This window comes from Tachypleus tridentatus, chromosome 13 (assembly GCF_004210375.1).
Source record: "Tachypleus tridentatus isolate NWPU-2018 chromosome 13, ASM421037v1, whole genome shotgun sequence".
In the NCBI taxonomy this organism is placed as follows: Eukaryota; Metazoa; Arthropoda; class Merostomata; order Xiphosura; family Limulidae; genus Tachypleus; species Tachypleus tridentatus.
The window spans coordinates 61,902,997-62,033,833 of record NC_134837.1 but is presented as its reverse complement, the minus strand read 5'-3'; the positions used below and the strand labels follow the sequence as shown (position 1 = coordinate 62,033,833).

At 33.6% G+C, this 130,837-nt stretch overlaps 3 protein-coding genes and 2 long non-coding RNA genes across 9 annotated transcripts; 4 read left to right on the top strand and 1 right to left on the bottom strand.

The window, feature by feature from the left end:
• The first annotated feature begins 811 nt into the window (after positions 1 to 811).
• On the top strand, positions 812 to 5,307 carry LOC143236484 (FAST kinase domain-containing protein 5, mitochondrial). The gene is made up of 2 exons (XM_076474770.1): positions 812 to 1,075; positions 2,443 to 5,307. Exon 2 carries the CDS (start codon positions 2,584 to 2,586, stop codon positions 4,753 to 4,755), a length of 2,172 nt encoding a protein of 723 aa, XP_076330885.1. The 5' UTR covers positions 812 to 1,075; positions 2,443 to 2,583; the 3' UTR covers positions 4,756 to 5,307.
• An 11,178-nt stretch (positions 5,308 to 16,485) lies between these two features.
• eIF3l (eukaryotic translation initiation factor 3 subunit l) lies at positions 16,486 to 57,823 on the top strand. Of its 2 annotated transcripts, XM_076479326.1 has the most exons (19): positions 16,486 to 16,741; positions 20,315 to 20,360; positions 21,782 to 21,926; positions 24,580 to 24,659; positions 28,574 to 28,635; positions 31,594 to 31,663; positions 32,175 to 32,248; positions 35,058 to 35,138; positions 36,878 to 36,968; positions 39,449 to 39,603; positions 43,518 to 43,688; positions 43,992 to 44,125; positions 45,283 to 45,382; positions 48,445 to 48,518; positions 49,825 to 49,882; positions 51,478 to 51,516; positions 54,142 to 54,234; positions 56,281 to 56,361; positions 57,215 to 57,823. In XM_076479326.1, exons 1-19 carry the CDS (start codon positions 16,709 to 16,711, stop codon positions 57,248 to 57,250), a joined length of 1,623 nt encoding a protein of 540 aa, XP_076335441.1. In that variant the 5' UTR covers positions 16,486 to 16,708; the 3' UTR covers positions 57,251 to 57,823. The 2 variants fall into 2 exon arrangements, with proteins under 2 accessions (XP_076335441.1, XP_076335442.1); XM_076479327.1 differs by lacking the exon at positions 54,142 to 54,234 and having other exon boundaries at positions 16,565 to 16,741.
• A 30,898-nt stretch (positions 57,824 to 88,721) lies between these two features.
• LOC143240016 (uncharacterized) lies at positions 88,722 to 130,433 on the top strand. 4 transcript variants are annotated; one of them, XR_013021506.1, is made up of 5 exons: positions 88,722 to 88,888; positions 119,300 to 119,509; positions 125,074 to 125,124; positions 126,216 to 126,359; positions 128,274 to 130,433. It is a non-coding gene; the product is annotated as an uncharacterized LOC143240016 (long non-coding RNA). The 4 variants fall into 4 exon arrangements; XR_013021508.1 differs by lacking the exon at positions 119,300 to 119,509; XR_013021505.1 differs by lacking the exon at positions 125,074 to 125,124.
• Positions 109,669 to 111,061, top strand: LOC143240015 (uncharacterized). Its single transcript, XR_013021504.1, has 2 exons — positions 109,669 to 109,927; positions 110,137 to 111,061. It is a non-coding gene; the product is annotated as an uncharacterized LOC143240015 (long non-coding RNA).
• Positions 111,866 to 117,353, bottom strand: LOC143240014 (suppressor of cytokine signaling 2-like). Its single transcript, XM_076481771.1, has 2 exons — positions 116,971 to 117,353; positions 111,866 to 116,146 (listed from the first exon to the last, which is right to left on the bottom strand). The coding sequence occupies exon 2, from the start codon at positions 115,825 to 115,827 to the stop codon at positions 115,012 to 115,014; it is 816 nt and encodes a 271-aa protein (XP_076337886.1). The 5' UTR covers positions 115,828 to 116,146; positions 116,971 to 117,353; the 3' UTR covers positions 111,866 to 115,011.
• Positions 130,434 to 130,837: the final 404 nt, after the last annotated feature.

Sequence of the window (130,837 nt, the reverse complement as noted above, 5' to 3'; positions counted from 1 at the left end):
GGCATAGCCAGGTGGATTAAGGCGTGCGACTCGTAATCTGAGGGTCGCGGGTTCGCATCCCCGTCACACCAAACATGCTCGCCCTTTCAGCCGTGGGGGCGTTATAATGTACGGTTAATCCCACTATTCGTTGGTAAAAGAGTATCCCCAGAGTTGGTGGTGGGTGGTGATGACTATCTATCTGCCTTCCCTCTGGTCTTATACTGCTAAATCAGGGACGGCTAGCGCAGATACCCCTGGAGTTGCATTGCGCGAAATTCAAAAACAAAACAAACTTAATATATATCAAAAGCACACTGTGCAAATGTATGTAATTGATTCAAATAGAATTTATTTAAACCATTTGAAGCTTTTTACTGTCAGTTTTCGTTTGTATTTTAGAGGACCGATCCCGAAGAAGCTGTTAAACAAATCGTCGTGTCCCTAATTAAATAAAACAATGTGGTTTTATAAGGTCGTTTATTTCGAGGATTAAAAATGCAAAATCCAAAAGTCCAAGCGCTTTCAAAGAAAGATCCATTATTCGAAAGCGCTTTGACTATTGCGTTTTATATTTTTGTGCTTTATTATTGTCTTTGATCTATGTATTTTCCTCAGGTAGTAAATGTGTAGAAATTAAAACGTTGTTACTGTCCGAAACAACATTGGTTGAAATAGTTTTTATTCAAAGTGCGTTCTGAGTCATATCTCATAAATTTATATAGTATTGTTATTAGAACAAAATTTCCTTGAATTACTTTATCTGTTATCATGTTTTATTTTTTTAATATCTCATTTTATTGTTTTTAATGTATTTTGGACGTTTATCTTATTTTCCAGGGAGATTTTATTTTCCCTGCATCCTTTTTACTTTCGGTACCACTTGTATAAAGTTTAACAGGATAATGTAAACGTTAATATCTGAGTATTTCATTGGACTATTAAGAGAACTGTATCATGGCCTTACCAGTAAATGTTAAACTAGGGGTGCATCATGTTTATGTATTTTACGTATAACCTGTTTAGTTGATATTACAAGATTTAACTTAAATCATTCGTCTAAGACTAGAAGCTTTAAGGTTAAATGTTACCTTTGGTAAGACTCGTATACCTATTCCTTTATGTTCATGGTTCTTTTATATATATATATATTTAATATACAGTAACAAAATGTTTAATTTGTAAACATTGAACTTTGCTGGGGTTTTTTCAGTACTTGGGAAGTGTACGTAAATATATTTAAACATGATTTTACAAAACTGCCACAATGTTTGCTGTTCATGAGTTCAACGTGACTTACTTGGCAACCCTTTAGAATTTAGTTTAATTTTAAAGAATGCCCTGTCGACACTTAACAGTGGTAATTTGTATCAGTGTGAAGCTTTTAATAAACTAATTTCAGGCAGTGGAATAGAATAATATAGCATTATGAGTTTATATATTACTGCATTAAAAGTTGGATATGAAATTAGTTCAGCATACAGTATTCAGTGCATATTCAGACTCTCAGAGGTCACAATACTATTATAGTCTTGGCATGGGGTGGTTACTAGCTCACTTGACTGGTAGTTGGAGATCCATTGAGAACAAACAAAGCAAGCTATCATAACTTTGATCAGGTTATAATAAACATTTATTACTTCTGTACCTTATAATAACAAAGGGTCATTTGGCCCAGCTAGACTCTCCCATTTTCATATGTCATGGTTAACAGCCTATAGAATCATATGAATCTGTGTATTGCTACATTTTAATACTTATTAATTGCCAATAGTTGTATCGTATATTTCAGCTGATAATTGGGTGTTATTTTTAGGTTAGTCGTGCAAAAGAAACTGTGTGGTGGTAGCAGCTAGGGTTTCATTCTGGGGGTTTCTTTATCAGGTCTCTTGTATTAAAACTTGAATCAACCTTATTTCGTAATGTTTTTGAGAAGAGTGTGTAGGTTTTGCTGACTTCTGCTAAGTTGACTTAGCAAGTTGTGAATTAGGTTCATTTAAAAGTATTTTTATTTATCTTTTTTTTTTTTTTCAACTGATAAAAATGCTTTCTTGAGAGCAAAAGTTCAGAAAAATGTAATATATCCCTCTAAGTAATAACTCAATCAATCTAGAATAGAAGCCATCAAAACCTAGATACTCATCTTGAAACTACTCGCATAGTTAATTTAAGGGAAATTGGACATCCGGATGGCTCGCCAACATTTTTAACAAGAAGATGAAGGATGAAAATGCAGCCAACACCACATTCAATCCTTCTTGTGATTTTTTTTTTAAGATGAAAGCAGATTGACAACTAAAGTGTGTGTTTATAAATTAACCTTTGAACCTAGTAATAAAAAATTAACCAATTAATAATTATATTTAGGCAATTTCTTAAGCTACAACAGTTAATGTTGAATTGCTAAAAAACTAACCACAAACACTGAAATTAAAGGTCCTTTGTTCTTTTTTGTTTTGACAGGTAGCAAGTTCATTTAATTATGATAAAGAAGATATTTCGAACCTACTCCATGCCCTTCAGAGCTGTAACAACCATCTATAAACATGTCCAGAGTGGCTTAAAAACACGTCATACAAATGATTGAAGTGCTACTTGTTTAATATGAAAAATTCATGGATATTACTAAGAGGAACCTGGTTAGTAAAGAAATATTATAACTCAAAAAATTGTGCAAGGAACTTTGTAACTTTAACTTATTGTCCATTTATTCAGGGTAATCAGTTACGACGATATGAAGAAAAAAATATGTTGTTCTTAGTTTCAAGAAAACCAGTTACTCTTGAGAGGTGTGTTCAGAGCAGAGCAAGCAATGTTTTGGATGCTTACTTCTGGTATTTTAGAGAAAACAGTAATTATCTTAAAACAGCAGTTCAGGAATTCACAAAAGAAAAATTTGAAAAGTGTGAAAGTACTTCAAGGTCACCCAATATAAATGTAAGTATTCTACATGTATCACCTGAGAAAAATGAAAACATCTTACCTGAAAGAACTATAGGAGTTGACAACTTAACAGATTCTAATTTAAAAGAAATTGTCACTAAGTTGGCACTAAAAGAAATGAGTATTAGTGTTCAGTCTATTGAGTTTTTAAAAACTGAATGTGCAAAAAGAGTTTTTAAGTGGCCAGTAGATACTTCATTGTATGTTTTAGATGCACTGTTCATTGTTCTTGGGGAAGACATTTTCAGTCATTATATGTTTAAAAATTTCTTGTATTCTGTAGAAAAAAATATTGAGGACATAACAGAATTTCAACTCGTACAGTTGCTGTTTATACTTGGGGTAAATAAATCGGCTCCAAAGGATCTCATGCTAAGGTTACTTGCAAAGACTGAAAGTATGTGTAAAAACATTGCAAAAAATGAATGGGGAATTATTTGTCAAGCTCTATTCAAAACTAAAACCAAAATCACATCCACTGCACTTTTAAATCATATTGCTGAGGTTACAGTTTCTTCTCTGGATGGTATTGACAGATTTTCACTGGTATCTATTCTCAAAGCTTTGAGACATGCTCAGTTCTATCACAAGCAGCTCGTGCATAAAATACAAGAGTATATTGCTAAGAATATTAAATCTTTTAACTTTGTAGAATGTGTTCACTTTATGGCTATGTTTAGTAGCATTGATGTTTACTCTAAAGATGCTTTTTTTTACCTTGAAGAACAAGCAGTTGATAACTTAAAAAGAGAGTTGGAAATGATATCTTCAAGAAGGAAAGAGTCTCATTATTTGAAAATGCATCCATCTGAGCGAATAAGAGTTAAAGACCTTGCAAGGTTTTTGTGGTCTGTTTCTCATGTGCATCATGTTGTGCACACTCCAAACTTCTTTCATGCCATTTACCAAATCATTGATAAAAAACTAACAGAAGGAGACTATATCAAAAATCCTCATTTGTTGCTAGACTCTCTTCAATCTTTGGCTGTGGTTGAACAATTTCCTGAAGTATTTCTGAAAGAGGTCTTCAAAGCGTCTTTCATTCAGAGATTACAAAAATTAAAGAAGAAGAAGCCCTTCCATCAATTATTTTTCCTTCATCATACTTTACATATTGAACAACCAAATTTCTGTGCTAAATATCTCTGTAATGAACCACCAGGAACGTATGGTGAAAGTTTAAACAAAAGTCTATACAAAGAAATCCAACAAAGGCCATATCTAGATAACTTAATGTTTATCTTGAAAGCTTGTGGTATAGGTGAAGAAAAATTCAAGTGTTTGTATTGCTTGCCACACATACCAATAGCTGGAATTCAGTTGATAGTGGAAGACCAAGACACATCTCCAAGCTCTTCTCTAAAATTATCACACGACCTGATTGTTTCTGATGATTTACTTAATGCCATTGTTGGAAGAACCAAGCCTTCTGCTAAAAAAAGTGACACTCAAGAGGAAAGAACTGCATATTTCATAAGGAAAAATGAAGACATAGATAGAAATGTGGAATCTTGCACAGGAATAAATTATTCACCAATAGAAAAGTCCATCTCTAACAATCAAGAGAACTTACTGATGTTTTCTCAGTTAAAAAAGAAGTCTGAAACTGTACAGCTAGAGGTATTAGATGAAGCAGTTTGCATTCGTAACAGTTCTTCTCCTTTTGGTCTGATGAAAGTAAAACTGCGACAGCTCAGTAGATTAGGACACAAAGTTGTATTGCTGAATAAAGAAGACATTATAAAACTTTTGAATCAGTATTACAGTGATGATCCTACCAAATTAAGCTACAATGTCAAATCTTTAATTTTAGAAAAAACAACAAAAAACTAAAATTTGAAAATGTTTAAAATACAAATCTTATTTACAGGATAGACTTTATTACAGTGAAGAAAGAATTGTTAAATAAACTTCAGTTAATATTTGACAATAATTTTTCATGTTTACGTTATTTTGACATTTAAAAATTCAATATCAGTTGTAAGTTTATATAAAGTTATCTGCCTGAACAAATAAATGATTTTATAATAAATTTATTAAAAATTAATTTCAAGCCATAATGAACCTTGCATAAATAGTTGAGATGCATGTGGTGAATGAGAAATATGTACATCAGAATGCCATGCAAAGTAGTTGCAGTTCATTTTTTGTAGAGAATACATTTTTAAGTGCTACAAATATTTATTACGTGACCACCTTTGAAAATAACTTGGATTATAATTATCTGTGACATTTACCAGTGACTGTGAAAATGTAAAACATCCAAAAAATGTGGGATCCTAGTTAGAGCCATCATTTGGTTAAATAATTTGAGAATTTCGAAACCTTTAACCTTTCTTTATGTAGAACATGATGAATGCATCATTAAAAGTTTTTGTTTAAAAATATTTTGTTTCAGTCCAGGATGGGATATCCCTACACACACGCACACAAAAGTTTAAAACTTTTTTACTGGTGGAAAAATTCAAGTTTTATAACAGAATTGCATGTGTCACTATATCAGATACATTGTTTAATATTTACAATGATCACCATTCTGAGCAACATCCTGTGTGAGTGCAAATTCTGACTATGACCCAGAGAGTAACTGTTGTGAATAACTAACAAATCCAATTAATCTTTGGATGGCATTAAGTTTTTTTTGGTAGATTATAATGTATTGTGGAACAGTATAAACATAGATAAATTTACACGCAGTTGTTTTGCTTTCACTAAAAAAAATTTAATCAGGTGCAGATCGGTTTATTTCAGGGTTAAAATATGATGCCTTGCAATCTATCCTTGTAATATGGATTTATTTCTGTTGATAAAATTATTTCTTCATATAGTGTAGTAAGAGTTTGGTCAGAATGGAATGGGCCTGGTATACCACTTGATTCACTGTTTGTATGCTGCAGGTTCAAATCCTGGTCCCAGTGAACTTGCTCGCTCTTTCATTCGTTAGGGCATTATATTGTGAATGTCGGTCCTACTATTCGTTGATAAAATAGCAGCCAAAGAGTGGATGGCAATGATTAGATGCCTTCTCTATAGTCTTTTGTTACTAAATTAGAGACAGCTAGTGCAGATAGCCCTTGTGTAGCTTTACGAGACATTCTAAACCAACAAGCCAACAAAATGACATATTTCAAATGTCATAAAAATGTGTCATATAATAAAAGTTTTATTTAAGAACCATATTTTTGTAACGTATTATATATTTAACAGTCTGTGTATGTTTATTAGTTTTATACTTGCATGTATCATTAGCAACAGTAGGATTGACATCTTGGTGAGATTAGTTCAGTAGTTAAATTATATGTTGTATGGGTTATTAGTTTTAAAGTACATGTTTTATTCTGGTGGTGTTAGTACTTATGTTACACCTTTGTAAAGTACGAGTTTAAATCATGATAAATTCTATACAAATTAGTGTTGATAGTTACAGTGTACATGTATAATTGTATCAGAATTTGTTAGTGCATTGTGCTTAGATTTTTAGTGACAGCTGAGAGCCATATAACATTGATATGTTTTAATTTGAATTAACATCTTAAACTACCACTACTGTTGCTTTATAATGAAAATGATACATGTATGTATATTCGGTTTTTTTATTCAGAATCCAGACTATACCTTTAAAGGTAAATAATTAGTAGAAGAAACATTCATATTATGGTTGCTGAGAAACAATAGAAATCATTTAGCATTTTGTAAACTGGAGCAAATCAGTAGATATTACAACTATGAGAAGAACAGAGTTGACATTCTGTGTAAAATGAAAAAAAAAAGAAGAAAAGGGACATTAAAATGAAAAGAAGTATTGGATTTCTTGAAATGTGCTCAACTAGTAATGCATGAGTTGTAGCTCATGAAGTGTAATAATTAATTGGTGTTTAAAAACAGCTTAAATTACTCTTTTTGCATCAAATGAAAACAAAGTTTTTCTTTTTATCAAGTTCCCCAATGGCACAGCAATATGTCTGTGGACCTACATTGCCAGAAACAATGTCTGTGCTGGGCAGAGCATTGACAGCTCTTTGTGTAGTTTTGTACTTGACTACAAACAAACAAACACTTTTCAAACATGGGGAAGGCAATGTGATGATTTGCGGGTGTTTCTCTGCTGAGGCAACAGGAGATATTTACAAAATAGATGGAATAATGGACTGGCTTAAGTAACATCAGACATTGATCTGCCATGATATACCCAGTGGTTTGCACACTATTGGTAAAGGTTTGTACTACCAAGAAGCTAATAGCCCCTAACACTCATCCAACCTATACAGAAATTACTTAGCAAAAACGAAGCTGCTGGAGTCATTCAAATGATGCAGGGACCACCATAGAGCCTGATCTCATCCAAACATGAAATACCTACCTACCCTCCTTTACAACTTCTCTTACTGTAGTTTCTCTCTTAACATTGGAGACTGGATGTCAACATTGGTTTTATGCTATTTATGTTTTTAAATGCTGTTTTGTTTTACCTTTATTTCCTTTTATGAAATATACTACATTTACTTTATTTTTACCAGACATTTGGTGCATATAGCCTAACTGCTTTGTGACATAAAACACTAAACCAACCAACCAACCTACCTACCTGATTCTCATCCCAATTGGGCAGGTTTGGAATTTTACAAATCAAATCCCAAAAGACACTTTAATTAAATATGTTACAACAATAGCACAAAAAGTGTCTGGAGTTGTTAAAGTAAAAGAGGGACACACAAAATAGTAACTATTTCTGAACTTCTGTTGTACTAAATATGAAGATTACTCAATTATGATGTTTCACCTTCCACTGTTCTCTGAAAGTAGCCTGGAATCAAATTTTTGACTTTGTCATAACACTTTTGCACAGTACTATATACATTTAGAAATAGAAAGTCAAAAATTATTATATTAATTCAGTAGAATTCCACTTTAATTTAGGAAGCTCAGTAACTAAGTTGTATTTGGATCTAAAAACAATAAGAAATTTCAAGCTCACTGGAGTCTTACCTTACTGCTTGAAATCTGCAATACTTTACAAAAGCTCAGAGAACCACCTATATTTTCAGTGTAGGACAATCTTAATTTCTGCACTGTTCACAAAACATTTTGAGAATATCCAGGAAATGTTTTATCACAACATTCTCATAACTTAATACAAATGTTTTGGGAATGTGAAATTGTTAGCTGAGATAAGAAAAGTTGAATGAAACACCTTCAGGTTTGGATGATAAATTAGAATATTTGTTCAATATACTAATTTGTAACGTTTTGCAAAAAACAACTTAAAGAATGAATATTTCATAAAATATATATTTTACTTGTACCAGATATAAATGGTTTTTCAATAGAAATATGCATGAAGTATAATTTATAAACAATTCAACACAAGATGTCTCCCACTGGGGCAGCAGTAAGTCTTCAGACTTGCAACAATAAAATTGGGTTCGATTCCTCTCAGTGGACACAGCAGGTTGCCTGATGCGGCTTTGCTAAAAGAAAACAACACAAATATCAGTATGACATTTAAAAGAGGAGGTATGCACCTCCATGTGTTTGGGTGAAATTTTGAAGTGGGCTCTATCACTTATCCTATCATTTTTATTTTAATTTGTTCTAACAGGTTTTGTTGTACATGTTCAAAATATTGTTATTATTCAGTGTTTCAATTAAATGTGTGCTACCAATCACTTTTAATTTATATTCTATAGTATCCAAACACTGCTCCTTGACTTCTATTTGTTTATTTCATTGTTAGAATTCATCAATTGGGGTCTTTTTTTACATGTATATTTCAGTTAGAGTTCCAATCTGCCCTTTTTATCACTAATTAGTTACTGTGTGTTCCTTACATTTTTTCATGTGGGCTTTTAAAAGCATGACAATCAATCATATCATCTGGTTTAAAGACATGGTCAAAGTAATGTAACAGCAGATGTTGTTAGATGGCCACTTTCCTTCTGATCATTTTTTTCAAAATCAGGAATAGTTATACCTAACTTATAAGGGTCTCTAACAACTTAATCTTTAACCGTCGTGTGCTTAAGGTGCCAGTTTACTTCCACCATACTGCACTTCTTTTCCATGCCTTTAATATTTGTCAGAGAATAGTTAAAAACTTAGCTCATCAGACTGTGGATTAGAGATCTGTGCTTCTTGTTCCACTACTGCTGGAAAAAAATGCACTTCTCACTCTGTGGCTGTGAGTGCATTATAAGAACTGCAGTTGAATTCCACTGTTTGGTTTTACAAGATACGATTAACTGCCTTCGCTCTAGTCTATCACTTCAAAGTTAGAGATGAATAGAGCAAATATTGATCAAGTAAATCTGTGAAAAATTCAAACAAATCTTATTCTTCTCTGACATCAGTTCTCCCTTCCAAAAAATTGGCATAATTCAGAAAAATTTGTATTTCTTTTCTTCAAAGTTTTAACAATTTATCTTGATTACCAGTTTGTCATCACTCTGAAACTGCTTTATTTAGATTTACTTGGTAAAGCTGGGTAGGCCCAGCAAGGCCAGGTGGTTAGGGTGCTCAATTTGCAATCTGAGGGTTGCAGGTTCAAATCCCCATCACACGAGACGTGCTTGCTCTTTAAGCTGTGGGAACATTATAATGTTACAGTCAATCCTACTATTAGTTGATAAAAGAGTAGCCCAAAAGTTGATGGTGGGTGGTGATGACTGGCTGCCATTCCTTTAATCCTTCATTGCTTAATTTGATATGGCTGATGCAGATATTCCACATGTAGCTTTGCACAAAAAGCTGGATATAAAAGTTGGGGTAGAAGTGTTCTTTAGATATTGTGCTATTAAGCCATACCAGTGCAGTCACTGTCCAATATTAAGGAAAACTTAATATCCAGAGACTTGTCTGTCCCTGGATGCATCTTCTCCTAAATGAGTTAACTGATTCAGGCCAAACTTTACATGCCAATGCATTAGGACATAAGAAAACCAAATTCATACTAAACTTTCCCAAGTATATATATATATATATTATAGAATAACCATTATATCATTACTACAGTAGCTATTGTAAATAGCTGGGTTTGAACAAATACCACAACAAAATTCTACAAGTCATATGATAGTAAATAAAATTTTCAGCATTTTGGCTTGTTTTTCATAATAATCTACATACAGAGTAATAAAATATCTAATTACACTTTTGAGCAGTGATGTTACTGTTGTTGACCTGTTTCATCACTAATGTGTGAAGTTGCAGCAGTAACAACACGAACGAAGATCAGGTTGTAGTATTGTTCTTTCCATGGCAGATTTTTTAAATAATTCAAATTGAAATCCATATAAGCAATGACAAATTAGTTTATTTCTTCCTTAATATTTTTACAAGCCTAAACGATGGAATTTTAGGCCACGTTTATAGATGTAGCTAACTATACTATAGTAACGTAAGAAATGAGTTTAATACCACTTCATGGCTGAAACGAAAATCAAATAGATAACTCTACCAGCTAGCTAGCTATACATATCCCAACTCTCTTTTCAAACGTCTTCTTTGAGCAACGTACCCAGAACCGGATTAAGGTTTAGTGGGGCCCTTGGCCCAAGTAATATTTGGGAATAATAATAAATCACTTTTGCCTTTATTTTTCTGGTTTGAAAATTATATATACATTATAGAATAACCATTATATCATTACTACAGTAATCAAAGACGTAGATTTTTTATACCCGATGCGGGGGATGACTTTTGCAACCACTTGTGTGGACTGTTCAATTTGCAAATTGGTCATCTCTGATTTCGTGAACCTGAAAGCTGTAAACATGCGGTCACAAAGTAATCTTGTTGCCACGACACTTCAAGGTTTCCTTGCAGGATTGTATAAGTGAGGTGTTGTGAACAGTTTTCAAAATGTTAATAGAATAAAGCCAAATGTGTTACAAATTAACTGCCACATAAATTTATTCCTGCAAACTGCACAGTATAAACGATGGACATTATACTTGACAAAGTTATTAATAACTTTTATTGCATGAATTACGTTTTCAAATATTAATAAAATTAGTAATTACCCTTAATAAGTTTATATCTACTAAAAATATGTTCATGTTGTTTGATAAAAATAATTAAAATGTCTTTGCGAACTCTTGAAAATTGATGGCTGAATATCTCCATTATTTCATTCTGAGCCTGGGGTGATGTGAATGTGGTTTTCTTTGACAAGTAGGCCGTGAACTCAGGATCTTCCTCTTCCAGGAGCTTTATTAACTGCAGGAAGTTCCCCTCCGTATCAGTATGTCCACGTAATGCTAAACCTTGGCGCAGTAAGAAACGTAAACTTCTGAATATTTAGCTAGACTTCTTTTGTATTCTTCCTGCTGCTTCTTTTTCCCATCGTGTAATAGTGAACAGTCACTAGAGTTACATCAAGTGAACCTACTGGAGATATAGAGAATCTGTGCTGAGAGGAGGATTGGTGTTCAGTGAATTTCTGTTTTACCTTTCTCCAGTTGCAAAAACCGGTGGATATGAAGGTATACTCCACTGGCCTCTCCAATTTTCCTGTAAAAAGGCCTCTATTTTCCGCCTTGGCACAATGAAAGCATATGACTTTTTGAGTCTGATTGTCGAAGTGCAGCCATGAGAACTCATCAAACCACTTGCTTAGAAGTTGATATTTTGATATTTTGCTTTCTGTCGTGGTATTAGTTGTGCGTCTGGATGATATGGCTTTCCACACTGTATCTGTGGAGTGTCAGATTTTTCATTACTGCACAAACTTGTTTCACAACTATCTGGTGGTTCATGATGTGCAATAGTTGCACAAGCATTTTCAGACTCATCCTCTGATGAACATGATATTTTCTTTGTATGGCAAGTTTCTATTCCTTTGCTTGAGGTTGTTGGAATATCTGCATCTGCATTGTCACTTGTAGCACTAGTAACTGGCTTGCAGAACTGTCTAATATCGGAAAGTTTCATACGTTTGCTTGTCATAATTGGAATATGTTTCCCAGATGACTCAACAAGCTAAAATACAGTCTTTATTGAAAAACTCTAACGTACAACGAACGAAGATAGAACAGAATGGAAGTACGACTGAACTGTACAATGTATTTCAGTCGAACGCGCGAACCTCACAGTGACTACCGAGCTAACTGACCGCCTGGGCATCGCTGGGACAATAATGTATGCCAGTGACAATACAAGTAATTGCAAGTTTCTCGAAAAATGCTTAAACAATCACAGATATATTATATTCCTGTTAAAGCTCATCAAAAGGCAAACACGTTGTGATATAATGTCTATAAGCACGTCTATTAAATAAAAACACCTAAACAAAAACTAGCAATAAAATTCGAGTAGAGGCTTCAGGCCATTGAAATCGTTCCTTTTGTGCTCTAATTATACAATAAAATACAATATTTTTACTATCTATGATAAGAAACTATATTGTTCTTTTACCATAAAACACCAGCACTGTATTAGAGAGCGGCGATAATCTGAAATTTCATGGATTAATGAGGGCCAAAAACACAAGTCTAATGAGCCCTGTTGTAAAATGGAGGCTCAAACTACAAGGAGCGAAGGGTGGTGATGTAGGGCGCGTCTGGATCCGAGCGGCCCGAACCTGTCGTCAACTGTACACTAAACGTACACTATGGTCAGCGGATTCGGCAGCTAGGAAGAGTAAGGCGTTCGACAATAAAACCGACTGGACGTGCATAAGAACAAGTGGCGTAGGAAAAGCGCACAATATACACATAAGATTGATGCAGCTACAAGCTACAAATGGTCTGCTAGATCTAGATCACAGGAGTTTACGCTTCGGAGTAATATTTTCGAATTTCATGCTCTGTTCAATCTGTTGTGATGAAAATTTTACTTATTCTTACGCTACGTACAAGACGTAGGTAGATTCTGTGATAGTGCTTGCAAGCCTTGCATGTATACTTAGGCCTATTGACTGATACGAACTATAGCTTAGATCGAAAAGCTTAGAAGCACGCCTATATTAAAGATGTACATTTCGGCTACTGATAAAGCCTACATCTAGGCCTAATTATGTAATTCGATTGGTAAGAAGACGAAAATCACAAGAACAAACACAATTTGTAGGCCTGTGATGCAATAAAACAATTCATCAGACCAAACTGTACGGGAGGCGGGGGGTGATTGTATGCACCATACCCCCGCCTAAAAGTACAAGAAAAGAAGGAGAGAAGTATCATCGCCATGCCCCCAGGACCTACGCTCCTGATAGCAATAGTTTTTTTTGTTGTTGTTTTTTTTTTACTTAGGTGGCCGGCAGGTCCTAGTGGTCTGTACGTTAATCCGGTGCTTAACAGATATAAAAACTTCACATCAAATCTTTAGGCCTTTTAAGGTTTATATTATTCAACCTTGCAATATTATAAATATAGATTATAACATTATATTCCGCAATTGAAAATAATAAAAATAACTATAACGAAACAGTTTTAAAGGTTTTCTGGGATTTGAACCTGCGACTCAGGCCCGGCATGGCCAGGTGGGTTAAGGCGTGCGACTCGTAATCTGAGAGTCGCGGGTTCGCATCCCGGTCGCACCAAACATGCTCGCCCTTTCAGCCGTGGGGGCGTTATAATGTACGGTCAATCCCACTATTCGTTGGTAAAAGAGTAGCCCAAGAGTTGGCGATGGGTGGTGATGACTAGCTGCCTTCCCTCTGGTCTTACACTGTTAAATCATGGAGGGCTAGCGCAGATAGCCCTCGAGTAGCTTTACGCGAAATTCAAAACAAAAAAAACCTGCGACTCTCGGATTACGAGTCGAATGCCTGAACCGCCTAGCCATGTCGGGCCTTCTGAGAAGTACTGCATGGCAAAATGCTCAGAATTTCTTCTTTGGTTATACGCAATTCATGGCATTAGAGTTTTCATAAATGTTACTGATGTAAACTATAATTATTTATATATATTAAAAGTACTACACTTTATTGAAAAAATATTTTTGTGCTACCTTTAAAATTATATCAATGAGGCTATTGTCAAACCCTCACGTACAGTCACAGTAAAAGTTGTGTTCTTGTTGGGAAGAGAGCAGTTTATATTTAAAATTGTGTTCTGTTATATTGAAATAGTTGTTGCACATACCGTAGTTACTTTACTAATTGTCTGGATTTAAATTCCCAAAATGTTAAATTTTTATAATTTTTTCTTTATTATTTATATTCACTATATTGCGCCGCATTTCATAAACCTTAATTACCATTTCGGGCATTTAGATTTTGTTGTATTTCAGCATAACAGATGACACTATTGTATTTGTTATTTCGGTCATATATTTGGACAGATAGTTAGACGGCTACGTCATTACTCAATAATATAAAAAAAAAATAAGATTAACGTGCCCATGAATTGTTTCTTCCAGTGTCTCCACAATAAGTCTGTGATCAATAAATGGTTTCGTGTGGTTTCGATACCCGCAGTGGAAAGAAAACAAATGATATGCTGTGTAGCTTTGTGCATTACAAACACATTATGCCTATAAAGCATTAATTTTGTATTTTCAGTTTATGATTTCATAAACAAATCAATACTGTGAGCTTTATCTTAATTTCTACCTGGTACCAAATTAATGCAAAAGTTGATGCACCTACTGCCCTAGAGCGCCAAAGGCTTTGTGAGTCCCACCAATCCTGAAAACTGTGAAAAATATATAACTCCATTGACAGACTCCATGAAACACAACAACCCCTGGCCCATAGTAGGCTTAGTCCTGCCCTATCGTTACTGGATACCTGTCTATCAGTTTATTCATATTTGACCATTAATTAAAGGAAAATGGCTGAAATATGTAAGACACAAAAAAGTATTGATTAATAGCATTTGCTCCTAATTATTGTCACTTCAAAGAATGATTAGAATAACATTTTCGAAAATACAGGTCTCCCAGATAAAAACAAAAATCACGTTCATGTTTGTTCTTTTGTTTATACGTTTATTTTTGTGAGTTATTCATTCTTCCTGTTCTACGAGCTCATCTATCAATCTCATGCTCGAATTTATATCTATATCTTTTTTTTTTTAATTAGCTTGTTTCGCTCCCGAATATTGATTACAGAAAGTACACCACCTTGAATGAACTTCACAAGCTAGCGCTAACCTTTAATACTGTTTTGAACTTTTATTCAATACATTTTTATTTCCAAGGTGATAGATCATTCTAGAAAATGTCTCTTCGAGAATTGCAATAAAAACTCACCTTCTGAAAAATAATGCAATAATAAAAGGCAGAAGGTCGTATTTTGTTATGAAAGTGGAATATAATTCCAATAAACATTCTGTTCATAGATTATTAATGGAATGAAACTGAGCTCTGGTCGTAGTATGACATAGTTTTAAAATAAACCACCTTCTTCTGACAACGTAACAACAATGAACAGTAGATGAGTCAATATATGTGTGTATGTATGTGTGTGTGTATATATATATAACAGTTTATAGTTGTCACTTTATTCCGGCCAGACATGGTCAGGTGGGTTAAGGCATTCAACTAGTAATCTGAGGGTCGCGGGTTCGAATTCCTCTTGCACCAAACGTGCTTGCCCTTTCAGCCGTGGGGATGTTATAATATTACGTTCAATACCGTTATAATATTACGTTCAATACCACTATTCGTTGGTAAAAGAGTAGCCCAGAGTTGGTGGTGGGTTGTGATGACTAGCTGCTTTCCCTCTAGCCTTACACTGCTAAATTAGGGACGGCTAGCACAGATAGCCCTTGAGTAGCTTTGAGCAAAATTCAAAACAAAATAAACACTTTATTACACACGAGCCACAAGGGAAAGTTCGGTCCTTCAAGGCTGTTTTCGCACATCTGTTCTTTATTTTTCAGAAAACCATCGTTTTCCCTCTTAAACACTCGTAGCTGTCTTCAGTAATGGTGACGATAACTCATTTCATAAGCCATTTACTCTGTAAGAAAAATAAAACTTAATCTTGTAGCTTGTATCAGTTTTTTTCTTTTTAATTTCCAAATATGATGCAAAAAGATTAAAGTATTTTTTCAGTAAATTTTCCACACGATATTGTAGCCTTTTAGCATTTTTTTCGTATGAGGTAACCTTTCCTTCCTCTGAACCACTTTAAATAAACTAATATTTGTCTTTAAATAAGGTGAGGAAAACCTTTTAACTACATTACTATACTGTGGTGTTTATTACTTGAAAACATAATATGTCTATGATGATACATCAGTAGTAAAGGGTAGTTTTTTTAAGGAGCTGGAAGGGACATCCTTGATGAGCTAATAAACTCCTTTTTGTCTCTTTAAATTATGAATTTTATGATTCTGTGTAATTGCTAAATAATGAGGCAAGAATTTCACAACGTTGAATAACATAATAATAAAGAAGTTACAGTTAAATCCTTGACACGACCCTGAGCGGCATATAGGACCAAAACTTTCGAACTCTGGTTTTAAATAGTGAAGCCAGGTCAATGGCTAAATAATTTACAGGTGTTATTATGTTTAAAACATGTTTCATTTACAAAGTGGAAATAATTCTTAGTTACTTTAACTATAACGAAGACGAAATTTAGCTCTATAAAAGCGTCTTTTTATCTCATCTCAGAAAATAAAAAATAATTAAAATGGCTTGCAATAATTTATAATTTGCAAATAAAACACGTCGTCTTGATTCATTTTTTTCCGTGTTTAACTGGTTTTATATCGCGATTGGTCAAAAGGTACTCTGGAACACGGGCTACTAAGTGAGTGATTGCACACGTTAAAAATCGTGTGTTGGCTGACGACAGAACTTTGAAATTTAAGAATTTCATTCAATTAATTTAAGCATGTACGCTCAAGATGATGCAATGTTTCCCGAGGTAGATTCAAAGCATTACAAAAATATGCTTGTTTTATTAATATATTAGTGAAACCTGAAGTGATGAAATGTAAATGTAAACCAAATTGAAAAACGTATGTTAACGAGTTAGGCCTAATACAGTTAAATAGTTTTGTCGTTAAATCATAGTCGTAGTTTAGACTTTAGTGTAGTAAAGAATAAGATAAAGACAGTTGTATATGCTATGAGGTTTTACAACTGTGTAAGAAGTGTGAATATTTTTAAATTTGTTATTTAACGATCTTGTAGAATATAAAGAAAATTTGACACGTATATATATATAAATATATTTAGAGCCACTTGCGCATTGTTAGCATTTAATGCATCTAATACCTAAAATTAGAATAGTATTAAAATTTCTGTACTTTACACATGTTTAATACTATTATTACCAATATTTGGACACTAAAGTCACCCTTAATCAGCGAATGTTTATTTCACTGTTCTTTGCTATTCACAGATGTCACTACAATAAACGTTTTAGATTATTTCAATTGTTTGGTGTAGGTTGGCTCTGTTGTAGATCTCTGGATTTTAGAATATATGTGCAGGTCTGTGAATGTTTACTTGGAGAGTTAAGAAAAATCTTGTTTGAAATGGGGCTACCCTAAAATAGCCTTGTAATGGATTGTCAACGTTCTAGTGATTTTCACACACACAAAGTATCATACATGTAGAAAGAATCATATTTTTTAGTGTAGTGAAATAGTTTACTTGCATCATTATAAGAGATATTTATAGTAATGCCAAACATGTTGATACTCAAATGTTTAATTTTTAAATGATTGCAATAAGGTGTTATTTATGTTGTTTAGAAATTTATATGCAAAAACGGCTCGTTTGGGTTGAGAAAATATTTCACATAGAAGAGCGAAGAAGTCACCTTCACACGTTTTCGAACACTGCAAGTTAAATAAACACAACATAACCATAGAAAACACTCAAATACTAAATAAAGAAACAAACATAAACAAACGCAAAATTAAAGAAGCTTTACTTATACAACAACTTAAACCCAAAATAAACCAATATAAAGGAATGCCTTTATACCTATTATATTAATATAATAAAATTATATATTCAAACATCTAATACCGCCCTCTACATTTCGACACACAGTTACGCAACCCCTTTCAAACATGTGGTCAGCTTCCGGTCAGTTACCTCTTTCTTTGTGAACCTGACGATGACCGAAGAAAGTCGAAACGTTGTTAGCTCTTCTATGTAAAATATTTTCTCAACCCAAACGAGCCGTTTTTGCATATAAATTTCTCAACAAGTGGGTTTCTTGACATCACTGATTATGTTATTTAGAGTTTTCTCAGAAATGAAATGGATTACCCTTGGATTCATGCATTTCCACCAAAACACCTGTGATACATTGTAGTATGAAGATACTGATGTCTTTATTTTGTATGTTTTATTTACTTATTGTAAATCACTACACTAAAGATAGAAATCATGAAATAAAATTACATTCAGGAAGTTGTCAGGAAGATTACATTACTTCATGTCAAGTTGCATTTCTTCATTAATTGTTTTTTTTTTTATTCATGTAATATGTTCACTTTCATTGTTATAACTAATGGAATACAAATGGATCTTGAATTTCTGAATGGAAAAGTCAACTAAAAATATAAAATTCCTCGGGAATGTAGAAATGTAATATTTTGATCCCAGACACTACTGCTATTGGTATTGCGAATGAGATGTGACATTCCATACAGAAAACCTTTCTGTAATGTTGCTTTTTCTTATGTTGTAAAGAAGCTAGATATTAATCTACCTGGGGTATCAGTGATGTCTATCAGTTTATTTTCCTTTCCACAGGGGAGATGCTGAAACCAAATTTAATGAAATGTGGAACAAACTTCAAATATTTTGTTGCAAGACACTTTATGTAAAGAACCTTAAAAAATGCTCCCTTTCATTTCTCAATTTCATGTTTTTCTTATTGTTGATCATAAAATTAGAATGTTCCATTTTGTATATCTTTCAATTTTAACATAAACATTTGATTAGCATATTTCTTTTAGTACATTATCTTGCTGGTTGCAGTTGTCACCACTTCTTACTATAAATTATAAAAAAAAAAAGCTGCCTGGATTACCAAAGATTTGTTGGTGACCTGACACCTTATCTTTCAACCAGGTGTCACAACTGGCTAGATAATAATACGTTTACTTATATTCTTGGTCAGTTTCAATTTATGTCTAATAAATATACGTTCTTTTCAGTAAGTTATAAGCTCGTTTATTTATGTTTATTCTTTAAATGTAATAAAATTAATATTCAACGTATAAGGATTTGATCACTGGAATATCTTGCATTGTCTAATCTGTTCTCGTGTCTTACAGACCATTTTCTTAGCATTCAAAAATATTTTCAGGACTGAAAATGACTTGTAAAGAAACTAAAAAAACCATCCCTTATCTCTTGTTTTTCCAAATCACACTACATTCTGTCATTGTTGTTTGTAGGAAGTGTGTTTTGTCAAGGCCATAATTATTTCTTGCACCACTGCTGAATATACATTCAATGAAAAATTTATAATCTGCTCCATCAAATGGTATTTAAGCTTTACTAGTAGCTATTCAGCAAGTTGAACTACGTCAGTATTAGTTCTGATCATATACTGGGAGGTCATTAAATTGTAGTACCAGATTTTGTATTAATAAATTAAAAGTGAGAACAAAAATTGTATGAGAAACAAAACTTTTGAGAATTATATTATCAGTGGATATTAGTTTCATAAACAAATGTTTTTTTTTATATGGACAGATTAACTTAAAAATTTGAGTGCATTGTTTAAAGATGACTTAACAAAATTTAAAAACAACAAGCAACTTATTGATCAGTTTTTCCCATTCACAGAACCAGTCTAATAAAAAAAAAAAGAAAAAGCTATCTGTTATCATTCAGATATATGTCAAGCATTCCCTTAAAGGTACTGCTTTTATTACAACTAACTCCAAAGACCAACCACCCAGTTAGAAAAATAACTGATTTAACTAAATATGATTTCTATCCTTTTTTTTTTTTCTTTCCCCAAGGAGAAAATTTTGAAGATGAAAACCTGCCCTTGTCTTACAATTTTTTCATTCCAGGCATTGTACCTGATTTCTCTGAACTCTTTACAAGTTTAATGTCCTTAACGTAAGGAGCATGAGATTGAACACACTACTCCATATGAGACCTAATCAGTGAACTAGACAGTAACATAACCTCTTAAAAACTGTATTAAATATTTTTATCAACGTCACCTAAAATCATATTAAAATTAGCAACAGCACATTGCTTAGATAGATTAAGAGATTGATTAACCAGAATACTAAATAATTGTCTTCCATTAACACTTTTAAGGTTATTCACATAAACATTTTAGTTTAAATTATGATAACCAACATACATTATCTTGCTTTTATTATAATTGAAAACTATCGACAGGCTGCTAAAAATGATGTATAGAACTGAAAACTAATTTGTAGTATACTCTTATCAGTACATAAAAAATTACATTTATTCTAAAATTTCTGACTTTCTTTTATTTTAGTATGATCCGTATGCCTATCCATCACATGACTATGATTTTCATACAGGTAAACAGATGTTTATTTTCTACTTTAATGGTTATTGTAAGGATACAAAAGTGTTTGCTGAATGAAGGAAAGTTCTTTTGATAAGTAATTGTTAAGAGGAACAGATATTTGTATATTAACAGTTTATTTATTAAAAATTCAGAATTGTTTCATTACTATTATTATATGTAATTTGTATAGTTGTCCAAAAATGTCTTCATTAACCATTTCATAAATTTTATTTTTGTTGTTACTAATTTTACCAATAACTAATTATTCATGAGTCATTCCATGTCAAATCATCCAGGGGGCTGCAGGTGACCCCCACAGAATTCCTTGAAAAACTTTCCATGTGCTCATCTACCCATATAATGACAAATTGCCAAAGATTAGATCAATATTGTTATTTGGCAAATTCATTTTCAGGCAACTTTGGCTGCTTAAAGCTGCAAGAGTAACGATGATAGAAGGCTGATATTTACTACACTGACTGAATTAATCCCACAGAATTCAAAAATAAACCAAGTTTATCTCTCTTAGGATTTGCGTAGTGAGGCTGTAAAATCACCTGAAAAGTCAAAATCGTAAAAAACATTGGTTTATGTAATAAACTGTTGCTCTAAGACTTAATATGATACAAAGCTGAATTTTGTTTTCAAATTTCCTATAACATATCAGTTGATAAATCAGCAATTTTTGTAATTAAAAGTCTATTAGATCTCCTGTAAAAAAATGTAGTTTCATGCAACTTTTTAATCATATATTCTTACATCTCTGAATATGATCTACAAAAAAAATCAGGATGGTGTTCAACCTACTTTTTACAGCCTCACCATGCAAATCCTAAGAGAGATAAACTTTGTTTGATACTATTTTTGAATTCTGTGAGATTAATTCAGTCAGTGTAGCAAATATCAGCCTTCTACCACCATTACTCTTGCAGCTTTAGGAAGCCAAAGTTGCCAGAAAATGAATTTGTCAAAAAAAAAAAAAAAATTACAGGGCTGTAAATCAGAAACTATTAGAGATGTTGATCTAATCTTTGGTAGTTTTTCATTATGTGGGTAGATGAGCACCTGTGAATTTTTCAAGGCATTCTGAGAGGGTCACCTAGAAAATTTTTCAACATCTGGATGATTTGACATGGAATGACCCTCATGCAACTTCCTACAGCTTGATGTTTAAGAAGGTGGAAGCATTTATTGATGTAGCTACACTTCTGTTTGGCTGCAGTCAGATAAAACTTTTGTGAAAACATGTTTATGGTCAGTTGTATTTTTTCTTTTCAATAAAGGCTTTATTGAAAAGGAAGTTGAGCCTAAAGGTAATTTAAAGGAAATGTCTCTTGTGTGCTTGATTAAAATCACATTCTAAGCTATCTTTTGAATTAATGATTATTGAGTTTTAACATTTTTTCATTAATTGTTTATAATAAATTTTAGGAGATCCGCGACAAGATTTGGAGTATGAAAGGCAATTCTCACAAACTTACAAGATGTCTGAAGGAGTCCGTAATTTTCTGGTTTACTTGAGAAAGGCTATTGGTGAAGGCAATGTGTATGAGATTCAAGATCTTTATGAAAATAGGTATGAACTTTTCTAGAGTTATTTTTTGCATGATAATCGGGGTGTATGTTTATATTTCCACAATTATCAAATTGCTTTGGACATATTAACATTTGGAGTTCTGTTGTTTGATAAATATTGAGAACAAACCATTTCACTAATTTTTAAATTGTAGAAAATACTCATAATTGATAGTAGAGAAGTATGTTTTTGGAATAAGCTGTCCTTCAATAGTTTAAAAATGTTACTTTTTGTAAAGAAGTGTTTTACAATTAGTGAAAAAATGTGTAACAAAACATTTGAATATTAACACTTTAAACAACAGAAAATTCTTAAGGATAATTTCATTACATTCTATAACTCCCAAATTACTGACTAGTTTTTTTTACTGTTCACTATGGGTAGTTCTATGTACTGCATCATATTAATTTTAAGTTTTTGTCTGTTACAACATTGCTTTTAAAAAAGAAGCAACTGAATTGAGTGAAACCATCCATTTGTTGTGCAGATTAAAAAAGGAATTCTAGTGGTCATTTATGGAATTAATTACAGATTTGATTAATGGTATTTTGATTTAAATGTTATTGTGTGACTTGTATCTAATTACAAACTGTAAAAATACTCGTAATCACAAACAGTAAATATAGTTATTGTGTGACTTGTATCTGACTACAAACTGTCAAAATACTCATGTAATCACAAACAGTTTGATGTGACTGTAGTTTAGGGGAATGTGTTTTAAAAGCTAAGGGTAATTCTATGGATAAATATTAATTAATGTATTCTATCGTATAATTTAATTACTTAAAAGAACTGGGTTTGATTAATAAAGAGCACTATTTAGTTACAACACAAACACTATATCATTGTGCCCACTTCTAGGTTCATTTGTTAGTTATACAGGTTTTTGACATGAAAATAGCACAGTTCACAGATAAATTTTCTTACAAGAGGTGATTTATTTTCTAACAACATAAGATATCTAAACATGATTGTACTCGTCTAATCAGATTTCTATATTGCTTTAATTCTGCAATGTGGTCCATAAGCAAGTGAAGTGGCCAATGATGTAGAAAAATCAGAATTGTGTAATACTGCACTGAAATGTAGTTCAGATGGTAAGTTGGGTATTATCAGATTTCTGTAAAGTTGTTCTCCATCTACTTAAGTCAGATACCAACAGTACAATGCATTACAATATCTTTTGTCTAATCATTAGTTTTTATTACAAAGTGCACTAAAGATTTTTCAATAGCAAAGTTCATTTGATTTAATTAAAAGCTAGTGAACAAACTGAAGTAACTTATGTTCTATAGTACAATAAAATTCACAATATATTATCGTTGGAATCGGACTGCAATCTGGTATGATTATGAAACTGTTAAACAAAAATAATTTATCGTTTTCCAAATAAATATTTTTATGATAATTTAAATTTGTGAGTTAACCAAGAAAAATGAAAATAGCAGTGAAAAAAGGATTTGTGAATGAATGTTACTTGAGTAATAACTTGGCTAACATAAATGGGTTTTACATGTTTTGCAAAAATTACATTCATGTAATATTGGGATTGGAATTTAATAGTGAAAGTGTTAAGACTTTTTTGTGTGAATTATTAGTTAGTCCAAAAAATGGTTTCAAAAACATTTTTGTGAATTTTTCACAAAATTACCTGGATTGGATAACTATATTTGAGTACATGCACACAGTGCCTAGAAATATAGTTATAAGTGCACTTACATTTTACTTAAGCCATGCATATTTTTAAACAATCACAAACATGAGTACAGCATAAATTATGTTGATTGTTTTCTTATATATGACTGATAAATGTAATTTAAGATTAGAATTATGAAATCAAGATATCACACCTGTTCTTTTTTACTTTTTACTTATTATTTAATTTGTGAATTTACTTAAATATACAGTGTAAAATACTGTTACTGCATCAATAACTACTTAACACAGTCATGCTTTATCAAGTGACAAAGTTTATGATGTGTACTGTAATTACCATAACTTAATAATACTACCATATAATCTTGATAAAATGAGGGCTGTTGTTTGTCACATTCAAGGTCTTGTAGTACAGTTGACTTCAAGAGTTGCCAACCATTTGTCCTTAATTTTTTATAATGTAGGTGTTTACAAGAAGATAGATCAGATGTCAGTCATTGCTTGATAGAAATAAAAACACTATTTATAATATTCTTGTGCATGTGGACTCCAATACATTGAAGAAATGAAAATACTGAATACCATAATTCAGAATTGAAATAGACATAAGAGTGTATTGCCAGTACGTCTGCAGTAGTCAAACATGTCAGAAAATAAAATGGAATAATACTAATTAAAGTGGACAGGAATTGTGTGAAAAAACAACAAGTGTGTGTACATAAGATCAGCCTTTATAACAAGAAGACCCAAGATTGAACATGGATGATGCCATCATGTACAATCCTTTTCTGAACTTGATAAAAGTTGACAACAGGTGGCAACTGAAGAATAGGAATGTAAAGTAATGAGTAGTTAATAATTAAAAACAAATAATTATGAGACATGGGTGATTAGATAAACTACTAATTAAAGAAGGGTATTGACATGTTATTTTCATTACACAGTTTCAAGGTTTTACTTTTATTTGAAGGATTAATTTTGTCTTGGTTTCTGACAGCTATGTTAAGCTGACTGAAAGGTACTTTAAAACAACTCCTTGGCCTGAAGTGAAAGATGTTTCTCCAATTGTACAAGATGGTAAGCTTGTATGTCTTACTTTAAAGGAACATGCTTTTGTTAAGTAATAAAAATCAAAGGTACAGTTACAACAGAAAATGTTAGTACCCCTGTGTCCTGAGTGGTTTTTTGCTCGTAACTTAAATATTATCATGAGTAGGGTAATAGAAGTATAATATATTATAAATATTACATTAATACACATTTACATAGATTTTTATTTAAATTAAATGGCAAATAAATTGTTTATAAACAAATAACCAAGAATAGGAGGAGCAGAAAGTGTTTATACAGTTCAGAACTTGTGAAAAAACTGTTTAGTTTGGTGAATGAACTACATTATACCATTCCAGAACTAGACACTGGGTTCATAATTATCGGAATTTAGCCAGCAAAAAATGTACTTCCTACAATTTAGCGCCGTCTCCGTCATTATCTGCTTGGTCATCATGATGAACAGGAAACAACTGTCCAGTGATTTAAAAACTGAATCATTGTAAAATACAAGTCTCGTGTGTCTCTTTCTGGTATTGCTACACAACTTAATGTTCCGAAATCTACTGTTCAAAGCATAATTGCCAAGTTTAAGCTTACAGAATCAACTGCTAACCTCTCTTGTTCCGGACGCCCCACCAAAATTTCAGAGAGAACCAAAAGGAAGGTTCTCGGAGAAGTTAGTAGGAACCCTCGTGTAACACGTAATGACATTCAGAAACTGGTAAGGGAAATTGGGGTTGAAGTAAACACCTCTACAGTTACAAACTTGTTACGCTCTTCTGGGTTCAAAGCATGCCGTCCTCGTAGAACTCCATATTTAAAGCCTGTTCATTTAGAAGCATGATTGAGGTATACAAGAAAGCATGTAGATAAACTCTTTACCTATTGGAAGAGTATTTGGTCAGATGAGACTAAAATCGAGCTTTTCGGCCACAATGCTGTTCGCTATATTTTCTGCAAGAAGGGTGAATGAAATCTTCCAAAGAACACTGTCCCTACAGTTAAACACAGAGGTGGCTTGATCATGCTATGGGGTTCCTCCAGCTCTTCTGGTGTAGGCAGTCTTTACCGTGTCAACGGAATCATGAAAAAAGAAGAGTACGTTGATATATTAGGCACTTGTATCAAGAATGATGCTCGGACCTTGCGGCTTGGGTCTTGTTGGATCTTCCAGCACGACAATGACCCTAAGCACACATCAAAATATGTGCAATCCTGGTTGCAGAGGAACCATATAAGCATTCCAGAGTGGCCATCGAAGTCGTTTGATCTCAATCCAATTGAAAACATTTGGCATGAGTTGAAGACCAGGCTTCATTAGCATCATTCGAAAAACTTGCAAGAGTTGGGGGCCTTCTGTAAAGAAGAATGGAAGAAAATACCAGTTGAGTAGTGTAAAATGATCATGGAGGGTTATGAGGAGAGATTGCGCCAAGTGATTCACCTGAAAGGCTACACAACTGACCATTAAAGTAGCCGTACAAACACTTTCTGCCCCTCCTATGTATGGTTATTTATTTATAAACAGTGTATTTGTTGTTCAATTTACATAAAAATTTATGTAGATGTGTGTTGGTATGATATGTATAATATACTACACTTTCATTATCCTAAATGTGATACTTTTTAAGTTATGAGGAAAAAACTACTCATGACGCTAGGGTACGAACACTTTCTGTCGTAACTGTATATTGCTGCAAAATAACTTTTTTAATCTCTAGAATTCACTTATGACATCATGTTTAGAAACCACAATTCATCAAATTGTGTGTACAACTTTCCTAAACTGGTAAAGCATGATTGTAATTAATTATTATACTCATCCTAAGGCATTAGTATCAAGTCTATTTTTTATCACGAGATTCTTTATTCAGGAAAGTTATTGATAGACATCATGCATTAACTGTTATTGGTGTGTTATGGAAGGGTGTTGTGTTAGTTTTGGCACATGCATTGCTGTGGTTCATATAGGAATCTTTGTCATGTGTAGCAACCATTAATAATGGAAGGTGTATAATAAAGTGGCATCATTTAAATTGCCATTACTCATTAATTGACAGATACAGTTGCATTTTAAACATGCATTTAAATTGATCTTACATAATGCTTTTTCATAATGGTAAGTTTGATTAATTTAGGATGTCACCAACAAATTAGTTGCAAATGAAACCTTTTAAAAAACAGTCAAATTTTGGCGAGAAAGAGTAACTTTAAATAAAGTATTTAATGTGTTTAACTTGCAGTTGTTTTAATGTTTTGTTGTGAAAAGTATAAAGTACAGTAAAACCTGTCTAAGCCAGAAACTGCATTGAGTGGAAACTTGCACAAGCTGGAAGTATCAAAATGTTGCAGCATTATTGTAAAATTTCTCTTATAAAAGGCCCTCTTTATGGTGGAACCTGCATAACATGGACAGAAAACTATATGTCACCTTCCTTATCTGTCAACAAAGTAGGATCAGAACCTGAGTAAGGTGGGAAAATGTTTTTGATTAAATAGGAATTTCTTATTTAATTAGTTATTTCTTTAAATATTACTTGGACATTTTGCTACAGTAAATATTGGCTAAATATATTGTTCTTTTTTCTGCCACCATTATTTTTGCAGTCAAATTAGATTCATGATTTGTAGAAATATATTTGTCTTTTGAGTGCAAAATTCTACTCTTTAAATATTCTCACGAAGAAAATAAAAGTGAAAATCTGCATTTTTCCAAAAATTTAAGGAAGAATCAACTTCCTGTGGAATGGAAAGCAAATAATAAAATGTGGATGGCAGGTGCTATATTCGAGGAATTTTTGAACAAATTAAACAAAAGAATGGATAAAAAAAAATATGAATATTATACTTTTCCTAGATAATGCAACTTGTCACCCAAAAGTTCAACTTTCAAATGTTCGTTTAGTCTTTTTACTTCCATGAACAACATCAGTTCTATAGCCACCAGATTATGGAATTATAGTGTATAAAATTGAAATACAGAAAATTGATGCTTTAGCATATTATTGCAAACATGGATGACTGTAAGAGAGCATCTGAAATGACCATAAAAACTGATGTGTTAGATGCAATTGCATTTTTAAGTCATTCAGTCAAATGGGTAAGGGGTTAATGCGTAATAAAGTGCTTTCGAAACTGTGGATTTATTTTTGATACTGGCAGAGATTGTAGAGAAGTTGTTTGTTATCATTATTCTAGTGGAATCCAAACTCTGACTGAAAAGATTGATGCAGATGATTCTGAGAACACACAGTTTTGTGAATGTTTTAATATAAACTGATGAAATTGATTTAAAATCTACAATATGCAAGATGGTAATAGTGTTGAGAGATGCAGAAGATGAACAAAATTGAAAAGATAGTGAGGAAATAGAAATTCATATTTTATCTTAAGTAAGTTATATTAACGCTATCAAATTGTATGCCAAAATGAAGAGGGAAAATGAATTTCATGAAAAGGCCGTAGAATTGGCATTCTCTTTTAACCGTACGAAAAAGCCCACTAAAAAAATGAAAGTTGAAATTAGACACTTTCTTCAAATAAATTGGATTAAGATTTTTTGTACTTATGTATATTTTGAATGTCTGTTTTTGTTTTTATTCTAATAAATATAGCATAAACAGTATAATAACTTTATTCATAAAAGTCTTACTTCCTTTCAGTCAAGCAAGTATAACATTTTGCTCAAACATTGTGTATAATAAAGGAAATGCATGTTCACTTTGTCTAAGCCAGAAAACCTGCTTAAACTGGAAATTTTACTTGGTCCTGTGCAATTCTGCCTTAGACAGGTTTTACTGTATAAACATTCATTTATCCTTGTTTTTAATGCATACATTTCAGTGATTTCTAAAAAGTGCATAATAATTACTCTTTTCGATCTTATGAATGAATGGAAAACATATGTTGTCATTGATTTTTATATTTTTATCTTGTAGATGAAATATTCCTGATCCTTTATAAGGAATTATATTATCATCATTTGTATGCTCGAGTTCAGGTATGAAAATGAAAGCCATTTAAACCACTACTGTTTGTTTTGTGTCTTAATGAATTCCATGTTATGTAACCTAAAATCTTCTTAAATGATTTTTATTCTTCAGTTAAGCTTCCTGATATTAGTAAATAATTTATCTTAACAAATAAACCTGGATATTTAAAGTCAGTTTTATTCTATCTTGAGTAAAGGAAAAAAAACCCAGTAAGATTCATAATTATTGATTATCATTAAGTTGTGATATTAAAATTATGATATTAATAACTAAATTTACTTATTCTGTCTGCAAAGGAGACAAACTAGATGTATGTTGTGAAAGCTATGGTTGATAAAATACAAAGCTGAATGACTTACATTTACTTTTGGTTATCATGGATGAGTGAAAATATATAGCTCTAAAGGTATAGTGTGTTGTAAATGTATTTTAACACGTAATTGTGGGTGTCAAGAAGTAAAAAACATATTGAGAAATACTGTATATGTAGCTCTCATCTTTTACTTGTTATGAATAAAAGGCACTTGTTTAAAGTTTATGGAAATAGTATGGGTTTAGTAAGCAGTAGGAATATATATTGTGTGTGTGTGAGTGAGAAAAAGGAAATTTCCTTCTTAATGTACAATATACATTGTCTGTTAACCCTATCTCAATGGGTCAAAGGCCATGTTGTATCATGTTTGTTGATTTGCATTCAAATTTTATTGAACTGCTATTTTTGAATGTATGTTAATAAGTTTGGTATCAAACCGTAGATAATAATTTAAATTTTAATGATCCATTAGTTAATTTCTTAACTTAATATTAAAAAACAAATCCTAAATATTGCTTTTTGTGTATTGTTGTATGTTGAATGCAGCACTGGCATAATTTAGATGTTTGTGATGTCCAAATGCAATGTATATAGCTTGTTACAAATTAGGAACTCAGATTACTGATATTGATTGTAGAATCTAAAATAAAAACCTCCTGTCTTTTCTATTTACCTCTTTCTTTCATATTTTCAAATTTACTTGTCTCTGTCTCATGAGCTAGGGTGTATTTGACAGTGTTTGGGGAACATTTTGAGTCTGCATAAATTTACCTGAGAGTCCAACTAACATTCTGTAGACCTTTTATTGCAAACTTTCTGCTGTACTCACAATTCTCTATGCTTTTTGGGCTACGGCATGACAGCAAAACTTAATGTATAGTGTTAAACATTGCTTTTCTCAAGGTCTACTTGTGGAGTGCTATTAAACTGATTTCTTCTAGAATATACCAGTGCCATACACTAGCTCCTCGACAGCTTCTTTTTGCATAATTAAAACATTGCATGGGTACCATGACAGTTATTTAAGACCTTAACTATGAACATACTGATCAAAGAATCCTTGACATGCTCTTGGTATGAGTATATGGGAATTCTAAAGAATGATAAATATTCTTGCCCTGGCTCATTCAGTTATCAACAGGGGCCACTGTAGCATTACCATGGTGTTGAAATTTACATTCTGTAATGGCATGAAAGAATTAGCTCCATAAAATGGAAATAATTGCAAAACATTCTCTTGTCTGAACACTTTTCCACTATACTGTTTATAAAACCTAAACAGGTCTGGCATTACTAGGTGGTTAAGGCACTCAACTTCGAATTTGAGAGTTGCAGGTTCAAATCCCCGTCGCACAAAACATGCTCACCCTCTCAGCCATGGGGGCATTATAATGTGATGGTCAATCCCACTATTTGTTGACAAAAGAGTAGCCCAAGAGTTGGCAGTGGATGGTGATGACTAGCTGCCTTTTGTCTAGTCTTACACTGCAAAATTAGGGATGGCTAATGCAGGTAGCTTTCATGTAGCTTTGCACGAAATACAAACCAAATCAAAACCTAAAAAAAAAAGATTTCATTTTACATCCTCCACATTCAAAATTTGATAAAACTTGGCAAGCAGCAAATGAGTACAAAGTTCATAACTAGAAGAGGTAGTTGTTTTGCTATACTTTTTCATTTACTGTTCTATGTTTTAAGAAAAACAAGTAAAAATTTATTTCTAAATATTAATAATGTATATACATATATATAATGTATTATAACTGAAATGTGACTTTATTATACAAAATACTACTCAGCTAAAACAAAACCAATACAGGTCACTTTGTAAAAGCCAGTTTTATACTCTTGGATATGGAAATGTAAGTGCAAATGTGCTATGTCATCACACCTTTAATGTTAGCTTGTTACAGCCTAAAGGTCAATTTAATAAAAATTAGAATACACACACACACACACACACACACACACACACACACACACACACAAATGTTTAACATTATGAAAATTAAGCAATTTTTATTTAGGATAAACACTTGTGTTTTCATGTCATAATTTGTAGTCATTGTTAGACAAAAAAGTGTAACTTGTATTTATTTCCCAATTTCTTGTGGTGGTTACGAGGTCAGTCAAATCAATCCAATGTGCATGGAGCAACAGTGGTGAAAATAACAGATAAAATATAGTTTGTTTTTTTTTAAATTGCTATTATCTGTTGTATATAAAGGATTTTGCATGTGAAATTTGAAAATTTCTTGATGCATAAAAATATTTGAATCTTAAAATCAAAATTACTTTGCATGTTGAGTAGTCAACATTTGAAAAGAAAAAGTCGCAATGAAAACATTCCTCAACAAATCATATAACTTAATAAACAGATCTTATATTTTACATATGATAGCCTTTTAATGTTGCAGTAAACTGTAAAATGTCAAGATTTGCATACTTTATCAGAAGTCATAGTATAATTACTCTCATGGATACTTTCATAGTTACAAGCTGGGTGGATTCCACCTGACCTGTAATGTAGGATTAGTATCTCTGTTATATATTTATATAAACATGTATAAATTTTCCACATATCCATTTATTAAATGATAAGTCGTGAATGTCTTATGAAGATGTATTTTAATAGTATTTATCTTTATGTTAGGGTTGCTTGACTATTGATCAAAGATTTGAATCTTATTACAACTACTGTGACTTGTTCAACTACATTCTCAGTAAGTGTTTAACTTTGATGATTTATTAAATTTATCAAACTCTTCTCATGTTTTAGTAATAAATTTAAATTCCAAGTTGTCCATGTTTTAGTGCTTTTAAAAATTATTTTTACCATTAGTATATTAAGTTGAGCATTTATTACCTTGATCACCATTAACATCTACAGTTATTCAAAAGTTTATTAAAGTATTTTAAAAGAGCTAACATTTTATTTCAACAAATATTTTAGGCATTCAAAAGAAAGTTTCCATCTGTCCTAATTCTATGCATTTACTCCCAAAAGTGTGAAAGTCCAAAATGCATTATATAATACAATCAGGTTAGAGGAAATGAAAAAAAGCAGAGTGAAGAATTTGAATATATCATATTGACATAGAATCTATTTTGTAGTTTATAAATTCTTTAACTGTGTGTATTTTCGTTTTGTACAAGTAGATTTTGTTGAAATCTGCCCTTTATAGTTCACTTGTGTCTTTTCTGATAATACATACTTTTGTTGGATGTTTCAAGGTGCAAAAGGACCTGTACCTTTAGAGCTTCCAAACCAGTGGCTATGGGAAATTATTGATGAATTCATATACCAGGTATGTATGGTGAAGTATTATAGTGAAGTTAACAAATCTTTTAGTTTAACTTGTTTAATTTAGCTTTTGTTACAGTGCCGTGTTGGAACATTTATAACTAGTAGAAAGTAGAGCACAGCTATTTCATCCTTCTTTTTTTTTTATAATATATGAAGGATGGAATAAGTAAAGAAATACTATCAAAATTCTTTTCATATTTTAAGTGTCACTTTAAAGTTATTTATTTAAGGAGTGCATCATACCAGACATTCATATTTGTCATTCTGTACTCTAAAGATAGTTGTCACAAATTATTTTTGACTTGTCTCTTATCAGATAGGATAGTATGAAAATGTAGAATTAAGGTTGATAATTGGTTAGTGTTATAATAGTCACATTTTTTAGAAACTGTTAATTCTACAACTAAGCTATTGTTCAAAGTTTTAATTTAGCTTGGAAGCTACATGTGCAGTTTTTCATGATAAAAATAAAATTACATTTCTATACTGCAATGTAGTTGAAGTTTAAAAAATATACTACAAATCAAATAGATTGAGGAATTTGTTCATTGTTTACTTCGTGGACTCAATTATTAACACAGTTGCTTTGTTTAGTAATTGGTTTGTGTGCTCATGGATGCTGAAATAAGGTATCTGGATACAGTCAACATAATTGTGATACCAGTATTTTTGATAGGTTGGAACTATTTATAGATGAATATCCCCTGACATTATTACACATATTTTATTGATTTCTAATTTAATACTTATATCAATCACACTTGTTTTTCTGAGGTGATTAGAGTTTGTAGTACATTGTTAAGAAAGCTAAAACTCACTCTTAATTTTATTTCCTTAATACTGAAGTAATCTTCAATAAGAAATACTGAATTAACACTAACTTCTGAACTTTAAATGTAGGAGAAAAGCTTTTTCATGCTCAAAGGAAACTTTTGAACCTGGTATTTTAGATTTGTACATAGGTAAAATTGTGACACCAAGTTTTGAAAATTGTGTGATGCATACCCTCCAGTTACGTATGAAATAAAACTATAACTGAAATGTTAAGATTTAATATTTATATAAGTTTTATTAACATTTATTTCACATGAAGCAATTTTAAAAAATCAAGGATTGCTGTCTGTCATTTTCAATTTTACCTTCTGTTTTAATTATTGTTGTGATGTTAGAAATCATTGAATTTCACACTTGTGTAGGTACAAATCTTCAGTAGTTGAAATGAAATTACAAATCTGTAAAATTTGCACTTATTTCTGGCTTAAATTTAGCTTGGATAATTTGAAACAGTGAATTTTTGAAGTTGGTGATGCCCAGAACTATAAAAGTTCAAGAAGAGGGAAAATGGACAAGTTTCATTTATGAAATAGAATGAGATAAATAGCATACACAAGTTTTAATGTTCTGGACCAGGGGTTGGCAACCTCTTTTCACACAGTGGCCAGAGGTCATGTTTGTGAACAGATGGAGGGCCACATTAACTTACAAACATGAATTCTTTTTCAGAGCCACCACAAGCCAGGTGGATGTGATATTTTGTTTGGGGACTGAGGGCCGGATGATTTCAGCTAGTGGGCAGTAGGTTGCAGACCCCTACTCTAAATGATTTTTATAGCACTTTTATGTCAACTAAATGGTCTGAATGTATATTGTATTAGGTTTACTGTAGTATATGTATTGAAACTGGTTTCAGGTCGGTGGTTATTTGGGTCATAGATGTCATGGAATAGCAGATAAGTATGATAAGTAGTGATTTATGGCAATATAAATTTTAAATTTATAAAAAATTAAATATTTTAGAATGTCCTGCAAATGTATATATGAAGTGTTTGTGTGACTCAGATCTGGTGTTTTTTATGAATTATTAATGCTAGGTTTTAGAGGTGCCAATATTTTCACCACAATGCTGGAAAGTGTCAGTATAAAACTAGAGGGAAAAAAAATTGAACAATGCTCATATTGCACAAACTAAAGTCATTAAAATTGAAGACAAATCTAAAGTGTTTTGTAAAAAAACTAGGTTTCTGAAATGTGTGAGGTCTGTGTTGTTGTGCTTTAATGATGTGAATTTATGAGTGCAGTGTTGTGTAACTTTCTGTTCTTGTTTTATGTCCTTCATTCATTTGAAAAGGAAATTAATCTCAAGATTAACTCCTTATTGAACCAGATTTCATGACAGCATATTATAGAAACTAAAATGTTTGTTACTGTGTGAAACAGCAGTTAAAGAATATTTTTATAAATATAAAGATTCCTTTATTACTGTGTTTGTCAAAGTGTCAACTTTATTTTCTGTAACCCATGTATTTATGTATTTTCCTAAAAAGTGATGAAAATTATTGCTTATAATCTTGGAGAAAATTGTTAAATAAATATGGTTTTTGATAATAATTTAGACATTTTGTGTTATAGTTTCATTGGTGTTATTGTTTTTAATTTGTACTGTTGTGCAGTTACAACAGTATGTGACAACTATCTTTCTAAAATAGTTTACACATGTGTTATATGCTTAACGTGTTAATTGCTTTTTGTTTTTTTCTTTTGTCATATAATGTATTAATCTATTGCATTTTACCTGGTAGTTGGAAAGGTCATGAAATTATGAAAAGGAAGTAAATAAAGGAATGCAAGATGAATGGATATAAATTTTCAAGTAGTTCATTCCTGTACCCATTAAGTCAATCAGATTTGTCCATGCCCTTAGGTCATGCTTAAGCACTCTTTGATAAGTGATCAAACTAACATATTTCAAAAAAATGTAACAGGGTAAAAAGAAAATTGTAAGGTTTCATTTCAGTTTATTTGTTTTTCAGTTTCAGTCTTTTAGCCACTATCGCAGCAGGCTTAGTGATAAGTCTGAAGGTGAAATTGAGCTTCTTCGTACAAGTCCCAAGGTTTGTCTTGTTTTTAAATATATGGTGAATATTTATATGATAATAGCTCTTATGAATATTACTTTACAGAATGTTTTTTTTCCTGTTCAATTGTACTCTCAAATACATTAAGAATACATAAATCTGTACTTTATAGTTGTGGGAAGTCTTATATACTTACAAAAATAATTTTAAAATAGTATTGAATCACTTAAATGGTTGAGTGTGGTAAAAACTTGAGGTGTTCAAAAGATCTCAAGTTTTCATGACGTAGTATATAATGTACAACAGTATTTGAAGATAGAATAAATTGCATAGTTACTTCTAGAAGAGTTTTAAATTAGGAATATTGTTCCTTGAAAATTGGGTAGTTAGGAAAATTGAAAGTAGTAATAATAAACAGAAAGAGTAATTATTTTTTAGTCGCAACCTTGAATTATTCAAAATTAATAATGAGAAATGCTAGTCGCAATATTTCTATTACTTGGAATAATTAGATAAGCTAATTGTATTAGTTCATTACTTTCATGGCATTGATATAATCATAATTTCAGTTACTTTGCATGACACTAAGTGATATAGTTAATCACAGGTAATTGAAATAATTACCCAGCTGTAGTGTTTGTTTTTTAATTGATAATACAGTGAAGACATAATTTTATCATCCTTTATAATTATTTACACATAAATCTTCAAACATTTTTTTTTGTTTGAATATACCATACTACTTAGCTACTTAAATCATGCAATTTTTCACTGAATAACACTTTCTGTGGGTCAGAGTAAATGTGATGCTTGTAATACTAAAAGTCCAGTTTCAGCACCTAGGTTGGGCAGAGCACATATTGTCCTTTGTGAAGCTTTGCACTAAGCAGCAAGCAAATGATCCATTGAATAGCAACAGACTGATCATTTAGATGATCAGTTCTGGTATTGATTTGGGTCTTTTTGTGACCTATCAGTATAATAATTTTATTACCAGGTTGGAAAATAATTCTGATATAAGACCAAATATCAAAATTCGTTTCTAATTAAGTTGAAGAGTTTGAAAACAGCTTGCTGAATTAGTTTACAATTATTGATTTATTAGAAGTTAAAACTAGTGCAAAACATGATCTAATCTTGGCACTTACTTCCAAAATCCATTTTCTATGCTTACCTAAAAAAATGGGCTTATAGTTTGGTTATAAAGTAATTTGAAAATAATGTTTGGGAACATGTACAGGATAATCTTTGTTTTGGTGTTGAAAAGTGTGATATTAACAACATGTGTGATTCAGTTTCCTACTCCCATAAAGAAAGAGTATTACCCTTCAATCTTCTCAAAGTTTACCATTTTCACATTTCAGATAAGTAATGAGATGCCAAAACACCCATCTTTGTTTTAGATATTATTATGGTACAGGGTGTTTGGAAAGTCACTGTGCACTTATATATTTATTAACAGACATCTTTTAATATAGAGTACAGGAGGTAAATATAAATGACAATTATAGACAATGTTGAAAGTGACCCCTGTTGGCATCAATACAGGCCTGGATCCTACTTATTTTGTTTCTGAACACTGCTATCAGTTGCTGGCTTGAAATAGACTGAATAAAATATCATTACAAAACTGCACTGTGACTTTCTGAACACCTTGTATATCTAAAAGTAAATGTGTAACTTTGAAAGTTTTTTATAAACTTGCCAGTGAAAGTGTTAATTTGTAATAAAGGCTAAGTCTGTAAATAATAATAAGTTAACTTTTGCTTCTTTAGATCTGGAATGTCCATAGTGTCTTAAATGTTCTGCATTCTTTAGTGGATAAATCAAACATCAATCGACAGCTTGAGGTGTACACTAGTGGAGGTGAGTACTTTATTCACATATTCATAACCAACACCCTCTTCACATCTGCTCTTAAGTCCAGCAAGGCCAGGTGGTTACAACACTTGACTTGCAATCTTAGGGTGCAGGTTCAAATCCCTGTCACACCAAACATGCTTGCCATTTTAGTTGTAGGGGTGTTATAATGTGATGGTAAATCCCACTATATGTTGGTAAAAGAGTAGTCCAAGTGTTTGACAGTTGGTGGTGATGACTAGCTGCTTTCCCTCTAGTCTTATACTGCTATATTAGGGATGACTAGTGCAGATAGCCCTTGTGTAGCTTTGCAAGAAAGTCAAAAACCAAACATCTGCTTTCATTAATCACTTTTTGATTGGCATTTGTACTGTACTGTTGTGCTGGTTGTTGCTTGCAAATTTGTCAGTATTTTCCATTACACTATTGACTCTACTATTTGTTTCCATTTTTGTGTTTTGGTATTGTGAAAGGTTGTTTTTGTTTAAAAATTTTCTTACTTGTTCAACAGGTTTTTTTGTTAGTTTATTATGGTTCCCACTCTCTGGCAAGTGGTGCCAAAAAATGTATACCTTTTCTTTGAAAATCCTCACTTTCCAACCTGTGATGACATTTAATGTCAGTTATGTTCTAACCATTACTACCATGGTCTGGATGCACCATTCCAGATGCCACCAGGTGTTGGTTGTGTGTATCTGTTTTACTGTTATCTTTTACTAAACAGTTGTGTTGCAGGCTTGGGTTATACACACTATATAAATGTGGTGTTCCTTAGTACTGTTATTAGTTCTCTCTAATGGTTTTTGCTTCATAGATGTGTTTGTTCTGTATGTTACACAATTGGACTAATATGAATAAAGTAAACAGATTTCTGCCCATCTCTGATGCTCCATGGAATTGAGATTGTTCCTACCATTTGCTTTCAGATGTAGCCGACTTTTGGTTGAAGTACTCCAGCATGTCACAGGTTGTATATATACCTATCTATTATTGGAGTTTGTTCCTCAATTTGAGACATTTCTCCTCTCTACCATGGTTTGGATATTCATTCCCAGTGGGTCTGCTGTTGGCTGTATATGGTCCAACTGAGTAAGTCCTTACATATGCTGGCTGGTGTCCCTCCTCATACCACAAACTGCATGATACATACTCATTGGTGCTAGGTTTTGGGCTAGAATTGCACCCCCGATTTGCAGTATTTCTTTCTACCATCTGCTGGATGTCAGTTCCACGTAGAACTGTTGTTCATTGTAGCTGGATGCAGAATGTTTCCCCACTTATGTAAGGCTGGATATCCTCCTCCTGTTGCAGACTGGAAATACCATACCCATTGCCATCAGGCTTTGGATCACAAATGTCATCCTGCCAGGGCTTTCTACTTTCCTACCATCTGCTATATCTCAGTTCTGGTTGATATGATGTTGGAAATACATGCAAGTAGAAATGGATTTTGGTACAAAAACTCATCTTCTTTGCCAATTTCTGTTCCAAGGTGAAGTGGTAGGTGATTTTCTATTTACTGAAGGTCTGATGTACTATTCCAGATACTGATTGGTGTCGGATGAGGTTGAACTACCATTGTGGTCTGTAGTTTTCTAGCTACTCAACACCGAGGAGGTTCCATTCAGTAGTCATACATATTTTGGAATTCCTTTGTGTTTTTCTGTCTTTTATGTTTGCAGCACTATAATAAAAGAGGGAAGAGTATATGTAGATCAGTTGTGAAGTGGTCTTCTGCTGAGGTGTCATTTTTCTCTTTTGGTTACAGATCTTCTTGGTCTCTCCTTGAGCACTTCCATAAGGGAATTTTTTTAAAATTGACCCTCCTCCAATTGAGTGTGGAATTCTAGCTTATTTTTTGCAAAGAGGTAAAATATTGTATTGGAAGTTATAATTTTTCTGTACCTGAAATGATTTGCAATAGATACTCCCGTCTCACATTTCCCACCCAAACGATGACATATGATGTAGGTTTTTTCTGACATGTCTTGAAGTGATTAATGAGTTCAGATATGAAGAGGATGCTGGTTACAATAGGAGTGGTGTTGTGCTCCTGTTGGTGGAGAGCTTCTGCAAGATCATTTGCAGAAGTTGGAGGTAGAAGGCTAATGGCTTGTGTTTAAAATTTGTATTGATAGAGGGCAGTGCTGTTTGAGAAAGCTATTTTGTCAATAGAGGTAGGTATCTTTTGCAAATACATTTTCAGTGTAGAAAAATTATAACCATTTTTTTGTGCTTGTTACGCCCTTTGTAATCAGCCCACCTTCATGAGTTTACTTAGATGTTTATACTAATAGACACTCTGGATATCAGTAACAAACAGATTGATGTGCATTGTTAAGCAATTTTGTAGATTTTTAGGCCCTTTACTTCTGTTCCAAAATATAAAAACTTTATTAAATTGGGTACTTTGTGTGATATATATCATTACGTAAAAATGTTGTATACTGTAACATTTTTCATTTATGATGTTGTACATTTCTCAGGTGATCCAGACAGTGTGGCTGGTGAGTTTGGAAGACACCCACTCTACAAGATGCTTGGTTACTTCAGCTTGGTTGGCTTACTGCGCCTGCATTCTCTACTTGGAGACTATTATCAAGCAATTAAAGTTTTGGAAAATATTGAGCTGAACAAAAAGGTATTCTAACATTTTGGAGATTCTTTGCTCATTTATCTCCCGTTGGTCGGAACTATTTGTGTTGTCAAAGAAGAGCACTCTGTATTCTACACAATAATTTATATTCATGTAAGATAACAGGTATTTGAAATACAACTATATAAATATATTGCCACCTTTCAAAGAAATTTGTCTGTTGCTGGCTAACATATTTTGAATGTATAGTTCCCATCATTTCAACAGATAAACTTAGTTTCCCATTTTAAAATTGCTTTCATAAAATTTCAATTCACCAACTAGAGGAATATATGTATATATACAAGTTGTTGAAAAATAATTCATTGGAATTTATTTTTGGATTTTTGTATGTACAAGCCTTCTGTAAAGTAACCATATTGAAAAGATAATTTTGCATGTTTGTAAGTGTGCAATAGGCATTTAATACTTATGAATACTTTGTTGTAAATAACAGTGAAAGGTATTTTGTAGTATTGCTGAGTGTTTTTCTATATGTAACAGAATAAAGTAGCTTTATGACGATGGTGGGTGTACGGTGATTTCTTGTTAGTCCGAACTTCAATAGTCCAGATAGTTTTTCATGCAGATGAATCTTCGACACAAGGCATTTAATCAAGCTGTGTATTCAAGTTCTGAATGCATTATCCAGCAATCTGTACATGACTCCAGAAAAGTAAAGAAGAATTTGATCAGACCAGAAAACAGGGTGATAATTGCTGACCACAAAACACCTGCACTCACTAATAGTTGCCAGTTTGCAACAGCTTTTCTGAAAATAGTCATCATGTTAAGAATTTATGTATAAATTACAATAGACGTCAAGAAATCACCAGAATAACTTGTACTGCAGTCTTGCCAAGTTGCAAATGCACATGGAAATATCAGTATTATTAAAACATGATGTTTGTTTATACAAGAAAGTATATCCTATTGTAAACCTTGATGTCACTGAAAGGTATTTAAGCATAAATAAAACTTTGTATGGGCAAGTTAACCGTATCTTGACCTTTTTTGCAGCAAAGAATAGTGGATAAATATTCCAGAGGTTTAAAGTCAAGAAATGAGGGTAAAATATTTGAATGTTGATCATGCACTATGTGTTTGTATAGGTGATGTTACATCAGCGAATAATGTTGAAGTGCGTATTTAGAAAGCTAATCACCAAAGACAAATGCTTGGTGTCATAAAGGTTGGATATTCCAGGTAATTGCTGCAGAGTTTCAAAAGAGGCTACACACTAGAGATGATCTAAAAAAGGTTCTGGGAGAATATAAACTGGTATACATCTACAATTTAGTTAATACTGGCTTATTCTGCAGTTTGGAACCTAATCATTCATTGGAAGGTTAGTGAGTTTAAAATGTAGAAAAATCTGAATATCGCATGACAGTTGTTAGAATTCATTAGTGAGATTGTTTATTGAACTGTATGTTAAACTTGAGTATTGTGATGCTTTGTCAGCTGGTCAGTGGTTCAACATCAAATTTGACACATTAAGCTGACTAAAAGTTGCTAGATAAAGACATTTGTATTATGTGTCTTCAATAATGTGACAACCATGTAGCCACATGGCACTGACACTGTTGGATATACTACTTTATGTAACTGTAAAGTAATCATGTTACATTGGTGAATGTACTGCTGTGTGTAACTGTGTAGTAACCACATGAGAGTGGTGAATGTACTACTGTATGTAACTGTGTAGTAACCATGTGGCATTAAGTCTTGTGCTCTATAATTGTATGTAGTATTTTGAAAATATAAGTTGTGTAAACTTTGTTAACAATTTAGCAGTGGTTTCAGTGAGAATTAAATAGAGTAATCTTATTCTCAGAATGTAACACATTCATTTAAAAATATCAACAGTGAATTTGATTTCATCATTGAAAGTAATTTGGGGGTTACAGACTTTTGAAAATAAAATGAGACAACAGGAAAACATCGATAAAAAAAAGATATTTTCTGTGTTGAAAAACGTATTTGAAACTCATTTGATTCACATGAAAATGTGAAATATTAGGTTGGAAAGAAAGTTGTTACTGGTTTTGAGGAAAATAACTTGCTAGTTTATGCCTTTTTTATGTCAGTGTATCAATGAACCTTACATTTTAGTTCAGATTAATGAATCGACATTTGGAACAAAATTTTGACTTATAAAGACCTAAGAAATTAGTACAACCGAGACACACATGTAACACTGTATGCTATATGAATTTTAAAAAGGTTCAAAAGCTTCAGAAGCTACAAGAAATGTCTACAGTTTATGAGGATTATGAGTTGAATATCGGGAAGTTTTAATGATGATTTTGATCTCACTGATTCCCCACATTTTGGAAGGCCATGATGAATCAATAAAGATGCCATGCAAGCCATAGTTAAAACAAATCCAAAGTTGATCCTGCAAGAATTGGCTCAACAGCTCCATACAACAATCATTACCCACGTCCATGAGGTTGGAAAAGGTTCAAAACTTGGATGATGAGTTACACATTATGTAATGGATGATCATTATGCTCAGAGGGTCACCATTTGTTCACTTTTGAGAACAAGACATGCTAATGAATCATTTCTAGAAATAATTGTCACTGGTGATGGAAAGTGGATCATTTATGAGCGTATTGAACTTAAGAAACAATGGTTGAATCTATTAGACACCTGTTCCAACACTGAAGAGTGCCTTGTACCTAAAAACAAGGTTTTTATTTGTTTGGTGGGATCTGTGAGGTATATTCTATCACAAAATTTTGGATCCAAATCACTGCTGAAAGTTGTTGTCATCAGTTGGAGTGCTTACATCAAGCACTGACAAAAAAAAAAAGCATTAGTTGATTAGAAATGCGTAATGATTTTGCATGACATTGCAAGACCACACGCTGCAAAAACAACCTAAGAAAAACTTCAGGCCCTAAAATGGGAAGTTGTGTCTAATTCACCCTATTCATCAGATTTTGATCCATCTGATTATCAGTTTTTCAGATCCTTACAGCATTGCTTGGATGGAAAAGGTTTGCAAATAACGAGGAACTCAAAACTAACTTAAGATTGTTTTTGAACTTAAACCAAAGGAATTTCATTCATAACTTATTTAAAATATGGAATTGTTACAGAGGAAATGAGAGAAGATATTATCTTCATTAAATTTGTAATTGAAGACTAATTTTTGTTCAGTTTATTAAAATATTCAAAAGATGACAATAATTTTTTTCTAGTCTGATACTTCCAACGGTAATGTAATAAGTCTTGCTAGGAGCTTAGACTGTACAGAGAGAATCAGTGGCGTATTATTTAGACATGTACACATTATATTAGACTACTATGCTGATCATTATTAATTTAGAGAAGGTCAGGTGTGGCTAAAAGTACATAGCACATAAAACTGCATCCATAAAAAATGGGTGATGGACATCATGATAATTCTTAACTTTTCATGATATCACTGCACGGTTTTAAAACAAGATCTACAAGCATACATAAGTAATGAAAGAAATCAAAACCTAATATGTAAGTCTTATAACTTTCAGTTTGAATTATTTTAGACTGAACAAGTGAATTTTGAAATGTATGTAAAAGGGTTTTGCATTAAATGTTTCTCTCACCATTATAAGGTGAACTGTAATCAGGGAATTGTTTTTAATATCTTTAGTCATTTGTTATTAAAAGAAAAAAATCTTCTGCATGTGATCAAGTTACTTTAAAATTGTAAATATATTCAGAGAATGAACAAGTTTAATTATTCACTATATATGCAGGTTGTACTATGTTTATATAGAGTCGAGATGTGTTTGAAAGAGCGTGGCTGTATTTTTGTAATAATAGCTGTGCTGATTATATTTTATAATGTGCAATACTAAAAAACACTATTAAAAAGGTGCTAATCTTGTTGATTGAATATATCTATGATGATATTTTGTTTTCAGAGCCTTTATTCAAGAGTTCCAGCTTGTCAGATTACGACATACTACTATGTTGGATTTGCTTACATGATGATGCGTCGATATGCTGATGCAATACGCACATTTGCTGATATCCTTTTATACGTCCAGCGTACACGACAAATGTTTCAACATAAGACAGCACAGGCAGAAGAAGTAAGAGCATTGTACACTTAGCTGGTCTACTGGAAGTTGTTCATTGTGTTTGACAGGTTTTGAGTTGTTTTTTCATAATTCTAATACTAATAAAAAGATATTGATTTCACAAGCTAGTGAGATGTCTATTGTAATTGATTTTATAAATCTCATTTATCTGTACATCCAGTGTACTCTTATTTCTTTGTGTAATATTTCTAAATTTCATCTTAAACAGATACATTTTCAAGTCAACAAAAATAATGTGTAATTTCTTGTTTCCATGTTTTCTTTATCTGTATTTTAACTTTATCCTCTACTCAGATCAGCAAACAGACTGATCGGATGTACCATTTACTGGCCATCTGTTTGGTTCTCCATCCTCAACTTATTGATGAAAGTGTTCTCTCCCAGCTTAAAGAGAAACATGGAGAAAAGATGCTACGCATGCAGAAAGGGTAACTGTTTCTGACTTCATCTATAATATTATGTAAATATATTCATAAAAACATAAAGCCTGTTTGACTTTATTGGTGGTTATCACATGAATATGTTCTTAATATCTATAATAATTTAACTTGTAGGCCACTATCACAAGAGCTTACAGTGCTTTGTTATGAAAGTAAACAGTCTTTTTAGTAACTAATATACATAGTTTTGTGATGATTCTATTGTTCTTCTAGAAGTTTATTGGGCATGATTTCAGTAATGTCGTGTATGACTTATTCTAAGTGTATTGTGTATTGTAATTTTGGTATGATTATGGATTTTGGTTTGAAAGCAGAGCAAAAAACTTGAATTTACTGTGCTTGAAATACTGTTTCCTTTAAATTTAAGTTGGCAGTTTTTAGTGATAAAAGGGCATAATAATACATATTGGATTATGGTAAAATCCAGAGAAAATATACTGGAAAGAGAGGAGGTGTATACATTAGAAAATATTTATTTTGCCAATACTTTTGGTGAAGGAATTCCAATCATTTTATATTTAGAACCATTCTTGATTAGATGAAACAGCTGCTTAAGAAAACAGCACAATTTTGTAACTTACTCCATTGCTGCACAGTTGTTTAATTATGTATTTTTTAATATAAAAAGTTGTATGAGTAAATATTTTATTTTGGTAGATATTAATGGTGAAGTAATTATCTTAAGTTATGAAGCCAGAATTAAATCACTTTATATTAAAATCAGTTTTATTCCTTTTTTATAACAGTGTATTGGAATGTTTATATAAGACATTGATATGGATATTTAAAGAAAACCAGTTTGTGACTGGTTATAAGGTAAGACTTTTGACTGGTTTTTCGAATAATCCGTGTGTTGATATTTTAAAATCTGGTGAGATTTTAATATATTTCTATTACATGAAAGTGAATGAGTTAGTTTTATCTCCCCATTACACCAAACATGGTTGCTCTTTCAGCCGTGTGGGCATTATAATGTGATACGGTCAGTCCCACTATTAGTTGGTAAAAAAGTAGCCCAAGAGTTGGCAGTGGGTAGTGACGGCTTGTGCAGATAGCTCTCAAGTAGCTTTGTGCAAAATTGCAAAACAAATAGTTTTATCTTATTACAAATAATATTTATTTTGTTAATATTCTGTACCTTACAGAGATCTGCAAGAATTTGAGAACAGTTTTTCTTATTCAAGTCCGAAGTTTTTGTCTCCTGTTCCCCCAGCTTATGATTCAATTCCAACCAATTATCACAAGGTAACACTTAACATTTCTATTGTCAAGTATTTTTTTTTCTTCTTCTTCTTCTTTGATAGAAACTTAACATGTGAAGTTTAGTGTTTTTGTTGTTATTCCCATGTGAGATTGTGATTTGACCCTTAAACAGTGGCAATGTTGTAGGCAGAAGCATCAGTTGATAATGGCCACTGTTTAAGGGTTAAGATAGATACAATCTTTGCATTAAAAATAAAAAAATTGAAATACATTGTGGGTTGACCAACAGATTTCTGAATCTGTTGGTAGCAAAAATCACTTTTTTTTTCTGTTGGGTAAATTAAATGATGATAGCTGTTTTTGTGGGTGAATCAGTTGAGAAAACACGTTTTACCATAGGTAGGTAAGCCAAGAACTTCATTTGAAGATAGGTAAATCAGTAATTTTTAGTAGATGAGTTAAATATTTCTGGATATGTTAGTAGGTAATCTGTTGGTATCTATCAGAAAGAAATAACTGTAACAAGATTATATTAACCAAAAGATACTGTTTCTATTGGTCACAAACATGCTCATCAAATAGGAACATGTGTTTAGAAAAATGTATGCAAAACTTTGATAAGATCAGAGGAGGCTTAGTGATGAGTGTAACAAATTTATTCATATCTCAGTTATTCAACAGGGTGAGAGGTTAAAATTTTATATTTTGGCCTCAGAATACATGCTTTGTGTCCTAGTTGGTTGTACATTCCTCCAGTTACATCAAGAAGATATTTTGATAAAAAATGTTTGTGTAAGATAGAGGATTGGCACAATTGTACAATCTTTGATAACATCCAGTATTTATATGTAGAACAACCTCAGAAAACGAATTGAAAATTTACTTAAATAGGTTTGACTAAGGACACTTTCTTTCTTGTTTTAGAAAGGTGGAATATACAGTTTTTTGCCATAACATATGAAGAAATCTTTATTTGTTGTTATAATTATATCAGATCAGGAGTCGTCAGAGAAATATGATATAAAATATTTAAGGGTTGTCTACTATAACCATTGGTGTGGAAAAAAAACTGTAAATGAGCATTGAATGAGAAATGAAGTTTTGTTAAAAAGTGTACTTTGTATCTATAATATTCACATACAGAAAGATGACAGTTGTCTCGCATAGCTACAAACTTGACAGACATATAAAACTGCATAATCTGAGGGTCATGGGTTCAAATCCCAGTCACACCAAACATGCTCGCCCTTTCAGCCATGGGGGCCATTATAGTGTTATGGTCTATCCCACTATTTGTTGGTAAAAAAAAAAGTAGTCCAAGAGTTGGTAGTGGGTGGTAATGACTAGCTGTCTTCCCTCTAGTCTTACACTATTAAATTAGTGACAGCTAGCATAGATAGCCTTTGTGTCGCTTTGCGTGAAATTAAATAAAAAAAACAAAAAAACGTAAAATTGCAACAGACATCCTAATTTCTACAAGTCAATTTATTTAATGTCAGAAAAACAGCTAGTTTTTTATATAGATAGTTTCGGCTGATACTGGTTTTCTGTGGTAAGATTTATTGTGTAGAAAACTGTTACAGATTAATACATTAATGGTAGACACAAAATAAACATGATTACAATTAAAGAACTAAATATTTGAACTTCATACCTTCTTAATTTGCTGAGATATTAGTAAGTTTGTTAAACCCATAAGAGAAATTTCCCCACCCCTCTGACTTTTGAAATTATTTAGTGATCAACATTTGATGAGTGATGGACATATTTTTAACCCATAGAAAAAGCAGATTCTCCTTTATATCAGACTTACAATTATCCTTTTGAATTTGAGAGAGAGAGAAAGTATTGTTAGAAATGTAGTGTGATCATGGTTTTCATGCTCTGAAGGGAGTATGGACTTTTTTAAAACCTATATTTAGCTTATCTTTAAAGCCAGACAAAATTATACTAGTTCTGGGATGTTCTATTCTAGTGCTTGATATATTATTTGTGTTGAGAAATTTATTTTTGAAAGCTATATGAATGTTTTTGGACAGCTAAATTTGTGAGATTCAACCTGGTTTAGAGAAGAACATGAAGTGTCTTTAAAGTACAAACAGCTAGTATATCTTGTTCTTATGTACCTTTATTCACTGCTATATACCTTTTTAACTGAAGTAGTTAAAGGATAAAAATTATAAAATTCTTATCTTAGTGTGACAAAACTTCAGTGAAATAAGGTGTCTAAAATTACACTGGCTCAAGTGTTGGTGCAGAATATGGCATGAAACTATTTGTTGTTACATTAGTTTTATGGGGAAACAGCTGTGATTTCTTGATTACTATGCAAGGATTATTGTGGTACAGAACAAAACATTAATGCAATCAAATGAAATTAAAAGAAAAGGAAATGAACATGAAAAGGTTAAAATTGTTATATAATTTGAAACTTTCAGAGAAAAAAAACGTTTGTGTAAAGGATGGATAGGAATTGTTCGTTTTTTTCAACTTTTTCTCTCCGTGTCCATTGATGATTTCTTAACAGCTAATGTTGGGATAAAGAAATAAAATATAAAAATTTTTGGAAAATGAAAGACAAATCTTTAGTAGAAATGTTTTATTAAAAATTAAATATACTGAGTGCAACAGACTTGTAACATTTGCAAGCTTGCTAGATTTTAAGATCCACTTAGTCAATTCAAAATTATAGTATGTATAGTTTCACAGTTCCAAGGTTGGTCAAGTGGACCAGTTTTGTTGTTATAGGACTCATGGCTGATATAAGGTGATTTTTGAGACTGATTACTGGTTAAAAGTCATATTCTTAATTTCTTCACTAATCAATCATCCATGTATTTTCAGCTTCTATATACAGTTAGAATTTGTATGAAATGTGTAATAATTTACATATTAAATACTTGAATTTTATTTCAAATTAAGCTTCAGAAATCTTTGTAAATATTCCACTATGTGTTTACAATGTATGATTTTCATAATGGTTCACATTTCAGTCACTTGATATCTAAACTGTGTCTGGATTAGACAGTAACATATTTCTTTATGCTTTTATCTACAAAGCTATGACTTCACTCATGTTATAACAACTTGTTTTTCTACATCAGGAGCCTTTCATGCTTCAGTTGAAGGTATTCATGGATGAGGTGCAGCAGCAACTTATGTTACCAACCATAAGAAGGTGAGTGTCACATTAGGAGGAAGCTGCTAAAACACTAACCTTTCTCTGCCTGCATGTTTCTGTTAAGCAGTGATGACATATCAGTCATTAACGGTTTTATAGCAGAAGTTGTATACTATTTATTAGCTACTGAGATGCATCTTTTTATGATGTAAAATCCTTGGTCTTACTACAGTTAAAACAGAATAACATTAATGTTATTTAATCATTGTAAAATCATTGGATCAGTCAACTTCATAAAATTCTTGTTGAACAAAAACAAATTGAAAAACATATTTAGTTAATGGAAATACTATGTGTTTTTTTAAAGCAGCTTTTGTGAGAAGAGTGTATTGAACTGAATGAGCTGAATAAAAGAAATTACTTTGTATTGTTGGCTTATGTGAATGGATTTCATTTATTCAGAAAGTAGTTTAGAAAATTTCTTGGGCTAGATGTGGCTTGTGGTTGGTGTAACCAAACAATGGGTCTAAGGATTCATGGTTCGTAGACCATTGCTATAAAAATGCACATTGGGACAGTAGTTGTGTCATAAGGACTAGGATTTGCCCTGCCAAGAATAGCTCAAGAGTTGTTTGTAAGTGTTGTGAACTATCTTTTCTTTTAAGTCTTTTTAGTTCAAAATTGTGGAAGACTGTGTGTGCAAGTTACCCAGGTGTAGCCTCAGATGAATATCTGAAAAGAGTGAAATTGTAATGGTTGCTGTGTCTTTTCAGGTTTTAGTACACAGTAGCTGCATTTGTTTGAGGATATTTGTGTTGATTGATGAAATATATACTTTGTCTAAAGAAGAATTTCTGTATCATCAGTAATTATACTGTACATGTGTTATTGAAGCTGTAATAAATGGATAGAGGTACTTGATGACTATACAGTTTTAATGTATGTTATTTTAGTCATATTCTTGTAACTTTTAAAGGAACATTATGTAATGAACTCATCAGTTTAGATGTAACCCATTAAGCTCATCTATTTTGATATAACCTTGTTTCTCATCTACACAGCTTAAAATCATTTTCAGGAAGGTAGGATTAGTATAATATATGTGTGTGAGTGTATAGAAATACTCTCCATTTCTTTTGTGTATCTTTGATCTCTCTTTTGTAATCTCTCATCTGTTAAACACTAGCAGATAGAAATGTATTTTTTAGGACTGGTTATCAGCAGAATATCTTCCTTTGAACCTGAGTTGATGTTAAAAAAAACTATAAATGTGATAAAACCGACTCTCTCGACATTTCTTTTCACTATGAAAAATAAATAAATTTATCATATCTGTCAACTTATTGTGATCCTCTGTTTTCAGTTATTTGAAGCTGTATACCACAATGCCAATTTCCAAGTTAGCTGCATTTTTAGATATGGTAAGAATGTCTTAAGTGTTCATCAAGTATAAAGATAATTTCTTGAATGTTTTGTGTACGTAGGCCAAGATTTCCAACAACAGATGGACAACACATGATTCACTTGACTTAAATACTATATTTAAAACATATATGCAAAAATTATTTACATTATAGTATATCACAGTTGTTTCTAAAACTATGATTGTCTCCTTCTCATCAAGGTCCACACAAGTAGTTTCAGTTACTTTAGAACATCCTTTGACAAGTCAAATTACTTTCCTTATCTCTGTTAAACTATAAAACTCACTTTAAAATATTTCCTGTTATGTCTAAACTAACAATCATGCAGTCTAACTTAACTTTTTCTGGCTTCACTATTTTTTGCACTCACTTGGTTGCTTGTATAGTATATATTGCCCAACTGAGGCCTAGAACTTTCTACAAACTGATGCAGTGTGATGTAACAATACCCACTTAAAGCAACAATAAAAATAGAAAAGGTTCAAGTAATGTGACATGAATTTATGACAACTGAACTACACATAAAACATACGACTCTTACCAACTTACATAAATAAACCCAACACAACTATAACCCCCAAAATAATTAACTTGTAACTTTTGTTGCCAAAACCAAATAATCAAATATTAAATCACTAAATGAATCAAAGAACTCTTAAGCTAAACACTCTTGTATATCTAACAGTGTGCGACTTAAGTAAAACTTAAATTTTCTAGTTTTGTGTCATTAAGAAACAAAGCATGAAAAAGCCTGTTTTATTGTTACATTAATGGCACGTTCTGCTGTTTTTTGAAGGTACTTTGCAGGGCAGCAGTGCCAAACTTAAAAATTGATGATACTGTATAAATGAGATCATGGAGCACCTGTTGAACTGTTTTAACCTCTAGAACACAACTTTTTCATCTAGTTCCAAGATGTGCCATTATTACAATCGTGAATGATGGCACTGTTTTAGACAAGTGTTTTCTGAAGGTTTAACCCTGATGTTGAATGGTGTTTTTGGTGGTGGTGACACTATCCATCTTGATTGTATTTTTAAATTTTTATGAGCCATCGGCCTTTTTAATTCTATTTAAATCTTTTATTTGAATTTTGGACATTTTTAGTTTCGACTTGATTTAATTTTACATTTTGTGACAAGTTTACTTTTACAATTTTTACCAGTTGTTTGGTGCAGATTGTCTAGTTGCAAGGCCCCAATAAATGCCAAACAACCAACCAAATATCCAGGGCAAAGAAACCAGTGTTGATCATGTTATTAAGTATCACTTTTATTTGGCACCTATTTCATATACCTCTTATCAACCTTCAGGCATAATTGAGCCCTCATACACAATGTTTAGATGGTAAAATTGAAATAAGCTTTCAAACTTGTACACTTATGGTTGTTGCTTATGCATTTAACACTTATCTTTTGGGAGTCCACTTTAGTTTCTCTAACATCTTTTGTTGGAGTAATGTCAGGCAGCTCATCAAAACAATTTGTGACATTAGTCAAGCAGAAAGACTGACAAGCCTGTATTTATTTATTTATGTATATATAAACTATTTTTATTAGAACATTGTTTTTATTACCATTTTTTTTTTTCAGGATGAAGATAATTTTCGTAACTATCTTCTGTGCTTTAAGGTAAGAAAAGTTCATTTTTTTAATTATGAAATATAAGAATTGAGATATTATTGTTTTACCATCTATCTTCACATGCCAGGAAGAGACATGTACAGATAGTCAAGGTAGCACTGTTTTTTTAGTTGAGATTTTTCTCCCACCACCTCACTGAAACTCTTATCACCATTTAAGGAGCATTGACACCAGCACAGTTCCTGAGGCAAACAACCTTGTTGGGTCCTTTTCCTGTATGAACTGTTATACAGAAGTTCAAAGTAATTTAAATATTGTGTGTGTGTGTGTTTTCTTACAGCAAAGCCACAGCAGGCTCCCTGCTGAGCCCACCGAGGGGAATTGAACCCCTCATTGTAGCGTTGTAAATCTGGAGATTTACCGCTGTACTATTGGGGGGCCAATTTAAATATTAGAGTGTAATTATGTGTCAGTTTGGAGGTTTGAGAGAGCCATTTTGTACATTACGTACAATGTTTGCTTTAAGATACTAATGAGATGGAGAGTGAACAGAACAACTTCAACTGGTTTAGGGAATTTAAAGAATATTGATAGCTCCCTGCAAAGTTGCAATAACAAAATATTGAGAGAAGAAAATTACATTCTGAAGACATTGGTCATGATATCATTTAAGCTTATAGAAATGTCTTGTAATAAACTAGTTTTTGTTGAACAAAATTAAGAATCTTTGTTCGTGATTATCTTTCTTGCAAGATAGTTACGCTCGGGGCTGTTAAACTGTTTAATTCAATTTTATAAGACTTTTCAACTGTAAATTTATTGTGTGAGATTAGCTGAATTGTCAGAGCTAGGAATAAAAAAACTTTTATAATGAAATTTTTACCCACCTGGCTTAAAACTATAAACTTGGGCATTTTAGAGACAGCAGAAAATTAGTTATGAGTAACAATGTTCATTTTCATAGAATATTTTATTGCAGTTTTAAAGCTCTTTATTGACATTGGTTCCAATACAAATAAAATTATACGTTCACGTTATAATACACTGACTCTATTTACCAAATGTATTTCTAACATTAACCATCTTTTTTTTTTTGACATAATTTTAATCTTACTGAGAATTAATTTAATTAAAACTATTTTATAATTGATATTTTGTCATTTTTTGACCATTATTTAGCATAATTTGAAAAGAAAAATGAAAATATATTCAATATTGCATCTTAGTACAACTATATCTTTTTAGAACTGTCTCATCTTTATTCTTACAATCAATTTTTCATTCTCACCCTTTTATAATTTCATAGCATATGATGTGGCAGTGGCAGCTACAAATGAAGTATGGCTTTATTCCAAGCTATCCAGTAAAATTAGATAAGGGACATTACAATCTATTTAAGTCAATGCAGAATGAATGAAGTAGTGTGATTTAGTAATTATTTTTAGTTTTGTGGGAAAGTTATTGGATGTTGCTTTTTTAGAGAATAACAGTAGAATTTAGTGGAAAGTTTAGAAAATTTGGGAACAAACCATATATCTGGGAAAGTTCTTATAGTTTCTTTAAAGTTCTTTTTATTCTTGCAAATGCTTTTATTTTTGCGTTTCTTTCAAACTACAGAAGTGTTCTATGATAAAGCATTAGTTAAGCCTCGTTAGGCTTAAAGAATTTGGCAGGTGATGTCAAAATATTTCTATAACTTGTATTCTTATTTGCTGAATATTTTTAAGTTTATTTTATTCAAACAACATAAGTAAAATAACTTATTCAAAAGCTACTCTATTCATTAGATATATATTAATCTCTATAAAAGTAATTTTAGCAAAATTATTGTTGACTAACCTGATCTTATCCCTTTGTGATAATTCAGATTGTAGATTATAAATAAACATTTGTCGGTTTTCAAAGTTTTTTAAGATCTACAATTGTAAGGAGTAACTACTGAAATTGACAAAATAAAGTATCAAAAGAAATATGTTAATTAATATCAGTCAACTGACTATATGTATAAAATAGAACTTTCAGATTGATGTTAGAAAAAATTTAAATTCTAAAGCTAAAGGAAATTTTTTTAAGTCTCTTAAGAAATTATTTTTTATAAGTTGGAAACTTCACAGTGTGAAACATGGTAGGGGCATTAAATCAAATTATATTAATTTAAAGTCAAAATTAAATGGTATTTAGTAAGTTTTTACTTTGTTGTTCTTGTAATTTGGTTAAACATTTTCAGTGTAAGAAGAAAGAAATCAAGGGATACCAGTAATTCTTCAGTTCCCTTAAACTAAAGTTTTGGTTGCAAATCATTTAAGTTCCTTATGTTATTGAAACTGTTTAGTAAGTGTTAATATTTGTGAAATGAAGCACTGACTACAAATTCTATAGATGAATTACCTGTTAAAATAAGTCTGCTGTTTTCCTACATTGCTAATAATTAAAAATAATCAAATTTAATAACAAACAGTGGGATTGGTCCACTCTAGATAGTTTTACTGCATGTTAAATCTCAACAGAAACACAAAAAATCTAACCATTATACTTGTTGTTCTGTATTGTATATATGTTGGCAGCCATGCAACTGCTTACCATATTTGGGTGTTTTGTTATTTTTAAGAGTGCTATAGCTTGATGAGTTTTAAATCCCCATGATACACATATATTTAAATTGCCCTAAACTAGCACAAAATGAAGAATGTGGTGTGGACAAAGGGAGGTAGTGGTCTGGATGGAGAGTTCCAGTCGGATTCTGAAGTGGATTTCTTTATTGACAAGGTATAAATCAGTCATTTCATGTCATTGATGTAAATTAACCTACTGAGTTCAAAATATATTTCATATACATACATAGTGACGTCTGTTCCTATACATTCTATTTAACCTCCATTGTTCTATGTTTTTAATGCACATGTTCCTGTACATTATATTTAACCTCCATTGCTGTATATTTTTAATCCACATGTTCCTATAGTTTGTGTAACCTCCATTGCTGTATATTTTTAATGCATACGTTCCTGTAGTTTGTTTAACCTCCATTGCTGTATATTTTTAATGCACGTGTTCCTTCTTATACTTTAACCTCCGTTGCTGTATGCTTTTAGAGCAGATAAAAGAGAAGATAAAGTATAGCACATTTGACAAACTAAAGTTATTTTATTGCCTTATTCATTATTTCAAAGGAGGAGTAAACCCTCACTTTTTTACTTCTATGAAAGAGAGGGGATTTTCAATAAGAATAACTACTTTTAATTAACATTTCACTTCACTCCCTAATTGATTAATTAACACATTCAAAGAAAGTAAGTGTATAGAAGATGGGACTATTTACACAAAATGGCATAAATTGAATTGATAGCGTAATGTGTACGTTTGAGTTTGTGTATGTAGCATAAGTGACAAACCTCTGAGATGTTTGCCTAAATATTGAGTTTTTACCTTGTCTGAATGGTTTCATTTTTTTCAATTTGTGAAGCCTTCTTACCTGAGAAACAATTGAAAATGCTTACCTTTGGTTTAGTTTGTTATTACTGATTTTTGTTTTCCTACCTTTCATAATTTTATCAAACTGTAAATTGTATCATTGTTTTGATTCTAAATAATGCTCCATAGTTTCATTGTATTTCCATTCACTGGCACACAATATAAATAACTTTTTTGCCATACCAACGTTTTATTAAGCTGACTTTTCTTTATTTATTAATCAGAAATTTTTTTTTAATATTTGTAATAATTTTAAACATATTTTGTATTTGTTTATCTATTTTTTTTTTTATTTGTTAATTTTCAAGTTATTACTTAGGCTGGTGTGATATAATGAAAGCAAGGCCTTAAAACATTCATCTGGTGAGTGATATGATACAATGGACCACAAAATGATTTAAACAAATGTTGTTTCACAAAAATACATTTCCTGTCATACTATGACATCATAATTGAAATGAAGTAAGAAATGACAAGTCATGATTTTTGCAAATTAAAAAAAAAACTAATAGCAGAAATTATTCATAGATATATTTTATTCTACCAACATACAACTTCGTTTCAATCTCTACATTAATTCCTACTAAATTGAAGTTTGCTGCTGTTACAGCAGTAAGTCTACAGATTTACAATGCTGTTATCAGGGGTTTGATTTCCTCGGTGGACTCGGCCGATAGCCCATTGTGGCTTTGCTGTAAAAACACACGTATTAAACTGAAAAAATTTTTAGCTTTTGCATTTGATAAGAATGGAAAAAGACCTTCGGTGATACTTTTAGATCAATTGGCTTTGACTTTTCAAAGCTGAAATAACAGGTAATCACATGACACCTTGACAACTGGAACAGGAATAAGTAATTGGCTAAAAATTGATGAAACTGCACTTGCATTTTAGTTACAAGAACCAATTAGAGCTATTTTTGGTCAAAGTATTATGGCTCCTCTTAGGGGAGCTACAAGTGCCAGATTGTGCTTCAAAAGAATTCAGGAAATTTACAAAAATCAAAATTTGTATTTTATTTTTGGATATAAAATTAAAAACAAATTTTTGCAAAATAAATTTCATTTAAATTTCTAAAAATTTATTTTAATATTTTGGATAAATAATTAAGTTTTATTTCTTGTGTCCAAAGTTCAATTTTGACTTCATCTGGGTGTGAAAAGAAATAACAAGTAAAAACAAAACTGATACTTTGTATAATATATCTTGTGAGTAGTATTTGCTTCAGTTTTTATATTTTCTTTTTCAGTAAGTCAAACCAAATCCCTAAGTGGTAGTTGTGTTGACTATAACAGATCTTACTAGAATGAAAAGCATTTGATATTTTTTATGTATGTATAGGACATGATCCATATTGCTGACACAAAAGTCGCACGACGCTATGGAGATTTCTTCATTCGGCAGATTCACAGATTTGATGAGGTATGTTATACATTTGAAAAATTTAGTTCAGTGATAAAGGTACTAAATTCATTGTTTCTATTTAAACTTTATGCTTTGTAATAAAACAGGAAAACCAGATTTTTTCTGCCAAGCTTTAAACTGCTTTGTAAAAGATACAGTTTTGGGTAACTATTGATTCATCTGGTAATAGACTGAAACAGTTGTCTGAGAAGCTTATGTTTTGGGGATTAATTGTCAGTAAACATATTTCTGTGTTGAGTATTCAGAAGAAGAGATGTGTAAGTTATATTTTGGTGTAAAAACATATACTTAAATTCTTTACATCACTTAGTTTTAAAAATATTTTGCAATGATATAAAGATTTGACAGGTTTCTTTGTAGAAAATAATAGTAATAATATTAAATGGGAAAACATTTGAGATGGGAAAAAAAGTGTAACTGAATAAACACTAGAAATGGTTATCGAAATGACGTTATACTAATGTAAGTGTACAAAAAAAATACCACTAGCAAATTTGTATAGGTTCGACTAATGTTTTGTTTTTCAGTAAATGTTTGTAGTTCTGTTTATAATCAATCAATGGAATACTCAGACTGGAAGCATGATTTAACATTGTGTGTAATGGTATTTTTATGAATTCTTAACTGACATTGTATAATTTTTTTCTTTGAATTACATTAAGTCTGCCATAGGTTGTTGTCTCAGGCCACTTTACTATAAGCTTAATCAAATTACTACAGAAATTTGTGTGTGTGACTTCTGGTTCTAGTATAAATACTTTTTAAAGTATATGACTTAATTTAAAATAGATACTCCTACCTACAGGAATCTATCAATTGATACTCCTGATTTAAATGAATTTTTTATCAGCTTTATCGACAAATCTCGGCCCTTCAACCAGTTTAAGGTGTGGGGAGAAATGCCTAGAAAATGCCAAGGACCATCATCAGAAGGGCACCACTTGTGAAGTACACTTTCAGAGAGTTTCTATTACCTGTATACAGCCATTTATCAATACAAGTCTACAAAATGTAATTTAAGAGTGACTCATTACTTTATGGAAAAAAATAATAACTAAGAATATGCAAAGACAGTTAATATTAAAAGATTTGATCAAAGATATTAGGCCTTCTTTGTTAGAAACTTGTGAAGATCAAATCTGTGTATACTGGTTTCACCACTTGTGAAGTACACTTTGAGAGAGTTTCTATTACCTGTATACAGCCATTTATCAATACAAGTCTACAAAATGTAATTTAAGAGTGACTCATTACTTTATGGAAAAAAATAATAACTAAGAATATGCAAAGACAGTTAATATTAAAAGATTTGATCAAAGATATTAGGCCTTCTTTGTTAGAAACTTGTGAAGATCAAATCTGTGTATACTGGCTGATGTGGTGCATCTTGGTCGTGTAAACCTGAGGTATATAATAAATACACATCTTGAGAAGTCTTGGTGTGGTCAGTTTCTGTGAACTCCAGTATTATGTTGTTCATTCTAGGAAATAAATACACTTCTAAACTTCTTAAAATACTAAGAATTATTTCTTTATTTTTTCTTCTTAAATTTGTTTTCTCGGCTAGGATTCAAACTCGACCTCTCACACATCAGGCAAGTTTTGAATGTAAGAATAAATATACAAGAGATTGTAAGAAATTTGAATGCAGTGCTTTGTTACAGTTTCCTGTTTTAAGAAACTGGTGTAATTTCTCTTTCTTCTCCATATATAATATTTCCATAGGATTCTTCAGACATTATTTAACAATAGATTCAATGTTACTTGCCATTTTTTTATACACTAAGTAAAGGATAACCCGATGTTCTTGGATTTTTATGGGAAAGATTTAAGCTGTTATAAAACAGACCATTCTGAACTCAGTTGGACTTGGTGTAGCCTAGAGGTCAATGTGCTATTGTTAGCTAGGATATGCTGTTTTCAGTTGGTTGGGGTATTATAGAATCAGTTAGTTCTGCTATTTGGTTAAAAGTAGTCACAGAGAAAGTGAATGTTGCTAGTTGGTTGCTCTTCCTGTGATTAGCAGGTCGAAACTACTGATGGCTATACCCTCATCCTTTTCTCAGTGGCTCGGTAGTAACGTGTAAGCCTGCAGACGTACACCTATTAAACACCTGTTTTTCGATACCCATGGTTTACAGAGCACAGACAGCCCATTGTGAAGCTTTGTGCTTAACAAAAACTGGAGAGCATTTAGCCTGTTCCTTATCTATCGAATTCATTTAAGTTATACGTGAATACAATTAACTGCCTTGCATGTGGTTTGAACCTGAAGTGTTGTAAATTTGTTACACAAACTGAAGTCACTATTTGGATTCCAGTAAATAGCACGTATGTCTTATTCTTTGTTCAACGTCTCTAAAAGAGGTTTTACGCAGGAGGTCCCACTGGTTTGAAGTAAATGTTATTTTACTGTTCTGTGAAATTTAAAATACTTTAGGGATGTGTTATTTGTATATAGAACTAAAAACGTTAAGAAAAACACGTAGTGGAATTTACTGTCACTTTCCTAAATAATTAATAATATAAAAAATAGCCATTTGGCAGCGAAGTTGAATCTTTTATATGGTGTCTAGTTGAAAGCCATATCGATCTTACCTCCATTATATTTAGGTCTAGTGCTTATTTGCAATTTTATGTGGAATACCTTTAAAAATTCAATATTCATGACTTTGGATTGCAACATCCAGAACGTCTTACCATATATATTTAACTTATTTCTCGAAATAACAGTAAAGATCGAAATTATAATTTAGACAGATGAACTACTGTGGGAATGTATTGAAAACTTATCGAAATTGCTCGAGCATAAGATTTGATAGTCTTTCTGTTCAAGATTTGCGACAACAGGCGTTTATATCCGTTGTGCAGATTTCTGTGAAAAACCGAAGCAAACACAGACGTGATATTAAGCACTAATCAGATAGAGTTAAATGCATTTATCTTATCGTAGGATGAGGCGGTTAGAAACCAAATCGGACAATAAGTTTAAAATAATATTACGTACGTGTATGTATGTATGTTCATGTAATGTTTGAACCCCCCCCCTCCCCTCTATAGTTTTTCACAAAAGAACTTGAAATTTCACATTTAGGTTCTTGTCTCCCACACGATATCGAGGGAGTTGTGGGGGCCGGCATAAATTAGGCGCGTGTTTTCTTAGGGCTGTTTGTCAAGTTTAGCTGAAAAGTCTACTTGTGTAGACGTATAGGCCCGCCAATAGCCATATGATAGGGCGCTCGACTCGTAATCTGAGAGCCACGGGTTTCAATCCCCGTCACACCAAACATGCTCGCTCTTTCAGCCATGGGGTGCGTTATAGTGTGATGGTCAATCCCACTATTCGCTGATGAAATAATAGCCCAAGAATTAGCGGTGGGTAGTGATGACTAGCCGCCTTCCTTCTAGTGTTAATCAAGTAAATTAAGGACGGCTAGCGCAGGTAGCCCTTGTGTAATTTTGCGCGAAATTTCCGCAAATTTCCACGTTAAACGTATTAAGTTTTTGAAATGTTGCTTTGGTGGAAAACAACCTGCCCAACAATGCTTCGTTTCGTGCTGTAGTTGTTAAGCAGTACAACAGGTGATTGACCGTATGTAGATAGATACCCGTATACCAAGATATACCACTCATATTGTTATAAACTTTCGTATCTCGAAGACAGAAGCAACGTAAAGCTACATTCATGTAGGAGTAGTGAGTCATACAGGCGTGTAAGCTGTGAGAGATAAGACTAATGTATTTTATTGTGTGGACGTAATATATAGATGGCGCTCCAAGTTCTAGTTTATGCCTTAAATGTAGTTTTTCAAGGGCGGACACTTGACTATGAATGAGTACATTCATAATTTCTTTTGGAAATCTCCGAATTACAGTTTATTTTTTCTTCTCTGGCGTCACTAGCCAGTAGATTGCGTGGTTTATTCTGTTACTGCGATAAGTGGTGCAGTTCATTTTAAAGGTATCTGTTATTGACCGACAAATAAAAACACTCGTGGATTCTGAAAACTTTGCGCGTCAAGTGTACGCAGCTTTCCTCCGAAACCCGGTCGTTAACGTGTGTAAACAAATTACATTACCGTATCGTATGCGGACGAGAACACAGAAATCGTAGTATAGTGAGCACACATAATAACTTGTAGCCTCATTGACGGCACGTTTTCGTAACAGATGTTTTCACTAAACACTGTTTTTGCATTATTTTTTGTTTGCTTTCTGGAAATAGTTCTAGAGTTGGAAGAAGCGCATTTACCAAAAACGGATCCAATTCGTTTATTTTTGGCAACTTTTAAGTATATTATTATTTTTTAATACTTGAGCATTACGATTAATTCATAGTAATTTGTTGGTTTCTTTTTTTGTTATTACCTATGTTTTAGTAAATTATCGAATGACGTTAATGGCAAAACGTTTTGAGTATTGAACATACAACCACTATTTGAACCGCAATCTACCTGAGAAAGATATCGCAAAATATCTGTTTTCGCAAATAAACCAATTTATTTATTTTGAACGACAGTTGTTTATGCTAATTTGCGTCACTTTTGCTACACATACAAACAATATGGATTAGGTTTCAAATTTCGCGCAAAACTACATAAGGACAAACTGCGCTAGCTGTCACTAATGTGGCAATGATAGACTCAAGGAAAGTAACTGGCCAACACCACCAACTAATGATATTGGGGCTACTCTTTTTACCAACAAATAGTGGGATTGACCAACACATTATAACTTTCCCACGGCTGAAAGGATGAACATGTGCAAGGCCAGTTAGTATAGATTGGCGTGTTAGGAAGGTATTGTACCAGGCTGAAGAACTATTTTAGTGTTAAAGAAAATGCTCGAAGCATTGAGAACATGGTTTATATTTGATCTGCCTTCGTTGTCGAAGGACTGCTGGTTTACAGAAAAGCGGCTTCGGTGCAGTTGATCGTGATTTTTATTAAACTGCAGGAAACTAAATTACTATTAGTTACTATAAAAATATTTAATTTTTTATGTACATGTAATGCGTGCTATATTAATTATAGAGGGTGTTGATGTTTTCGCATGCTTAACTCTCTTCATTATAAATGACCTTCGAAGAATGTTAAGTACCATGTTTAAAAAGTAGTCTGTAAAAGTTAATGGTACGAAGTGTCGTAACGTAAATGTTTCAAAACGTCATCCTATTATTTTAACGTTTCACTTTAGACATATTTATGGCGTTGGAGTATAAGTTGTGGCTACGAAACTAACAAGTGGAATCAGTCTCAAGGTAATTATTCATCACGGTCGTTATTTTGATGTCGAGGTTACTTAGCTGAGGTTGTAACCAACTTTGTTACCGTACCGTATTGTGGAGCAGATGCACCGGTTGTAACCAACTTTGTTACCGTACCGTATTGTGGAGCAGATGCACCGGTTGTAACCAACTTTGTTACCGTACCGTATTGTGGAGCAGATGCACCGGTTGTAACCAACTTTATTACCGTACCGTATTGTGGAGCAGATGCACCGGTTGTAACCAACTTTATTACCGTACCGTATTGTGGAGCAGATGCACCGGTTGTAACCAACTTTGTTACTGTACCGTATTGTAGAACAGATGCACCGGTTGTAACCAACTTTGTTACCGTACCGTATTGTGGAACAGATGCACCGGTTGTAACCAACTTTGTTACCGTATCGTATTGTGGAACAGATGCACGAGTTGGAACCAACTTTGTTACCGTATCGTATTGTGGAACAGATGCACGAGTTGGAACCAACTTTGTTACCGTACCGTATTGTGGAACAGATGCACGAGTTGTAACCAACTTTGTTACCGTACCGTATTGTGGAACAGATGCACGAGTTGGAACGAACTTTGTTACCGTACCGTATTGTGGAACAGATGCACCAGTTGGAACGAACTTTGTTACCGTACCGTATTATGGAACAGATGCACCAGTTGTAACCAACTTTGTTATGTATTGTTTTTCAGGAATTTGGACTAAATGGAGGCATCATGATTAACTTATTGCTACAGCGAAGCAGCTACATCATTTAGTTATATTTGTTATTTATAAGAACTTGTAAGTGAAAGTAAAGACGTGTAGAAAGTCGACTACATTGCATCCGATACATCCAGCACCAACGAGAACGTTTGACATTGTTGTAGAAGAGCTGATACACCAGGTGGAGTCGTTATTGTTAACAAACTACTCAAGTAGAGGGACAATACGTCTTTTGACAGTGTTAAGAATACATGCCTTTTAATCCAAGATACATGCTTAAAACAACCAAGGTTCTCATTCTGGGAAATAGTGATGTAGGCCTGGGAAGATTTCATGATCTAATCACGTGTACGAGAGGTAGCGTGACTTTAGAACGGATTTGACGTGTTCTGCTGCTCGCCACTTTTAAACAAGTCTCTTTCCGTTCATAATCTAATTACGTTTTCTTCAATTGAATGAGTTGTATTGTAAAACCAAACCTAGCTTGTAATGTAACGAACATTTCCCTGAAATAAGCACTAGTAAATAACGAGGTTTAATGCGATATAAAAGTCCGTTTTTTTTCACGGTGTGTGTGTGTATGCGATATATTAATTCAATGATAATAGAGTTACGAGAATCAGTTGCAAGAAAGGCGTTTAGTGGCATTAAAGGGATTATTTACCCACACCAAATAAGGAAGTACAGGTCAAATTAACACCCATTACCCAATTCATTGTTATCTCATTCCACGAAATACTCTAATTTTTTCAGTTCCACGAAAGATATGTAATCGCATAATAATCATTATTTTCTAGTAGAACCAAAACAAACATTTTTTACGTAGAAACATGAACTAGTTTAAATTTCGAAACTTAACGTTATGAGGCAAAGCTCGCCGACTGTATCAAGTTTAACAGCACCATGTTTTCATGGATTTTGTTTTTTTAACGTGTATGGTAGTACCATGCCATAAACTCTCATTTGAAAACTGGTTAGGAAAGGGTCCAAGAAAAACTTGGGAAGTAAGTTTGCTCGTGATCTTCACGTTATTGAACAGCTGATTAATGATTCTACGATTGCCGCGCAAAGCTACACAAGAGCTATCTGCGCATTGCCATCTGACAGATCAGATGGAGGGCAACTGTTTAACAGTACCCAGGTCTTGTTTCAGTGAATAGTATGAGTTGACTGTTACTCTTAAATCGCTCTTAAAAGCATAAGAGTGGGGAGCGCGTTTTTACGGCAACAGTATATTGTGTAACCTTTCTTCCCGAGACCTTGTGGATAGAATCATTTACACACAAGATTAGGAGTTATAATAATATCACAGAAGTATTCAGAAATAAGAAGTTTACTGATTTTTTTTATAACTGTCAGTAAATATATATTGCGTCATAGGGATTTGATTTAGTTAACCCGAGCTTTTCTCACTGGCTATTTCAACTACCACGTTCTAAAGTTTATAGTTTAGTTTCCGTAGTCTTTCAACGACAGTTTATTTAATTATCTTCGGTGGTACGTAATGAAATTCTACGAAATTCGAAGGCCATATTCTGTGTAGTTCCCTTGACGCTTCGTATTTTCTTGGAATAAATCAGAATTTTGTGTCTAAATAAATGATAGCTGTACCCTAGAATAACGACTTTACTGATCAAAGGTTTGTGTACATAGAGTTGTGCGTCGTGTGTTTATTAATTTGAACTGATAGATGGAAAGAACATAAAACCTGCTGGATGAAGGCTTACCTAACTTAACTATTAATGTTTTTGAAAGTCTCAAAATCAACAGTTCTTAAGACTACAAGACGCGTTATTTATAATCTGTATCGTATTTGAAAATTTCTCCTAATGCTGAGAGCTACTCAAATGTCAGTATTAAACTAATACACGTTTTGGTTGTTTATTTTCTATTTAAGAAAAAAAAATCGTTAGATGTAGATAACAATAACTTCGAGACAAAGTTTATACATATATAAAGAAAAGAACTTGCTGTAATCTCAACATTTGAAATATCTGTTCGTGACCTTTAACCCCGTTTTAACTCGAAACATTTTCGCTCACAAATTCGGGTGAGGCGCTTAATTTTTACTATTCACAGCTTCACTGGTAATATCCTGTTTACAAACTTGTGTGTTGTGAAGCCTGAAATGTATCTAGACACGTTTTGTTGGATCAACACGGATTTTATTTTTTTGCTCGTTTTAGCTTGTCTTGGCGTAACTGGACTTCTCTATTTCACTGCATATTAACTGAGGTTTCGTCAGACAACAAATCGACGCTTCGTGTGTTGGATTAGCTCGTTAGAAATTCAACGTTTGAGTAACTCGAGTCGCGCTACGTCTGTGCAGTGAGTTGATACTTTGAACTTGGCTTAGGCGTATTACGTTTTTATCTATATTTCGTGCCTCGTCCACAATAGCATTTTTATCCAAACTGTATGACTATTTCTGTAAAAACGCAGTCACCGTGTTTTAGACATTGAAATACAGATTGAAACAGCGCGTAGCTGAGGGTTGTGTTAAGTATAGTATGTAATACTGTACTAGTTTCTTTTCCAAGTTTGTTCAACATGGTTGTGCGAAAACTTTACGGACAGTAAGACAGCCCTTTCTATTCTAATGGTTAAAGAATTAATTTAAAGATTAAAATTGGTCTGCAGTAAATAAGGTCGTTATTTCATGGATACGTTCTCTCTTTCCGTTACTAATACAAAATCCCTGTTTTTTATTTTTTATCTTATGGTGTTATGAGCACACAAAATAATCATGTATCACAACGCATATCAAACCGTTTCTACAATCGTGCTTGTAAGATTAAACATTGACTTACTGATATACGAAGGTTAAACATTATTTTAGAAATATAATATTTCAAGAGATTGGGTTAGAAGGGAACTTTTGGAGCACCATCGACTTGTTACAGTGCTCACATTTCTGTGTGTTGTCATGGTAATTTCTTGTAGGCTATAAATTCAACCAATCACACAGCCAACATTTGACATTTACAGTTGAAAATAGCTTAGAATAAATTTGTTTTGTAAGCTGGACTGTTAACATTTCCTTCAAAAAAGAAAGCACAGCAAATATTTGTTTTGGGCTAACATCATCACAAGTAAGTGAAAAAAAAAAAGAGAAAAAGACAAACATTGTAATTGATTACTAAATGAACATGCAATTGTACTCATCAGTCTACCCCTTTCAACGTAACAATCCCTCATCCCAATCTGGCGTTTTAAGTTCAAGAAATCCACTCCTACATACGAGCAGGCAAAATAATAACAGAGGGTGACACAACGACTAGTTTTATTTTATGAACAGAATTTGACAAGTCGATGTACTCAAGGTAAAAGGTTTTTGGTTTTTTTTAGAAACCTAAATGATGGTGCCAAATGAAAGAGGACAGTATCAGTGTTGCTAACTTAAGACTGGTGCTTTATAAATAACCGGTCACAAACAACCAGTTATGCACATGCAGTGAGGGAAAAATAATATTAATATGTCTAAGCTTTTCTAATTTTGGTGTAGCAAAATTCCACCGTACAGTCTTCGGATTTACAACACTAAAATCAGGAGTTCGATTCCTTTCGATGGACACAGCAGATAGCCCAATGTGACTTTGCTCTAAGAAAAAAAAAAGCTTTCTTAATGCATGATTAACTAACACCCAAGTTACAGACTTCTTTAACTAATCAAAATTAATTAGTGTGAATTCACTTGTTTTATAGGTATATCAAACTGAACAGTAATTAGTAAGGTTAATTGTAATATTGATAGTATTTACATTGTGTGCATTTGGAGTGAAAATCTTGTGTTACTAGAGGTTTTGTAAACAACACAGTCATGTACTCAAGTATCAAGTAATCTATGTATAAATACGTAGAAAATATGTTCAAAAATCCGATGAGTATATAGCAGGGCCATTGTTGTTTTATTTGGGGCCGTAAGCAGGCATATTTTTGATCTCTCTCATTTCCCACCTATCCCATAAAATATTAACTATATTATTTATATAAGCCAAAAATATACCAACGCAATACGTACTAATGCTTGTTAAAAGCCATTTTTAAACACACGCATACTAATATTGTTGCAACGGAATCTTTCTCATGTCATGCGTACTGCGAGTCAACTGCACTTTAACAACCAATCAGCTGATGCGCACTGTGCATGCATGTACCTAACAGAATAGTGCATAATTGTAGCAATTTTTTTAATCACTTGCAAGTCGGAAGGCCTCTCAAGCTGATGGTGAGCCCTAAGCAAATGCTTAGTTTGTTTAGGTTTAGCGCCACCAGTAACTACTGTATAGACCTCACTGGCATTTCTAAGGTTAAATTAGAACGTGAGGATGCTCTTGTAACATGACTGATAATGTACTGCACGATAAGGACACATAATTTAAATTTTCATGCGACTTTCTGAATAGAAGCCCACAAACCTTCGGAAACTGGATTGTACAATAAAGTAGATACTATTCGGCTTCTGAATATGCGCGTTGTTTCTCGGAAACCAAACCTCTGTTGCCTAGGTAACCAGTTTCAGTAGACTTGAGAACGTTTTGATGGCGAGAATGGTAATTGGGAAATAAATCGTAATGCCAAGTTCAGATTGAAGAACAGAAAGACACGTGATCGCACCACCTATAAAAAATATCGTTATTATCACATTTTACGAAAGGCTATTAAAACAGTTTTAGTTAATTAATGGTTCGTCCCTTATGAAACACACCGAAGATATCTGTTTCATAGTAGCCGTTTTCATTTAAATTTGTTGGCTAACTGATATTACAACTAGCGATTCTTCGAATATTCTAGTCCATGTAATCTCCACTCTCTTCAGTTACAGCTCACTTGAGGTACGACTGTTGTTTTTTCTCTGTACTTCTTGTACAGTTTCAAGAACATTTTTAGTTCTGCATTAGTAAAATATGAAAATATTGAGGAACATAAATAGTAAGAAAAATTGACAGCCACATGAAACAAAATAAAACATATATAAAGAACTAAAAACAGAAAAAAATATTAAACTTGTAATGGATTTACCCTCAAACGTTTATTTTAATACCTATGTTTGTTTCGGTCTGATACGTGTGGCATATATTGTTGGATATGTATTGTGCAAGCCCCGCCTGTTCTTTATATTTGTAGAAGATTCTTGAGAATAAGAATCAACAATATTTGTTTTACGGAAACGCTAGCGTGTTCAAATATTGTTGGACGTTCTAGAAACTCGTCTTAAACTATATAAACCAGTGGTTCTCAACCTATTCTGACTTGCGAACCACTGCGACAATCTGAAAATTTTCGCGGCACGCCTGGAAAGTCTTAACGATTTTTTTAGGTACACGTTATACGGCAAGCGTTAAAAGTCTTTGAACGAAAATCACGGCCAAAGCAAGCGATATTAATGTCATCTGCACATTGACAATACTTTGGCCGTGAGTGTCGTTCTAAGGCCTTTTAACGATTTTGTGGTATAGCAGAAAAATCAAAACTTCTTATTTTTACATATGTTTTCAATGTGACGCTTGTGCCTGCTTCCGAGAGCAAATCAAATTGAAGCGAGGCTCTAACGTAGACAAACAAGCTCGCATTTCATCATCGACTATAAGAAGTTTCTCTTTCTTTCTGGCTTTAATTTTAGTCAATGCTGAAAATCCAATTTCGCAAAACCACGAAGATGCAAATGAAAGCAGAACTTCAACTGCTTTTGAACTGATTGCAGGATATGAATTTTTAATGGAGATCCAAAAACTCATCCAAGCTCTTTTCGGGAAACAATGACTGATAAAATTTGTCGTTTCGTAAATCAATGAGCTGTTCTTCCTCCTCAGTTGTAAGATTTGTTGTCTCGTTGATTCCGAATGGATAGATCACCCAGTTATATTCGTCGACAGCAAGTCGGACTTAAATGTGTTCAAAATTTAAGGGACAATTTTCTTCTTTGACGGACATTCGTTAACAAAAGGAAAACAATCAAGGACTCCTTTCGAGATCTTATTCTTCCACAGCGTCACTTTTTCATCGAAGGCCTTCAATTTGGACGTTCAGTAATAATGTTTTCAGATGGTTCTTGGAGACTTAAGTTCAGAGAATTTAATTTGTCAAACAAGTCGAAGAGAAATTGAACCTTCAGCCACCAGATCTCATCATGAAAAGAAAATTCAAAACCTGCTTCTTCAACCTCCAAGAAAGAAATTTCTTCAGTTTTTAGTTGGACAAGACGCTTTAACACTTTAAAGCCATCGAACTCCAGTGTGATACAGTAGCTTTTTGTAGTTTGAATCCATCGCCTCACACAGAAGAGAGAAAAGTCGAGATTGAAGTGGCCGAGACTTGATGAAATTTACCACTTGAATAACTTGATTCATAACAGACTGCAAATATTTCGGCAAAGATTTGGAGGCGAGCGCCTCTCTGTGAATCATGCATTGAACAATCCTAATGTTTGGTTTTTGTTGGCGCACCAAATTTAAGAATCCCTTTTTTTTTCCTTGTATTGAAGGACAGCAATCGGTGCAAACGCTGACACCGTTATTCCAATGTAATTTGAAGAGTAAAATGTTTTCATTCACCGACTCGAAAATGTCTTGGCTTTTTGCTGTACTTTTTAAATTTTTGCAAAATAAGTATTCGTTTACGATTTTTCTATCTTTTATGAATCAAACAAAAGCCAGAACTTAGCTTTTCCACTAACGTCAGCAGATTCATCAACTTGAAGAGACCATAGCAGAGACAATTCATCTTCAGGCGCTTCGAAGTGTTCGCAAACTTGATCCTTCAAATCCGACGACAAGTCTACAATTCTGCGCGAAATTGTGTCATTGGACAGTGGAATTTGCTTAACCTTTTTGGCAGCATCCGTTCCAAGCATAGTTTCAACGGTGATTGCTAACGCTGGCGCAATGATTGATTCGGCCTCCGTATGTGCCAACAATTGATAAACCTTATAACTTGCAATCAATCCTTTTTCGGGCAACTTCATGTAGTTCACAAGCTTCCTTGATTGTTCATGTTGTTGAGCCGCAAGATTCTCGAAGTATTTTTTGGTTTATCCTTCACAGCTGAATGTTTTGTTTCCAAGTGTCTCTTCAGTTTGCTAGGAACAAGGGCCTTGTTCGAAAAAGCTGCATTACAGAGTAGGCAGAATGGTAATTGAGAATGTTCCGATTCCAAAGCGATAAAACCGTATTCGATGTATTCGTTTTTGTACTTTCGTTTGATTCCTTGCTTTTGATTCAACACATTCTCCTTTGCAGCACCAGACTTACTTAAATATTTTGCCATGGATAAATGATAAAGCTAATTCATACACGATATGAACGAAGTTCTGCAGTTGATATAAAATTCCTACCTACAGCGTAGTAACTGCAGCTTACCGCAGAATGAGAACGTGTTCCAAAAAGCAGTTTGATTGTGTGATGCATCATTTATGACGTATGAAGCGCTTGTTGCGCCACAATTAAACTAACAGTCGAACCGTTGCAGTCGAGAATGAAATATAAGTATGAACTTCTCGTTACTCGAGTTCAATGAAAACCATCGAATGTTTTGGTAGATTTCAGAGTGTCTCTATAGTAGCTTTTACTAACTGATGTGTTCGACTTGTTTGTAAAACCCCAAGAAAGTTGAATGTGTTTCAAAAATACCGCGGCACACCTGCCAATCTCTCGCGGCACCCAGGTTGAGAATCACTGATATAAACCAACGCGCCAACAGTGTTATTATTAGTCAGCTACAGTTATTGTACTATAGGCTTCGAAAACTATAATTGTGATTAACACCTATTGATCATAAAACTGCAGGATTTGACTAGGACTGTTTATAGATTTCGAACATTAGAAACTATTCCACTTTAGTGAATTACTTCGGACATTATTATTTCTATAAGGACATTAAATGCCTTCCTTGGTAAGCGGTGTGACGCCAACCATAAAATGACAGACAGCTAGCTTGAGCGAGATGTAGCAGTATTAACTCAAAATTAATTTGCTTGTATTCTACGAGGACTTTGTGTATCTTTTTTTTTTAATCACGTGTAGGAAGCTAGAGATAGCTTACCCTTTAAGTGAACTGTACTGATCTCAATATGGAAGTAATTCGTTCGTCATGAACCGTCGATAAAACATTCAGTTCTAGACCGGATGTAAATAAGGGATTATTTCTAATATTTGTTGTTATAAATTGTATTGTCGTTTGTATAGTATAATATTTTTTGTGTTAAAAAAGAAAATTGTGTGTTTCAATATTGTCAAATATCATAAATTTGATAAGTATCAAAATTTGAGTAACTGCCAAATTAAAATTTCAAGTTATTTGAAATTGCAGTACGCAACATAATAAATCGGAGACCCATCCTAAATAAATTATAATACAGTCATGTGAAAAAGTTAGGACACCCTATGAAAGCCTGTGTATTTTTGTAACATTTTTGGGTATATAGATATTTAATCTCAATTTTAACAATACTGAGAGATTATAGGAATATAACTACACAATTAAAACTGAAGAAAAGACTTTTCAAGATCTTCTGTAAATGTAATTCTACACAATGCATATTCTAACTGAGGGAAAAGTTAGGACACCCCCACATTTATTCCCACTTAAAATGGTTCAACTCACACACTAGGTGCACATGATTAGAAGATCGTTACTCAGCACTTTGAATGAGGCTTGCCCTATTTAAACATCAGACATTTAGTTTGTGCTCCTGACTGTTCAAGCGAGAGTGAACACCATGCTGAGAGCAAAAGAGCTGTCTGAGGCCTTCAGAAAGAAAATTGTAGCAGTTTATGAGTCTGGTAAGGGATTTAAAAAGACCCCAAAAGATTTTGAAATCAGCAATTCCACTGTCCGGAAAATAGTCAAGAAGTGGAGAGCTTTCAAGACAACTGCCAACATGCCCAGGTCTGGTCGTCCAAGCAAGTTCACTCCGAGAGCAGACTGCAAGATGCTAAAAGAGGTCTCCAAACTCCCTAACATGTCAATACGGGACCTACAGCAGGCTCTGGCTACTGTTGGTGTGAAAGCGCATGCTTCTACAATTAGAAAGAGACTGCACATGTTTAACTTGCATGGAAGGTGTGCAAGGAGGAAACCTTTGCTCTCTAAGGGATACATCAAAGCCAGAATGAAGTTTGCCAGAGAGAATGTAGACAAAGGCCGGGACTTCTGGAATAATGTTCTTTGGACAGATGAGTCCAAAATTGAATTATTTGGACACCAGAACAGAGGACAGGTTTGGCGTAAATCAAATACAGTATTCCATGAAAAGAACCTCATACCAACTGTGAAGCATGGAGGCAGAAGTGTCATGGTTTGGGGCTGTTTGCTGCAGCAGGACTTGGACAGCTCACAATCGTAGAAACCACCAAGAATTATACTGTGTATCAGAGGGTGCTTGAGGATCATGTGAGACCATCTGTAGGAAAATTAAAGGTGAAGCAGAACTGGACCCTGCAACATGACAATGACCCAAAACATACCAGTAAATCCACCAAGGACTGGCCGAAAACTAAGAAATGGAGAGTTCTGGAATGGCCGAGTCAAAGCTCAGATCTTAATCCCATTGAGATGTTGTGGGGCGACTTGAAACGGACTGTACATGCAAAAAAAACCTCAAACATCTCACAGCTGAAAGAATTCTGCATTGAGGAGTGGGGCAAACTTTCTTCAGACCGATGTCAGAGACTGGTAGATGGCTAAAAGAAGTGTCTCACTGCAGTTATTTCAGCCAAAGGGGGTAACACTAGCTATTAGGGGGTAGGGTGTCCTAACTTTTCCTCAGGTAGAATATGCATTTTTGTAGAATTACATTTACAGAAGATCTTGAAAAGGCTTTTCTTCAGTTTTAAATGTTTAGTTATATTCCTATAATCTCTCAGTATTGTTGAAATTGAGATTAAATATCTATTAGGTTGAGAAATAATTCGTGAGCGTTTTTAAATAATTTCATTCAAGCATTACATGCAAGACTATACAATACTTCAATGCATTAACACATTACACCCAAAACATTTATTATGATACTTTATTTCATGTAATACCTAGGTATATAGTATGCATTGTTTTAAACGAAATTGCAAGAAATTAAATGCGAAAAGCAGATGGTGTCGAAAATGCTCGATTTTGTCCACTTGAAATTCCATTTAATGAGCTGAAAATGAAAGCAAAAATTAAAGACATATGAAAATCAAACACACCATCTATTAGAGCAAAAAATTATCTACCAAATGACATGAAATATTTTGCGAAAGCGTTTCATTTATGAATATATTTTGTTAAGTTGAAAAAACGTTCACGAATTATTCCTCAACCCAATATATATCCAAAAATGTTGCACAAATACGCAGGCTTTCATAGGGTATCCTAACTTTTTCACATGACTGGATGTAGGAAAGTCCTATCAATTGTGTTTGTAGACACAATATCCTAAATATACTATACACTAAAAACATACAAGTCTAGACTTCACAATTTGTAATAGCTATGAAAACATTTATCCATTACACAAGATGAACCAAGTTAAGAATGACACCTAATTGGTCAGATTCTGTGCTTCATAGAGTTCCTAGCAGTCTCAACCAATTACCATGCCAACATTGATACTGGTTGTTACTGGTACGAATACTTCAAATACTTAATACTGTTAGAGATATGAATATTGTCAGTTTCTTTTGATTCATCGTGTACAAGTTACTAGTGGTTTTCTTTAACATTCCTAACTCCTTCACTGCCATGAGCACATATGTATCCTCTTAAAGCACTGAAATAGGTACGTATATGTATTATTCTAGAGCACTGCCATGGGCAACTATTTTTATCCTCCTACAGCACTGTTATTGACACGTGTGTGTGTGTATATATATATATATATAAATCCTAAACTACCGTCATAGACACACATATTTACATCCACCAATAGCACTCCCATGGGCACATATATCTATCCTCTCAGAGCACTGCCATGAGAATTTGTAATTTTGTACCATGGTGAAGAAAGGTATTTTGTTTGAAACTTATCAAGTTTGCTAATTTAAAATTTCAGATGAGCATTAAAATATTAAGAGATATATCGTTTTGTTTCATGTATGTAAAAATGTCAGTGTTTTCCCATATTTTGCTCATAATGTGAGCAGGAAGGGTTGTTTTAAATATATATAACATGAAAAACGGTGAATATAATAATAAAAGTCAGACAACTGTTTATTGCTGAGCCTTCAAAAATGCTTTAAGTCTTCATCCTTTCACAGAAAATGCATTTATGCAATATAAATTTATATTGGAGAAGACATGTTGCCCAGTGGGTCAGCAGTATGTTTACGGACTTACAACACTGAAACTCTGAGTTCAGTTCTCTGAGGTTAACAAAGTGCAGGTCGCTTATTATGCAGTTTTGTGCCAAAACAACTACAACTTCTACAACACTCCAGATGAGGTAACATGTTACAAAAGTGGTGAATACTATTAACAAGTTGTGAAAGTGAACTTAAAATGAATATATTTATTTATTGTGTGCACAGTTCTGGAAGTTGTTTACACGAGATTAACTGATACATAAAAAATAATTTTTCTGTTATGTTACTTTTCATAGTTACAGCTACAAAGTTCGGCACATTACCTACTAGCCATTTTAAGTCACATCTGGCAAAACAGCCATCTACAATTCACCGACGCATTGAAAGCTTTGGGGGCTACGGAAAACTTAAGACTGATTCTTCTTACCGTAAGTTTATCCTCAGACTTCTAGAGTGGGTGATGATACTTGTCCAGATTCTAGTCTGGTAAGCAACACGCTTTAAATACGGAAACAGAGCATCCTTAGTGTGTGTGGGGGGGAATGTTTTCCATGGACTTGTTCCTTTGTCAGAATAGCTTCTTCTTTGCCTCGTTAATAAATTCCATATTGCTGTTCTTGTTGGATGACTGTAAAGTATTGAGGTCTCTTTGGAGGTAGATTCACTTACGTGTACGTAAAGACCTGAGTCACCAAACGGTACGAATTCCAGCCTCCTCCCTTTCTGAATTTTTACCTGTTTTTTAAAAAAGTTAATATCATATCCAAACTTGTGAAATTAAGGAACAGGAGTATTCATTCAGAATACGGAGGTTGAATTGACATGAAAACAGGTAACTTTCTTTCCAGTATCAATGGCCACCCAAATGTCCGCAGCTGTATTCAAAGTAAACAGGCCATAGAAGTTGCTAATAAGGATCTTACGTACCACAGCACTCCTTAATCCTAAACCAATTTTCCAAGGCATTCTCCAGGTGAGTCATTAGTCTTGTGCTTGCCTCTATTATCTTCACTAGTTACCTATTTTTTTACTCAGTTGTTATCGCTCTTATTGGCTAAAAAATATGATAAATTACAGAACTCTGTTATGTCTGTTCTACAAAGATAAAAATCCATAATGTAAGAGATTTTGGTTAGTTTTGAATTTCTTGCAAAGCTACACGAGGGCTAACTGCATTAGCCGTCCTTAATTTAGTAGTGTAAGACTAGAGGGAAGGTAGCTAGTCATCACCACGCAACGCCAATTCTTGGGCTACTCTTTTACCAACGATAGTGGGATTGGCCGTCACATAAAACGCCCCCACGGCTGAGAGGGCGAGCATGTTCAGTACGATGGGGATTCGAACCCGCGACCCTCAGATTACGAGTCGAATGCCTTAACCCACCTGGCCATGCCGGGCCACAATGTAAGAGGAAGGAACCGAAAAAAAAAGGAAGTGGAAGTATAAATTGTAGGAAATTAGTGTAAATTTGGTTTTTAAACTTTGTTTTACATAGTCCTGAACACAATAAAGTTCATTAACATTATAGCCCAGCATGGCTTAGTGGTTAGAGCGCTCGACTCATAATCTGAAGGTCGTGGGTTTAAATCCCTGTCACACCAAACATACTCGCCCTTTCAGCCGTGACGGTCAATCCCACTATTCGTTGGTAAAAGAGTAGCCTACGAGTTGGCGATGACTACTGATGACTAGCTGTCTTCCCTCTTATCTTTCACTGCTAAATTAGGAATAGCTAACGCAGATAGCCCTCGTGTAGTTTTTCTTTGAGCAAAATTCAAAACAATCATCATACTTAAATAAATATCTGTTAGTTGAAATAATAATTTTCTTGGCAATTTTTGCCGTCAGAAAATATGTTTAGTACAGGGGTGTAATGTATACCAACATTTTTCAATTTTGAGAATTCGAAAATGACTAAAAAAATAATAAAAGTTATAACAGCTATTTTTGTAAATCACAACAATTTGTGGATCAGCATCGTCATTTGGTTAGGACGTTCGACTAGCAACCTGCGGGTTCGAATTCTTGTATCACCAAACACGATCGTTTTATCAGCCGTGAGGGCGTTATATGGAGTTAGTAAAAAAAATAGCCCAAACATTGGTGGCGATGACTAGCTGCCTTTTCACTGCTAAATTAGGGACGACTAGCGCAGACAGCCCTCGTATGTCTTTGCACGAAATTAAAATAACAAAAAGTTGTTTAAAAGCATACGTATTATCGAGTGTGGATAAGTGTACAGTAATTTATATTTACAGTACACACATGAAGTTAAGATACTTTGAAATACTTTATGTATAGTAACATTTAAAAAAATTTAGTTCCTTTCATAAAACGTTGCTAGGTTTTCTAGTCAGCACACAAGTACTGAACAGCAGCCCTGACAAATATATCCATCGAAAAAATAAAACCACATTCAAATGGGTAATTGAGCCACAGAGTTTAGTGTGGTAAGTCTGTTAACTTCCCACTAGAGGACCCAGAATATCGTAATGAATTGTCTCTACCACGAGTTCCCAAACCGTAATCTCCGTTGCACCAAACATGCTCGCCTTATAATGTGACGACGGTCAATCCCACTGTTCGTTGGCAAAAGAGTAGCCCAAGAGTTGGCGGTGGGTGGTGATGACAAGCTGCCTTCCCTCTAGTTTTACACTGTTAAATTAGGGACGGCTAGCGCAGATAGCCCTTGAGTAGCTTTGCGCGAAATTCAAAACAAACCAAACCCAAACCGTGCTTTGAGGTTCATCTGTGGTCCGAAGAAAGGTTTCTTGTGTACAGAAAGAATTTGTAGACCTGGGAACAAACCCGACACATGATACCTTAAAATTTTTGCTTTGTCAGCGAAATGAATATCTACATATTAAGTAAATAAGGATAAAACTACGTTATATGATTTTTGAGGTAAGTTGGGAACATTTATTCTTTAGTTGAGAGTTTTCTCCCATGGTGAGATAATGACCCGTTTGGTGTCTCTACAAAGGTATAATGATGCTTGTTGGAGCTTTTTTGCGATGGAATTTTGAGGTCAGATGTTAAAAGAAATTCATTATTAGAGTTTTGGTTTCAGAGAACTGGATAATGCCCAAAACGTTCATACAGGGCAGTTCGTTCTAATTCTTGATGACGAGAAACCCACTCTCTCTTTGTTTACCTGGAGATGACTTAGGAAGGTCGAAACGTTGTTCCCCGCTTCTCAATAAAGTGTTAATACCCTTATAAGCCGTTCTGAGATACAGTTCGTTCTGATATTATTTGCTACTGCGTACTTATGCGAGATTTTCATCATTTGGACATTTTACGTCCAAATACAATAGCAGGATAAATACTGAACTCGAGGTTGAAACTGACAAACTTCACATCAGACATCACAGAATTTTTCACACAAAAAACAAGGACACTTAGGAAGTCTACGGTCAATATTAAGATGACTTTGTGCATTTATTTTAATTACAGTTATTATGTGGTGCGAATAACCCCCTCTCCATAAAAAAGAAAAATGAATAAAAAAGGTTTAGGAACGTCTGGTCTACACCATCAAGAAGTCTATTTAACAATGAAAGAAATGTGCTCCAACTGTACTGCTCAGCCGGTTATATACGAGAATAAATCATCTCCTAACTGTGCTCGTTTTTTAAAGCATGTTCGCCGGCATCATTCCATGACTGTTTCCTACACCTTTTCATTTCCTCTTCTCGAACGTCCAGGCCGAATTACTTTCTTTTTTCTCTCACTCTCTTTTCCCGTCGCTAAAAGAATACCTTACGCCGGGAGTTCTTTAAATAGACGATGCAGCTCGGCGTGTCGGGCTTCGAATCGATACATCGTGTCTGATCCAGCTGACATGGTACGTAAGCTTCAAAACTACAAGCTTGAAGCGAACGGTTTCCTCGAATCATCGCTGTATAACTTAAGTATTTAGGTTTAATGCTTTCTCTGAATGCCGACAGAAACGTACTCTGTTTTTTTATTATTAGCTTATTATGACAAATATTTTCGCTCTTTTAACGCTCTCACCATTCAACACTTCAAAATAAAATGTATATAACAAAAATATTTTATATATCACTACTGAAAGTTTCCATAGAAATCTCATGTGCCATATTGTTAATGTTGTTTTCTCTCACTAATCAAATACGCAGAGTTTGGTTCTCTTAGTAGTGTGATATAAGTGCATTAAATACTTAAGAAAATATGTTTTATTACAGTGGTGGTATTCTACACTACATGGAGCTGTGTGCAGAACACTGTAACAAAACCGAAACGACTAACAGTAAATCGTATTCTGACTTAATATCTGTAAACTATGTCATAATGAGACGCGTGACGGTTAGAGTATATTTATCATGCCTTTTTAACCTTGTAATACTCATGAGAAGGGTATGTCTAGTGCTTTGTGAAAATAGAATAATAACATTCACGTACTTAAAAATAAAATAGATCCAATAAATTAAAATGTGCTGAATGTCATAGAAAAGTTAAATATATAGATTAAAAGAAACACATGACGTTTATCTATCACCAGGAAACTTGACTGTCTTGATGTACACAAAGAAACCCGGTGAAATAATTAACATTTCATTTGGAGCCAAGACTGGTCAACACGCTTTTTTGCGAACAGCTTAAGTTCCGAATGATAATTAGAAGTAGCTGGAAGTTTCCTGTAATACTTAATTTTTTTTATTAAAAGAACAACGACGACGTGAATAGCCATTTCTTAGTTCTCTCTGTTTGAAGTACATTGTGTTTATATAGCAGATACCAGTCACCAGAGTATTTCCTTAGGCCTAACTGTCTTTTAATTTTGCCATTTACAGTTTTGCCCGTTATAAATGGTAAAGGTTTATCACTTACAGTAACGCTATTTTTTTTTACCCTTAAATAGTTAAAAACTTTCAGGTTTAAGTTATGCTCAATACTTCTTTCAGTGTGAAGTGGTACGAACAAGAATCTTTCTTCCCCATATTGTGATCTTTAAAGTTTCCAGAACACAACGCTACTGATACATATATTTGTACACTTTACATTTTTTTATATTTGAATTTCGCGTAAAGCTACACGAGGGCTATCTACGCTAATCCGTCCCTAATTTAGCAGTGTAAGAATAGAAGGAAGGCAATTAGTCATCACCACCAACCGCCAACTCTTGGGCTACTCATTTACCAACGAATAGTGGGATTGACCGTCACATTATAAAGTCCCCACGGATGAAAAGGCGAGCATGTTTGATGCTACAGGGCGGCCCGGCATGGCCAGTTGAGTTAAGGCGTGCGACTCGTAATCTGAGTGTCGCGGGTTCGCATCCCCTTCGCACCAAACATGCTCGCCCTTTCAGCCGTGGGAGTGTTATAATGTTACGGGTGATCCCACTATTCGTTGGTAAAAGTAGCCCAAGAGTTGGCGGTGGGTGGTGATAACTAGCTGCCTTCCCTCTAGTCTTACACTACAAAATTAGGGACGGCTAGCTCAGATAGCCCTCGAGTAGCTTTAAGGCTTTAAGCGAAATTCAAAAAAACAAACAAAACAAACGATGCTACAGGGATTCGCACCCGCGACCCTCAGAGTAAATGCTAAAATTATTTTATTATTTTTCGTAAAAAAGTTGTTTATTATTGACGTACAGGTTTTTCGTTTAACCTCTTAACATGAATGTAATTCATTATTTTCACATTATTTAAAATGGTAGACATTAGTTAATATGATTTGCTTTTAACGCAAAAATACTTAAAATTTTAATTTTTTCTTACTTCAAAGCCATATTGGACTATCTGCTGTGTCCACCGAGGGGTATCTAACCCCTGATTCTAGCATTGTAACTCCGAAGACATGCCGCTGTCCCAGCCGGGGGATAAAAAGAAAGAGGAAAAATAATTCATATAGTTATTATGAGCAAAATGAACAAGTACTGCGACCCACTTTTCTGTAAAACCACCTGCTTACGTCTCACAAAATCTTGGAATCTATCTTTTTAAGTCAAATATATGTTTACATATTGAATGTTTTTGCCATTAGAATGATGAGCGAACATTTAGGTTACAAAACTAGCACACTTTTTCTCCTTTGCCTGAAATCTTAAAAGACTAAAAAAATAGTGTCGTTTGTAGTGCCAGCTGTCTTAATTCGTTTTCTCCCCTATTTCCACAACAGTTTTAAACATATTACTTACAAATTGATTCTTAGAACAGCTAGAAACTAGTTGGCCTGCTGTATTATTTGTTGCTCTAAGAAGTATAATAATGGAATTTATTGGTATTTTATGAATGCCTTTGGTTGTATATGTATACGCTAGAACAACTACTAAATGGTATAGCCTCACTTCCTTCTGAACTAATGCGTTGGAGGGTGCTATAAAGATATTTAATGTGATACACTATTTGCCTGGTTTGTTTGTTTCTTGAATTTCACGGGAAACTACTCGAGAACTATTTGCTTTAGTTGCTCCTAACTATGAAGCGATAGACTAAAGAGAAGGCAACTAGTCATCACACCAAACACGTCTTTTCAGTCATGGGGGCGTTATAAAGTTATGGACAATCTCACTACTCGTTGGTAAAAGAGTAGCCCAAGAATTGGCAGTGGGTTGTGTGATATGGAAGGGCACAGACTTATTTAGGGGTGGGGTATTTTGGAAAAGGTAATTTAAATATATTAATTCTTGTTAGCTACTATTGCACTTCACTGTGTTCATAATAAACAAGGAATTAAAGAACTAACACATTATGTTCCTTTTCCGAAACGGCCCGGCCTGGCCAGGTGGTTAAGGCACTCGACTCGTAATCCGAAGGTCGCGGATTCTAATCCCCGTCACACCAAACATGCTCGCCCTTTCAGCTGTGGGAGCGTTATAATGTGACGGTCAATCCCACTATTCGTTGGTAAAAGAGTAGCCCAAGAGTTGGCAGTGGGTTGTGATGACTAGCTGCCTTCCCTCTAGTCTTAAACTGCTAAATTAGGAACGGCTAGCGCAAATAGCCCTTGTGTAGCTTTGTGCAAAATTCAAAACAAACAAACCAATATTTTCGGAGAGGTTTTTATTTTTACATATGATCAACACATTAGTAACCTTTACGTCTGAACTACTTAAAATTAATACAATAAGGCAGTGAACAAACTCTCTGCAGAAAGCAATAAACATGTACCTACTCATAGGAAATTACTGTAAAGTAACAAGTTTGCTTTTAACTGACTGGACAGTCTTTGATACACATACATGTTTATACAAGAGCTCGTGTAAATAATCTGAAAAAATAACAAGAATTGTTTTCATACTTTGTTTAAAAAAAAACATTCTCTTTTCTAGCTGTAAGAAACAAAAAATAAGTTATATAGTTAGACAGTCAACAACTGCAGTTGACCTTTAACCCATGTCTAGATTACATTATTGATTGATTGTTTTGGAATTAAGCGCAAAGCTACACAAAGGACTATCTGTGCTTTGCTCACCACGGGTATCGAAACCCGGATTCTAGCGGTGCGAGTCCGCATACATACCGTTGTGCCACTGGAAGGGGGCACATTATTATCTGATTCGTCTTTCTTACAAGCTTATTTATAGATTGTTTCAGAATTTTCGCGTAAAGCTTCACAAAAGGCATAGGAAAGCAGCGAAATAACAGCACCCACCGCCAACTCTTGAGGCTGTTCTTGTTTGACTGAAAAGTACCATTTAACCGTCGTTGTTGTAGCACATCTATATCCTCAAAGTGCGGAGCATGATTTTATAGTGCCAGGCCACGAACCGTAAATCCTCTGATTTGTAGCCTGAGCACCATAACCGTTAAATCATGTCTTACTTAGAAATATGTGGTATAGAATTTCGGTTAGATTTTCTATTTTTTCTTCTTTATTGGTGGGTGGGATCAAATATATTGTCATTCACTAACGATATGAGTTTTCTTGTTGTTGTTTTTTTTCCATTTCGCGCAAAGCTACACGAAGGCTATCTGCTCCTAATATAGCAGTGAAATACTAGAGGGAAGGCAGCTAGCCATCACCACCCACAGACAGTATTTGGGCTACTTTTTCACCAATGAATAATGGGACTGACTGTCACATTATAAAACCTCCATGGCTGAAAGGGCGAGTGTGTTTGGTGTGACGGCGATTTGAACCCGCAATCCTCAGATCACAAGTCGAGCACCAAATCATCTGGCCATGCCGAGCCCTAACGATAAGAGATAACTTTTTTTTTTTTATGGTGAGTCGGCGGCAAGTTTACAAGTTTATAACGCTAAAATTCGGGGTACAATTTTCCGCAGTGGACAGGACGCAAATAGTCCACTATGTAGGTTTGCTTCCTGTCAGAAAGAAATCTGAGGATCGTAATCTTACGATAATTTCTCGTTTGTCATCTCGTATGAATCATATTTTACCATGACTATAACTCTTGTCATTAGAAGCACTTCGCTATGAGATTCGTCAGAGTTCTATTCTCCGTGGTGGACACAGCAGATAACCTAGTGTGATTTTGCTTTAAATCGGCATATATAATATGAAATTTTATTTTTCGACATTAAACTGTATTCACATACTGGTGACCTAGATAATTAATGATGTTGCGTCTGGCTGAAGAATTGCTCATTTTTATTAAACTATCAGTTGTTGTTTTTTTTTGTAAGAACTTCCAGATCTCTTAGGATCAATTGTCTTCTAGAGTGTAGATGACAGATTAAAAGTTCGCCTCTAATTTATGTATGAGGTCACAAATGTCAAGGACATCCTCATAACCCTTAAATAAATAACTTCAAACCTTTATTATCATAATAATACCGGGTGTATTCTATTAAGGATATTGGTACTGTGAAAATTAAGCCAGGCATATCCTGGGGAAAGGACAATACCCCAGCCTCGTTTGTTTTCTCTAAAAAGAACAAAATACTCTACTTCTCAGGTGTATTCACAATACATTTTTTATGTAATAAACTTGCACCAAAGTTTAAGTAACTAATAAAACATTATATGTGTACAAGTGTCTGAAACAAACCAAGCTTTCTTTATTCGTTCTAACTTAAATTCTACCTTTTGTCTATGATCAGATAACAACCAGCTACTCTTCAGATTAGTGATTCAGTTTTTCAATATTTTCTAAACGATTTTGGGCGTGAATAGCTAATAAATGTTGGTGGCCATATAATGAAATATTAATATGGGTTTCATTACACGACTTTAGTAACCCATACAATGGCGAAGCAATAGCTGGGATAGCTACTAGTGCCTTTAGGTTGGCCAAGGGCTGGGGCACCTCAAAGTCTGTAATTAAATTGTTAGTTGATATTTTCAGTATTGAAAATGAGGGATAAATATTCTGAAACACGGAAAAAATTTTAATGAGGTTGAAGGGGGCAACATTTTGTTCCCTAATAGCCACATGAGACCTGGTTACGCTACCTAGTCCCCGAAAATAACTCGGATTGAGATTTTTTGTTGGAATTAAGCACAAAGCTACAAAATGGGCTGCTTGTACTCTGCCCACCACGAATATTGAAACCCGGTTTCTACCGTTGAAACTCCGCAGACATACTGTGCCGATTTGAGATAGAATGAACACATGTTGACTTTATATTTGAATTTATGGCAAAGCTACTAAGGCTATTTGAACTACTAACCAAAAAAAAGACCGCCACTCGGCTTCAACCTACCAGCCAAAATACAAGCTAAGGGATTGATTGTTACTCTTGTAACGCACTCACAAGTTAAAGTTCAAGGAATATATTGTATACCGTATTAATTCTTATTTGGCTTGCTAGCTCTAAGATACGAAGCTGTAACACGCGAGGCATATTGCATAAAAGCGCGTACTTATCACGTTACTCAAAATACAAACACATGAAATATGTGTCGCCCTAATTTCTTTTCATTTTTATCTGAGTGACCTGCTTTGATACCAAAATTACTACGAATTAACCAGCACATGTGATACTCGTTACCTAACAATATAAATAGAACTGTGTGCTAACAGTTAGCCATAACTGTGTGGTGTAGGTAGCACCACATTTTGTTGACATAGTTATTTGGCACAATTGTTGACTTTGTATGTCTATTCTTCGAAAGGATGAACAGGAAGTTAACAAATATATTTATTTATTTTTTCTTTTCCAGATATAATTAAATACATAAGCAAAATTTGCGGTCCTACTTAAAAGTCAAATATTTTCAATCATATAATTCCTCGTATGTTATTTTATACGACAAGGTGTGTTTGTGGCTAAATAAACAGAAGGTTTATATTTTATCTTCAAAACAGGAAAACACTCATATGGAAGCGGAATAACTTTTTTATTTTGTCTTTTTTTGTTCTAATTTAAATAGTTTAAGAAACGTACAAGATTGATTAAAAATGAACTGATTATTATCAAAGGTTGTGGCATCTGTCTCCCCCTGGTGGCTCAGGGATGAACTTGAGGATTCGTAAGGATAAAATTAGGGATTCGATTCCCATGGTTGGCACAGCGAGGATAACCTATGGTGCAGTTTTTTGCTTAATAAAAAACGAAACAAGTAAATAAATGCTTCCTGATAACTCTCGCAGATGTACATGTTTATTTTCCATAATTAATACAAAGTTATTTTTAATTAGAGTTTACAAACGTGAATGAGCAACTGCAATTCGAAACACATATATCTGGGTTTACACATTAGTGCAGAATGTGACCACTATACGTTAACAACATATCTTTCATGAATACCTCGACTATAAAAACTGTATATTGAATCTAAAATATTGAGAATTATTAGCCACTAACAGTTTTCTTCTTATGAAATGTTTTCATCAATAACCAATCATAAAAAATTAATTAATTACTATTTATTTTTAAATAGTAAATGATAATATTATAATTCATACGGTTTTGTCTACGGATTTAAAACGCTGAAATCAGGGGTTCGATTCCCCTCGGTGGGCTCAGCAGATAGCCCAATGTGGCTTTGCAATAAGAAAACACACACACACACGTTTTACCTTTTTTTTCGAAAAATGTTGCCCCAAATGGCTTACTAGCAGGTCACATCATCTCTTTAGCTTTCATTTTATGTTAACCAGAACCTTTTGTCTTTTGGGCATTCCGACATTTTGTCATTGGCTGGTAGTGTTTAAGCACAAATAACCTATTTTGTAGTTTTGTATTTAAACACTACCAGTCAATGATAATAAAATGTTGTCCCCAATGATTCAACAGGAAGTCTGCAGACTTACTATTAAACCATTGGGGACAACATTTTATAACAAAAAATAAAACTGTCTGAACTATTCGTTACTGTAAATCCAAAACTCCGTTATAAAAATCATGTATAAAAGTCGTGTACGTATTTTACACAAGTTTTATTAATTCGAGTTTTATTTTTCAGAATTTTACTTCTAACTCATTATATATGTTTTACACGCATTATTTATATCCAACAATCAAGTTGAGAAAATATTTCAAACTCTGTATTCATGTACCTTTAACATTAAATATCTATAAAGAGTCACTTTTCAAATTTCCTTCTCATGTCTACACCACAAACTAACACACATTCTGGTTCATTAACTGTTTTGCAACGCTGTAGCATACTGTTAAATCGTTATTTTGTTGACGAGTTGTTTTAAATTACTTAGTGAAAATAATTCAATGTTCCGTCCACGTGACGAGAACAAATTAATTTAGTTCCTTCTTTAAAGTTTTCACAAGCATGAACACTTGAAAACTGTCGTAAATAGGCGTAGGTTACAAATGGCGTTGAAACCTCTTCGACAATACTAAAATCAACTTACTTTTAAGAAGTAACCAAATGAGTGAGGAGTAATAGTAAACACATTCAAATACTACACGAACATACACTTACCGATTCGGTTGTCTATTCTTACTCTTCTATCTATTTAGTTGACTAAAATCAACTCATTCTACTCTTGAAACAACTGTCCTATATTAAAAATATAGATTTTGATGTTCTAGAACATTTAACTCCAACTTAAGAGCTTTTTAAGCGTTCTAGGGCTATATTAACATCGTGCGCCCTCTGGCTAACATACAAACTGGCTGTATACATCTAACAACAATACTAACTAATTAAATGATAAACAATTCTTTGGCATTTTTATTGTAACAAAATATTTTCTTCCCAAGTCTGTAGAAAATTTTAGACAATATTTGCATATCATATCAAATCAAATCCACACACTTAGGAAATTTCTGGGCGTCACACATAATCCCCAAGTCACATCAAACTCCCTTTAGCTAACAGTACAAAACACCTAATTAGAATATTGAAACAGTCAACACAGCAGTATTCAATCGATGGACTGGGAAGTCACACACGAAAATCAACCTCAATAAACAAATAAAACAGCAAATTAAAACTCCATAATTATTAATAAAATCATTTTTACGACTGAAGCATACATTTGATATTACAGTTACTGAATCAGTACTGTAGCATACAAAACACATCAGATTCATCAATAAGGCTGTATTCATTTCTTTTACTGATTTGTAAAGTCCAAATTATCCTGCCATTAAATAACTCGATTGTTTTATAGGGCGAATTCTTGTTTCTCACAGTTATTTATTGTCTTGCCAATGGGAGAGTTTTCTCTAGGTAGATGGTCAAAGGAATCCGCTACTAAGTCCATCCTTGATGATACTCTAGAAAAAAAGTCTCAGTGAGAATATCGGACTCTCCAGAAAGTGGACTTACTTCTGGTGAAATCTTCATTGCAGTTCTCCAAGAATCTGTTCCTCCGTTAACATCCTTCCAAGGAAGGTCAGAAAGGATCATTCTTGGTTTGAACTTATTCTTCTGGGTTCTATTCTTTCGAACTCCAGATTGAATGTCTTCATTTTTATTGGTACTGTAATTCTAACTGCTGGTGGTTAAACTGTCGTATGGCGCATTAGAATTTCCTGGTTATAGACTGTGAACTTACTTGAAGCTAGTCTAACCTTACTTCCACGTACACAGCTTTATAATTAGAGACACTAGTCTGGAGTTCCTGATGTCATGCCTTTTTAAGTTACATATGAATTAATTTCTTTACAATTTTTGATCTGATAAATTGGTAATTTAAGGATTGTCAGCTACGTTATTTGTTTGCAACTTTAATCGGTGCAAGTTCCATCACCAACTAAAGAGCATCCCTTAAAGACGTATATTTACTTTGCTTTAGCCTTATTAACATATCCTCATCCACCGTGACGTCTATGAGTTAGCCACGTGCCAACGAATTCATCATTTCACTGGAACTCTCGGATAACTGGACAAATTCTACATTTTCCACAACTCTAAGTTTTTCTTCATACTCATCTCATGAAAGTTTCTATGGAAACTTGCTTTTCGTGTGTTACTCCAAAGGCGTTTCATACCAGTGCTGAATAAGTTAGTAGTTGTTACAGCTGCAAGGTTACCAAGTGTTGTTAAAACTGGTCATTTTAAATTAGTACCGAGATGACTAGATTGTTATATACAATTGTTCCTATCATTCACATTGGAAATTATTTCAAACTAAACTTCATATGCCTCTCATGGTTTGGTTTGGTTTGAATTTTGCGCAAATCTACACGAGGGCTATTTGCGCTGCCTCGTATGGTGCCTTTCTGTTATAGTTGAGGATGCTGACAGACGTGTGGTTTGTTTGATCCTTGCGTTCGTCACCTCACTTTCCAGATGTTTTACTGGCTCACTGATGTTCTTCTGTACATTGTTGATATTAATGTTATAACCTCTCTTCACTTTGTGTTAATGTATTTTTTATTTCATTAATGTTGTTTTATTTCATTACAGTCTTAGGTATTTATTGTTTTTTTACACCACCTATTATTTTCTTATACTCTGTCTCTCACATTTACAATAGCTTATTTAATCTTGTCTTCAAAGATATTGATTTTGTTTTTAATTCTTATTTCTCTTTCTTTAATTTCCTCTTTTAAGTTTTAGCCTTTGTCATTTCTTGTAATTTAAGTTTTAGCCTTTGTTATTTCTTGTAATTTAAGTTTTTGCCCCCTTTCTTGTTTGTCTCTCGGTGGGACAGATAAGTTTACGAAGCTAAAATCCGGGATTCGATTCCCCGCGGTAGACAAAAAAAATAGATATGACTTTGCTCTTAAAACTTTCTTGTTTTTGTTCTTTGAATTTCTTGTAAATTTATTCTCGATTTATATTTGATTTTCTGTATCTTTAAGATTGTTTTTTTTTCACCGTTCCATCATTTCCAGGAAAGTTTAATTTTAGTTAATGCACTCGTCATCTTGAAATTCAGTCTAAATTCTATTTTATATTTAACAGATTAATCCCATGCGTGACAACAATACTGTAATGGTTTCTATTGTTGGGCGGGTTCGTTCAATTATGCAGTAAATATATTACAAAGTCCAGTCCACAAAAGGAAAGAGTTTCTTTGTTGTTGTTTTTACCACAAGTCCACCCAGCCATATGCCTAACTCAAAGTAAAAGTAAACAGACTTTTACTGTTGTTCTTAAAAGTCCTCTCATATCTATGACACAGCACAGATAGCCCTCGAGTAGCTTTGTGCGAAATTAAAAAATAAACAAAAAAAAATCTATGACAAACTCAAACTTGGACGACGAACACATTCACTGACCCAGTAATCGATCAACAATACTGTAACAAACTCACGAACTAATTAATCTACTGACTAAGTAACTGATCACCAACAACCCTCTGGTGTTTTGATATTATTGGTTTTCAGAAAATTCGAGACATCGCATGCACGTCATGTCACTCAGGAAATTTCTAAACGTCATGCCAAAACGCTTTCTAACAAACAATAAAGAAATAATTTAAATAAAAACATAAAAAAATAGTTCACAAAAACTACATAAGGGGTCCTAGCGACAATTAGAGAAATTAATTGCAACAGTGATGATAATTTTTATTTTATTTTTGATATGTAATCAAGAAAAATGCATGAAATCACAAAAAAGAAAGAAATCTGGGCCTCATTGGTCGTCATAAGGTTGCTGTAAAGTAAGGAAAGAGGGAAATAAAGTAAATGTTTTGTTATCAGTAAAATCTATAACTGAGAATGAAAGTAAAAACCCGTCGCGAGTTCTGAGAAAATAACTAATACCATTTTTCTGTGAGTCATTCAATCGTACAATAGGTAGTAGGCTTATTTTTACATGTCAGGTCCATACAGTTTTTGACGAGACCCCTCTAACGATTCGCAGTCGGGTCAGTAGGACGTCCGAAATTATGTCATAAACACGTCATGTGCAGGGTTTTGTAAAAACTAAATGAGAGGATTGGACAAAACAAGAAGAAGAAAACAAAGGTAAACTCCTGTTTAAAGAGCTCTTAAACGTCTGGAATATTCTAGAATAATTTCATAAAAGAGGGAGTTTTTTACTTTTTATTTTGTTAAATTTAAAAACTTAAAGTGAGTAAAATTCGAAGATTCATGTTTTGTACGTTTATTCGCAAAATGTGTGAAACAAACAAAATATTGCAATTTGTACACTAAACTCGGGTTTTTTCCAAGACATATGCTACATTTCATCTTAATTTGTGTTTAATTACCTCTCTTCTCTGGTAATTTTTCGTTTTCACATTTTAAAAAACCTCACATTCAGTAAGTTAGTTTGAAGGCAACACTTGCAATGTCACACCTTAGGTATAAACCCAACAGTTTAAAAAGTGTGGTTCATTTGAAACGGAAATAATAAACATTTCAAGTACATAACAGCAACAAGAATCACTTTGTTTCTTACTGGTAAGCCACCCTGGTGGCACAACGAGAAGCTTGAGGACTTACAACGCAAGAAACCGGGTTTCGTTACCTTGGGTGGGCACAGCATAGATAACCCATTTGTGTAGCTTTGTGCTTAACTACAAACAAATTTAAATACTGTTGTAAAAACTGTTTTCTGACTTAGTTCTTTAATATCCTTTCAAATGAATAACAATTATTCTCGTCGTTATCATTTGTGCTAAAGGAAGTGAGGGTTAACTATCATAATTCTCACGGTAGATGGAGACAGATAGCTCATTGTGTAGCTCTCCGCTATAAAAAGAAATCCATGAATTAAGCTAACTTTTACTAGACGTTTAAATCTCATAACAAAAGGAACAGACATGATTAAATAAAGTATTGATACTTTTCTCCACGGTAAACCTTTTTTTCTTTTCCCAAGTGAAGGGGCCGAAAGTTGGCAATAATTAGTAAGTTAGTTTGAAGGCAACATTCCGGTTAGTGGAATATATAATCTGCTGGAGCATTGAACTAGAATTTGTTTATGTACAGACTGTTGGAGGCTATGTTTTTTTCAACCATTTTACGTAATGATTACGTCTTAGTTAAGTCTGGAATTTTCTTGAAAATCTAGGAAATAACTTGAAAGTACAAAAACACGAAGTAGACGAGAGTAGAATGTGGAGATAGTTGATTAATTATTTAGAAAGCCAATCAGTCAATTTCTTCTTTTTTTTTTTTTTATTTCACGCCCAGCAACTAAAGACAATCTGTGCTAGCCGACCCTAATTTTGAAGGGAGTGAGGGAAGGAACAACACCCATTGGTAACAATTGGTCTACTCTAATCGAACTGTGGAATTGAACTTCACATTAAAACAATTCCGCGGATGAAATGGCATGTTCGGTGAATGGATTCGAATCAAACTGCGAGTGAAGTGCCCTAACCACAAGACCATGTCAGGCCCAGTTAATTAGTTAGTTCATAGCTGTACATTTGAAACTTGCGTGTTTTTGTTGTTTTTTCTTAACAAAGTATTGTATGCTCGAGTAAATTAGATGGAATATTTATTGAGGCGTTATTTGCTGATGCCGAAAGTTAAACGTAATTACGCGAAACTTGCACAAATTTTCTAACTTATAGTCAAAGAAACAAATCGCTGTCGTTATCATTAAGTAGGCTTGGCTTGGTATTCTTATTTTTACCAAATTATCCAAAAGAAATTGATAGAACAATACATATGTCTAATTTTTATCATATTATTTATTTTCTATCATATTGTTGATACGTTGTCAATGAACATAAAACTCGGATATTGAATACATCGTCCATAATTCCTTAGAAATTGTTTGAACATTTCTATCTCCACTGTATTTTAAATTCATGTTGGAGCTCATTAGGAACGTTTTTATAACAGTTACTTGTTGAACGGATTCTTTCTTTAAACGAGATCTATCTCGTGATTTTATATCAAAACACGTTTCAATTCCAGTGACTTGGATGAAAAATAAACTGTGTCAGTACGTCAGCGGTTGTATCGAAATGGTTTAAAAACATAACCCTGGTAGATGCAAAACAGTTACACCGTGTAAAGAAGAAATGTAGTCGATGATATATAAGAAACACTCGACTAGTCACGACGGCAATTAAAGAAACGAAACAGATACTATTTCATCGAAGTATTACAAACACGAAAACCAGATAAATTAATAAACTCGTTGAGAAAAAAACTGAATATGAACAGGCTTGGAGACATGTTCCGTGCGTTCCCACGACAAACTTCTCACTTCTTGGAATATTCATTAAGTTATTTGGAACCCTCGTGTAACAATTTTTATATACAAAATAACAAATGTGTTGTCGAAATGTAGAGAAGTTCTTGCTAAAATAACTTAATACTTTAAAAATAACTATCTGTTGTTGTTACTTGTCAAATAGACGGAAATTATCAACAGTAACTTAAAAGTGTTTTTGTTTTTATTAGTGCTAATTGTAAGCTGCCTGACAAGAGTCAAATACAAATTCGAATGTAAAGGACTTTCGGTGCTGAATCAACTATAGGCAAAAAAAAACCCTCTTTTAATCTACACCGAGATTCGGTCAAGTATACTTATAAACAAATATGATTACAAAATTGGTTTAAATTTACAAGTTATACAAAACATCATTGAAGTAAATGATCAGCAAATTGAACTAGTCACTTTTGGGGTAAATATATAATAATTTTCTTTTAAGAAAATATTATATGTTACTGGTGGCTCAGCGATAAATCCGAGGGCTTATAACACTACTAATACTAATGTGTATCTGTCGAATTGCAGCCAGCCAAATGAATCCCAGTATTAGCTGAAAGCCTCTTCGGCAGTGGTACAGAAGACAGTGTGTTTGACATATTCGTTACATTCTTCTTTGCTTTCACTTACAAGTTCTTCTACTAATAATTTTTTGACACATGTACATAAACTAAAACGTTCACATATAATTACGAACAAAATTGTGAAAACAGGTGAAGCCTAGAAAACAATGTCCAGTTAATCAAATAACATTTTTAAAAAAACTTAAACCAAAGTTTATAGAATGTATACAAATAATTTACCTTTCTTAAGTTGGATTCAATTTCATGTTTGTAATTAGGCCTAAATATAAGTATGGAGTTTGTTTAGTGGCATATTGCATCTTAAACCTTGAAACTTCGGAAGGCATCTTGGAAGTCTAAGCCCTAAGCCACATCTGGTCCATGTAGCTTATATATAAAACAAAGTAACAGTGGCGTCGTGCCCCTAGACTACTGATGACCACGATTCCCACAAATGCTTTCCACATACTGTATCAATAACATCTCGCCCCCCCCCCAGTGCCTCAGCGGAATGTCTGTGGATTTACAATGCTAGAAACAGGGTTTCGATACTCATGATGGTCAGACCATAGGTAGCCCTTTGTGTAGCTTTGTGCTCAGGTTCAAAAATATTAATAATATCAAATCCATGTATATATAAACATTCGATTAAGTATACTCAAAACATTTTTCTGTGTTAGAAACCAATACATTAATCAAATTAGTAACCGCAAGTTAATAATATGAAAATATTATTTGCATTAATATTACAATTAATCGATCATCGATAACAAAAGCATTTTGAATTTTAACTACTCCCAAAAAATTATTCGAATGATGCCTGTGAAAAAAACAACTTTTTGTTTGATGTTTACAATTAGTTAAAGATATGTAATGGAAGTTGCTAAAACATGTGTACCATGGACAAAATGCGTTTTAATGAGTGACTTGAAATGGCGTCTAGCGTGGGTCAGTTGTAAGAGAGCGCTTTATAAGAGTGCCTTTGAAAAGATGCTGCTGGGTTTGATAAGATTATCTTGAGAAGTTTCTGTGGGTAGTGTTAACTAACTATCCTCCCTTTGGACTATCATTACAACACTAGGAAAGGCAAGTAAAGATAGCACCTTATTAAGAGTGAACTTTATTAATAAAATTAAACAACGAAGAGAAACAGATAAAAATGCTTTATTCGGTCTTTGTAAATGGATTTATTTTGCAACGTTTCCGCCTTCTTTGCCTAAAGTAGGCGTAAAACCGAAACGTTGCAAAAAAACCCATATACTAAGAGCGTAGATAGTATTTTTATCTATTTTTTTACGTCGTTTCCTTTTATCAGCAAAGGTGGAGCTCGTGTATGTAGCTTTGTTTGATAATCAACATAAGAAACAGACAAATAAATGACTTGATAAAATTTATTTGGGGAGAGGGAGTTATCAAATCCAATTGTTTACTCGTCTCTACAAAAAAAATAAGCAAATATATGATCATTGATTTCATTGTTACAGTTTGCGCTTTGAAACAAAGATGGGCACTGATCCAAACCTGATTTTAAGATATCGGAACTGGAAACCACAAATGGGCCTGTTAAGAACGTAGTGTGCGACATTATCAGCAGGTTAGTATAATATACAACGTGACACATCATCTATCGCGTTTGATAAATCTTAGGACTTCGACAGAATGAACTGCTTGGAAACGACAGCTCTCTGTTGTAATATTTCAGAGTGTATAGTGTTTGAAGCACCTTTCGTGTTTCGTCAGCTCCAGTGTTTTGTCACGTCAAATTAAGCAGTTTAATATCGTCCATAATACGCTGTAGCAGTGACTGACTGATGTGGGAGTAGAAAAACTTCAAGTAAATCAAAAAAGTTATTTCAGTGATTGTTTAACAATGTAATCGACAAGGATTATTGACCATCACTCGCTGGACTTAGTGTAATAAAATAAAAAAGAAATCAAGGAGATAAAGAAACAGAACAGTTGATTTATCGTCAGAGTTAATACGTGAATTTCTTTTGTTGTCTTCCAAAATGTGTAATTCGAAGTGAAGACAATTACATATTTTGATAATAAAGTTAGAAAAAAATGACAGTTTTACGTACTAGCCTTGAAGAAGTTTGGTTTGTTTTAAATTTCGCGCAAAGCTACTTGACGGCTATCTGCACTAGCCGTAACTAATTTTGCATTGTAAGACTAGAGGGGAGGCAGCTATTCATAATCACCCACCGCCAATTCTTGGGCTACTCTACCAACGAATAGTGGGATTGACCGTGACATTATAATGCCCCCACCGCTCAAAGGGCGAGCATGTTTGGTGTGACGGGATTCAAACCCGCGACCCTCAGAGTACAGTCGAGTGCCTTAACTACCAGGCCATGCAGGGCTCCCCTGAAGAAGTCGCAAAGGCGAAATGTCGGTTAAGATAACAGTTATCTTATAATTATCTGGAGTATTTGTTTGTGTTTTTCTTAGAGCAAAGCCACATCAGGCTATTTATTCGAATCCCTGATTTTAGCATTGTAAATCCGTAGACTTACCGCTATACCAGCGAGGGACTATCTGGAGTGTAAAAGTCGTTTTATTTTTGTAACTTTACCAGAATAAGTAAGTATCACCTCAAAAAAAAAAAAAAAATTAAACGGGTGTGAGACACAAAATTAATGAAGTAATCTGATGTCATATTTGGTCTTTGGTACATTTTGAAAACTTACATGTGCTATGCCATAATAGTTGTAAATATAATATTTGAAGTAGATGTCATGGGTGTGAAAGTGAGAGACGTCCAATCATTGACTGTTAAAGAGTAAAGGCCATGGGGTGAACAGTTTCAAAATAAACTCAGTTTTCTTCCTCAAACCTCAGCATATGTCGACCTTTCTCCTTCTTCTACTTTTCGCTATGTGCAGAAACTATTTCTCTCAACATTATTTTCAAACCAATAATTTGTATTAAAACAATCTGATTAGCCCCAACCTACAGATATATTTTTGTTTGTTTTTTTACAGCTAACAATATACATGTATATAGTTCTTGTTTTCGTATGGGAAATATCTACACAATAGCCTATCGTTACTCTGTTCACAACGAGGAATCGAGTCCAGGAATTTAGCGTTTGAAGTCCCTAAACTTAACATCGGCTTACTGGGAAACAATGGATGTAAACACGTGTATATATAGTATGAGTATTGTTAGATGGTGCTACACACTCATTTTTTTTTCTAATTCAAATTTTTTTGTTGTGTTTTATACTTATAGCAGAACTTTTAAATACGGATGATGGGTGGTCATGCAAAAGCTATTTTGGTGGAATACAATACTTAGACCTTGACGTAGCGCCACCTGTCTTAAGTAATCTTACCATCGTATTTACACATCAACATCTCAAGTTAAAGAAACTGGAAGATAACCGAATACGCTGAGTTCTCGGAAAGAGATCATAGTTTGGATAGTTGCCAAAGATTCGAGAAATCTAGCTATCTTATGACATCACAAAGAAATACTGACGTCAAACTACCGTGTCAGGGCACGTGAGTTACGGTATTTGTGAATTCAGAGAAACATGACTGAAAGGAGATGAAATTGACTCAAGTCACGTGCTATAAAATCTAAATCCTTATTTGACAAAGGTTTCTGTGCGTCCCTGTTTATACGTAGCAAATAACTAAACTGAATCTCACTAAATCTGGCACGTTCTCTCAGCCTCCACCACCCCTCCTCGCAGGGACATAAGAGTCGGCATCCGGATCTGACCCCCCTATGTTACCCCTGGGATCCCCAGTGTCTTCTGCGCTGATGGTACTTCGATTAGTTTATAAACTACATACCTTTTTTTCAACGGCTCAAAAATGAAACTGGCATATAACTACGAACATTACCTGCACAGAGAAGGTTCTAAGCCCTTTAAAAAGTCTTTTTTTTTTTTAAAGTGAAATGAGTGACAAACAAAGCTATGACTATCATCTAATCCATGTTGCATGTGTTACACCTTAACTCAAAAATTCCTGAAATCAAATAATATAACTCAAACATTTCATATTAATAATCTTCACTTTTCAGGTGTTGTTTATCTAGTTTATGTAACCTAACAAGTGCTTTCTCTGACAAGTTTACAATCGTTAAGTGTTATTGATCAAGACACAAGGTTCCCCCCACTGGTACAACGGTAAGTCTACGGATGTACAACGCTAAAATCAGGGGTTCGATTCCCCTCGGTGAACTCAGCAGATACCCCAATGTGGTTTTGCTATAAGAAAAAAGACACTCAAAACAAAAGATATTTTGTCGTGCAGCCAAAACAACCTGCAGGATGTACGTGTGTCACTCACAGGAGTGATAGTTTAACAGTTTTACTTTCTGTAACTCTGACTGAGGTAGTGCAAATTATCACATATTTTCAGTGGATGGGCTCTCCTGAAACCTTACGCCACATAACAAATTTCAGGACAATCCATTAACAAATATCTGATATACAACATTTCTAATTTTGACTGAATTTCTTCTTTTTTTATTTCTTCGCACCAAAAGTACGGAAACTTTATTTGATAGAAAAACACCAAACATGTTCGTCCTTTCAGCCGTGGGGGCATTATATGCGACTATCAATCCCACTCTTTCTTGATAAAAGCCCAGGAGTTGACAATAGGTGGTAATTACTAGTTGCCTTCCTTCAAGTCTTACACCACTAAATTAAAGACGGCTAGCGCAGATAGTCCTCAAGTAGCTTTGTGCTAAATTCAAAACAAACAAAACCAAACCTAAGATATTTTTGATTGGATTTCCTTTCTCTCGGTGTTTCAGGTATATGTTTGATTTGAAGAAGCTGAGGAATATTTAGAGTATAAAAGGTGTGAAAGAAAATAAGGCGTCATTATAAGAGTTTATAATTAATTACAGGCCACCCTATTCTTTAGTGGCTCGTTACGGGTTTCCAGAAGAAACAGCTGTATAACAGCATTTCCACTACACTTTGTTGTATGTAAGAAGAGGCGTTGAATACGATAACCCATTCTCGACAAGGAACTGAGTTACCTCGAGTAATCTAAGAACAAGTCAGGTCTTGAAAATACGGTTCTTCGTTAGAAAAACGTCTTGGAGAACGAATCAGAAATTTAACCATTTTTTTCACCCGCTGCTAATCCTTGGATGTTTGTAGTTCTTAATTTGAACAAATCAAAATAAAGCTAATCGTAGCTTAAGACATGTCTGGTTCCTTCTCATCAGATAAACAAATAAAAGATGGATACGTTCCAGTTACACAACAACCTCAATTTCCAATAATGCAGATTGCCAAGATTAACACAACATTATACCAGGTTTACAGCACTAAACTGATATAATGTTTCATATTCTTGTTGCCAGAGGCTAGTGGTAAAGTTAGCCACTTCAGACGCTGGGCAGTAAACTTGAATTGATGTTTTATGCTGTTGTGTTCTAGTGTCTGAGAAATTTGGAATAATCACGTTATTAGATTATAAAACTCTGGTTGCATTTTAGATAGATTTATCTAAGACAGTACTATATCACACAAAAAAATCAAATGACAAAAAAACCTCCGACTGTTGTTTTTTGTTTCACAGCAATAAAAAATTCAATTCCCAAACTGATTTTTAAGGATATTTAATTTGGTATGCGATACCAGTGTTTTAATATCATTGACATTAAGTTGTTGTTTTCAGACAAGGAAGAATTAACAAGTCAAGAAATATGGGTTTAGTTGGTTTGTTTCGAGTGTTCACACGAAGTTACGCCCCCTGGTTGGAGAGTAAGTGACTTTGCTCTTAAACCAAACAAACATGAAGTTACGCCAGCGCTATCTGCTATAGTCGTATCTAACTTTTAACTGGTGAGCTAGAAAGAGAAGGCAGACAATCAACAGCACCCACCGCCTCTAATTGACTGTTTGTTTGTTGATGTTAAGCACAAAGCTACACAAGGAGATTCGTGCACTGTGCCTAACACTGATATTGACACACGGCTTTTAGCGTTATAAGCCTTCAAACTTACTGCTTAGTCGCTGGTGGGCACTCTGTTCAAATACGGAATTTTGACAGTCACACTTATAACGCACCCAAGGCGCCAAAGTACAGAATGGACGTGAGCCACGGATCCTTGGATTCACAGTCCAGAATGCTAAACACTAACCCCAACCTGTTCTGGTCAGATTATGAAATGAGTGATATCTGTTCGAATATTGGTAATACATTTTCTAACTTGGAGAAAAGTGTGCGATTTGTTTTTAACATTTAAATTAAACTATATAATTATAATAGTACTGTCTGTTGTATGTCCATGTAACTACTTCGCAGGGTGTGGATGGATCTTTACCAAAACTGGTATGAAGTTTGATGTACGTCCATGCCTGCGTACGTACAAATTTTCAAATTTGCATTTTGCGTTTAGAAATTTTTGTTGACGTTTTTGGCACTAACCACCTTTTTTAGATAAACCTTCACCAAATTTGGTACAAAGGTTTGTTGGGTCCATGCAAACTTATGGTTTCACATTTTCTGTTTTGCAGTTTTTATGGGCGTTTCTGCGTTCCTTACAATAACATACAAGGAAAGCAACTTTTCACGTCCTAAGTTAACCTTTCATTAATCATGTATTCAGGTAACTTTCGTCCACGGCACTGGTACTCCAACTAGTTATAAACAGCATTTCTTATATATTAAACTCTACGAAGCATAAGCATTATAACACTGTTGAGAAAAAAAAAATCTTAAATATTCATTGTTGCCAAAATTATTATAAAAGCCGGTGTATTTGAAACTTGTAAACAACAAAACAGAACTAAAGTACAAAAAAGGATACGAAAGTTCATTTATTTAAAAATTAATAAAGTAAAATTACTGAAGCTAATTTTGTGTAATGTATTTACAACAGAGCCACCTGTTGGCTTTGCAAGCATGCCCTTCCTGTGAGGGTACTCAGTGGCGTGCACAGAGGGGATAGATGGGTGGGATCAGCCTCCTGTCTTTCTTCTCTTATAACCCCAAAGTACCCCCTTTGTCAGAAATAAATGAGGGAATTTTCAACAGCAATTGAAATTATTTTAGGCAGGATTAGAATAAATTAGTATATGATACATTTATTTCCAGTTTTTGTACGCCAGCAATAGCATGTGTATAACTAACCAGTTCGATTTTATTATTCATCAAGATCTCTCCCAGTTTATCCTCAACTTGAAATTATATTAGGCAGGATTAGGATACATTAATCTGTGAACCTTGAGCGCGATCAAATATGCCAGTCGAAACGGTTTAACATACCGAGTTCAAAACTGTAATTAAATCTCAAATCGGCCAAAAGATGACGAATCCGTTAGCTAAAAGTTTTTACTTGAAAGAAACAACAACAACAAAAAACACGAAAAATCTGAGCCATTATGTTACATCCTGCGAGAACGTAACTACGCGTTCGTTCAAAAGATGCTCTAACTTTTATGGACAAACTTTATATTACAATTTTGATTTTCATCCTTAAATTTCCAGGAAAGTAGACAATAAAAGCAAGTGTTCAAAAAACAACAACAGAAAAATAACATTTTAATTCTTCACCGATATCAAACTGTTTTAGATACGGAAAATGTTAGAGACAACATCAGTATAAACACTGCGCTAGAACTAATACTATTCCTTAGGACAGTAATTATCATATTGTTTGCCTAAGCGCAAAGCTATTTAATGAGCTGTCTGTGCTGTGTCAACCACTAGTATTCAAACCCGTTTTTTTTAGTAATACAAGTTTCTCAAACTTACCACTGGTGCACTGAAGGTCAGGTTATGATATCATGAAGTTAAAATAGAAACACCATTATATGTAAAAACAGCTCGTTTGGGTTGAGAAAATATTTTACGAGCCGTTTTTACATAAAATTTTCTCTACAAGTGGGTTTTCTCAACATCACTGAGAAACACCATTAATTGCATTAAAAATAAAACTTCTATAATCTTAAAACTAGGCTAGTTGTGGCCAAATAATAACCGTCCCGGGATTGTGCATCTGATAATTCATGGTTAGAGACAAGTTACCAAAAAAAAACAAAAAACAAGCTCTGGAACTATAGGTGCGTTGTTTGTTTCTTTGAAGTTGAGCAAAATCCAACACCATGGTCTATCTGTGATCCGCCCACAACAGCTATCGAAACCCGAAGTCTAGCGTTGTAAGTCCACAAACATATCGCTGTGCTACTGGGTGACTGAATGCGTTGTAAGAGTGATGATCAGAACCCATTATTCGACCATACAAGGGTCGGAGATGAGTATGCTTTGGATTAGTTGCCTTCTTCTAGTCCTTCAGTCCAAAGTTAGGGCGCAGATAGCTCTCGTGTAGCTTTGCACGAAATTCAAAACAAATCAAACCAAAGTTAGGCTTGATTATGCTCTTTCTCTTGTATAGCTTTGGGTAAAAATTCTGTATCAAACGAACAATAATATTAAAAACTAACAGGTCCATTATTATCTATAATAATCCCTCTCTGATATAACTTAACGTGTTTTATCAAAACATCTAGAGAAAATAAAAGCTGCACGTTGTTCTAATATTGACCCGGCCTGGCGAGGTGGTTAAGGCACTCGATTCGTAATCCGGGGTCGCAGGCTCGAATCCCCGTCATACCAAGCATATCTCGCTCTTTCAGCTGTGGGGGCGTTATAATATGACGGTCAATCCCACTATTCGTTGGTAAGAATAACTCAAGAGTTGGCAGTAGGTGCTGATGACTAGCTGCCTTCCCTCCAGTCTTACACTGCAAAATTAGGGACGGCTAGCGCAGATAGTCCTCGTGTAGCTTTGCGCGAAATTCAAAACAAACTTATAATATTAAAATTTATCCTATAAACTAGTGTACATACACCGTATTGTTAAATTTAACATATACACAATAAGCAATTTGGTATTCGCCACCGTTTCAAAACCGTAATGTTGCGCTAGTCACGGTTTTGTTATATATGCAACAAGTGTTTGTAATAAATCGAAAACCTTCTATATTCAAGCTTTAATAATAAAAAAATTGTAAACTTAGCCATGCCTTTGTCAAGATAATGAACAATTAACGTCACGCAAACATTTTAAATTGTATAATATGGAGAAATGTCGTCACGTATGTTCTTAAGAGTCGATGAATGAGTAATTAAACGCAAGACACACCAATACAGTTACAGCCAGTTCCCGAAATCCTATACATAAATTTCAGGAAACTAGCCGTCTCAAAGTGTTCTTTCGAATGTAAGGTACACCTCTTGGTTTGAAATTGTTCCGCTGTCATACACTGGTAACCGTTAACGTGAAGACCGCGGGCCTAGTCCGCCGATCAAGAGCTCGAATGTGTCATCTCAATTTACTGGCAAAAAGATTTGAACAGAAAATACAAAAAAAAAAAAGGCAAAACCATAACAGCCTGCCGTGCTAGAAAAGGTGTTTGTATCTAACGGGCTATCAGTTGTAGGTTTATCACCCTAAAGGACAGTAAACTGTGTTTGTACAGCAAACATTATGTTACACCATAGGTTCGACAACGTGAGTGCTAATGAACTTTCATGCAAGTATTTCTATGATTTACATTTCCAACATTGCTGTGAAAAGAGTCATTAAACTGTGGATTTAAAAAGTTTTAAGACACATAAGTACTAAAGATCTTATCTGTGACTTAGAGCCGAAATACATCGTCAACAGAGAGGTTACTAAACTTATAAAACAACGTATTATAATACGTCAAGTACATCGAGACGATACTTTCCATATTTAGAAGATACAATTAACAAGACACCTGAGATGTGGATTCATTGTCCAAAAAAATAATTAGTAAAAATATAACCCTGTTCAAGTTATTTTTACACCTAAAGAAAATAAGCCTATATGTCATATGATTTTCACATGATGCTCGTTTTCCAAAAATGTAAAACATAAAAAACTGCTAAATTCATGATTGGTTGAATAATTCTAAAATATAAGTCACTAACTTATTTTAGCAACTAAATGCAGTTAAGTGATGAAGGTTTTTGTTCCCAGAACTATATATATAGTGTGTGTGTAACAAAATGTTAGACTATTCTATTTTTCTCTCCTTCACTTACTTCTTGCACCAGTTTTGTGACTTTAAAGGCCACTCTTCACATTTCAAATTTACAGAGAAGCAATGATAAAAATGTTGAGATTGTACTTTTCAATTAAACGTAAATATAAATTAAATTCATATGTTCTCCAAATGTACAAACATATATTACACTTCTTGTAGGAAATAAGTTTATTAAAATAAGCTTAAAAATAAACAAAATTAATTAAAGCTTATCCACTATACTTTATTTTTATTTCTTCTTAATTAAAACCTTATTTTAACTGTACTTTCTCTTGTTATTATAGAAATGCCATTTATTCTACAATCTGTCATAATATCTCTTACTTACTTTATTGTCCTTTTCGTTATTCATTTCATTTTTTTAATATATCAAAATAAGACATCCCCCTAAATTAAGCCCTAGTGTCATATTTTGGAGTGAAAATTAATATAAGCCCTGTCTTATTTTCGGAGAAACACGGTAAATTACACAAAGCATAGTTCTTTCTGTCACATCTGAAAATACCTTCTTTAGAAAAACCTCTTTCTATGGGTTTATTGAATACTTTATACAGATTCTTAGGTTGTCTCCTTGATAAAATAATTTCATTATTTTTGAATACATCTTTAAATCTTTTAATCTATTATTTGTTTTAATTGTATATTAACAAATGATATATCAATATGTACCTTTGAACAATGAATCAGAACAAAAAGGTATAACATGCTACTTAGGTGCACTAACATCTTAATTTCAATGTTTTTATTAAAAAGTTGTTCTTAGTAATCTCCAAACCTCTTAATATAACATTTACCACACATTAATAAACCCACAAATTCTCATCAGTATGATTTTCTTAGTAATAATCCCAAACACATAAATGTTCCTGTACATCTTCCAAGTAGATTATATCATTTTGTTGATGATGAAGAAATATGAGTTAATGTTTTAAATCTAGTAATAATCTATTCTTAGTGCTGTCATTATCCTGAAAAAATACATAAGGGGATTTTGAAACTGCTAAGAATAAATGTCTTAATAAACAAATTTAAATTAAGATATTTGTGCACTTAAATAGCATGTTATACCTTTTGTTCTGACTCATTGTTCAAATATGCATATTTATATTTCATGTTAATACATAATTAAAACAAATAGTCAATTAAAAAACTTAAAGATGTATTCAAAAATAAAACAAATTATTTCCTCAAAAAGATGACCTAAAATTTGTATAAGTTATGCAATGAACCCATAGAAAGAGTTTTTTTTCTAAAGAAGAATTATTTTTTATGTAATTTAGGTCACATGAAAATCACCAAAAAATAACAAATGTTTTTTTTATTAATGACTTATTACTTCTAAGAAAGCAATAACTATTTTAGAATGTATAAACTGTGGTTACTTCTTTTCAGTGAAAAACTAAATTTACATTAATTCAATGTTTGATGTTCCACCCCAATACCTAACTATATGCTGGTAAACATTTTAATTAATGTATCTGGGGAAAATTTTAAATTCTAAAAAAGGCTTATTGTTATGTTTTCCCCTTTTGGAGCATGTAATGTAAAACATAAAATAATATGTTTCAAAAATATTTTATAATATTTTTTGTAATGGGGCAAAAGTAGTTGTGAAAAGCCAGTTGGAACTGCAAAATCATAAAAGGAAATAAAGTAAGAAATATTAAATTATGAAAGATTACAGAAAAAATGGCATTTTTATAATAACAAGAGAAAGTATAGTTAGAATAAGGTTTTAATAATAAAAAAAGAAATATAAAAAAAGTATAGAGGAAAAACTTTAACTAATTTTGTTTGTTTTTGAGCTTATTTTAATAAACTTATGTCATACAGTGAGAGTGTTATATATTTGTACATTTGAAAAATACATGTATTTAATTTGGATTGTTTATGTTTAGTTGAAAAATGATCGTCGAATCTTTTCGTTATAGATTCTCAGTAAAATTATATCCTGGAGAGTGTGACCGTTTAACTTACGAAACTGATAGAAGAAATAAAAAGAGTCTAGTATTCTAGTGTTTTGTCATATACATATATATTACCAAGTCATATATGATGAAAGGGTTTATAACTGAAGTTGAAAAAGCATTCTATAGTAGTTGTTAAACGTTAATCATACTTGAAAAGAGCCCTTTAATTAACAGGCTTAGTTAATAGGACAGTTACAACAAATACACAGTTGTTAGAGAAAAGGTACCATTTAACAGGCCTAGTTACTAGCATAGTTACACTAAATACTTACACATTTGTTAGAGAAAAGGCACCACTTAACAGACTTATTTACTAGGATACTTACAATAAATACTTACACATTTGTTAAATAATCAAGCCTTTCGTGGAACTGATGATTGGTTAAAAGTAGACCAGGTTCATAAACAACGAATTAAGAAGCCCAAAATAAGCTATAACAGTTATTTCTCGATGCAGTTTTCTTAGCAATTAAACGAATGGAGTAATGTTATTTAATAATGGACTGTATATGAAGTCATCAAGCGTGTAGCTCTCTCTAGTTTTAGAAACAATTAATATTCAAAGAATGGATAAAAGTTGAAGAACATTTCATTTCCCTTAGGGGCATGAGATTCTTCTTAGAACACTTAGGAAAGATGGAATATGAATATGAGGGGCTAACAGAATCTAGTTTGAATATTAGGGGCTAACACAAGGGTGTGTAGACAAGTGTTACAACTAAAAACAAAATTGTATTTGTCTTTCTCGCGGCCGTCATCCTTTGAACCTGGCACAGTATAATACTTCAAATACTTTCAACTGGGCAAAAACGGTACTGTTTTTGTTTGTTTGTTTGTTTTTTCTTCAAAGTAGCGACATCAATTAGAATATAAATTATTTTGAAATACTTTGTCAATATCACTCTCAAATCATTTTGCGATATTAAACGAGAGTGTAAAACTGGCAAGATACTAAATGTAAGGGATAATGGCAGTATTGATAAAACTGAGGGAAACTCTAACATTATACAGTTTGTTCGTCCATATGTATTTTGTAACACAAAACGTCCATTATTCCATCAGTCACTTGAAAGTCATTTTGACATCACGCTATTCATTCGACCACAAACGTTTTGTCACACGAACCGTCCATTATTCCACCAGCCAGCAGAGTCGCTCATTCTTTAGTGCATTTATTAATCATGACCCCGTCACACCAAACAGGCTCGCCCTTTCAGCCTTGGGAACGTTATATTCGTACAGTCGATCCCACTATTTGTTGGTAAAAGAGTAGCCCAAGAGTTGGCGGTGGGTGGTGATGACTAGCTGCTCTCCCTCTAGCTGCTAAATTTTGAACGGCTAGCGCAGATAGCCCTTGTGTAGCTTTGCTCGAAATTCAACTTAGTAATGTAAGATTAGAGGGAAGGCAGCTAGTCATCACCACCCACCGCCAACACTTGGGCTACTCTTTTATCAACGAATAGTGGGATTGACCGTGACATTATAACGTCCCCATGGCTGAAAAGGCGAGCATGTTTGGCGCGATGGGGATGCGAACCCGTGACTCTCAGATTACGAGTCGCACGCCCTAACACGCTTGCTCATGCCGGGCCCTATATTTTTGTGAAAGGATTAGAACAGTACTCGAATGAAATAGCGTTTAAAGAAAATTTTTAAGTTGGTTAAAGCCTTTTGATAACTATGACCATTTTCAATAAACAGATTACACTACAGTCAGGCAATGATTATGAGTGAATAAGGGCAACAATGGCTTATTATTCACTTCTTATATTTACTTTTAGAGATACTACCCAGTGGCGCAGCGGTATGTCTGCGGAATCACGCTTTAAAAAGCGGGTTTCGATACCGGTGGTAGACAGTGCATAGATAGCCCATGGTATAGCTTAACCTAAAGAAACTCCTTTAAAATAATTTTACAAATAGAAACTGAACCATAGAAAGTGTGTGAAATGTAGTTGCAAAGTACTCTTGGCAGTGTTTCTTTAGCTTTGTATAATAACTGAAAGTGGACGTTAAAGTTACAGATTTTTAAGTCAGTTTTTTTCACGATCTGAAAATAAAATACATATATTTATTAAATTAAAAGTAAATGTCTAGGCCTAAACTTCTAATCAAACTCTTAATGCTGTTCTATTTAAATAAAAGTATAGCCACTTTTTTAAACTATGTACAAAACATGTTTTCACATTTTACATTTAACCAATACACAGTCGACGGATGGCCCATGATTTAAAGTTTTCACGAAGCAAATATATATAATTTTGTAATGTAGACAGTGTACGATAAAAATATCGTATTGCTTCCCACAAAAGCAAAATATGAATCTTTTTATAGCTCTTTCGGTTCTGCTTATCGCTTTTTTCCATCTTTTTTTTCAATAGCATACAGTAATTTATGAAAATACCTTCAAACTTTCAAGTATCGACGCATGTTCAGAAATGATGAGTTTTTGAATCTCTGAAATGTATTCAGTATGACATAACGTTACTAAATTTATAGTCACGGTTATAGACGAAAACCAAGGACAAGAAAAAATGAAAGGACAAAAATCAATGTATCTTGATTGTTGTAAATCTTAGGGGAAGGTTTGATTTGTTTTGAATTGCGCGCATAGCTACACAAGGGCTATCTGCTAGCCGTCCCTAATTTAGCAGTGTAAGACTAGAGGGAAAACACCTAGTCATCACCACCCACCTTCAACTCTTGGGCTACTCTTTTACTAACAAATAGAGGGGTTGACCATCACATTATAACGCCTCCACGGTTGAAAGGGCTGATATTCGAACCCACGACCCTCAGATTACGAGTCGAGTGCCTTAACCACCTGGCCATGCCAAGCCTAGGGGGAAAGAGTCCGAAACATTTGTTCGTGATTACAATTGTTTGTCTTACTTCTGTCCAAACAGAAGTATACTATATCGCATAAAGAGAAATTCGTTCAATACACTTCTTAACACACCAACACGAATAAATATTTGTTAAATAAACTTCTTAGCACAAGAGTACTGACACAAAATTTGTTAAAGAATCTCCATAACACATCATCACAAAAATAAAATTGTTCACGAAATTCCAAAACACTCCAGCGTGGAGAAAATTTATTTGTCCAAGAAACTCCTTGGACAAAAAAAAAAAAAAACAGTAAGAAATGTGAAAAATAAATAATATTGTATCTAAAAACATTGTGATTTTTTGTGTTGTGAACAAGTACTGTAGTAGTAATATGGTAAATTAAGCATCTACTAGGGACACTAGTTTTTGTGTGTTTTTTAAAGGAAAAGTATTTCCACCCTTCTATAGATTAAATTATAATGACTTTTCTCTAAACTGGCTATGACCATCGTCAGTGTTTGGTGTATGAAGGTTTGATCATTCTGTTGCATACCTTTAATACCATATGAATAATAGGTACATATATAAACTTGAAAGTCACGTCTTTGTGAATTGCTACTCTTTTACTAAATAATAGTGTGAATGACCGTGACATTACAACATTCCCCGGTTGAAAGGGCGAGAATGTTTGGTGGAAGATGGTCTGTTTGTTTGGTTGAAGCACAAAGTTATCCAATGGGATATCTATGTTCTGTCTACAACAGGTATCGAAGCCTGATTTTTGGTGTTATGAGCTCTTAGACTTAATGCTGAGCTACTGGAAGGCTACACGTAATGATAGTTAAATAATAAAGCACAACACTCAACACGAGATGATCAGCAAAAATAAAAATATCTGTTTTGAAACCTAAATGAGGTATTGAAAAAAATAAACAAAAACTTTTCAGGTTTGTTTTATTATTACGTAATATTTTATTTTGTTTTATTGAGATGCTTAGTTCCTGGAGATACCTTTTTCAATATAACGAATGTATTTAGTTTCCAGTAGAGGGGGCCGAAGACCGCTTGCAGAAGTAACCATTTTAATCACTTACACCACGTGGCAGTAGTATATTGTCTGTCTACTAATGTTTTTTAGACAAATAGAAAAAAATAATAATTTGGAGGTAGAGTGGATGATTTAATTTATGAAAAAAAAGGGACATTTGTTTGTTTTATAATTTCACGCAAAGCCACACAAGGGATATCTGCGCTAGTGCCCCTAATTTAGCAGTGTAAGAATGCAAGTTAGTCATCGCCACTCACCGCCAACTCTTTACTAACGAATAGTGGGATTGGCCGACACATTGTAATGCCAAATTACTAAAAAGGCAAGCATATATAACGGTTATGACATATACTAAAAAGTAAGAGTGAAGCATGGAAACCAAAAACAAATTAACGATCTCATTTGAAAGACGGAAGTTTAATATAGTTTAACTGTTATTGCTCTTCCCTGACAGGCTTCAGTTTTGGCATGGCCAAGTGGTTAAGGTACTCGACTCGTAATCCGAGGGTCGCTGGTTCGAATCTCGTCACACCAAACATGCTTGCCCTTTCAACCGTTACAATGTGACAGTCATTCCAACTCTTCGTTGGTAAAAGAATAGCCTTAGACTTGGCGGTAGGTGGTGATGACAAGCTGGATTCCATCTAGTCTTGCACTGCAAAATTAAGGGCAGATAGCCCTAGTGTAGCTTTGCGTGAAATTCAAAACAAACAAGTATTTTTAATTTAAACGTTTGTAACGTTGTTGGGCTAGGGGGAGGTTTGATCTCATGTGTTGAGTGCGCAGCTCAACATTTCGAAAAATGTTCCAAAGCTTTATAATAAAGTCAGATGTAAATAAGTAGGGTAGAGTAACAGGTTAGGCTGTAAACGTGTAATCAGTACATGATTTATTTATTTTGATGCTGCCATCCGGTTAATTAATTCATTGTTGGAAATTTTGAGTTTGTGACGAAGTACAAGAGATAGGAAATTAGTAATATAAGTAAGTGGAATTTCTATTTAGCCGTTATTTGTGATGTCAGAACTATTATTAGTTACACATGATCGCAGAACCCGTCAACGTTAAAAATAAAACACTTTTGTAACCAGTGAGTGGACTGGATTTTGCATTCTGTCTCTTTTTTTTTTTTTTTTAATTGCCGAATAAATCTGAAACGGATCCGCCCAATAGTAAAAATTATGAAAACACTGCAGGCATTACCTAATAGCTTACTTTATAACTTATGAAGGCATATTTTAAAATTAGTCACTTCATCGATTTATTCCTTTAATTGAACTAGTTAGGCTTATATACAAGTTTCATATGTCATTTATGAGTAAACTTTAATACATTTCGGTCAACTCCTGTGGCCCGACATGGGCAGGTGGTAAAGGCACTCGACTCGTAATCCGAGGGTCGCTGGTTCGAATCCATGTCACACCAAATATACTCGCTGTTTTAGTGGCGGGACGTTATAATGTTACGATCAATCTCACTATTCCTTGGTAAAAGAGTAGCCCACGAGTTAGAGGTGGGTGGTGATGAATAGCTGCTTTCCCTCTGGTCTTACACTGCTAAATTAGGGACGGCTAGCGCAGATAACCCTCGAGTAGCTTTGCGCGAAATTCAAAACAAACCGAATCTACTCGTGTCATTTTGCCTTATAAAGGCATAACTTTAATCTGTTTAGAAACAAGAATTGATTTGTGTAGAAATATCCTTATTCTTAAATGTATGACATGCAGATGAATATATTAATTACAAGATTAATTAAGTAAAGGCACTGAAATTCAAAGCTACGTTTCTTTTATTTATATGAGTGATCAAATACAGTTATTAATTTCTCACGTTCCACATACAAATCCTTGTTATAAAATTCCGAAGGAAAGTGTTTATGAGAATGCAACTTCATCTGGGTTGCATACGCTATCGGCAAAGCAAATTCTTTTTCTTATACGTACAAAAACAGTCAGATTTATGTTTAACTCAAGTAATAAGTATCAACTGGTAATTATACTTTACAAAATTATCTACTTCGTAGAACTTACGAGAATTTTTAAGAACCTTTTAGAATTTCTAAAACTTTCCATAGTAATATATATACAGTGGTTCACCACTCACCACTTCAGTTTAGTTCTAGCTGCCTACGTGAACACATAGGCCTATCTGGTTTTATCAGAGATGGCATCAAGAAGCTGCAAGCATTCTCCACTGCTATGTTTGTGGCCAATTTATCAAGATAAGAGCGAAAACGTACTCTGTGACAACATCTAGTAAAATGTGTGAAGTTTACAAGGCATATTTCGGCATGCCTGTCGGGGTTCAAGACAAACCTTGGGCTCCTCATTTTACCTGCGAGCACTGCAGTAAAACTCTAGAAGGTAAGACGGACAGTTTTTGCTTGCTTGAATAGTAAGATTTTATATTATACAAATTTTAGACCTTTTAAAATTTAAATATATATATATTTTAATTTCCAATAGTATAGAAAAAATATCACATATAAAATATTTTTCATGAACCTCTTACACATTAGTTGTGGATAAAATAAATTTATTCTTCATAATAATTTTATTTTGCTCTTTTGCAGAATGGTACAGAGGGGAAAAGAGAGCCATGAAGTTCGCTATTCCAATAATTTGGCATGAACCCACTGACCACTCAGGCAATTGTTACTTCTGCATGTTGGATCCTTCCAAACGTCGGGCTGGCAAGAATGCATCTGCTATCTTATATCCGGATCTTCCATCATTCATCGCCCCCAATGCCACACTGCCTTGAGCTCTCTATACCCATTTCGCCAGAGAGAAAGCAGCTATCCTCAGAAGAGAGCAGCAAATCAGAAGAGGAGGTAAACGTTGAAGATCCAGTTTACAATTTCAGAGGTGCAGCTGGTGAGAGAAACCCATACTACCCCAACCAAAGAGACCTCAGTGACTTGATCAGAGATCTTGGTCTTATGAAACAATTTGTCACAGCTCTTGATAAGTAGTATGCAACCTTCAAGTATCTTCGAGACTTCTTCCCCAAGCTGTCTGAGGCAAAGGTCAAAGCTGGTGTCTTCGTTGGACCACAAATAAAGAAGATCCTGGAGTGCACAGAATACCCCAAGAAGCTGGACAATCACAAGGCTGAAAATTATGTGGAACTGGTTGAGGCTTTGTGAAAATCTACAGCAAAATGGACTGCAGGAGGCCCCTGAAAGTCCATATCCTTGACGCTCATCCTGATAAATTCAAGGTGAACATGGGAGCATACTCAGAGGAGCAAAGCGAGCGCTTCCACCTAGATATACTGGACTTTGAACGCCGCTATCAAGGAGCGTATAACAAAAACATAATGGGAGACTATATTTGGGGGCTGATACGTGAAACTGATTTACATTACAGTCGCAAATCTCGAAAATCTACTCACTTCTAATCATTTTTGGATAACTTTAGTATAAATACATGTAAATCTTGATTCATGTGTTGTTTTATTCAGACCTTATGTAAATAAAAATGTGTAAATTTGCCCGTTTTTGCATAGAAAATAGGTTAATTTCTAACTTTCATTATCCAGGCTACAAAAGCAAAGTTTGAAGGAAATAATGGCCATTTTCTGTACTTTTACAACATAAGCGATTAAGAAATAACACATACTATCCAGGAACAAAATTTGTGTTACATAGTGTTATCATTTCATTGATTCCTAATGGGATTTAAAGACTCAAGTAAGTCTGTGATAGGATTTGTATACTTTAAATAGATACTTGTAAATCGTTTCACTAACTGCCCTATGTATGGTGGTTTAGTAAAGTGTGCTGCTGAAGGACTTTCACAATTAAAAACCTACACAGCACGACTCAGTAGCCATTTGCTCCCAGAGAAATGTAATATTTTATAGATTTAACTTCATTTATTTCAGATTAGTGCATGGCTAAATGTGAATGTATAATAAGTTTGACACACAGACTGATGAAGGAACAACGAATTTGTGCGTTTCAAATTAAGTGTTATTAACAAAAAAGATATTTTAAGATAGAGTAACTAATATTTAGACCACCTTATATGGATTTGTACTTTTTATTTCTCAATATTCATTTTTCGCATGGAGGTATAATTTCGTTCATCACAGCAAACTTGCAATGCTAGAAACCGGTTTTCGATACTCCAGGTGGGCAGAGCACAGATATCCCTCTGTGTAGCTTTTTGTTAAACTACAAACAATTAAAATATTAGAAATTACTCCCGTGTTCATTATTAAGGATTAATTCATCTTTCACGCATGGAAACTCCAAACTTTCTTCGTGAAAACAGATACAAGCACATGCGTTCATGGAACTAGTCATAAATAGTTTTATTCTGCATGCCTTTGAATGATATGTGATACACGAGAAGAAATATAAATAATACATTCTGGTATAATTTCTTTATAAGTATTCAGCCACTGTAGTAAACGATATTTTTAAAAACTAATTTTGTTTTAACACCAAACTCTTGTTTTAAGATCTATACTACACATATTAAGTAGAATAATTTGTTGCCTGATCAGATCTATAGATAATAAGTCTCAAAATCAGATGTCTGTGGTATATTTTCCAAACTTCTTGAAGAGATACACACATATTCTTTCGTACATTTCTAGTACACTGATTAATTTTGAAACAGGGTTACATTGAGTTTAATTTTACTTCATTAACAAAACAAAATTTACCTGGTGTCCACAATATACTCGATAATTGAACTGAAACAATACCAATTAAACAAACAGATTTTTCAACAGTGATTCGAAGACTTGGTAATACTGTTTTTTAACAATGTATACATTATTGTGATTAAAACAATAAAAAGTATCTCCATGTTGCCATATTCTTTAAACTTAGACTGTTGTTCACTGTGATTAAAAGGTATCTTTCAAAGAGAAAATTTGATTATAATTGTGAATTAAAGCATTAATTTATTTTATTTTGCGAAAAGTTACACAATAGGGCTATCCGTACTATGTCCTCCACGGGGATCGAACTTAAAATTAAAGCTGACACTACGAATTCATTGAACGTAAAAATACGATGTATTATTAGAATCAGTTATGGATACACTAACTATTGAAAAACAAATCACTTCACCACGTCTAAAAATATTACCTTTCATTATTTACACGTGTACAAATAATAATTAAGCATTCAGTCGTTTTTATAACAAATACAACGCGAAAAGAAAGTTACCAGCAACATATTTAAGGTTAAATAGATTACATGTAATTAATCATTATAAACTCGGTGTATGTTTATACACGTCACAGATTCGTTACGTAGTATGTCATAGTCACCGAAATAACAACCCCCCAAATTCTTGAGATTTGTGATAGATAGTTTTCGTTTTTTTTTTGCGAGACTTGCTTTTTTCTTGTTTCAAAGACTCAGCCATACATCAACATTAAATAAAACATTTTAAATACTGACAATGGAATATATTACCTGTATTATGATATTAATAATATCATAATGTTTCGTCGGCAAAAGAACAACACATATTTGGGATATTTAAATATAATTTACAACAGAGTTCAATTGAAAAAAAACATTTAACAGCTCTCTCGGTGTTTAAAGTGCATTTTGTGAAAAGTTTGAAAATACCAATAAAATACGGAACCAGAAATGTATGCAACAACAATTATTTAAATAAAACGAAAGAAGATAGCGAACATTATCCGTTTTACCAAGTATTGTAACGAACACCTGCCTAGACAGTTCTTGATTTGAAAGGTGGCGCTATTGTCTTTACAGCGTTTCCAAGCGCATTTTAGGCACTAATAATATGTATCAACTTTTAATAAATTAAAAATTACGTAGAGCCATTTTTCTTGAACACTTAATATGTTTACTGTGTGTGTTGTAATGTTAATTAACTTTAAACGTGAGAGCTCTTTTATAATGAAAATTAATTATAAATAAACCCAAAATTTAATCTTAAAAAACGGGTATATACCATTCTGGATTTTGTTAGAAGCTAGCTTTCGTGTGTTTTGTTATAGCAAAGCCATACTGGGCTATATGTTGTGCCTTCTGAAGGGAATCGAACTCCTGACAACATAAATTCGAAAACTTACCAATGTCCCACCGGGGGACAATGGAAAGGGTTTGTATGTTTTTCTTATAGCAAAGCCACATCGGACTATCTGCTGTGTCTACCGAGGGAATCAAACCCCTAATTTTAGCGTTTAAATCCGTAGACTTATCACTGTCCCACCGGGGGATGAGTCGAGAGCTAGCTTCATACTAAAATCTTTAATATTTCAAAGTGGTGTATACCCGTTTCTTTCTTTCTTTTTAAATACTGAATATTTTGCATCAACACCATTAAATAAAATAACTTTTCAAAACTGATAGCTGAAGATTCAAGCATCGCAAAGCTGCCATTGATTTGTTTTAATTGTTTGAAAACATTTACAGATCTTGAACACTGGTTTCACAGACTCACCGGTCGATAATATCGTGTAATTATTGTTATTATTATTATTTTTCCGCAACAGTCTTAGTTTTACAGACTTATAATACATGAAAGGATATGTCTTATTATTTATTTGAATTTCGTCAAATATTAAGAAACCGACTATAACAATGACTTTGCGACCCCACCCTTCACACTTTAAGTTTATAAATTTCTCTTTTCTTTTAGTATTATTACAGGTTACATAAATAATACTACAATGTAATACGAATATTTTAATTCCGGCAAGAATTACGGTATCAACGCCAACTATGATAAAATTAACAGAAATCTATCTGTAATGCAAAGGTCATAGATACAAAAAAAAAAAAAAAAGTTTACTAGAATAAAACCAAAGCACCTGTTCTTCTCAGAATTCACCGATGGTCGTCACCGGCTTGGCATGTACGCACGAATAAGATGTAATCTATTTCCGCCAACTTTAGCGTTTGATAAAATGCAACACGTCATTTAACGTCATTCGTAAGGGGTGTCACTAAAGTTGAGAACTGTAAACCACGTGCTCGGATTAAATTTTCTTCACAGCGACAAAGCTAACCCTCTTAAAGTATTTTCATTTGTAGCGAAATTACATTTAATTGAACCAGTTTTTATCTGTATCGTAACCCCACCAAACATCACAGTACCTGGTAAGTATTTGGCTTCAATATTAACAAGCCAATTTAATACTTACAATTGAGACCCTCGGAAGAGAAATCTAGGCCTAGTAATACTCAGGCGTTCGTATGCTTCGTTCCAAATTACACGACAAACGTAACTACGGAGACTACAACAAAGCACTTTAGTTTCTGATTATTATACTATAACTAATCTGTTAATACATACCAGGACTGTTACTGGTTTTACAGACCTTACATCTACTTAGGTAATACTGTTATGAACACATACAAAAAACTTTATGTACAGATATTTGGCCCTAAAGTCACATGAAAATATAATACACAAATACGATTTACTAAAAACCTATAATTTATTTAATGTGGATAAGGATAGTCCCTGAGATACGCTTTCACAGTTTTTGGAAGTTCTAGAGTATCGATGCTATCGTCCACGAGCCACGAGCGAAGTGAAGGGTCAGCGCGAACTTGTAGCCTTTGATTAGCCGTCAATCGACACATATGTTGTAGTGACAATACGTGTTTATACAGTGGCCTATACAGACGCACACGAATGTCTCTCCGTCCAGTGTCGTCTAGCCAGACACAAGACATTGCCTTAATCGACTGACTTAGGCGAACGAAGTATTCCACCAGCTGCAAAACACATTCAAATAACGGCATGCAAGCCACAAGAGAGTCAGGGCAGTCCAGACGAAAGTGCCCGCGGGCGTAGTGGATTCTGACACTCGTGGGGCCCTTTTCCGTCTGCACGCTGAGGGAAAAAAGGAAGCGTGGATTTGCACTGTCTCGCACTAAAAATGTTCCTACTTGCTTGTTTTGAAGTAGATTTGCTGCCTCCTGCCACGACAAGCCCTCGTAATAATATCCACTCATTTTCAGTTTCGCAACTGTTTCGTTTATACGTTTGAAATCCTCATACGGACTTAAGTTCATATCCCTCGTGGGACTTGGCGGGGAGGGCAGTGCGGGAGAATCGACTCCAGGTGGGGAAAATGTGACTGTAAGTTTCGGAGAAACCCCTACTGTCTGGCAGTTGTTCCCAGATTCGATGATTGTTTCTCCGACTGGAGGAAATTTGAAAGTGAATCCTGCGCCAGGACAGGTTGTAATGAACATTAGTGGAAGTTGGTCTTTAACTGACGATACAAAACCAACATATTTTGTTAACATACCGACAACGTTACGTACTGTTTCCTTTTCCTTACTTTTTTTTTTTTTGGGGGGGGGGTGAACTTGCTTAACTATGATCCACGAAAGAAAAGAAATTTAGATTAAGTTTAGATCTTTTAAAAAACTTGGCACAAATAATGTAGGTAGTCTTATATCAAAGCAAGACAGTTTCAGATGCTGTATAATAATTAAGCCTTTCTGACTGTATGCTTTGTAGGCTGAAGAGAAGATATAACGCTTTTTTCTTGGATCCAGTGGGAAGATTTTTGGTTCTTGTAAGTCATCACCAAATGAAATTTCTGTGCTTCATAAGTGTTATCTAAAATCAATAAACAAAAGCAGTGTAAATTATTGAGGTTTTGTCCTTGAAAGTTAGCAGTAAAACATCTTTAAAACAATAAGAAACAGGAAAATCCCAATGTTACATCACACAGCAGACAGGACATCTCGCTTCTCTACAATAAGGTATTCCCCAGAATAAATCTCATACAGGCCTTGACATAATTTACATGACTTAAGTAGAACACGTGCTACTTTTTAAATCCAGATGATAAAGACACTGCTATGTAATTAATTCAAATTGCACGTTTTTATCACTTTACTTTAGCATTTTGAATATTATAATATATATATATATATATACACACACGATACAGTTATACAAAAACTATTTATGTTTTCAGAGGAAAGACACGTTACTATAAGCAATAATTTATTATTTTACAAAAATTGTGTCAAGTTATCTGTAAATGTACTTGCATATCCATGACTTTCTTCATATAAAAATTATTGGTATTTATTAGTATCACTATTAGTGCGTAGAGCATTTATTACTAAAATTAAAAGTGGAATAGTATAAAATAGTAAGGACAAACTTATATTTCTACCAAAATGCACACACAATATTCTGATAACCTGTGTCGCATAAGTAACACGAAGATTAACAACGCTATTATTATCTGTAATCCTTCCAAAAGATTAACGTAGGTCTGAATTTAAATAATCTTTAACTTAACTTACAGAGAGTACATTGAATTCAAATCTTACACTTTTTTTGCACTTTTCAGTTTAGATTGCTTAGCTATTTAGTGCAAATTGAACGCAAAAAAAACTGTTTTTGACAACAAATAAATAAAAACTTACCCATTCAATTTTGATATATATATATGTCCTTGTACTAGTTGCACATACACTCCTCGTCGATGCAGCTAGGCCTACGGTTTTTCAAGTTTTCTTTCAATATCAAAAGAAGTTCAACGTCAAATTGATTTGTACGTGGCAACAATACGAAAGGCGGCACGGCAAGTGAGTATCGTCTCCTACGGCTCTCGACGGAGAAGTAAAGAATGCTGAGCTACTCTTGACGGTTTTGTATATTCCGGTTAGGAAAGTCACAGTTTCAACGATTTTCCTCTACCCCGAGAGGTTCTACTTAGAACAAGTCGTATCAGCACAGTCGCAAAATTTCTCAGAATTTCTGTTAAAAGCCGTCGATGAACAAGCTTGCAGGTCCTTTTCGAACCGCTTAACTGTCACGCATAATACGCATGCGCAAAAAAAAGCCTACTTGTGACGTACTTGTTTCTAACGAACATTCATTGGAGTATTATTTTCAGTAGTAAATCCGCTGTTCAGAACACTGGCAAAAAGTTATTTGTTCCTTCACGGCTGCTTCAGTAGCAAGGTTGATGATGTGATGTGATTACGTATGTAGTTTATCCCCTAAAAATACACCATAATCATTAGAAAAACAATGTACACTATTTCAAAAAGTTATATCGTATGTTATGATTAATAGACACAAGATGAGTTCCTGATATAAACAAATAAGAAAACAAAACTAGGTTGAAACAACTCTGGTTACAAAATTTACTACTTCTTTTGATTTCTTTAACTTAATGTTTTTCTTCTTTCTCATAGCATATTTATTTATCATGATCTATATATAACTGTTGTTTTACTGATGCACCTAAGTATTTTGTTCAGCGGAAAACAATTTTAATGGTCACTCCATATAAGTGCATTAAACTGTTTTTAAAATGTTTCCATACATTTTATCATATACAAGGAAACCATCGTATCGTTATTTTCTCTTTCCATCTACTGTAACAGAAGATAGAATAGAAACAGCAATTGAGAGTTGAAAGAGAAAACGTGTTTACTCAGAATGGCTTTAATAAAACAAATGGAAGTAATGGAAAGGACGTGTGTTAGTACCCAAGATATGAATGTCGAAATATTTACACAACTTTCCGAAAGTTCTGGTGATTTTTACAAAATAAGACAATATGAACACCTTTCTCGGAATTTTTGAAACTTGTGTTTCACTTAAAGTAAGCCTTCCCACTGTAAGATCAAATCCACAAGCCCATAATGTGAACATTATCATTTTTAACTAATTACCTAAGAATGCAGTTCGGCTGATTTCTCCAAATTCGGTGTGATAGCTGACTTACTCGTTCAACACACGGAGAAGGCATAGGACACTGTGAGGGGATGATGTTACATGGGGGGTTCAGGTCTGCTGACTCACATCGCCAAAAATGGGTTTCAACACCCGTGTTGGGCAGAGCGCAGATAGTCCATTGTGTGGCTTTGTGCTTAATTCTAAACAAATAAACTACTACCTTTATATATCACTCGTCGGGTCGGTGGTGAGGATTATAGGTGCGTGCCAAGTTTGGTGACAATCGGTCCAGCAATTCGTCAGTTATAAGAGGACACATACCCACTCAATTTTACGAAGTAACAGTTCATATTCAGTGGTATGAACCATACACACCGAGTTATGGCATTCAAAACAAATTATTATGCGTAACCTTAATCGTAAAGGCTTGTGAAAATTACCTGACTTTTAACTAAATCCGTGGAATTGGAGTATATACAATCACTAAAGAAAGACGTTTTACCGGAAGTAACTGATGACAAAATACAATTTTTTCTTATTTCTAGTAAGTTGCACACAGATGGCTGAACTCGTAACTTCGTTTATTGGCATTCAGACTCGAACTATTTCGCTTCCTAGCGGCGTGTCACGAGGCTTATAATGCTTAAAACCAGGTTTCGATACTCGTGGCTATCACAGCACCGATTATTCACCCATTGTGTAGCTTTGTGCTTAACAACTGTTACGTGTTATAATTTATCTCGGACAAGTCTCCAATTTACTATGCTACGTACGTTTAATTTAGAAGTTAATTAAATGCTAATATGTATCAAACTTATGATATTTACCAACAAGATTGATACGCAGTTTCCTTCCTTAACATAAATATATTTTAAAATGATACAATAATGAAACTCTTGCTTACATGTATGATACTAGAAAAAACTCTTTATTACGCGATGTGCGATCTTCAACTCCGCGAAATTTTTATCCTGTGTGCATGTAGGTTTCTAATAGAGTTCACGATTTTCCCATTTCGCCTTCGTTTCCCGTTACGGAGAACTTTATTCTTTCTCTATTCTAAAGTACAGAAAAAAAATTGGGCAGCTGAATTTGCTGCACGTAGTGGTACAAAACGAAAATGAAGAGCTCACACGCAGATTCGACGTTTACGGAGTATTTGATATGCTTTTGTTTTTGGACAAGAAAAAACAGGATCAACAGAGATTACTACACAAGGACAGATCGCTCACAGCCACCATGCACTGTCATCCCTATCAACTGCTGGCACCCCAAGTGAGTACTAGCGCCATGGGTAATTGGCTAGTTATAATAATATTATTTATATTAATGGTTATTACAAATAGTTATTACAAATCATTATTTATATAAACATTTTTTTTTTACAAAGTCATAAACAATATTCAGTTTTCTATCTGGTCTGGAACTGAATATTTTATCAACGTATTAGGTCCACAAAGCACAACTTACTTTTATGTTGACACACAGATACACTTCACGTGACAGGAGTGCTAGCTAGCGCTATTCTTTACACGTGAGTTTCTTCTGCCAAAGTTATGCGATGGCTTCGTAGAAATACTAACGTCCAAAGTTCATTCTCTGAAGTTTAATGGTTTATATCGAAATCTGTAAACGTTCCTGTAGTTTTCCGATTAATAAGCGTTAATCACAATTATAACTTCCGAGGCTTGTAGTATACTGACTTTAGCAACCAAACATTATTATATACTTTTACTGTTTCTCAGGTAGCTTTCATACCAATTAGTAGAGATTCTCAAAAGTTTAACAATATTCAAGGATACGCTAGTGTTTTCATAAGACATGTATTGTTGATATTTACTCTTGAGAATCTTTTACAAATTTAGATAATTGTTTGTTTGTGAATTTCGCGTAAAGCTACACGAGGACTATCTAGGCTAACCGTCCCTAATTTAGCAATATAAGACTAGAAGGAAGGCAGCTAGTAATCATCACCCACCGCCAACTTTTAGGCTACTCTTTCTACTAATGAACAGTTGGATTGATCGTCACATAATAACGCTCTCACGGCTGTAATGGCAATGATGTTTGGGGTGACGGAGATTCGAATAAGCGACCTTCAGATTAATAATCGAACGCTCTAACAACCTGGCCATACCGGATCTACAAACTTAGAGAACAGGCGGGACTTGCGCAATACACATCGAACAATATACGTCACATGTATTAAACTGAAACAAACGTAAATATTAAAATAAATGTATAATAGTAAATACATTACACAACGAACAAAAGTTCGAAGTATTTTAGTGTGTTTACACGTATACCATTATATGTGTTTTGAATTTCGCGCGAACCTACATGACGACTATCTGCGCTAGCCGTCCTTAATTTAGCAATTTGAGACTAGAGGGAAGGCATCACCACCCACCGCCAATTCTTGGGATATTCTTTTACCAACGAATAGTGGGATTTACCGTCACATTATAACACTCCCACGGCTGAAAGGGCGAGCATGTTTGGTGTGACGGGAATTCGACCCCGCGAGCCTTGAATTATGAGTCGAGCGCCGTAACCACCTGGCCTTGCTAGGCCTCGTTTATCATTAGCGTTAAAAGTGTTATATTATAGTAGCAATGAACGCTAAATAACATCACATGTGAATAAAATGTTAAAAGAAAATTGATCATACTTGTCTATTATTTTAACATGTGATTTTGCTCAAACAAATAATTATAATATTAATTCAGGAAAGTCACAGTTAGTAATATATTGTGTCGAAATTAATAACTAAACAAGCACTAAAAGTCATTTTCTTTATGTGAGCTTTTCTTATAGTAAAGCCACACTGGGTTATCTGCAGAGTCCACTGACGGGAATCGAACCCCTGAGTTTGGAGTTGTAAGTCCATAGACTTACTGCTGTCCCAGCGAGGGGGCTTTTCCCGAATACTGCCGTGCTTTAGCAAATAAAATTAATGAAAACAATTACACTTGACCAAATTAATTTAATTAACTCTGCATCAACTATTCTCAATCGATCTGTTAATATAACTGATGTATCAATTTCTACAAAGTCTGTCGTATTCTTATTCTGAAGAGCTCTGGTGTTAGGCGAATGCCATCTTCGGTACTTTATATAGAGAATATAGTGTTATTGACAAATTATGAACTGTTCCAGTATGTTCATATTGGAGGTAATGTATCATCATACGAAACAAGGTAAAAATATTACAGAAACAAACAAATATGATGTGATTTGCTCAGCATGAGGTGTCATAAAATAATATGTTAACAGTACTGTATGTGCTATATAAAGAGAGTATAGTTCTTTTAAAAATTGTATAAAATATGGCTTATTATTTTTGTTCTGTTCTTATGAAGTATATTTTTTACCAAAATCATTCTTTACTGAAATGGTGTGCAGTTTAAAAATATAATCTGTATCTTGTATGCTTTGTTTCTACAGGTTTTGTACGTATAATCCATAGAATAGCGTGAAGTTTATGCTATAACTGTTGGATTTACCTTACAGTGTACTTATATTTACATACATATTATATATGCATACATCAGATAATTTACTCATCTTTCTCTTTGTCTTTGTGCCTATTATCAGCTGTTTTGTCGTCCGAGAAGCCAATCGTTTACTTGCATGTGCAATTACAGATCTGCCACATGCGCCTGTGCACGTGCTGTTCATCTTCACGCGCGGCTGCTGCTATTTCCTGTACATTTTACTTGCTTAAGTACACAGATAGAAGAGAAGCCGATTGTTCCATAAAGTATAGTAATCTGGGAAAGAAGCTTTAGAAATGTTATTAAAAGCTTCCACGATAAGCATTGACAAAGCATTATGGAGTTTCTGCACGAAGGTCAAAGCAACACATGCGCACGCGCACACAGAGAATGTGTGTGTGTGTGTTTTTGAATTTCGCACTAAGCTACTCGAGGGCTATCTGTGCTAGCCGTCCCTAATTTAGCAGTGAAAGGCTAGAGGGAAGGCAGCTAGTCATCACCACCCACCGCCAACTCATGGGCTATTCTTTTACCAACGAGATATACCTTACATTATAACGCCCCCACGGCTGAAAGGGCGAGCATGTTCAGCGCGACGGGGATGCGAACCTGCGACCCTCGGATTACGAGTCGCACGCCTTAACACGCTTAGCCATGCCGGGCCCACACAGAGAATCTTCACTAAATATGACAATACAAAAAATTAATTATTTTTTTTCAGATTTGCAATAGAAGAAGTTGTATTTTTTTAAAGTTTTATTCACGTATCTAAGTAAGTATTAACGTTCTTTGTATCTCAAAGAATACGATATTCAATGAAATAGTTATTGTTATCAAAATATAAATATTTAATTATTAATTTGTTGTTAAAATATATAAATCGCAAACGTAGTGTTTTAAATTTAAAAACGATCCATTGTTTTCTACGCCAAATATTAGGATATAAGTATAACAGGGATTACAATACAAATAGTATCGTAACAAAAAAAAAAAAGAAGAAAATATATTTCGAAGAATACTGTTTATATTTACAATACTTTTCATACGAAAGTTTTTTTTGGCGGGGCTATACAGCCATAAGAAACATATTCTAGGAAAAACATTATTTTTTATGCTGGTATAAGTTCGTCATATGTAAATAAGAAATGAGAGATAGTCATTTTTATTATCTTGAACGAGCAACTTATAAACGTGTGAATAATTTATGACTCTTGTATACATAATAAGAGGTTTTCTTCGCGCCGTACATTTTCGAAGAATAAAGGGTTACGATGTTATCATCATATTGTTGTAAAGTTGTCCTTTTCGTGACGACTATTTTCAATTATTTGGTGACGATTGTTTAATATCAAGTGCATGGAACGATAACAAATCATTTTATTTATTTTTTAACATTCTTAAAAGCTTTAACACTGATGTAACTTGAATTCCCCGTTTACAGCTACGTTAACTGTACCGCACTAATGTAAAAATAAACTTATTTATACAAAGTAACTAAATAAGAGCACTAACACATATTAAAATACTTAATAAGATAAACAAAAACACTAAATGATTAATTCTACCATCTAGAAACAAGTCCTCTTAACTACCTTCTCGACGCTTTGCTGAATCTCGTGCATATAATTTACTCCCGAATTTGCTTGAGAATCGGACATAAAAAAAATTATAGATTTTTCTAGGTGTTTTAAGCCTATTTTATTAACTAAACGTTTCGATTTTCACGGCATCATTGCAACCCGAAGCTTCCTATACCTTTCAGCAATATTTATGTGTGCCATGATTTCGAGGGACAAGGCATTACAATATTAACATCATAGTTATGTGTGGCGTGACATTTTTTCACATAAAAAGAAAGCGTGCGAAAACACACCTAAATCTTTTATGCTTGCTATACTTTTCAACGATCAGGAAGGCTGAAAACATTCCAAAACCACTGTCAATAACAAGATATTGTACATTTAGAGAATTCCGTTAATGTGATGTATCAATATGTTAAGCCCACCATGGCCAGGTGGTAAAGGCGCTCGACTCGTAATCCGAGGGTCGCGGGCTCAAATACCCGTCACACCAAACATGCTCGCTCTTTCAGCTTTGGAGACGTTATAATGTGACGACAAATCCCATTATCGTTGGTAAAAGAGTAGCCTAGGAGTTGGCGGTGGGTGAGGATAACTAGCTGCCTTTCTTCTAGCCTTACACTGTTAAATTAATGACGGCTAGCGCAATTAGCTTTAGTGTATCTTTGCATGCAATTAAAAAAACAAACAAACCCTTGTCATTTAATATATTAAAAAAATTAAAAAGTTAGTAATTTTGGTTTTTATTATTTTCAGATAGCCCCCGAGTAGCTTTATGCGGAATTCCAAAACAAACAAACAAAATTTTATTATTTTAGCATTTCATCAATATCTTGTAAGTCAATGTAACTTTTAAGTATGACACATTTAACGCAATAATAACTACATAAAAAACAAATATACAGGAACCAACTATTATAGAAATTTATTCCTATGTTGTAAAATTTAATTCTCAGAAAGAAAATAAAATTTTCATTTTAAAAATCTTTTTTATGGTTAGTTATTATTCTTATACTTGGTATATAAACGCATCCGGACTTTAGTTTTCATTGGCGAAAATTATAATTGGGTTAAATATGCATTCCTTAAACCAGATAAATCTATCATCTATTACTTGAAAAAAGCAACAAACAAACAAAGATAAGTTGTTCTGAAAATCGATTGTGAAACATAGAAAATGTTTGATCACTTGAATATGTGTGAATCCCTCGGATCGCACGAGGTGGTTTTTTTTAATGCAAAAAAGACAAGTACACACAAAAATAAAATTGTGTGATAACAGCTTCTTTAATGGTGAATTATATAACCACATTGCTAAGGTTTAAAGCTGTAATGTAATTAGAGAAATTAGAAACCTATTTTTGTGTGACTAATAATTTTCGTGCTTACTTGATTTATTTTGTAAAGAAAAGCCTTCCGATGGTTTAGTGGTATGTTTAGGGATTTACAAAGCTAAAACCAGATATCTATACTCGTGGTGGACAGATCACAGATAGAACATTGTCAAACTTCATGCTCAACTGCAAACAAACAAATAAATTATAAGAAAATAAATAAATAAAAATTCAAAAAATCACAAAATTCTTGTGAATAAATTTTGAAAGAAGAGGTTGGTTCATTTAAGAACTATGTGTTTATCTGGTGGACCTTTTCGTAAATTATTAAAATTAGAAGATACTAACAAATCAACTGCATTTGATTAATTTGTGCCTAAGATTACAGAATTTTGATACACAATTGAAGATTGTATGTTTTCTTACAGCAAAGCCACATCGGGTTATCTGCTGAGTTCACCAGATGAGGAAATCAAGAGGTAGTACCCTGCTTTATTTCTGACCAAAACATCTCACAGTACTTGCCAAACAATCACAATCTACAACAGTGGTTTTCAAGTTTTAATAAACTAAGGACCCCTTTTTAATGCAAAAATTTTGCGGACCCCAAACCTAGCGATTTTTTTTTGAGAAAAAAAAATCGTGCACACTAAAAGTTGTTTCCCAAAATTAAATATTTTAATTCATATAAATTTAATTCACGAAAAATATTTTTAAATTCTATAAAATATATTTTCTATGAATATTTTAATGAAATTTCGGACACGACTCGTGAAACTCCTGAAGTACCCTCGCGGACACTAGTTTGAAAAATGGTGATTTACAAAGATGTTAAATAAACACATTAAATAAATTTTAGAGACATTCAGAACTATCTTGTGTAAACGTTTCTGCTTTTTCTATAGCTATAGATCATCCAGTATAACTTAACTTACGAGATATAGTTAATCGTGGTTGAGGTGTTGGGCCTTGTTTTAATAATTCTGAAAACTCGATACTTTGCATTGCACTCATAAAAGAGGCTGTTAGCGCCCTACAGTGAGCACTTATCGAAATACTTTTATTCTGTAATATGAGTTCCGTATAGTAAAATTTAAAAAGTGACTTGATGAGGCTGTAAAGAAAAAAGTCTTTATTTTATGAATGATTTTAAAGTATAGTCTTTAGTGGTTACCAATGATTTAAAATCACATTAACGTCTATGTAAACTGGAATTTTCTTGACACATGAGAGATGCTTATATACGTTTCACGAACCTAATTCTTGATATTTTTATTTTATTTTTTTTTACAAATTAACCCCTACCCATAAAAACGCACATAAAAGACAGGGTGATATAACCTATTATTGTTATTTTAAATCTACTGCCAAAAGTGTGCAATAACTAACATCGGTAGTTATAGATGAAGTATTGTGTCCAACGGGGGTCAATTGTAAGTTTACGAACTTAGAACATTAAATCCGGAGTTCGATTCTTCGCAACTGGTGAAGTCTTGATGACTTATTTAAAGCGATCCTCACTGTCTCAGATTATAATCTATTTGTATCAAATCTCAATCTTTTTTTCCAGGCACAACTGAACTGTTTTACCCATTTAAATTATCAGAAAGTGATGGTTTTCGTAAAGAGCGGATTGGAGATAAAAAAATGGCTTGGTAATGATTATAACAGCCATTCCACGTGGTTATGGAAATAGAATATTCCTGAATAACAGGTACTGTGTTTAACATGTATTAGTACTATTCATAAAATTTGCAATTTCAAGAAAAATACGTTGTGCAATATATATCTTAAAATTTAACGTTTTTTACGCGCCTTAATAAACTACAGACTTACATGATCAGAAAACGACACGAAGTGAAACTAATCAAACACAAAAGCAATTTTAAAAGAGTAATATAATTACACCGTTATCACTCATACGCGTTATAAGCTGTTAAAGCATAGTATGGGGAATATGTGTATCTATTATCATAATACTCAGTTTTATCTGTTCTTTCTATGTAAATATGCGTGTAAATAAAAGGCGAATATAAATATGCTTTAGTAGACACTTTGTACAACAACATATTAAAAGCTTATTAACATTTTTAAAAAGGTCTAGTGCTAGGTCGTGGAATAATGTTATAAGTTTAGTTATTAGTTATTGATAACTCATTGCACAACAATTGTTTTGAAAAGTTTTGCTTCCTGAAAAGGTTTTGCTGATTGTGACAGATACCTGGTGGGTATGCACAAATATAGTTTTGGTTTTGCTTCATCACGTAGGAACTCTGAGTAATAGACAGTTAACTGTTTACCGGCAATAACGTATTTAATTGCGTTTATGTTTCTAATACGCTATTAAATTCAACATAATTAAAAGTGTTTTGCTTCTGAATTTCGTTTGTATTCAATGTCCGGTGCATCACGTTGCAGTGTCCAACAGTAGTCAGCAAACATTGACGGATTACAGTTGCCCTGATATCGTTTTTCCATTGTAGCAATGTCCTGGTGAAACTGAAGATTTCGAAGAAACGATACGTGATGGGCAAATTTGGATGTGATTTTCGTGATCAGCAGCCAAAAATCTATAAGGAACACCCAACAGTGTTCAAGAAGCAAAAACTTTGTTGTGCAGTTGTATAATATTAAGTATGATTGTAACACTATTTTTTCTGATCGAAACTTTTCTAAGTATTTAGTGCTTGTAGGTCAAAGGTCACTTTTTATTACATATACAAAGTGGCCCAAAAATTTACCACATTTCGAATACTGATATAAGTATAGTAAATGAGTCTTCAAGCCAGAAAAAAAAAATTATTAATATTCCATACAACAAATTAACTGTACATCTACTGCTGCATCAAACAGCATTAAACAATTACGACATCTGTAACGGATTCGATGGGAAGTATTTGCTACCTGTTTTCTTAACTCGTCAAAGGTTTGTGGTTTACTTTTAGACATTCTCCAATAATATCTAATATAAAAACAAAACTTTTAGGGTCAATATTTAAAAGCTGCCTAAGTTGAAGGTTGGGTACATTTTTTTCTTTGGGGGACCACTCTGTATATGTTGAAAGCGTATGTGCTGTGTATTCGAACAGAATTTGATGACTGTAAGTGAAAGGTCAAAATTAGCGCAAATACTTTTTTTTTTTCAGAATGTAGCTTTTATAACAATTTAGTAGTCGTAGGTCAAAGGTCAAGTTTAGGGCAATTTTTTTTTCCTGAACGAATCTATTCTAAAGATTTAGTGCTTGTAGGTTAAATGTCAAGTTTAGCGAAGATATTTTATCTCCTCTAAGAAGCTGCTGGACGTGAGACAAGTTTAATGGAACGTTACGCGTAAATGTACTACGTTTTGATAGGTCATTACCCCCTTTCTTAAAAACTGTTTTATGAAGTTAACTTTCGTGAAAGCTTTTAAAAAGTTCTAAAGACAGGTCAACTTATTAAGTTTTGATTAAAATTACAGTAAATTTGATGACAAGTGTGAACTGCTCATTGGTTCATTTTTAACCTTGTAAATTTGAGTAATATAATTATTTATTTTATAAAATAGAAGCTTTTTGAGTCTCTTAATGACATTAGAAATTAAATATTTTCCAAAAATGCTAATTTTTTATTACTGTTTTTTTGTAAGTTCGCACAAAGCTACTCGAGGGCTATCTGTGCTAGCCGTTCCTAATTTAGCAGTGTAAGACTAGAGGGAAGACAGCTAGTCATCACCACCCACCGCCAACTCTTGGGCTACTCTTTTACCAACGAATAGTGGGATTGACCGTCACATTATAACGCCCCTACGGCTGAAAGAGCGAGCATGTTTGGTGTAACGGGGATTCGAACCCACACCCCTCGAATTACAAGTCGAGTGGTTTAACCACCTGGCCATGTCGGGCCGGATTGTACAGAAAAGCTATTCAAGACAAACAGGAAGTCTAGACTATACAGGTAAACGTTCAAAGACAAAACAAGGGATGTGGACACGCTAAGAAGAAAACGTTCAAGACAACGAAACTGCAGGTCTAAATTACGAGGAAAAGACATTTGTGTTTTATTGAACCTCATAGCTTTTTTCGTTAACCAACAACGCTAATTGACTGTATCGTTACCAAGCAACTGAAAGAATTATCTAGTTATTTACAACCTCGAGGTGATCGTAACATGCGCATTATTTAAATGCATTGTAAACAAACTTATATATTTTAATCACAGTTTAGAGTTATGAGCTGAAATGCTTTTGTTTGTGTAATTCTATTACCCGCTTCGAGCTCGCAACGTTTCGAAAAGGTATTCTGACTGTTTGAGTCAAAAGCCTGAAAACGTTCAATGGAAACCACAATTGCATATCACTTAATATGACTAACATTTTTATTTGGTAATAATTTCTGTACGAATATAATGTTTTTTGACCACTTTGTATGTAAAAAAAAAAAACAACAAAAAATTATCATTTACGTTCAGTGGTGAAAGAGTTTTTTGTTTTTTTGCTAATGGGTTGGGCGATTTTAAACTAATTTACAATTTATATATACCATAGATAATAATACTATGTAATGTAAACATGCTCTTCCGTAAACATAGACAAATGCAGAGTATGGATCTCCTGCTAAATACAAATGTCATTGTTGTTTTGGTCCCCAGAATAATTCCTTTATTTGTTGGTGACTGCTGCTCCTTCTATAATTTAGGGGAAGTAATCGCTCCTTCTGCTCCTGGGTTTGTTTCTCTATTTCTTACTTTGCTAGACCATGTTAATTATTACTGTTATTAATTGTCAAGTTTTAACATATTTTGCTAATTTAATGTTTATGTACATGTTCATATGTCAAATGCCTCTCTGAGAACAGAACTAGCAACAACAATGTCTCTTTGGTTATTGACATTTAAAGCAATGTTTTCAAATGTCTCTCTGAGAACAGAACTTGGGACAACAATGTCTTTTTAGTTATTGACATTTAAAGCAATGTTTTGAAGTGTCTCTCTGAGAACAGAACTAGCAACAACAATGTTTCTTTGGTTATTGACATTTAAAGCAATGTTTTCAAATGTCTCTCTGAGAACAGAACTTGGGACAACAATGTCTCTTTAGTTATTGACATTTAATCTAATGCTTCCATAACAAAATACATTATTATTTGGTAATATTAATATTAATCTCTTCTAATCTTCCGCAAAGTTTCTTAATTATTACCAATCTTCGACAATATTTTTTCTTTGTAGATGAGTGTCTTAAATTAGATTATTTATGATAAAATAAAAATGACAGAAAAATATATAGATGACTATATAATCTTCTTTTTACGATATAGACGGATATTAAAAGTACTAAATCATAGAAAAAGAGAATAACACCTAACAGATTGAGATGTTATATGATGTTCCAAATCCTCAAATAGCACTTTTAATTTCTTCTGTCCAACTTTCTGGTACCAATGATTAACAATAATTTTTTCACAGGGTTTTCAATTAAATTAAGTACTAATATTCAATGGTTTAACTTTTATCCCGTAGGTGGACTCAACAGATAGCCCGATGTGGCTTTGCTATAAAAAAACCCAAAAACAAAACATATACACACATGAACTTTTATTGGTTTTCTTTTAACCCCAACGGGGATAATTTATCATTCTTGAGCTTCCTGGTTTGCTTTATGTAACACATGGGTGCACAGCATTCTTTAAAATAAAAGTGGATTCAAAGAAATGTTTAAAAGGTATATACATATTCTAGGAAAGTGGATCACGTGATTTCTCAGGCATCCACTCCTGTTCTCTTTCATGTCTGCACTTAAACAAAGAGCGTTGTCCAATAACAATCCAGGAAGTGTCCACTTGAAGTAAATGAAATGACAACTAATGAAAACACATCTAAGAATATTTAGCACCCGTAAGTCATGCTTGAGTATTTGGGGTGACACTTCAGGTAACCTAGCAACAAAAATAAGGTACATATTACAGAATGTTTGTAATATTACACTATATTCTTTTAATTACCTTTATCAGCTAGTGTGTTTGGAACTGAACGTTATCAGGCATGGGAACATTAAAAATATATTTTGATCCCAGATGTAATGCTATTCAAACCAACGTAGTGGTGCAGTTCTTTAAACTCGACTTAATCCACCATGTATCGAAGTGGCATATAGTGATAAATGTGTTGAAAAGATAGATTATCTTCTTGAGTTTTGTAGAATAGTTTATCGAG

Bases quoted from the DNA above. Each gene is read 5' to 3' on its own strand.
- LOC143236484 (XM_076474770.1), top strand. From the start codon at position 2,584: ATGAAAAATTCATGGATATTACTAAGAGGAACCTGGTTAGTAAAGAAA.
- eIF3l (XM_076479326.1), top strand. From the start codon at position 16,709: ATGTACGCTCAAGATGATGCAATGTTTCCCGAG. The intron at 20,361-21,781 runs GTAAACAGATGT...AATAAATTTTAG, and splicing joins TGACTATGATTTTCATACAG to GAGATCCGCGACAAGATTTG. The intron at 39,604-43,517 runs GTATTCTAACAT...TTTTGTTTTCAG, and splicing joins ATATTGAGCTGAACAAAAAG to AGCCTTTATTCAAGAGTTCC.
- LOC143240014 (XM_076481771.1), bottom strand. From the start codon at position 115,827: ATGTTAACAAAATATGTTGGTTTTGTATCGTCAGTTAAAGACCAACTT.